The 144,179-nt window shown below is 49.4% G+C and overlaps 2 protein-coding genes across 2 annotated transcripts; both read left to right on the top strand.

The window, feature by feature from the left end:
* Positions 1-44,057: 44,057 nt before the first annotated feature.
* On the top strand, positions 44,058-98,754 carry LOC307063958 (WASH complex subunit 3-like; the record flags this gene model as incomplete). Its single annotated transcript, XM_079720368.1, has 5 exons — positions 44,058-44,070; positions 44,319-44,536; positions 97,312-97,380; positions 97,892-98,458; positions 98,722-98,754. 5 exons carry the CDS (start codon positions 44,058-44,060, stop codon positions 98,752-98,754), a joined length of 900 nt encoding a protein of 299 aa, XP_079576494.1.
* Positions 98,755-98,796: 42 nt separating this feature from the next.
* Positions 98,797-100,121, top strand: LOC307048558 (damage-control phosphatase ARMT1-like; the record flags this gene model as incomplete). Its single annotated transcript, XM_079697668.1, is given in 2 exon segments — positions 98,797-99,808; positions 99,811-100,121. Coding segments are annotated over 2 exon segments (1,323 nt in total).
* Between the last annotated feature and the right edge of the window lie 44,058 nt (positions 100,122-144,179).

Below are 144,179 nucleotides of genomic sequence, written 5' to 3'. Positions count from 1 at the left end.
GCCTCCCTGCTCACCATTTGTCACACGCTCTCAGGCTGGTGTAGGCATGGCCCAGATGGCATCTTCCATCGCAGGCAGGTGTGCATCTCAGTCATGGTGTGGTGTCTGGTTCTTATTTAAATGAATAGCACGGGGAGGACAGAATTATGACCCAGGAGAAATGAGAAAAGCCTTGTGAGCTGAGGTGTACCCGCTCCACTCCTAGACTCCCGAGGGCTCTGAAGCGAAACTCAAGGGCAATTAGATTTTACATATTTTCCTTTTTCTACTTCAATAAATATTGCCCATGAAAACCGATTGACATTTTCTCTACTTCATGCATAATAACTAGTCTTATAAATCTAAATTATCCTTATAAATCTAAATTAAAGGCCTAGGTTCAAATGGATCGAGAACATAATTAATAAAGTGCTAGCACATCACCATTACTAATCTGTTTACTTCAAGCCAAACTTTCATTTTCAAAGGAATTTTTCTTTGTCATGTGGGAGTGGGAAGAAGAGGGAGAGCCCAGGGAACCCCGGAGAAGTTTCCAGGCTTCCATGGCCATTGTTCATCTCATTTGTTAGGACAGCTTGCTGGGGCCCTCGGGTGGCCACCTCAGGACAAGAATCAGCTGGATTGTACTCTGGCTCCTGGCCCGCAGACTGGACCACTTTAAGAGATGAATGGTGCTCTAGTCACCCCCAGGTGGTTATCACATCCTCACCCCCACGTCTAATGATAATGAAATCTTCTCTCTTCAGCCTGCCCCCAGCATTTCCTCCAAACACAGCCCCTCCCTCCACCCCAGCTGGTGTTCCCACCACAGTCCATGGCACCACTTGTCTGGTCTGAGTTAATGCAACAGCCCTTGCGTTTCTCTGGTCCTGGGTCCATCCCTCCTGCTGCAGCCCGCACTCCATGAAGCAGCACTGGGATCTTTCTAAAATGCACATCCCGCTGAGTCTTCTCAAGGCTTGCTGTCTCCCAGAGCTCCCCACTGCGCTCAAGGTCAAGGCCAAATTCCTCCACATGTCTCCTGAGGTCCCTCGGGGTCCAGCTCCTGCTGCCTCCCCCATCTTCTCTTTTCATGGTCACTCCCAACCCCCGCTACCTGCCTGGGCCACGCTGACCTGCCTGCTTCTCCCACCACCCTGCCTTTCACCTGACCTGGTTCAGCCTCCAGCCCCACCCCCCAGTGAGAAGGGTCCCGCTCCTCTCCTCCCTGGATGGACAAGTGGCTGAGCCCGCTGACCCATGCACAGGAGCAATTTGGGGTCCTGGTTTTTGCCCTTTCCTTGAATAACCTAAAAATTATTACTAAAAGGAAGCATTTGAACTCCCAGCCATGGGGAAGGAAAGGATCCTTGGTCCACAGATGGGAAGATGAGGTTTCAGTCTCTGCTCCACAGCAAGCTCTTGGTTCCCAATTCAGGGCCTCTGCCTTCTATTCTGCAATGGGGGCTTTGAGCTCAGCAATATAGGAGTCCATCTCACTCTAATATTAAGGTTCCCACCTGGTGTCGGGGAGACCTCATCATCTCCATGGACCACTGTGAGGTCTGTGCTTGAAAGAGGATGGGTCCCACCATCTACTGAGCACCTACTGTTTGCCAGGACCAGAGCTAAGTGCTTACCAAATGCCGTCTGCATCTGTTTCCAGGAGAGTCCTGCCTACACATGCGCCTCCTACTCCATTTCCAGATCAGGGATATGAGGCTTAGACAGAGACCCAGCGTCACCAGGATGATGTTTAAACCAGGTTGGAGTCACTCTGGAGCCCAAGCTTCACCCACATTCACCAACTGTGAGGCTTTGGGCAAGTGGCTGCGCCTCCGGACCTCAGGTTTCCCATCTGTAAAATGGGGATGCTACAATAGCACGTTCTTCCCTCAAAGGGCTAATATGAAGCCTAAAATGGGTTAGTAAGTGTGAGCTCCAGGGCCCAGCACTGGGCACACAGCAAGCGCTCAATAAATACTATCTCTCGTCATGCTCAGCTTTTCTGAGAAACTCTGTAACAGAGTTACAGAGATCAAAGCTGGAAGGATGGGTTTTCCTGGCTCTTCCCAGCTTTCACATGATATATTGCATGTCCCAAACCCTGTGTCATTTGTTCTCACTAATGTGGAACAGACTTAAGAAGCTTAAACATGAACTAGTGCCTGATTTCAGCAAGTGAGATTGAGGACCCTTCTCCCAGAAGCCACTTTGAGAAATGTCTCAGCTGGTGAGTTTGAACAATGCCCCCCTTAACCTGCTGCAGACGCTGGTGTTGACCTGATCTGAGAAAGTCCTCTCCCTGTCGCCCGGTACTCACTCTGCTCTCTGTTTGGTCATTCATTTGACACACGCCGGCTGTGCACTGGGCACTGTGGGATAGCAGGGAAGGAAGAATTAGAGCCTGCATTCTGAGCTCAATCTCTAGTCACACAAACAAATGAGCATCGAGAACATGACATTCCACAAAGGAGGGACCATGATACTCCAAAGGGGAAAATGTGTGTGATTGAATCAGGCCAGCGGGTCAGGTCCTTTCTCAACCCCTCTCCCTCTGCAGGAGGGACCCGACCAGGCAGGCGAGAGCAGACAGAGTCAGAGCGAGATGGTGGTTGATTAAGGAAAGATCCTGTCCCCACTGAATGTCTAGAAATGCCCCTAATCTGTCACTACAATCCTTCCTGCTCCCCTCTCCATCTGGATCCTTCCAGACAGTCCCAGAGTGGACCTGCAGGTGAGGGTGGCTGATTCCTCCTTGGGCCATCAGTAGCTTCCTGCCTCCTGGGGCTGGTTTGGCAAAGGCCTGGAGCCATGGGAGAGACAGCTGGGGTTCCACCCGGCAGGGGTGGGAGGTACCCGGGGTGAGGCCAGCAAGGTGTGGCCCCTCATTCTTGTCACTGTGAGGCCCAGGCTGTTAGGATGTTCTACTTAACAGCACTGAGAATTAAACTCTACACCCTGACATGAGCTCACTCCCCTGAGAGCGTTCCAGCTCAAATACTGATTAAATATGAAACGGTTCCACCTTCTGAGCAGAAGTCAGGGAAGCACAAGCCAGAGATGGAAGCTGTAATTAGTAGCTGATTATGCTGTGTGAGTTATTAAAAGATAAAATAAAATGGAAACCAACATCCTTCAAACAAAAACAACTAACGACACTCACAGTTATTTCTGCTCTATTTAAAGGGACATGGTGTTTTTATTCCTTACTCCCTTCTCATTTTTATAGATCCAGTGTTCATTTAGGTCATTTCCTAAGCACTTGCTATGTGCCATAGATACTGGGGGCAGGGGTGAGAAATAAATAAGTCAGGCCAGGTGCTGGCCTCTTGAGGTTCACAGTCCAGAGGGTAACGTTGCCTTTCAAGGAAAAGTCTTGACAGATGTGCAACACCTTGGAATGGGGCCAAGCATGTCATGTATAGGAGGCAATGTGGGAGGATCTTGAGGGGGACTAACTCAGATGGGGGTCTTAGGAGCTGATAATTAAGTTGAGACCTGAAGGAGCTGGTTACCTGAAGAGTTGAGGGCAGAGTGATCTATGGAGCGGGAACAGCATGTGCAAAGGCCCTGGGGTGGGAAGGAGGGTGTCAGAGGGACGAAGGAAGGGCACTGGGGCAGAGTGTGATGAGGAGGGAGCATGATGGGGGGAGGAGCAGCCAGACTCTGCAGGGCTCACGGCCTTGGCTGGCAGGGCTGGGATTACTCAAGGTTCCCCGAGCAGCACTGAAGGGTTTGAAGTAAGGGAGGAGCCCGATCAGCCTGGGGATTTAAGAAACTCCTCTGGCTTCTCCGTGGAGGATGGAAGGAGAGCAGGAGCCCAGTGAGGAGGTGAAGGGGGTCGTCCAGGCAGGAGTCAATGGTGGCTTGGACCAGAGCAGTGTGGAGCGTAGGGACACAGGGGCGGGTCCAGGAGGTGTTTTGGAGGATGAAACGTTCCACCTTGGGGGTGGTGGGGGTGGAGATGAGGGAGTTGTCGTGAAGACACCCAGGTTTCTGGCTGAGGAGACTGGGGATAGAGCTGCCATTTCCTGAGTGAGAAGGTAGGTGAGGCAGTAAGGCTGGGGGGTGAGGCCAGAGTGGCACCTGGTGTGTATGGCTCCCAAGCTGCATCACAGAGAAAGGGGTGGGTAGCAGCTGGGTGTCCAGAGAGCTCCGCCAGAGACACCATGAGGGCTCCATCAGAGGACAGTAGTGTGTGCCTCCAGGGGAGAGAGGGATAGGTGGGGGAGAAGGGACCAAGACAGAGAGAGGAGACCATTCTCAACCTCCATCATCCCCAATTACAGACTGAGGTCTTGGGTGGGAAGGACACCTGGCTGCCCCCAAAGGCCCCAGGGGAGGCTGAGGTGAGGACCCGGCTGCAGGGAGGTCTTGGGGAAGCTGGGGTTTCTCTCCTGGGACCTCCCAGTTCTCCCACTTTGTGGACCCCTCCTACTTTGTGGTCCTGGCCTCCCCGACTGCTCCGGCTCCCTGCCTGTCACGCTCTCCCAGGCAGGGGAGGGGAGGCCCAGAGCTAAGGTGGAGCAGCCCGTCTGCTCCTGGCCACTGCAGGCTGCAGTTCTCTGCACACCTCACCCGCCTTCCGCTAGGAGCTAAGCCACCCGCAAACCTCCCTCCTGCCCACTCCCCCAAGATGTTTCTTCGATATTATGTTCTTCTCCTCCCAGGGCAGGAACGGCCCTGTCTATTGTCTCAATTTGATTTGTTATACTTGTTTGTAAGCTTTCTGGTTTTTAAACCTGAACATTCCCATCAATTGACTGAACTCTGCTCTTCCTAGAGCTTTTCAAAGAAAAAATTGCACACAGAAAGGCTTAGTTTTACTGTTGTCCTGTCAGAGCCCCACTTTCCATCTGTCTATCAGCCCCCTCACTCAGGCAGCAAACACTTGCCCATGTGTGTCAGGTACTGAGACCTGCACTGGGAGATGGGCTGACACACAGCCCAGCCTGGACCTGGTCCTGACAGTGCACGGCCATGTGTGAGTCTGTGTATCTGGGGACAGTTTGGGGTAGCAAACCTGGAAAGTGGTGATTACAACTCAGTGTGATCAACACTATTTAATCATTGTTCATTCTTCATTCAACAAACATTTTGATCACCTACTATGTGCAGGCACTGTTTTAGGCACTGGGAATACAGCTGTGAACAAAAAAGGATTTAAAAATTGCTGCCCCATTGGAATCCCTGGTCTGCTGGGGAGACAGATGATAAACAAACATGGAGTCTGTCACCTTCTGGCAGGTCGTGGCATATGCTGTGAAGGAAAAGGCCACGGAAGGGGTGGAAAGGGATGGAGAGCCTGGGGGACCTCTCTGAGGAGGTGACATTTGAGCAGAGACATGAAGGAAGTGAGAGTATGAGCCATGTGAATGTCTGAGACTTACTGGCAGAAGGAACAGCAAGTGCAAAGGCCCTGGGGTGGAAACATACCTGGGATAATCTGAGGAACAGCAATGATCTGCCTGGCAGAGGAGGCACAGGGAGACTTCAGAGGACAGAGAAAGCCCTGTCCCTGTGTGGGTGAAGGTGCAGAAGTGTTCAGGAAAAAGTCTCTGGAGGAGCCACTCTTGCCCTGAGACTTGAAGAATGAGAAGGAGTTGGTCACCTGGTACATCCCACCTCTTTACTGTCTTCCCAGTTAGAAATTAAGTTCCATGGGGGCAGAGATTTCCATCTGTTGTGTTCACTGCTATATCACCAGCACCTAGAGTGAAGTCTCAGACATAGTACTGATTCAATAAATATTTGCTGAATGAACAGCGTTAAAAGTGTGCCACAAGGCAGATTTTATCCTCAGGGAAGGACTTTTGAGGTGGGAGTGAATTAGAGGGGTCTGATTTAGGATGATCTTCTGTCCACGTTGAAGGAAACTAGAGGCTAGGAGGAGAGAGGAGGCTGTGCTGCCCCTGGAGCGTGAGTTGACAGGTCTGGACCAGGGCAGCAGCAGTGGAGAGGCCAGAGGGGCTGGAACGTGGAGACCCCAGGAGGTCTCGGTGCCTGCTTGGCTGTGGGGAGTGCGGGGCTGGGAGAGCCAAGGGCAACTGCCCAGTCGCTGATGTTGGGGGCTGATTGAGAAGACAGAGCAGGCTGGAGGGGTCAGAGGGGTTCAGAGACCGGCTGTGCCAGAGGGGCCTGCGGACATCCAGCTTCACACAATGTAACAGTCACACAGTGATGACTAAAAGGATAAGTATGAATTAGAAAAGCGAAGCTGGGACTGAATGGTGGGTGGTCGGACTGTGGACTTCTCTGCAGAGGAATGATAGATGCAGAAGTAGTGCTGGTCCAGGAAGACAAGCCAGGGCAGAAGGTCTGACTCATGATGTGCTAAGGCGTGAGTCCCAGAGCCGGGTCACATCTGAGTAGGGCCGTGTGGACCTGGCAGAGCCACCAAGTAAGGGGGAAACCCCAGGCTGAGTGTATTAGGAAACCACGTCACAGGGTTCACACACAGGGTCCATGACTGAGCCCACAGTCCATGACTGGACCAGGGCAGACCCACTTGCCATCCCTCCCTGGCATGGTGCCCACTGTCACACATGAGAGACTTGGGGGCAAGGAGGGCTTCTCAGATCGTTCTCGTACCCCAGGCTGGGGGCCCACCTGTCCTCAACAGGATGGCCCTGAGAAGGGAGTGGCCCAAACCCAGGTTCTTACCTTCCTTTCTGGTACCTTTTCAGTCTCCAAGAGCTGCAGCGTGTTTTACTTTCTATACGCTTTTCCTCAGCTTTCGGGGAGACCCTGCTCTCATGCTAAAAGGCATCAAAAGCAGACCTTCTGCCCTTGCTGCTCTGAGAGTGGGGCTGCCTGCAAGAGCTGATCCCCACGAACTCGAGACTGGTGGCCTTAAGGAGAGTTGGGGAGCAGCTTCCCCGCTTCCCTCAGCATCAGCCAGTGTGGAGGGCATGAGGTAGGATGGGGCTGAGCCCAGGCCGGTGATGGGAGCTGCACGCACAGGCTCTTCCTCAAGGGCTGAGCTTTGGGGTGAACGTGACGTGGTTCCTGCCTCTGCGCTTCCTATGCATCTTGGAGAGAAGCGCTGGCCCTCTCTGAGCCCTGGCTCCTCACATGCACACAGGGATGCTGAGAGTGCCAAGGGTGATGCTGGGCAGCTCTTGGCACGGGCCCCAGTGCATTGTGGGAGCCCGGTCAGTGGCAGCCGCTCCTGAGATGCGCTGACTCTCCTCCTTAGTCACTGCAGGAACCGTGCCTCCCAGGTTCAGTGTCCAAGAGCGGAGTTTCTTTCTGAAAAAGAACTGAGAGCAGGTCAGGACCCCTAGCTCAGGCCCAGGACAGGAGCCTCGTGTCTGCCTGGCTCTCAGACTGGGGGTGGGGTGCGCGGTGGGGAGGTTGCACCCCCTGGGGTGTTTTCTGACACCTCCATAATGTGCATTTAACCCTGCGGCCTACCTAAACCACACCCTCCTGTTCCCATCACTGTCCCAGGCTTGAGTGTGTTCCGAAGAAGGGCTCCCCATCGGGGCTCAGACACAGCATAACCTCCCTTCATCAGTGCCCAGCACTCGACCTGCCTGCTGTCTTCAGTCTCCCAGGACATGGGTGAGGTCACTGATCCTGTTCACAGATAAGGGAACAGAGAGGGAGAGTGACCTGCCCAAGGTCACACAGAAGGCAGTAACAGCACCAGGTGGCAGAGGTCCCTCAGCTACTTAGAGGTAGAGATAGGGTGGGACCCAGGGTCTGGCCTCAGAGCCTGTGCCTTGACTGTGCCCGTCCTGTCCCTCATGATGCTGTCCCTGTGTCCTTTATTATCCTGTATGCACTGAGGCCTCATGACCACCCTGCTAAGTTGGCCTCATCATCCGCACTCTACAGATGAGAAAACTGAGGCTGGAAAGAAGGGAAGAGGCGTGTGCAAGGGCTGGGGCTGGAACCTGGATGTCTGCTGCCTCCAAAGCCTGAGCCGCACCTGGGACCCCTGTCAGGGACCCACCGCCCTCTTGGAGAGATCAGTAGGAAGCAGTGGGCAAGAACCAGGGCAGGGTCAGCCCAGAAATGAAGTGGGTTGAGCCCAGGGGGGACCAGGCCTCTGTCAGCTGCCACCCCAGGTACCAGGACTCCCACCAGGAGGCTCCCACCAGGACCCATCCACCTCACCAGCCTCTGGGGCCCCTGGTGCACAGGTGTGAACCTGGGCCCTGCCCAGGAGTCCTGCTTTGACATCTTGGAGGACAGTTCATTCAGCTTCACAGGCTGAGAAAAAAGCAGAAGCATCAGCCTCCCTGTCCTAAAGCCTCCCTGAGTTGTATTAAAAACAAGTGGGGGCAGAGGATGCCTGGATTCTAGTCACCTCATCACCTGGTCATGTATGTCACAGCCTGTGACACCCACTCAGGCTCAGCTGTGATGTCCTCCCACCTCTCACCTGGGGTAAAGGCACACTCCCTCCCTAGGGGCAGGGGTGGGGTGGGCTGGGGAGGGATGGTGGGGGGATGGGTGGGGCCCAGCTCCAGCCAGAGGGCTCTGGTCACCATGGAAACAGGTAGCTGGGGAAGGCAGGCCCTGAGGCAGAGGCCCTCATCCAGGCTCCAGAGCTGGGTCCGCTTAAGCCCAGGAGGGGTCTCAGCCCTCAGTTCTTTCACGGTTCCCACTGCACAGGCAGAAGGGACCCCTCCCTACTTCAGAAGCCCAAGGCAGGTCACCCAGGCTCCTGGAACAGCTTCATCTGCCCCCCAGATCCTGCCAGCAGAGGTGAGAAGAGCAAAAGCTGAGCTCAGCACCTGTGGGGTCAGAGACCGGGGCTGCAGGGCTGGAAACAGGCTGCGGAGGCAGGGGGTGGAGGGAGGGAACGCCAGGACATTGGGCTTGTAAAGGCCCCCAGAGACCTTGGGCTCAGCCCTCTCCTTCTCTGGATGGGAGCGCTGAGGTCCTGAGGGTGCAGGGTGCCAGTGGGGGCCCAGCTCACACCCCTGACATGGAGGCAGGGCCCATTTGTGTGTTGTGGTGGGCATGGGGGGCAGTGGGGCTGCGGACCCAGTGTCTCCCCTTCTGCTCTGCTGACCTCGGCTCTCAGACTGGACAGGCCCAGTGTCCACGGGGGAGCCAGCTGTGGTGGGTCATGGACACCTGCCTGCCCTTGCCTCCACTTTGGAGATCTGTTTAGGGGGCCCTGAAGGACCACGTGGGATCTCTAAGCCTCTCGTGACCCCACAGGCGGCCTCCCGCTGCACCCCACGCTCTCACCCAGCACCCACAGGCTTCTCAGGATGCTTTCCTCCTGTCCCCAGAGCTGAGCCCCATGCCAGCGGGCCTTACTTCTCACTGGTCCATCTCTCATCACAGCAAAATACATGTAGCAGCATCGGAGACGTCTATTTACTCTTGCCTTCTTAAAAAAGCTTTGCGGTCTATAAGCATGCCACCCCTGACCTTCCCTCATGTCCCAGCATGAGAGGATCACAGACTCCCCCATAAACTAGAAACTGTCAGGGGACCTGGGTGAGATCTGGGGTGCCCTGAGACCAGCAGTTCCCACCCTGGATGCCCACTCCAACCCCACCAGGTTTTGATTAGTCTTCAGTGACACCGGGCTCCTCCTCAGATGACTCAAATGCTGAGACACAAATGGGAACTATTGGTTTCCACAGTACCATAGCCCAGTCCCAGGAAAGCCTGGATCTGACTTCATAACTCATGCTCCATCCCTCTCCTCTCAGGTCCTCAGGGGAGCAGCTGAAACCAAAGGAGCAGTTGCAGATGGAAATCAAAGAGCCATCTTGCAGTGGCTTTATGCTTGGTTAATTAGGGACCACGCTTCCCCAGTTCTCTTCCCCTTGTGGTTCCGAGTTAGCACTGGCTACATGAGACTACCCGTGGTTTGGAGGCAGGAAAGAGGCGCTGGTCGTGCTTTACCCTCTGTTGGCTCACTGCGTGGGTGTGGGAACCACCTGCACGTGCAATTCCTCCAGCTATCCCCCCATTCCCTCTTGCATCTTCCTAAGTCCTGGACCAAGTGCCCCCGGGACCCTGAGATGGGAGGAGCCAGCTTCTCTGCACATTGTACAGTGAGAGCAAGGTTGGAACAGACAGGGCCTCCAAGGTGTCCAGTTTGTGGGTTCTAGTCTATCTTTTTGTTTGTTTGTTTGTTTCTGCGGTATGCAGGCCTCTCACTGTTGTGGCCTCTCCCGTTGCGGAGCACAGGCTCCAGACGCACAGGCTCAGCGGCCATGGCTCACGGGCCCAGCCACTCTGCGGCATGTGGGATCTTCCCGGACCGGGGCACAAACCCATGTCCCCTGCATCGGCAGGCGGACTCTCAACCACTGCGCCACCAGGGAAGCCCTCTAGTCTATCTTTGCGGTGTCTGTTTATCCTCAGTCCCATCCACAGTCAGCTTTCCTCCCTGACTTCCCGTCCAGCTGACCTACAACAGCTTCAGGCTTGGCGCTAGGTGGAGACGCAGCAAACAGCCTTCAAGCTCAAGTGCAGGAGGTCCAGCCCCTCTGAAAACACAAACAAACCCAAAATAAATAAAGCCCACCTTTTCCTCTAGTACTTAGACCATTTCTGCTTCTGAGTGAACCTTGATGTATAAAACTCTTATTCATAACTACATAGATACCCCATGTGCCTGCCACCCCTCACTTAGGGAGCCCCAGGTAGAGGGGGGTTGGACACCCATCACTGGCCTACTTGCTCTCGGATTCAGCTCTTGCCCCTTCGCTGCTCTGAATCTCAGGGGGCACCCCTTCCCAGGCACCCTGGCCCTCTGAATGGGTGAAGCTGTAGGAGATACAGGTGGAAGAGCGGAGGTGCGGAAGCCAGGACGTTTTGCTCCCTCTCTCTCTGCTTCAAGAGCCATTCTCAGCAGCAGCTGTCTCTCCCCGTCTAATTCCAGCTCCCATTGGACGGCCTCTCGCCCTGTGGTTCCAGGACTCCCTGGGTGGCCCCCATCACAGCTCTGTCTCCCACCTGATAATCCCAGGTTCTAGGCTCTGAGGGGTGGAAGGAGAGAGCTGGTCCAACGCCATCACCTTCCATGCGCTGACCCTGCCCGCTAGTGAGCGTGGCCCAATCAGTGTCCTGCCTCTGACCAATCAGATCTGCATGTCTTCCTTTCTTGGGGAGCGTGGAGGGGTCTCAGAAGGACACCAGAGGTGAGTCTGCCATGGGACAAAGGTCGGAAGTTTTCTCCCCAACAATAATAATGAGTCAGACTGTGATTATGATTTAAACAATGTGCAGTGGAAACACCAAGCAGGTCATTGATTATTGTCTTCAATTGGAAGGTGAACTAAGCCTCAGGAAAGTTCTACTTGCAACCTAGGTCTTGAAGGTGAGATTTCAATGGGCAGATATGGGGCTCATTTGGCGGGGAGGGGGAGGCAGAACCGTGGTGCAGCGGGTTCAGGAATGCGGAGGGGTCTGGTATGTCTGGGACCAAGGATCCAGTAGGGAAGGCTGGATTTAATCAAAGTGGGCCCCAGCAGAATAGAAAGGCTGGTGAGAACAAAGACAGAAGATTTGAAGCCAAGTGACGAACAGAGCAAACACTCCTTGTCCATCACACAGCGTGGGGCTGGGATGAGCGCTACTGACAGGGCACGGGTTCAGAGTGTGATTCTTTGAAGTGCACAGCCTCAGGTTACTAATAAGCTTTAGGCAAGTAGAGTAACACAATCATAATTTCTAAAAGCCAGAGAATCTTAAGGAATCGTATCATTTCAGGATAATTGAATTATTGGAGCTCACAGTCTTGGGTTTTTATAACTACAGCAACTTTCAATCTTAGCTCTCCCAGGGGGTCACATCCCAGCCTCCCCCCGCCCCACCCCACTGCTGGTTATGATAATACACACTCTGTGCTCAGTGCTTTGCACACATTATGTCATTTAATCCCCATGACAACTCTGGGAAGTGGAAACTTATTTGCCTGATTTTCCAGATAAAGAAACAAAGGCTCCATGAGCATAAGTCATTGCTGAAGGTCAGACACCTTGTAATCGACCCAATCAAGTCCCAGCCCATATCTCTTGGCCTCCGAAGCTCATGCCTCAGCCTCTCTGCTGGTTTGTCTCTTGAGAGACCTCTCTGCTGAGTGTTCACCCTTCCTCTGTGCATACCTCCAGTGACGGGGAGCTCATTACCCCTTCCCAGGGCTGCTCATCCATGCCAACAGTGGACACATCTCTCCTGCTGTTCCTAAATCTGCCCTGGGAGGCCCCACAGAAGAACATAACCTTCACCTGGGGCTCCTGTAGGGAGGGGGGCAGCTGCCTGAGGTGGGATGACGATCACACAGGAGGGGGGAGTCGGGTTAGGGAAGCCCCAGCTGCAGCCCCTCCCTGGCGATAGAGAGGGGGGTTCATCCTGAGGGAGGGAATCACCCAGAGACATTGGGAGCAGGACGTCTCAAAGACAAGTGAAGACGGAGCCCAGAACACTGGGCCCTGGGGGTGAGGGATGGATTATAATACAGAAACACAATTCTCCAGCAGTCAGAGGCATGCGGCCTAGTAAGATTGGACTCGGAAGTGCTGTGCCTTTAATTTCTTGGCTCTTCTCCCCGAAAACTTATTCTACAAAATGTGCCTTTGTGCCATCCAGCCTCCCAGATGGCTTTTTAAGTGAAGCTGTTTGTTAAGTGGGAGAAGAAAAGGGAGGGGTGGGGGAGCGGCGGAGCCACTGCAGCCCCCAGGCCCTGAGGGAGGAGATGCAGTGGAAGCAGTGGCGCTGCTGGCTGGGGAGTGGACTTTCCGGGACGGACACTCCCAGGTTCAGCCAGGCCCACAATGGGCCAGAGTCCCAATTATAACTGCTGAGGCTTCAGATACGTTCCCCTGATCTGTGTACTTCAGATACATCCCCCCCAAATCTTTAAACTGAAGACTAACCAATTTACCGGTGGAAAAACTGAGGCCCTGAAGGGGCAGGAATTTGGATAAGGTCACAGGGCAAGTCACTGGATGAGAAAACGGCCCTTGCTTTCAGCAAGGCTGTGATGAATTCCATTCCCATCTCTGCATTTTGTGGTCACTTTGTTTTCCTCCCCGCTCTTTCTCCTTCACCGAGATGGCCCAGCCCCTCCTGTCCAGCTGGGCCTTAAAGGGCTGCAGGAATCATTTTCTCTCCAGTGGGCATCAGACGGCAGCAGATGGGCCCTTGGTCACTGACGCTCCTGCAGTTGGAGACCTGAGAGGTCCCTCTTCATGGCCACAACTGTCCACCTAGTAGTCCATGCACTTCTATGGCCTTCCATGGAGGTTTGGGAAACAGCACCTCTGTGGTTTCCAGGGACCTTCCTTCCCGAAGGGAAACTCAGATTTCTGATGCAAAGCACAGCTCCAATTCCTATATACATATTTGATCTCAGGGTGTAACTGTTGCTCACTGCCCTCCACTAAGCTTTCTCAAGTCCCCTCACTCTCAGCTATCACCTCATGCCTAGTAGGACAGCAAACCTGATTCCTGGGGAATAAGGAGGAGGAATCACTGAACACTTGCTAATCCTTCTCATGACAGGAGGACTACACATGTCCCTTCACAGTGACTACGGGGTTACCAGGGGTCACCTGGGCTCCCTGTGTCCTCCCCCTGCCCCACCTTCCCCTGTGGCTATGGTGACTCCTCCTCTTTGCCTGCTGGCTCCAAATTGCCCTGGGAGCAGCTAGAACCTTGCCATTCAATGGAAGCCTTGCTGTGTGTCCTGGTAAGAGCATACCTCTTTGGGACCAGGACCTCCAAAGTTGAAGAGTCCAGAGTAGCAGAGCTGTAAACAAATACTGATGTCTGTCCTGTGGATGTGAGCTGTTCTCTATCCTCTTTTCTAATAGGAATGGAAAGGAGCACATCCTCTAAACCCAGGCCATATACTATCCACCTGAGGCCTCTTTAATCTGTTCTCACAATGATATCACGTCCAGCACATCACCTCCAATCAACCGGGCTACTTGGTTGAGACTAGTCTGAGGCCATTTCCCAGTATCCATCTGTTTCTGCAAGGGTCACACTTGCAGCCTAGATGGAGACATGATAGGGATACTGTATATGCTTGATTTTTAGTGATGGCACTCATCTTCACCATCCTCCACCCCCCGGCCCAGATGTGACATTGTTTTTGATAGTAATCTTGACGAGAGTGAGAGATGGTTTCAAAGATTTGTATTTGGCCTTCTTCACTATGCTGGCTCTTACCCCACAGTCCAGGGATATCCAAAGGTGGGGTTATCACAACTCTCAGGTGTATCAGTTCTAATTATCCACTCTGGGTCTGGGGAAAGGGCCACTGGGTGGGCCCAATGTGAGTCAGACTTTAGTCAGAACGCCACTTAACGCCTGGTTCCCACAGGCCCCCACTCTAGCAAGTGGGTCATGGAGACACTGAGTCACCAGGCACCAGTGTCTAACACAGACCTTATGCCCAATAGTCCTTAAAATGGTTATTTCCTTTCCTCAGTGTACAGTCACCTGAATAAATAGCTATCGTCCCTTTCGGGAAGGTTGGGGAAAATCATGTTGGTATATACCTGCCGTGATGTTCAAGGATCCTTCTTCCCAGGCACCTGGCCACCTCTCCCATCAGTGGGGTCCAGATCTGAAAATTGGCTCAGGTGTGATAACTGAGCAAATGATTATTACGTTTTATTGGGGTGGCTGCTCTAAGCCGCCTTCTGCATTCTTGTTTTTTTTTAAACTTTTTATAGATTTATTATAGATTCACATGAAGTCGCAAAAAATAGTCCAGGGAGGTTCCATGTAATCTTCAACTAGTTTCCCCCAATAGTTACAGCATCATAACTATAGTACAATATCAAAATCAGGAAACTGACATTGGTCCAATCTGTATATATAGTTCTATGCCATTTTATCACAGCTGGAGAATTTTGAAAGCACACTGCCCTCAAGATCAGGGCCACTCCATCACCCCCAAGATCTCCGTCCATCTCTCCTCTGTAGTCACACCTACCCTCCTCCACTTCCCCTGGCAACTGCTAATCTGTTCTCCAGTTCTACAATTTTGTCATTTTAAGAATGTTACGTTAAGTGGAATCATGCCCCTTTGGGGACTGGCTTATTTTTTTGTCACTGGACATAATGCCCTTGAAACCCACCCAAGTTGTTACAAATATCAATAGTTTGTTCCTTATATATCGCTGAGGGAATTGCACGGTGTGGCCGTCCATTCTTATCTTATATTTGGTTATAAATGTTAAGAGGCTGCCTGCTGGCCTCTCTTTCCACACCTACACCTACCCACAGCTCCCTTTGGAGTCCTTCTGACCTTGACGGTCACTTTGGTAAGCGTCGCCTCCTTGCTTCCGGCAGTACGTGCCTCTGGCCAGCCTCTGTCACTTCAGGGGCTCCTCAAACCCAGAGGAGAGGCGAGCCACCGCTGGGCTTCTCAGTGATGCGGGGGCCCCCTCAGCAGCCTCCTGGTGACCTTGTGAACGGTACGTCCTCCGCCGTGGGACACACTCCATGCCAGCCTGCCCCTCTCCCCAGCGTCTTTATTCCTTCCTCTGCCGCCTGCCAAGGCAACTCAGGTGTCTTCACATCGTTGAGAATTGGCCATCACTTTTTCGAGGCCATACCGGGGTCTGTGCTAGATTGTTAAATCCTGTGTTAAATCCAGATGTTCCCAAGTCAAGGAATTCTGTTCATTCAGCTGCATATCCTGGCTGCCTTGATCAGCAGACCCTCCATCCACTGCCCTGAACGAGATGACTACAAGTCGGGTCATTCTTCCCACTCTTTTGGTGGGTGGTTTACTTCCTCCTTTATCAGGCCCAGCATCTCCCCAGCTAGATTCTGCTGGGATTGAAACCCTACTTATCAGCCTGGCAGCCAGAGGAAGAGGTGGGCCAGTTTCTGAGGGGGCCACCTGTTACCTGAGGGGCTAGGCCTGTACGGTGTCTTTCGGCCCAGAAGAAGCTGTGGCTCTTCCTTGGAAAGGGGGATGGGCTGTCCCTGCAAGCCCTGAGGGTTTGGGAAGGGTTGCAGAGTCAGTATCCTCAGATGTCCTTGACCCGTGTTTCAGAGTTCCTGGCTTTTCCCATCAAGGCCCCGACCAATGTATAACAGACCTGCCTCGGCTGAGCAGCCTTTAAACATCTCTAGAACTCTGTGACGCTGACAATTAGACCTGCGGTCTGCTTTTCAGCCAAGTCCACTCTTCCGCTACAGGAGATAAGGGCCTCTGTGAGCCAGCGGCAGGCAGGCCCTTTGGCTCTCAGGCTGAGCACTTGAGGACTTGTCAGGAGCCCCCAGTCTCTCAATACCCCTCTGCTTGTGTGGATGCAACTCATCAGCTCAATTCTCAAAACTCTGAAAACTGTCTGAGTTGCCTTGACAGACGGTGGAGGAAGTGCCCGGCCAGCTCTGCTGTCTGTAGAAATCGCCTGTGCCCCCTCTCCCCACCTCCCGCCATACACACATGCCTTCTGAATGCCTGCATCATCACACCTGCCGCAGGATGCTCCTCCCCTGGGGCATCTTTCCAGGTAACCGCAGACAAAATCTTTAACAACTGAGGTACCACTTTCAGCCAAACACTATCTGTGCCCAGCCTTCCCACTGGTATAGTGTCCTTTACCCTGTGTGGGGCGGTGAGCCAGCCCCAAAGCCCTTCTCACCTGCTTCCCTCTTTCTTCAAACCCCTAACTTGTGTTAGTCTGAATATTCCAAGAAGCATACACAGAGATGGGGTTACAGGTGCAAGAGATGCATTACAGCGAAGCCCTGTGAGGGGCCCATGGGGAGGGAGCTGGGGGCTGGCACAGCCGTAAGACCACTGTGCAGGTCTGATCCTTGGGGAGAGAGAGAGAGAGAGAGAGAGAGAGAGAGAGAGAGAGAGAGAGAAAGACAACGGGAGGCTGAGGCTTCAGTGAGCAGCTGTGCAAAGTTCCCTCTTCGTGGGGAAAGCAGGGTGAGAGTTCACCTTTAGCCAGCACCGCTCTCGGCCAGGCCCTGTGAACCAGTGTTTACATGGCTCTTAGGGCTCCTTGTAAGGTGGGCATGTTCACCCTCATTTTACAGAAGAAGAAACTGATGTTCCGGGAGGTGGTCAGCTCTCACAGGGTGGTGATCTGGGGCTGCAAGACAGACTTGATATTAAAGGCCATGCCCTGTCCATGGTACCACACTGGCCCTGGGGAGCAGCTTGGACAGAGGCCCAGGTAGGTGACCTGTCTGTGGCTAAGTGGGGCCCAGAACTCAGGTTTGGGGTCTGGAAACTGTTGGAGAGGCCAGACCATGATTGCTTTTGAATGCCAGGCCACAGGGGTTAGATTCAGTCACGTAGGCCTGAGTCATGACAGGGGCCTCTGGGCATAGCTGGTCTGCAAGCAGGATTTGTTTGGCTCACCCAGCATTTTTTAAAACCTTGGTTTAATTACCAACACTTAAAAGCTGTCAGATTTGACATAAGAATCCTCATTCCTGACTTCTCTGGAAAAATCAGAACATCTAAGCTCTTTTGTCCCTATTTCCTACAGCGGGAGGTTGCAATCAAGTGGCTTCTGCCACATCAGGCAGGACAGGAGCTGTCCAGTTTGAACCACTTGCAAGGGGCTGATCCCACACTCACATCCCACTGGGGCTCCTGTGTATGGCCAGGAAAAGCGAGGCCTGGCTGCAGAAACTACCCCAAATCTCACTGGCTTCACACAACAAGGGCACCGTAGGTCTGGCTGGCTCTCCTGGGCAGCCATCTTCCATGCAGAGATTCGATGATGCAGGCTGTCACCTTGGCTCCACCATTAGAACACAGACCTGGTCTGTGATGCCTGGGGCAAGAAGACAGAGCTAGAGGGTCTCTGCTGGAAATGAAGTGCTCTGGCCTGGGGGTGCCACACGTCACCTGCTTCCCACCCACCAGAGAGAGCTAGTCACCAAGGGGCAAAAGAGTGGACCACTTCTTCCCAGGAGGAGAGGAGACCATTCATGAGTGAGCAAAGTCCCTGCTCCGTGCCTGTAAGCTTTAGGGCTGTGACCGGGAGATGGGAGGCAGCATCTCACTCACTCCCACGGTGCTTCTGTCTGAAGGTACCGTACTAACACTGACCTGTGGTACTTTAGCTAATCCTTACAGTAACCCTATCAGGTGGGCTTGACTATCCCAGCTTCACTGAGGGGAAACTGAGGCATAAAGAGATTGAGTAACTTTGAAAGCCAGTGGTCTGGCTTTCTTAACTACCACCTTGTACTATCCTCACTGAAATGCTGTTGTATCACCAGCAATCCCATTTTACAGATGAGAAGGTTGAGGCAGTGTCTTGTCGATCAAGGCAGTGAGGAGAAAGAAATGTAAGTGATGAGGAGCTGGAGCAAAGGAGAAGGAGGAATGATGAGGCCGTGTGTGTGTGTGTGTGTGTGTGTGTGTATTTAAAGAACATTCTGGTAGTTCAGGGTTCAACACATATTTGCTGAACACCTACTGTGTGTCAGGCCCTGTTCTGGGTAATCCTGTGCTGGGCACTGACTGGATGGGCTGGAGCGAGGGAGAATAGCTGGGGAGTTATTGCAACAGGTGCATAGGCGGAGACCCAGAGGAGGAGAGGGACCAGGCCATGCACCCAGCAGGTGAGGGCAGGTGGGGCAGAACCAGCTCCTCTGACTCCCTGCCTGAGCTGCCCTCCCCAGGCTACCTCTGTCCTTGTTGTCAGGCTTCCAGACACCCGGGAATGTGATTCGATGATTGTGTACCTTGGGAAGCAGGTGCCACAGGCCAGAGCTGTGGGTGCTGAGATGGACACCTCGTGAGTTGCTGGGGGGGTGTCCATCAGGACAACTTTCAGGAAGATGATTGGATGAGCATAACCCCGAGTCTGAGAAAGGGCTGCTCTGGATGCCGTGATTCTGTAGCAGGGATCTGTCCTGAGGATGCGGTCAGGGACTCGGCTCATGGGTCCCAGAATGTTCATCAAAGCCTGATGTGCATAAGAGGAAAGGCTGAAATCCTCCAAGTGTCTGGCAGGCGAGGATGGTGGGGTAAATTATGGTGCATCTAAATGAGGTACAATTGCGAAGCTATTAACATCATGCTTTCGAGGAATTTTCAGTGATGTGGGAAAATGCTGATGATGTATAGTGAGTTTATAAAAAAAAAACCCCTGAATAGCTGAATAAATTGTATGATCTCAATTACATAAAATTCAATATGTGCAGAGTGAAAGATAAGAAGGTTGGGGAGGAGGAGGGAGGGAAGAAGAAGGAGCAGAGGAAAGAGGAGGAAGAGGGGGAGGAAGAGGAGAAAAGGCGAAGAGGAAGGAGTAGGTGATGGAGAAGGTGGGGGAGGAGCTGCCTCCTTGTGGTCCAGCATTGGCCGCGTATCCACTGTACCACACACTTTTATTCCCAGCATCCCTGCCTGGCGGGGCTATTCACTTCGTTTTACAGAGAGGAAAGTGAGGACAGAGAGGCTAAGTGATATGTCCAATGTCACGAAGCTAAGACATTGAGCCTGGATTTGAACTCACATCTGGCTGACTCAAGCCCTGGATATTTGCTAAACTGGGGGAGCTGGGGCAGCTCTGAGGCTAGGACATTTTGCCTCAGGGTTCAGGGTTATTTGGCTGGTTGGGAAAGGAGAACCTAGCTTTATAGGGACATTGTGGTTGCAGATGAGGTTGGTATCATCAACAACCCCATTTTGCAGATAAGAAGGTTGAGGCAGTGTCTCAGTGTTCAAGGCAAATAGTGGAGGTGGAGTTTGGGCCCAGGTCTGTAAACTCTGTAACCTGTGCTCTAATCTCTAGTGCAAGCTGCTGGGAGGGAGCTGGGTAGGGGAGCAGGCATGGACAGGTCACTACCTCCCTGAAAAATCCCTTGTCCTGACCCCTGGGGATTCCACACATCTCCATCTGGGGAGGGGAGAAGACTCCCCACCTGCACTGGTGAGTTCCATGAAGCGTTCCCCTCCTACAGGGAGCCCCGGTGACTCTGCTTGCTTGTATCTGCCCCATTAAGAGACCTTGGAGTTCATCCATGTGTCTCCCTAAAGCTGGAGCTGTTTAGCCAGGGATGGATGGCTGAGGGGCTGCCTGGTAAACCAGCCTGCAGCACTTGACATCTCACCCAACACCTGAGAACAACAAACAGCAGGCACTGTTACTCAAAGGTTCCTCAAATGCAGGACCTCCCCCGATTCACCCCACCTCCCCTCTCCCCGCCCAGCCAGAGACTCTTGGGGAAACTCTCCCTCTGTCTGCTCGCTGACTCACCGGTGATGACCCATGATGAGTCCGCATGTCCCCAACTGCTTCCTGGACTTTATCCCCTCTGTCTCTTTTCGTCCACTGCTTGTGCTGATGGAGCAAAGTGTTCTGAGCTGAAATCTGTTGCAGCAGTTCAAGCAGGCAAGTGAGGCTTGTGGGAAGGAGGAGGGAACGAAACTCTTGTCCCACCCCCTCCCCTCCTATCCCCCTCTGCCTCCTACTCCCTGCTCCTGGGTGACTTGGGCAGGAGGCGTTGACGAGGGCTGTGCTGTGCTTTGGCCACCAGAGTCTGGCTGCCCAGGCTCTTTCCCAGCAGAATCTGAGGCAGCCCATACCACATGCATTCAAGGGGGCACAGGAGGATGCTGGGAGAATTTAATTAACTGTGTGTATGTGTGTGTGTAATCCTTTACAGAGCACTTTTTTCCTGTACCTTCTCCACAGCCCATAGAGGCTGAAGGAATTATTAGTCCCATTTTACAGATGACACAGCTGAGACAGAGAGGCAAGTTATTTGCTCCCGGAGTTTCCAGCTAGTTGGTGGTGGCAGGCGGACTTGAACTCAGGTTCAACTAATAGAAAATCACTGCCTCCTCAGACAGAGTGAGGTGTCTAGAATCTCTGGCTGAAGGAGGAGGAGGAGGGTCACAGGTGGGGAGGCCAGGGGTCCTCAGTACAATCATGACCCCCCAGGTCAATGCCTGAGTCTCCTGCATCTAACCTCCTTCAGTGGGTCTCCCAGCTTCCTTCAAAACACCCCCAATCAGGGCTTCCCTGGTGGTGCAGTGGTTGGGAGTCCTCCTGCCGATGCAGGGGACACGGGTTCGTGCCCCGGTCTGGGAAGATCCCACATGCCGCGGAGAGGCTAGGCCCATGAGCCATGGCCGCTGAGCCTGCGCATCCGGAGCCTGTGCTCCACAACGGGAGAGGCCACAACAGTGAGAGGAGCGTGTACCACAAAAAAATAAAAAATAAAAAAAAAACACCCCCAGTCACAGATCAAAGTCCCCTCCTCCCAAGGCTGCCCCCCACCAAGAACAGCTTGACTACAGAAGTTCCTCGTTCCAGTGAGCTGAAATTCCTTCCTTCACCCCTTCATTCATCTGTCATGCATATTGATGCAGACACGTGCCAGGATCCAGCCCAGGGAGACAGCAGTGAACAAGACAGATATGCCTCCATGGAGCTGAATTTGTTCAAAGAAATATACACAGTCAGATGAGGAAAGAGCCAGGGGACCCGCGGGGAGGAGTTGATGTTGGGCCACTTCTGGTCACCACTGGGGACCATCTGCTCCTTTGGCTGATCCATAGCTGTTCAGGAGGAGGCTCCCTCCAGGGTCCCCCTGCCAGCTCTGAGGGGTCTGCCCAACCCCAGGCTCCCTGAGTGTCAGAGCATCTTCTCGCCCTGCGGATGGGGAGGCCTCCCAGCTCCTCCTTGGCCATGTGCTTGGCTTCCTGCTGCGGCCACCATAAAAGGCGGAGTTTGCAAAGCCAATCTCAGCTCTGTCTTCCTCCCCTTTGCCAAAAAGTTAATTGATTTTGCAATTAAAAATGCAGAGAGCAGGCAATGCAATCAATTTTACGAAAACTTGCTCAGTAATGAAGTGTTTACTTCCAAATAGGGCACTTTCTCTGCATATCAATCTGGGCCTCTCACCCAGCATGAACAGGATCCTCTCCAGCCTTACTTCTCAGGTTCTCATGCGTTTCACACACTGGGTCCTGGAAGGACTTCGAGGCATTTGGCCCCCGGCTCTCCTTGAGGGGCAAGTATAATTTTCTCAGTCTTATAGAAGAGGAGCCTGAGGGTCAGGGAGGTGCGGTGTGGTTCCCCCAAGCTGCACAGTGAGGCAGGGGCAGAGGAGAGTCCAGTGGAGGGCTGCTCCGGCTTCTGGACTCACTGCTCTTCCTGTCCGACTGCACGTTTAGAAGCCAGAGAAGTTTGAGCTCAAAGAGAGAGCAGAAGTCTTTTCTCCAAATGAAGCAGACTGGCGTATTTAGTGCCCACTCTATGCCAGTTCCACACCGGGCCCTCAACTTAACATCACCACTTCCAAATCTCACAACAATCTTCCAAGGGAGCGTCATGTTCCAGTTTTACAGGAGGAAACCAAGGATCAGAGACGCTCAGTAGCCTGCCTGAGACCACACAGCACAGGCCTCCTGGCCAGCCTTTTGGGGCAGGTATGTTGCAAATGTGTGTGCGTTGGGGGGTGGGACATAGTTCTGTGTGTACTTGTGGGAAGAGCATAGACTTTGGCAACCATCCATCCATCCATTCAAATCATTCATGAATTTGGTCATTCATTAGACAGATATTGATTGAGCGTCTATGCGCCAAGCTCTGTGCTAGGAGTCAGCGATAAGCAAAGCATGCCAGACCCACCCCCACGGGGCTCACAGGCTGGGAAATGGGGAGAGACAAACTCAATGATATAATCATGAAAATAAATGTAAAATGGCACCTGTGGCAGGACTAACAAGACAGCGCAGATGGAGCCATGAGAGCCTGTAATAAGAGCTCTGATCTGGTCATGGAGGGCTTCCTGGGGGAGGTGACACTGGAACAAGATCTGAGGCCAGGAGGCCACTTGCTGGAACCTCGTGGAGCAAGCTTGCCTGTGGGCTGGGTATCTGAGCAAGGTGATGATTGTGGTCCTGGAAATCCTAAAATTCTGTGATCTGACATGTTTCCGATTCTGATTCTGACCCATTATTTTCTAGTTTTAAGAGTCTATTAAAGTAAAAAGTTTAAGATTTGAGAATCTAGGATCCAGGGATTCTGACTCAAGCTTTCATACTTAAGATTCTATTAAGTAAAGATCTGGGAATTGAAGACTCTGGGATTTGAGGACTGTCAGTCAGTTCCTTAGAGTCTGGGATTCCAGTGTAGGGGCCTTTGCGCTAGAGAAGCACCTGCCAGGATCTTTTATCCAGTGGGCATGAGCTTTCCCCTGGTTCACAAAGTGGATGTATATGCAGCTCTTTGTGGCGTGGAGAATGCAAATTTATTCTGCAGTTCCAGTGTCAGACGATTGCCTTATCTGCATGTTCCAGTTCCCAGAATAAATATTAGAAGACAAGTCTGTGGAGATTTTCTGTGTGTACACGAGTTAATTCCTCCAGCCAGGGGCTCGTCCAGACACGGATTTTAACACAGGGCGCCATTCCCACACTCACTGCAAGGCAGGACTGGTGACTGGGCTGCAGCGAGCCCAGAAGAGGGACGAGGGCCCTGTCTCCCCAGGAAGGGACTGAGGGGGCCCTTTGTGTGCAGAGGCTTGGGACCGAGGTGGGACGAGGCAGGAGGGAGGGCAGCCCCCCCAGTTCTGGGCCATGTGCGTGGATGGGGCCGTTCTCCACGAGTATCTGGGGGGTCTGTGCGTGAACCCCGGGGTCGGGCTCACCCGGGGCTGGTGCCAGTGGAGCCTCCCCAGCGGGGGGGTGAGGGCAAGGCAGCCCCCGCCATGGGTCAGACACTGTGCTGGGCCCCAGATGGGCTCCAAAGTCAGGCAGAGGGGGCAGCGCTCACCAGCTCAGCCCTGTGATCTCTTCAAGCCCCTTGGGATTCAGTTTCTTCAAGGGGACCAAGGGTCTCAACGACCCCACCCACCTGCTGGTTCTAAGAATTAGAAACAGAGCATCAATCCCAGCAGACACTCCCATAATGCATGCTGGGGGCCAGGTACTGCTTAAAGGGCTTCGCATAGTTTAATCCCCACCCCAGCCTGGTGAGGGGGGGTGCTGTCATTATCCCCACGTCACAGATGAGGAAACTGAGGCACAGGGAGTTTAAGTAACTTGCTCAGCATCAGGCTGTTACTCTAAAAACCTGTGAAGAGGTATAGAAACATTTAAGTTTTTCCAGCAACCCTCCTAGCTGGGTGCCCAGGAACTGGCTAAATTTCAGCTTGGGCACCCAAGGGCCTGGCCCTCGTTCCGCTGTGACGGATGCTCAGGTTGTAACCAGGTAACAGCAAGATGCAGTTGACGCCCCCAGGCCTTTGCTTGTGCTGTGCTCTCTCCCTGGAACACCCTTCCCCCTTGTTTATCCAGGAAATTCCTATCCATACATCAAGGCCCAGGCCAGGCTCCGCGCTCTGCGGACAGCCCCCCACCCCCTCCCTGCACCCTCTGCAGCCTCCTGGATGGCACAGAGTGCGCTGCGGGGCAGGCTTCAGTCCTCAGGACCTGCCACCCTCTCTGTTCACTTGTCCCTTCTTTCCAGCAACATCCGCCGAGCCTGGCCCCTGTCCTAAGGCTCACATTCTGGGAGGGAAAAACAACTCTGTGGTGTTGGTATTATTGCCCCATTTTAGAAAACCTCCTACCCACCAGGTTTGTCATTTCCTGAGGCCACAGGCCCCGGCAGCAGGTAGCAGTCCGGGAACTCTGAGCCCCTTCCAGGCTGCCAGGATCACCCTGTGGGGCGATGGAGCAGCGGTTCCCTCTGGAGGCTGTACAGTGCCCCCTCCTCCCATCCACATCTGTCCCTCCTTCCCGCAGCCCTGAGATGCCTCCTTCTGTCACAAACCACAGCACTGTTGCATAGTCACGTTAATTAACTATGAACAGATCACTAGAGCCTTACCTGAGATTTATGAGGATATGTTTAGGTACCAAGTGATTAACTCAAAACAACAGGCGATACACATGGAATATATTAATACACAAACCTGGCAGGCAGCCTTTCATTCCCATACCTTTCCCTTAGGGACTCACCGGTGGCCGGCGGCCCAGCTCGTATCGATTAGCAAACCATTAAAAATTTATGACAAGTTGGAATTAATTGGCCACAGTGAGGAGTGAGTTTGACTCAGGCCAAGGTTCCATGGCCCTTGGAACAGGGCCTGGAACAGGGAAAACTCTGTAAAGGAAGCACCAGCCACACGGACACTACAGCCGTTGTCCCTCAGATGCTCTCACGAGGTCTGTCCTGGCCAGGTTCGGGCCACCGTCCTCCCTCACCTGCACTGTGGCCCCAGCTTCTTGCAGACTCTGACTCACCCACCTCCTCACGTGGCAAACTGGCCAGAAACCTGCCGTGGCTCCCTGTCTCCCCAGATGGATGGCCTTACCCTGGCCTTCAAGACCCTTCATGCTGCATCCAGCCCCCCTGCATCCCCATCTTCCTCCATGCACCCACCCTTGGATCTGGCCATCCTGTCTCATTTCCAGAACTTCCTTGAACTATGTTTTTCTAAGCCTCTGGACCTTTGCACATGCTGGTTCTCTCACCCTCTCTTCCTTCTCCTTTGGCCAATTCCCATCAAGATGAGGCAGTTCTCTGCCCTGGGTCTTCCCTTTCCCCCTTTCACCCCCAGATCTCTCTGGGACTCTGAGCTGCTCCCCTGTCAGCAGCCCCCAAGGAATCAGGAACAGAGACCCAGGCATTTGGCAAGGGCCAGAGGCCAGGCTGCCTGGCTGAAGGAAGGAAGCTCATCATGGGCCTGCACCCCTGATCTAGTCCCTTCCAGGAACAATAGCGGGGCTGCTTGGATGCAGAGGACAGCCCTGCAGACCTGCAAACCTCCTAGTGGCCCCTGTCCTACATTCACAGAGACTCAGAGACAGGAGAGGCTGTGGCCTGGCCTGGGAGACAGTCAGATGGAAGAGCCAGGCAGGGCTGAGGAGAGAAAGGTGGAAAAGAGCAAAGTGGAAGGGAAAGAAAGGGGTTGGGCCCTAGAGACAGGTGAGCCTCGTCCACCCACCCTGGGGCAGTGTGCTCCTCGGCCGAGTGGGTGACCACAAGCAAAGCAAAGGCTTGGGTCAGACACACCCGGGTTCCAGCTCCGTTTCTGCCCCTTACTTGCTGAATGACCTCGGGTAAGTCCCTCAGCCTCTCTTTACCTCAGTTTCCTCATATGCAACATGGGCATCATGACAGATACCCATGCCTTTTAGGATCCTGCTGTGGATTAAGAAGGTAACTCAGAGAAAGGATTAGGCCCAGGCCTGTGTTAGCTCCATCTCTGAATGTCCACTTTCTCAGGGCGACTGAGGATTGGAGGGCACATACAATCACAGCTCCACGGTGCTGTGTTTGTGTCACTCTGTCACCCCCTCCTGGAATGAGCCTGGGCTCATCTAGCAGCTGAGTCCAACCTTGCCAGGCTTCCTGAGGCCCTGGAAGAGTGGAATGGAAGCATCAGCTTCAACTTCCAAGTTTCTGATGAACACGAGTGTTTCCATCACTGAGTGAATATCTCAGTGGGGCTAGGTGGACACAGAGCAGGGAGAGTTGACTCCTGCTCTTCTGGACAAGGCTGCCGAGGGAGGGAGGGAGGGGCACGGAGAAGGGAGAAGCTTCTGCGCACACACTGGGCATAACTCCCCTGTCCCCAGACCCCAGGCTTTGGGGGAGACCCAACCTTTTTTTTTTTTTTTTTGCGGTGCGCGGGGCTCTCACTGTTGTGGCCTCTCCCGTTGCAGAGCACAGGCTCCGGACGCGCAGGCTCAGCGGCCATGGCTCACGGGCATAGCCGCTCCGCGGCATGTGGGATCCTCCCGGACCGGGGCACGAACCCGTGTCCCCTGCATCGGCAGGCGGACTCTCAACCACTGTGCCACCAGGGAAGCCCAGACCCAACCTTTAATGTGCCCATAATGGAACCCCAACCCAGACCCTGAACTGTGGGAGGTCCATCCTCCAAGCACCCACTGCTCCTAAACCCAGCTCTCACTTTGATCCTGAAAACCCTCTTGCTCCTGTCTGGTCACCTGCAGCCACTGGTCTTTTCTCTGCCCCAAGTTATCCAAACCTCAGATCCTGTCCCCAGAACCCTCCAATTCCTGCAGGGCCACAGCAATGAGGCCGATGAGTTTCTGGAAGGTTAGGGCTCAGTGGGGAGGCTTACACCCTTCCTCAAGCTCCCACGGAGGACCCCTGCCCCCCGCCTCCCGCAGACGATTACAGTCTTCGTTATTTACCGACGCTAGTGGTTAACGTGTTAAGAGAGGGGCAGATTGCCGGGAAAGGAAATGGCAAGGCACTGGGGCCAGTGAGTGGCCCAGGGAAGGGTCTCAGAGATGCTGATTTGACGGGGAGACCTGGAGGGTGAGCGAGATTTAGCTAAAGTGTGAGGGTGGAGAGAGCAAGGAAGAACGTTAGGCAGGGGACCAGCGTGTGCAGAGACCAGGAGGGGAGACCGAGCAGAGCGGGAACAGGGAAGAGCCTGCAGACCAGAGTGGCTGCGGGGTGGCGACCCAGGGGGACGAGGCCAGGACGAAGCTAGAGAGACGGGCCCCAGCCACACAGGGCCTGGATGGCTCCAGTCAGGTGCCTGCTCTGCATCTCAGGGACAGGGGTGGCTCCTGAGGGGAGGTGACAAAAGACAAGATCTTGGGAGGAGTTTGGACAATTCTTGTTGGAAACAATGGGGGTTGGCCCAGCCTCCCTGGCGATGGCACGATCAGTAAACCTGCCACGAGGCCCAGGCCTCAGAGATCCCCTCCGTCCCACATGCAGGTAGGGGCTCCAGACCAACCAGAGTCACAGGTTCCAGAAGTTCTGGAAACCAGCCCCTGTTCCCAGGACCTGCCTTGCCACATAGGCATGAGAAGCAGTCTTCATACAATAGAGACAGTCCAAATGACGTGGGGCAAATCCAGGCACCCTGGATCTCCTGGGATGTGGCTTTGCTCCTGGCATCGGTAAGTGTCTCGGGGATGCCCTATCATGATAGGGCATCGGACGGTTAGAGGTCAGGAGAGCAGGACCCCAACAGCATGGGCACCAGCAGGATGATTTATTACCCAGAGGGCAGGGGAGGAGAGCAAACACACTCGCGCCTCCTAAGCCGGTGCCCAGCCAACGCCGGGGGAGATCACTACTCAATCACACCACAGTTTAGACGTCTTAACATTTAAACAGATCCCAGACTGGGTTCAGGGGGACTCTAGTTCTGGCTAGTGATAACTGGTGCTCCAAAAACAAAGGTTTATTACATGGTCAAATAAGTTGGAGTAACATTATAATCACACACATTTATGGGCTGAAATCTCGGAGATGTCCTGTAGGTGGCAAAGACATTTCGAAAGAAGCAGCTAAAGATGTACTCACAATTCTTTCATAAAAGAAAGTTTTCTCCTTCTCTCAAAAAAGTAAGAATGACACAGTTTCATAGTAAAAGACAGGCTTTTCCAAAAAGAATAATTGCCAACCTTATACCGACAGACTACCTCGACCTGATTTTTCTCATTTCACCGAGAGCCTGTGACAGTTTCATCCCAGGCTGCCTTGCCATCAGGTTCAGGTCCGTGCACTGGCTCGGTCAGGTCTGTGGGACCCTCAGCCACTGTTCCCTCCAGAACCTGAGGTACCCAGTGTGAGGCATTTATTCCATGGGTTTAATATCACCCCCTCCACGCAGGTCCACGCCTCTTGCCCAGACCTGCCCCTCTCTCATCTGTGCCGGGCTTAGGGTTCTGGCCCGGCCAGCCCCAGGCCTGGGATCCGTGTGGCAAAGGCAGAGCTGAAAGAGCCTCAGCCACGGGTCAGGAGAGCAGGTCCTGGTCCCTGTTCTATCAGTGACCCTGGGCAGGTCACGTTCCCCACTCTAGGTCTCAGTTTCCCCAACTGTACCAGGAAGGGTTGGACTGAGAGATCTCTCGGGTCCTCCCTTCTCTGCTGGCCCATCAATCGATGATTCTGAGCAGGGAGACCTGGCTCAGATCTTCGTGGGAAAATGGCACATGTTCTAGCCTGACAGTCTCTCTGCAGGAGGTGAGAAAGGAGAACAGACATTGGCCTGATTATGAACTGAGAACACCAGGACCAGAATCAGACACACACAGCCTAGTGCTCGTCAGCGCTGGCCTGGCTGCGGGGGCGCTGGTTCCCAGCGTGAGCAGAGCAGGATGAAGCCTGGAACCAAACACAGGTGCCCTCCTTGGAGATGCGGGTTTTAGGATTTACTAAGCCAGCGAGAAGGAGAGAAGCCCTTCCTGCATGACAGAGCCTTGGGGGAGATGGGCCAGCCAGGAGGGGGCTGATCCCTAATGACAGGAGAGAGGACGTGGGAATAGGGAGCAGGGAAGTGGGACTGTCACCACCACCACCACCACCATCATCATAATCGTCATCATAATCATCATCAGAATAACAGCTAAGAATTATCATGAGCCTACTATGTGCCCACCTGCTTCTCCAGGCTCTGTAAGCAGCAAGCCCAGGGCCCAGCACACAGTGGGTGCCCATGAGGTTTGGTTGATTAATCCAAGGACCACCAGTGAAATCTATTTTTAATCCTTTTGAAACCACATTTCGTTTCTGGTATCTCAGACCTACTGTTGGCTCACTACTAAGAGTGAGATTGAAAGAGAAAGTGGGCCGCTCTCTGGAATTAGAACGTATTCGTTTGGTCCAGGAAGTACAGTCGCCACCCTTAAGAATCTCATCACCCCATGAAGGAGGCTGACCTAGAAACAAAGAGGGAATGGCAGGCAATCGTCTCTGTTCTTACGGCCCCCATTTTACATGGAGGAGATGGAGTCCCAGAGAATTCAAATAATTTGCCCAGGATCACAGAGCTTGGATGGCAGAACAGGTCAAAATCCCAGCATTCTGCCACTGAGGCCCATGATCCTTGCTCCACCCAACCCTGCCCTGCAGAGCACGGGAGAGGAGTTAGGAAAGGAAGAGGCCAGCATGGGCTGGAGGCATCTAGGAGGGCTTCCTGGAGGAGGGGGAGCCCAAGCTGGGCCCTGAAGGACAAACTGGAGGAGAAGAAGAACATGCAGAGAGGGAGGACAAGCCTCCCCAGTTTGCTGCCTCCAGATCTCTAGGTCTCTGGGTCTGGAGTTCTCTGTGAGAAGGTACAAGGGCTTCCTTGAGCAGATGCCCCAGAACCTCTCCCCAGAGCAGGTGGAGCTGCATCCCAGGCCAAGATGGAGGCAGCCCCCAGGTAGGGGGTGGTGGGCAGGGAGGAGCAGGAATTCCTGGGAACATTCTTTCACTTGGTTTCTGTCCCAGGTGCTACTGAATGGGAGTGAGGAAGACAGTGTCCTTGCCCGTCTGCTCTGGGACGACAACGGTCTCACAAGAGCTCTGATGAGGCCTTTAGACCATATTCCATCAACCAAGCAGCCACACCAGACCCAATTCCCCAAAAGTGTCTTATAAGCCTGAGAACTTCACTGCCCACAGACCTTGTGAAGGTAAGAATCCCCCCATTAGGTCCACAATTGTTTCCCGTCCAGTTTCTGCCCCCGAAGCACATGTTGAGAGCCCATTTCCCCATCGTGAGCCCATAGAAACAAAGCACCACACACACGGCCTGAAAATACACATCAGTTCAGCTTTGTGGGGTATTCTCTGCGCGCAGGTAGAGAAGCCATATGCCTGTGTATCGCGCAGGGGAGACATATCAGTTCCTTTCACAGGCCAGCTTTCCAGACCAGACCCTGGACACTGAGTCAGCGATTCTTTTAAATCTCAAGTCCCCTCTCCCTTCTGCCCACCCTCGCTCCGTTCCTTCGACAGATGTTTATTGATGCCAATTATGTGCAGACACTGAAGTAGACGCCAGGCTATGGGGATGAGTGAGACAGATTCCAGCACTTGGTGGACAGCCTGTCTTGGTACGAGCGCCAACAGGAGGAAACCCAGCAGTGACAATATTCATTTACTTATGCAACACATTTGTTGAGCACCTGTTAGGTGACAGCCTGTGAATTAGGGGAATTGTCAGTAAGCAAAACCACATGGTCCCTGCCCCCTGGAGCTCACAGTCTAGAGGGGGAGACAGACATTAATCTATAATCACACAATTAAAGGTATAGTGATGGGGCTACAAAGGAGAGGCTCTTGGGGGGCTTTGAGATCATACAACTAGGCTGGAGAGTCAAGGGAGACTGGAGAATGCTTTTGTGAGGACAAGATGCCTGAGCTGGGGTCTGAAGAATGAACAGGAATTACCTGTCACAGGAACAACACGTGTAAAGGCACTGTGGCTGGAGGGCTCTTAGGGACCAGAAAGAGCTCTAAGACCTACATGGTTGAAGGACAGGGAGTTGGCGGGGGAGGGAGGCTGGAGAAGGAGGCACAGAGCAGACCGTGTGTGGCCTCAAATTCCACATTAAGGATCTAAGTCTTCATCCTAAGAACAGTAGAGGCATTTGGAGTGTTTTAAGTGGTGATGCCATAAAGGAGAGTTTGGGTTAAATTTATTCATCCGCTCACTCATCCATTTAACAAATACAATCTTGAAATGAGTCCCTGGACACCCTCTGCCCTGGCCTCTGTCTACTTTCTTCCCGTGGTCACACTGATCTGATTCATGCCTTAACACTCAGCTCAGGTGTGTTTTCCTCCAGGAAGCCCACCTGGTCTCCAGGATGAGTCTCCCCTCCTTTGTGCTTCCACAGCACCCTGGGAGCATCCCTGCTCTGTCACTGCTGAGTTATGAGCCAGGCCCTCTGCAGTCCCTCCTAGGAAGAGAGACTCAGGGGGGGAACAGGGGAGGAGTGTCAAATCTTAATGTCCTGTGACCGCTGCTGCAGGACACACAGCAGGATGGCAGTACTGGAAGGAAGGAAGGAAGGAAGGAGGGAGGGAGGGAGGGAGGGGGGAGGGAAGAAGACACAAAGGGACTTGTGGGATAAGCACAGGGTGAGGACGGGAGGCAGAGGAGAAAACTGGAAATTAATGGGTTGTGAGAAGTGAGAAAAGCAGAAAAGATGAAATATTTAAAATGGTCACACTTTGACCGGTAACATTTTGTTTAATCAAGTACAGATTACGCTGTGCCTCAGGTGGATATGAGAACCAGTCAGAGTTTGCATCTCAGAAGAGCTTTCTGCAGTGAAACATTTTTTTATGAGGGTCATTTCACACCAAGCTGGCTACATCCGCGATGTCAGAGGCAGAGGTAATCCCAGTCCCTCAGTCTGCAAAACAGCGGAGGCCTTGACAAGAGGCTGGGTTCCAGTGTTTGGTCCCATCCCGCCGAGGCAGTAGGTTTGGGCTGATGCCCCAGGAAGCAGAGGGACCCCTGCCGCGCCCTCCTCACGGCCCTGTGCACAAGGCCGTGATCTCCTGAGACCTCCTCCCCTCGAGGCCCACCCTACCCATCTAAGTGTGAGGGCTGAGCCAGGGCTGGCCCCGAGGTCCCAGGAGCCGCCTCCCAGCTTTTTCCCCAGCGTGTCACACCCAAGGCCAACCAGAGGGTCCCTTGCTGAGGCATCCTGGTGGATTTGGAGCCCTCCATACCTGGATTAATCTTGGCTGTCCTGACTGCCAGCTGTCAGCTTCCTTGTCTATAAAGCAGGAATATTTCATTCATTCACCAAGTATTAATTAGATGCCTGGAGTGTACTAGGCAGTGTCCTAGGTGCAGGTACAGAGTAATGGGGACAGACAGGGTCCCTGCTTCCATGGGATTCATCTAATGGGCAATCCTCCTGTGTCCTAGACTTGTGGGGATCAGGGTGAGGCACGTGGGGCCCAGGACACAGGGTGTGTGCACTGTCAGAGCCTGGGAACCATCTGTAGGATGAAGGTCAACAGCAGAGAGACACCTGGGGCTCCAAGGGTTCCAAGGCACTGACTCACCTCCTCTCCCTCACTCCTCGCCCCAGCCCCTTGGGTTGTTGCTGCTTCTCCATAGGCATGAGGAAACCAAGGCTCAGAGAGGTCATGTGTATTGCCCAAGGGTACACAGCTAACTTGGGAGGGTCCAGGTCAGATCCCAGCCCCATGCTCTTCCCATGACCCTGGGTTGTGCTTCTGACACCAAAGACGCCTTCTGCAACCCTTGGGGTCATATCTCTGTGGGTCAGAGGAGCCTCTCAGGCCATTTCACAGGACCCCGGCACTCAGACAAGCCAGGCCACCAAGCTTGTCTTCCTCCCTGGCCCTGACCCCTCCCAGATCCATGATGGCGGGTTGATCCTGACCAGGCCCTTCCTGGTTGTGTGACTTGGCCCCTCCACTCCACCTCCTTGGGGCCACAGTCCCTCTCCTGTAAAATGGGCACTAACAGTCCCCAGCCCCCTGAGGTTGTTGTGAGAATGGAGTGAAGAAATTGGCATAAAGCTGGGGGCACATGGCAGCATAGTGGGGCTGCACCTGCTGTTCTCTCTGTAGGAAGCTCCTCCAACCCAGCCGCTCCCCCCTCCTCAGGCGTTTCCCAACGCCCCCCCACGGCCTCCCCAAATCTGGCATTTGATGTCTTATCACCCTATTTCCTTCACAACAATCTCCAGGCTAGTTGACAATTTTATTTGTTTATTTAATCTTTCTTCTGGCTGTTTTCCCAACTGCTTCTGAGACCTCCTGCTGATCTCATTCACCACTGTGTCTGGTGCTCAGTACAGAGACTGGCACCCAGAGGAGCTTGATAAGTACTAGTTGGGTGAAGGGCTAGATGAAGAGTGTGACTAGGTTGTATCAGTCAAAATGGATGAAGTAACAAATAGCCCCAATTCCCGGTGGGGTCACTCAGTAAGAGATGGTTTCTCTTTTGTGCAAAGTCCAAGGAGAGGTGCCTGGTTCTCTCTGGGTAGATGCATTTCCCAGCAGTGATGGGGGATCCGGTCCTCCCATCTAGGAGGCCACTACCTTCTCACAGGGCCTCTGAGCTCTGGAAAGGGAGACACGGGAGAGGAAGACTCCCTGACCACTCATATTCTCTCTGGTTTTCCGGTCTTCTCAGTTTGCCACAAAGGCTGACCCACCCACAGCTGGCTGTGCTGAGGGTTCCACATTCAAAGCAGCTCAACCTGGGTTAGGATCCTGGCTCTGCTCTTCTGTGGCCTTAGAAAGCCCACGTGATCTGACTTCTGTCCACTGAACTGTCGTGATTTCTCTTCCTGTTCTCTCTGACTGGAGCACTTTTTTACTCTCTCTTTGCCCAGCTTCAACCCTCCTCCTCCTTTGATCTCAGCTTAAAATTTCCCCTGGGAAAACTTCTCAGACTCTCCCCCAACCCCAGCTGATGTTCGTTTCCCCTGGTCCCTGAGCCCCATTAGCAGGAATCATCCCATATCGTCTTCATTTGTTTCCATGTCTGCCTCCCGCGTTTGGCTTCCCCAGTGCAGGGCTGACTCTGAGTCACAACCACATCCCCAGTGCCAGTCGGATGCCCCATCAAAGGGGAAGGAACAGAAGAATGAGCCAAGGAAATTCTCCCAGCCTCAGTGTCCGCATCTGAAAAATGGGATTAATAACTCCTTGCTCATAGGATGACTTCGAGGATCTGATGCTATCGTGGGAATAAGGTAGGTTGTTTGCAGAGATGTCTGTGATTATTCCCCATGCCTGCCTCTGTATCCTGGTCCCCTGCAATGTGACATTCCATGTGACTTGACATCTCCTCCCATTGAGATGTGGAGTCTTTTTTCCCATCCCTTAAATCCAGCCCGATCTTACGACTTGGTCTGGCCAAGAGAATGTACAAAAACAGCTTCGTGCCACTTCCACACGTAGACCTCAAGAGACGGCCTACTTCTCCCTCTGTATCCTGTGACTTCCACTGAGGAAGGACAGGCTCAGCCGCATGGGCCAGAGCCACATCAGTCCATCACCAACAGCAGAGGCTCCAGGCTCAGGAGACAGCCCCACCCAAACCAGCAAACCACCCCTACATTGACTGCTCGCTGACTGTACACAGACAAGCTAGGTGGTCCTGGGCCAGCTAGGCTCAGCAGATCCCCAGACTCGGGCAAAACCGGCTCTTCTTGTTTGAGGCCTCTACACATTGGAGAGATGTTTCCCATAACAGCTCAGTGGTCCAAGGGGCACGATGCCTCAACGTGATCGCCTTTCTGCGAGTGTCACTCCCTTCACTCATTCCCACAAGAGGCAACAAGAAAAAATCAATCACAAGTGTTCCAGCGCATTGCCTGTAATAGAATGGGAACGGAGTTATGAGTTTGGTCTGTGTGGAATCGCTGCCATCTCAGGATGGATGAGGAATGAGAGATTTCCCTGCACTCCAAATACCAGGGAGTCAGAGGAGGTGGGGATGAAGCCCCCTCTCTGTGCAGAGACACTCTGAGAAGATAAAAGAAACCTGACTTATCAGTCGCATTCATGACATTGACAGCAAGGGAAGATGCATTTTTAACAATTCAACCTTGCAGACTCTCACAATTTATCTCAATAAATGCCAGGGTGTCTCTTTTTCTTGCCCTGTTCTCTCACTATGAAATATTCAGGGAGTAGTGCAGTGAGAAGATGAAGGGTTGACAGGCAGGAAAAACTCATATTTAGATGTTTTGATAAAGTGCCAGCAGCCGTGCTCTGTGCTGAGCTGAGACAGGCCCGGCAGAGCTGAGCGAGGCCGGAGTGGGTGGAGATGGGGGAGGGAAGGAGACAGACATCTAAGGCTGCCCACCCTTAGCTCTGGTGCAAGGGGCCCCTGCCCTGAGTCCCACTTTGGACAGCCCTGCTCCAGCCATGCTCTGGCTGAGGATCGGCCCACAGCTCCACAGGCACATAGGGATACTGCAGGGCCCAGAAGATGTGCCCACCCAGAGCCTGCACCTCCCCTCCTATACCATGCTCTGTCTGTCCAGGCTCCTGGAGTTCCCATCCCAAATGCCCCAGAACACTTTACATCCTGTGCTGGCCTCTCCCCAGACCCTTCCCCCAAGAGCAGCCCACAATGCCTATGTGAGCACCTCTAGCCCACGAGGGGCCAAGGAGTGGACAGGATGGATGGTTCTTGGACTTGCAGGCCACGGCATCCCATGCAAGTCAGGCCTCGCTGGTTGAGGACAGAGCAGGGGGTGGGCAGAGGAGGGAGGCCGGGATGCGGTCCCCATACATACTCTAGCCCTAAGTGACAGGGTGGAGCCCTTTCCACCCTCCCTGACAACATTCTCCTGCACTGCGGGTGGGTGGCATGACTCCTATCTTGCATCAATAGATGGAGAAAGTGGGGTTCAATACGCAAAGCACCAGCTGAGCCCACACTCAGCTGGAGGGGGGCAGAGCCACCATTAGAAGCCCCTCTGTCTACACTCGGGCCTAGTGGGTGGCGGGGGGACTCTTCAGCACAGGGTTTGGAACACGAACGTGCACCAGACTGCCTGAGTGTGCATCCCGTCTCTTCCCCTGGCTGAAGGTGACCTCACACAATTACTTACCCTCTTGGTGCCTTGGTCTCCTCACCTGTACCTTACATAAAGATTCAGGCTCACAGTCCGCCTTAGGCATCTCAGCTGTTATAACAAAATGCCATAGACTGGGTGGCTTAGATCCCAGGTATTTATTTCTCACAGTTCTGGAGGCTAGGAAGTCCAAGTTCAAGGTGCATGCAGATTAGATTCTTGGTGAGGGCTCACTACCGGGCTTGCAGATGGCCACCCTCTGGCTGTGAACGCACATGACCTCTTCTTTGTGTGAACAAGGAGAGAGAGCTCTGCTTGCTCTTCCTCTTCTTATAAGGGCACTAATCCCATTATGCGGGTTCTACCTTATGACCTCACCTGAACTTAATTCTTTCCCAAAGACCTCATCTCCTAATACCATCACACTGGGGGTTAAGACCTCAACATATGAATTTGGGGGAGACACAAACATTCAGTCCATAACATAATCCCTTACCTAAAATTCTCAAATCCCCAAAGTTCCCAGAAGAGAGAGTTGGATTTTTCCCTTAACTTTGGTGTCAAAACTAATTTGATGGCAAAACTTGACTGAAACTAACATGAGGTTATTTATAGTCTATATTTAAACCATCAGACACTGAGCACAGATCTCCAGGTTTGATCACTGGGGTCTGCCCTGGGTAGGGTAGGGATTATGGGCCCACAGGCGCTACCTCAGAGGTTGTTGTGAGGCTTACAAGATAAATGATGTAGTTTCTGCGACAAATAAATTGGGAGGAAAAATGAAGAGCACATAAAGGAGAAACTATTGATGAAAAAACTATTGAGAAACTATTGACGAAACTATTGATGAAAAGAGACATAAAGGGCTTCTCAACCAATCACCGTGTCAACTTTATTTGAATCCTGAGTCAAACAAACAAACTACAAAACAAAGAGAAAAAGGAAAAAAATAATGAGACCTTTGGAAAAATTGAATATTGTCTGGACATTTCATGGAATTAAGGATTTATAGTTCATTTGGGTAAGTATAATAATAGTATATTGGTTATGTTAAAAAATTAAAATAAAGCCAACTTGGGTGGAAAAATACCTTTGTGTCCCTAAGACTACAAATGAATTGAAACCACCACCTTGTGTGTCAATCTTCAGCTGGTAGGGACCACGATTTTGTTTCTCTTTCCACATGTGACAAATAGGCTGACTGGCTCTGGGTAAGAACTCAAAGACTGTTTGCTCAGTGATGGTTCAGTGAGAATCAGCGACTCCCCTGCAGGACACTCCACACAATGGGAGACTGGGGTCTGGGATCTGGTGACCAGGACTCTGCCAGCTCAGTGCCCTCCAGCCAGGGGTGGCTCTACCATCAAAAGACCTAGTGGCTTCAGGAGCTATGAGAGACACATTGATGACAATCAAAGTTTGAGACATTAAAAAATGTACACTAGGGAGTCCCCTGGTGGCGTAGTGGTTAGGATTCCGGGCTTTCACTGCCATGGCCCAGGTTCAGTCCCTGGTTGGGGAACTGAGATCCCTCAAGCTTCACCCCATGGCCAAAAAAAAAAGTAAAAATAAAAAACAAAAAAAAAGTACACTAAACAGTGTTGCCTAAGGACTCCTCAGGGTGTAAAAAGGGCAAAGCTGGCCACAATGGTCGGCAGCCCCTCCCATTAGCAGGTGGAGTCTATACCCCCCCGCCTGGCCTTGCCACTCGCTTTGATCCACAGAATGCAACAGAACTGGCATCGTGCAGGTGTAGGAAAGTGGCAAGCAGCCTAGTCTAGAAAAGATGGCCAGCAAATTGTTAGGGGAGGTGGGAAAGACAGAGGCGAAACGCCTGCAGCAGGTTTGAGCCATGACCGCCCTTGTTATATAGTCACAGAGCGATGGACAGTAACTTAGGAGATGGCGGGTGTTTCTGACAAACCCTCAGACCTCGGCGAAATGATTTCCAGGCAGAACAGTGAAAGCGTCTGTTGGCGTCTCATCTGTGATGAAGCTTGTGGAGGCAGAGATGGGCTGAAGTGAGACTGTCCCATTTGCAGGCCAAAGTTCGAGAAAATAGAGTTGCGAGGCCTTGCTGGATTGGAAAATGAAACGGATTCTTATCCTCAGTCTCCCCAACCTGTAAACAATTTTCAGTGAAACCAGGCCTGCTGCCGAAGACTAAATCTAGTCTGAGGCTGTAAGATTTTTCAAGACTGAAGATTTAAGGCAGTAACTCCAAGACCCTCTCAGCTAGAGAAAAGATTTTCTAAGAAGCTCAAGGATACGATCCTAAAGCAGGATGCAGCCTTTGTACAGAGAGGCATGTCTTGAAGACAATCTTTTGTGGGCCTCTTGCTGGATGGAGTAGGGTGTAACTGGATGCTTGGAAAACCCAAAAAGTTAAGAGTGTGTTGTACCAGCAAAAGGGATTCCAATTTGGACCAAAGGAGCTGGGCCTCTGACGCTCTGAGGGCAGGAGGTGGGCTGAGAAAGACACTTGGCTGCAAACACAGGCTGCTTCTTACTGAAAAGAAGAACCTAGAGGCTGAAGGCAGCAGCATGATGCTAAGTCAACACCTTGGGAAACAACATCCTAGGAAACCACTCCCAGGGGCAGACAGGGCCCAGTCGAGGACCATCCCTGATTCTGCAGAACCAGATAATATTTGCCCACCAGGATGTTAGGATTGCATGAACTCTGTTCTTCCCCTCTTCTGATGGGAGGGTTCATTACATTTATCCCATCTGTGCCTCACAGTTCTTTGATTGGTGTGTGGAGCTTCTGGGTCATTGGAGCTTCTGGGTCTTTTGATAAAGAGAATCTTCCTCAGAGAGCCTCAGACACATACAGACCTGGTTTGATCATGAGATCCAGGGCGTCCTCATTTATGCTATAATTGGATGAGATTGGGGGGGGGGGGTCCCTGCGGGGGAGAATATTTCGCATGTGGGAATTGTATAATTAATTATGGCCAGAGGGAGGATAGTGCCAGAGAGAAAGAAAGAAAAAAAAAAGGCCACAGTGCTTGCAACTCTTCACACCAATAGAGGAGGTTTAGTACTGCATCCCCTCTGCCAGTGTGAGGCAGTTTGTCACATTATTTTCCTTCCCAGCCTTTTCTCTGAAGGCATGACTGGCGTTAACTCATTTTATCCTCACAGCATCCCATGACGATGGGGATCATCATTGTTCCCATTTCACAGATGAGGAAGCTGAAGGACAAGAGATGGAGTGAGTTCCCCCAGGCCACATACTTGGTAAATAATTATCAGGCCAAGACCCATGCCCAGCCAGGCTGCCCTGTAGCCTGCACACCACCACCCCCTGCCACTCCACCCAGCACTTCCTGACCCTGCTGTCCTGAATGGGTCACACGTGGGCAGAGATACTGCTCCCCCGGGTCTAGGGCTTGGGGCAGCCAGATGTCCCAGCTCACAGTTCTGGCACAGGGAGGGTGTTGTCCCCTAGGGTGCCGGTCCAAGGCTGCCATTTTCCAGGCTGGCCCTGATGGTGGAGTTTTAAGGCTGCCAAGAACAGCCCTGCTCTGGGCTGCGTGTCCTCTTACAGCCAGCACTTAAGGAAGGCGATCATTGATCCTTGCTGTTAGTGTGGCTGGAGATGTTATTGTGATCACAGCCATGGGCTGCATGCTTCTCAGGACATCTACACGGGCACTTCCAGGGAAACGCTCACCTTATGGGAGGATTCAGGACTCAGCCACACGTCCCTGCTGGATCTCCCGACTAGAGAAGTGGCCCAGGCCCTGTCTGAGCCTTTTAATCCAGACCAGAGGAGGTCCTGCAGCCTGCTCTGTGCCCAAGGCTCCCCTGGGCCTTCAAGGGCTGAGACATCCTTCTTGTTATCACAAAAGGTCTGGCTCTGACCCCATTAGGAGCAAATACATGAGAGAAGGGGGCATCAGTTATGACAACTTGATAAAAGGAGGTCATCACACACACACCCGATTCCTTCATCACTTACCTGGGCCCCCCACCAGGGACACTGACTCCCCCCAACATCCTCTGTTCTTAGGTCCCCAGGGGAGGCCACCTTCAGGCCCACATCCCTGTGAGCTCCATGCTCTGAGCTGGGGGGTGAAAGGAGGGCAAAGACAAAGGGTCCCCATGCCCCTGACTCAGAGCAGACCAGGCGGCCTCCATACGGGAGTGGGCTCTGTGCTTTAGTAACTTCTTATAAAGCCAAACAGCCTGTGGTAGAAACACGGGTGTCATCTCTAATTTCTCTGATGCTTGAAGCCTCTGCATGTTTAGAGAAACAGCATAAGAATATGGCTCCTGTCTTGTGTTCATGGGGAATTATGCTCCCCCTGGGACCCTGGGCATGTTGCCCATGTTTATTTTCAAACCAGAGGGATCTCAGCTGTTATGAGGGGGAGGAGGCTGCCATCAGAGGACAGCTGGATGGACCTGGGCTGCTGAGGGGTCAGGACCAGGAATTTCTTTAGACTACGGGAGTTGCCCAGCAGGTAAGGTGACCAACCCTCCCAGTTTATCTGGTACTACGGAGGGGGTTTCCTGGGACCTGGGACTCTGAGTGCTAAAATCAGAACCTGGGCTAAAATCCTGGGCATGCAGGGATGGCAGGCCACCCTACAGGCAGGGACAAAAGCCCAGGTCAGGGTCACATCAGTCAAGACTGGGAGGCTGAGTGGGTGGGTGTGGTTTGAACTCTAGGATGGGAAGTCATAGGACGAGCTTGATGATAAGAAGCTAGCGTTTCCTGGTTCTATCCTCAGCACTTTGTATTTATTTACACGTGCAATCCTCTTAATATCCTTCGAAGCATTATTGTTCCCACATAGCATGTCAGGAAATGGAGGCACAGAAAGGCCTGGTGTGTCCCACGGCTGATGAAGGGCACAGATGGGATTTGTGTCTTAGAGCTCACTCTCACAGCCACAGTGATAAACCCCAGACTCTCCAGCCAGACACAGAAGGCCCAGCCTAATCCAGCCATCCTCTCATGCATCAGTTAGCTTTCACTGCGTAACAAACCATCCCAAAAGGTAGCAGCTTAAAACAACAAATGTTGATTATCTCTCATGATTCTGCGGGTTGGTTGAATGGTTCTTTCTGTCCAAACAGGCTTGACTGGGGCTGAATTGTCTCTCATGCTGGCCTCACTCATCTGTCTTGGTCTCAGCTGGGACAGCTGGGAAGACTCTGATGGCTGGGACCACTCTCCACGTGGTCTCTCCTCCGAGGGGCCAGCCCAGGCTTATCCACATGGTGGTGACCACAGGATTTCCAGTAGCAGGACAGGACTAGCCCACATGCACAAGGCTTTTCAAGTCTCTGCCTGTGTGTGCTGATGCCCCTACGCCCAGCTTCTGGGTGAAGGGAATCAGGAGCAGCAACAACAGAAAAGAGGGCCTGAGTTCAGAGGTGCAGGAATTTATGGGAACTTATCCACCACACCCCATCTCCAGCTTCACCTCTCTCTAGCCCTCTCCCCCAGTCAGCTGCTATGGCTCCGTAATGCACCCACCTTCTCTCTTACCCACTGCACACACCACAAACGCTGCCCCTCCACAGGGAATACCTCTCCCTTGACTTAACCTGGGCAGCTCTTTTATATTCAAAACTCAGATCAGGGATCACCTCCCCTGGGAAACCTTCCCTGACCATTGCCCCAGAGACCCAGCAGACCGGTTAGGGCCTCCCCTGCTCTTCCCTGCATCCCTTCTCATCATCTCACAGCACTTATCACCTAGTTGTGTGTGTCCTTCCCCACCAGCCCCCAGGGAGGCCAGGAGTCCTTCAGTCCTTTCCAGGGAGGAAAGGAGGGGCTGAGCCTTAGGTGAAAAGGCCAGGATAACCAGGGGATGGACGCCAGGCCAGTGAGCAGGCAGTGCCAGGCCCAAGCCCAGCTGTGAGAAGGCCAAAGAGTCTGAAGCCAACGAGCCAGCTTTGAAGCCTGAAGCCAAAGAGCCTCCTGACATATCTGTTGCTCAGAGAGCCTGACATCCGCATTATAGATGGACCTGACCTGACAGCATATCTGAACTACACACCTGGCTGGGGTCAGGGAGTGGGGACATGGGGGGAGCTCTTTGGGGAAATTTCCAGTATTTATTGAATGTGGAAATGATCAGGCACTGAGAATACAATAAGGAACAAGATACACAGACCCTGGCAGGGAAGTAAATATTTCTTAGTCAATTACAGTAAAATGAATTACCCCAGCAGGGTATGGAGAGGGGAGAGCACCTGAGATGATGACAGGGCTTGACCTGGTCCTGGGTGAAATCATGGAGGCTTCCCTGAGGAGGTGATATTTGAGCTGAGAAGGCATTTGTAGATGAGGAGAGAGGAGGGGAAGTGCTGAGCAGGGAAGTGAGTGTGTCCCATTCTGAGGTGGGAGAGGGATGAGTATGTCTGAGGGATGGAAGGAAGATGACCACCTGGGCTGCTAAACAGAGAAGGGGTCTGCCTGGAGGGTCTGGGGCTCAGGGGGAGAGCAGCAGTTCTCAGCCATCAGGGAGCAAAGCAGGAGCAGTTCCTGGGGGCTCAGTGCTCCCGAAATCAACTACAGTAGGGCAATAGGAAATGCGTCTTCAGTGCCTGCCATGAGCCAGGATGGAAACGTGTACTTTTGCTCATTTCACTCTCAGCAGCCCCATGTGGTAGGTAGTTATTGCTCCATTTAACAGAAGAGGCCTGCAGGAGCTGAGTGGTTTGCTCTGGGTCATATAGCTCTGTGAAGCTGGACTCCATAATTAGATGGTGCTACACAGAGGCTGGGCTCTAACTCACTGACTTGAAATCAGAGGGTTATTCCACAAACACTAAATAATCAGCTACATGTGCTCTCAGCACTGAGGGCTTGCAGGGAATAGTCAGGACACTGTCTTTGCCCTGGGGAGTGAGGGGAGGCTGAGGTTCTAACCTGGACAAATACGTAAACAACAAAGGTCAGCGACGTGAGCTACAATGAGAGGAAAGCAAGGAAAAGTGACAGGTGGGGTGGAGCGTGGGGACAAGATTGGATGGGTGGTTAGATGGCCCCCGGGAGGAAGTGACGCTTGTGCTGAGACCTCAATGCCATGAAAGGGTTAGGAGGAAGAGCCCCCTAGGCCAAGGAAACAGGAGGCGCAAAGCCCCTGAGGCAGGAATGAGTTCAATGTACTTGAGAAGCTGAACAAAGGTCAGTGCGGTGGAAACAGGGTGAGTGAGGGGCAGAGGGCAGAAGACAAGGCCCAGGGGGCAGGCAGGGCAGATCTGGTTGGGCCTCGGGGGCCACATGTGCTGCTGTCCCCTGTGTGCCCTCCAGACTCACCCTCACCCACCTCCCCTGCTCTGTGCCCGGGAGACTGACCTGCAGGGGCAGCACCGACAGGGCCCTGCTCCCTCCTGGGGACCCATTTTCTGTTGGGTCCTGGAGGCCAGGGGCAGGAGGAGAGAGGTCAGGTGTTGGTTCCCCAGGTCCTCCCGCTGACCACGCTTGGCAGTGGCTGCATCTCTCTCCTGTGACCCCAGCTCCGTCGGACGGCCCCTCTCCCACGGCTGCAGCTCTCTCTAGGGTCTGGTAAGTGCCCCCTCCTTTGGTCCCTTCTGGACTGGGATGGACACAGCTCCCCACTGTCGCTCGCCTGCAGGTGCCTCACCAGCCCCTTCTGGTTTCCTGTCTCTTGCGCTCACCTTGATGATCATCCGTCCATCGAACGCCCTGCGATTGCTCCCTCTCCTGAACCGTCTGTTCCTGCCAGCAGCTTTACTCTTACTCCGAGATGAGCAGTTTGGATTTCATTCTAAGATACTAGAAGTTTTAAATGTGGGCAGGACTTAATTTTTGATTCAGCATTTTGCTACAATCTTCCTACCTGCCATGGGGAAGGATGGTAAGTGAGGCTGGAATAGATGGGGGACCCCCTGGGGGTGACTGCAGGGTCCAGGAGAGTCTGATGGAGTTTATTCCAAGGTGGAGGTAGTGGACAGAGGGCCCAGGTCAGGCGGGACAACAGTACTGAGTCCCGAGACCCTAAATGAACCCCATAATCTTCACCCTCACCCTTCACCCTCTTTGTTGCCCCTCCCCCATGGGTGTGGGGATAGGGCACAGGGCAGCCAGGCCTGTCTCACGCCTCAGGTCCGGCTCTCTATTCCCAGCAGCACCAGGCAGGTGCTGGGCGACCTGGGGTGGCTGAGAGGTCGAGATTCGCAGCTGTCACGGCGACCCTGGACCTTGAAAAGGAGTGTGTTGGCAGGAGGGAGCAAGAATCATGGGCACGGACCCTGGGCCCCCAGGCACCCCTGGGAGCAGGGCGCTCACCTGGAGACCCGGGAATAGAGACGCTGGGTGCCTGCGTGAGTGCTGGGCGGCGGCGGCAGCTCTGGCCCTGCAGCCTGTCAGCACCGGGAATAATTAGAGTCCTGAAAAAGCCCTCATTAGTTCTCCCAGGGCCGAGGCACCCTTTGGAAAAAGGGATGTTTCCTGCCAGATCGTCCCCTGAAAGTGCGTTTGTCACAGGCTATTGCGTAAATCCGTGTTTGGCCCATTTGAAAAGAAGTGATTTATCCACTTGACCAGCCTTAAGGTTCCTTCTCCAAACCCTCAAAATGCGGCAGAGAGTCACCCGCTGGGCTCTGAGCCCCTCTTCCTCGTGCTGCACAGGAGAACCGGAGGGGAGGGGACGGGATCATGCTGCTCAGGAGCTGGGACACTTCAGGACGTGGGCCGGTCCTCAAGGAGACAACCTGGGATGCTGGATAAAGGCCCAATGTCAGGTCCGCTCATGCCAACTGGCTTATTGAGGCCCTACTATGTGCCGGCCCAGATGGGGGTGAGGGTGCAGCAGCGAACAGACGAGGTCCCTGCCCCCAGAATCTGACGTCTGGAGTGGGGAGGCAGGAAGGAACAGGTAGACCATCATCCACAAGAGTATCCCAGGTGGGAAGAGGTGCTGGAAGAAAGTAAACAGGATGAAGTTATAGTGTCTCGCTCTGGGGCTGGAGATGGACAGTGACAACCTTGGACTGTGAGGACAAGGAAAGCCTCTCTGAGAAGGGGACCTTTGAGCAGAGACAGATATAGGGAGAGGGGAAGAAGGGGTGGGGAGGGGGGCTCGCCCCGAGACCTACACTGTAATGCTCTCTGCCCTCCCCTTCCCCTGATTCTCCTCCTCATCCCTCAGGGCTCAGCTGAAATGTCCCTTCCCCCAGGAGGCCCTCCCTGACTGGCTTGGCTGCGTGGGGGTATTATTCACAGTCTTGACTCTTGCCCTTTTCTGCGACGTTCAAGGTCAGTGTCTTGTTCAACTTTGTTTCCTGCTGGACACTAATACTCATGAGGAGAGACAGGGTCTGGCACAGCAGCCATCCCAGCACCCAGCACAGTCCTGTCCACATGGGCACTCGGTAAATGTTTGTTGAATGAATGAGTGAATGAATCCATCCAGTCCCACACGGTTTTCTCCTGCCCACTCCTAAATCCTCCTTTATTAATTACTGTTCTTAGGAAGTCGCAGGCTGATGTCATGCCATCGCTCTGAGATGCTGAGCTGTTGGGAAGTCCTTGCAGTAGGCAGATTTTTACAGGGTACCGGTGATCCCCACTTCCTGGTAGTCACACTTTTGGATAATGCACTCCCCTTGAGTGTGGGCTACACTCATTGCTTCACTTTCGTCAGATAGAATACGCCAGACAAGATGGGAATTATTTCTAATTTTTGATTTGGACGGTTCTTCCTCACTCTCTCTTGGGTTACTAGTCTTGGGTGTAGCCAGCTGCCACGTCGTAAGGAAGCTCAGCGGCGAGGTGCATGTGAGTGAGCTTCGAAGCAAATCTGCCGAGGCCTGCCCAGAGCCACAGGAGTGAGCTGGAAGCAAATCTCCCCTACTCAGCTGTGAGATGGATGCAGCCCTGGCTGATGCCTCAATTGCAGCCATGTGGGAGATCTTGAGCTAGAGGCCTCCAGCTTGGCTGTGCCCAAACCCTTGACCCACAGAAACTACAAGATAATAAATATTTGTTGTTTTGAGCTGCTAAGTTTTGAGGTCCTTGTTAGACAGCAATAGATTACTAATATACAGTCATCTGCCTGCTTAAAATTCCCTTGTGGTGCCTCATCACCTTTAAGATAATTTTCAAAATCTCTTTGAGTAGGATTGTCAACACCTTGAGGTCACAATCTTGTCCTAATCTTATATGTCTCTTCAACATGTGGCACAGAATCTGTATTATAATAGCTGTCTATTATTTGTTTGTGAGTTGAAGGAAGGATGGAAGGAAAACCGAAATTCATGTTTTTAAAAAACACCATTATGTACAGCCTTGTGGTTTGGATGGGACTGACCCTCCTGAGAAACTGAGGAGGGGCATGATTGGTCTAAGCCACTCAGGAATCACATTCACTTTGCCATAGCAATTGTACTTAAACCAGTGCAAACCTTAAAGGTTTTGCCTAGAATTATGGGACATGGATGCTCTCTATCTTTTTGAATGGTTGGTGTCAGGACATGAAACTGAAACCTGATGTAGCCACTTTGTCACCATGAATGAAGCCAGCCTGAGGCCAAAATCAACATATGAAGAGAGCCACAGCAGAGAACACTGTAAAAATTTTTTTAATTTAAAAAATATTTTGGCACCATGATCAAACCCCTCCTGAAGCCCTACCTACCTGGAACCTTTTAGTTCTGTGAGCCAGTTAAACTCCCTCTTTGTTTTAGGAAGTTTGTGTTATGTTTCCTGCTACTAGAAACTGAAAGGATCCCATTTGATACAAATTTCTACTTTCAAAGTTATCTTCCTCTTTTTCCCTATTCAGTTTAGTGAACAAGTGAGTTGCCCAGTGAGTCACTTACTCAGTGCTTCTATGTGCTAGGCCCTTCTATTTGCCCTCCTATGAACACTTATCCTAAGAACATGAAAATGAAAAACAGAGAGCCCCCAACTTAAAAGGGCTCACCATCTCTATGAGAAGGAATGGCAAACAAATGACAGAGGTCAAGGCTTCATATTTTCTGATAGAGGTGTTTGGAGCATGAAAGACAGAACAGTTAGTTCTTCCTGGTGGAATCAGGGAAGGCTTCCAGGAGGAGGTGACACTTCACCTAGTCTTTGGTGAGGGCTGAGAATTTCACCAGGTAGGAGAGAAGATGGGGATGGGAGACATAGGTGCAAAGGCCCAGCACTGGGGAGGTGTCTCAGGCATTGGGACAATTTATACTGTGGTTAGCGCTGAGGGTCCAGGCAGGGCAGAGGCTAGAGGCAAGGCTGGAATCCCCTGGGGGTCAACAGGTCAGCATGTGACCACTAATATGTGCTAATGGTATCAGGATCTATCCAAACAGAAGGGGGGCCCATCAGAAGTGTCTGAGCAGTCAACAAGTCACGGTCTTTGAAAGGTTAGACCTTATAAAGTCAAAAGTCCCTCCTGGCTCTAAAATGCTCTGAATCAGCAAAGCCAGCAATGGATGTTGACTTTAACTGGGGCAAGTTAACAGACTTGTTTGAATTGAAGTTACACAAATAAGTTCATGAAGTCCAGGGAGTGTGGGGGGAGTAGGGGACAGGTCACAGAGATCAGAGCTGGTAGAGGAGACCCGAGCCTTAGTCACCAAGGCTCCCTCACATGGGGCTCCACACACAGAAGATACAGGATCATGCTCCTGGGGCATTTCCCTCTCAGATCTCCTCACCCACCAGAGACACCAGCAGCACCCAGCTTCTGCTGGGAATTCCCACATAAACAGGGCAGCCCCCCAAGACCAGCCCCCCCAAAACCAGTCCCAAATGAAATCAAACCCTTTTCCTTCTCTTTTAGATGAGTTACAGTCAGCTTTTCCTTTTGGGAGGTGGCGGATGCTCATCTCATCAAATGGGTAGAAACCAGTGCAGCAGTTATTAGGGGCCCTTAGAGGAAAAAAAGTCAGGTCAACAAAACATCAAAGACAGTTTGGCTTCCTGGGTAACAGTGAGTCATAGAGATGGTGCCTCAATTCCCCTAGCAAAGCAGAGCTTTGAAGGTCCTCAGCAAAGAAGGTAAAGAAGAAAATGCTTCTCTTGAGTATAATCAGGAAAAGCATCCTCAAACAACTCCATGTTTGATAATAAAATATCCTCTCACTGCAACCCCACTGGACAGATGAAGAAACTGAGGTCAGGTAAGCTGAGCCCTTATCTGATTCCTCCATTTGGGAGGCCTGGACACTGGCCTGTCAGACTCCAGCTGGCACTCTCTTCACCTCTCTGCTCACCTGGCAGGACTCAGGGACACATAAGATCCTGGAGTGTTTGGTCATCTGGAACCGGAAACCTTGCCAGCCATGGGATCCGGATCTGGAAGACCAGAGTTTGAATCCTGGCTCATTCCCTGCTCTGGAAAAATGGGGATAGTAAATCCAAGGTCACGGTCCTGTTGTGTAGGGTTAAAGGGCAATTGTGCATCATATGTGGAGCATAGGGTCCTGCCTCAGTGAATGCTTATTCCCTTTTTCATTTCTCCCATTTAGATGAGGAAAGAAAGCCCTGAGTATTACTGAAGACAATGTTAGCAGCTCTAAAATCCAAGCTCTAGTGTAGAAGGGTCCAACATGATAAAAGTTGATTTCCCTCCCTTGCAAGGTGGAGAATTAGGTCTCACTGACAGGTGGGTGATCCCCTCCAGGGGGCAATCCTGGTCCCAGGCCCCTTCCATCCTGTGGCTCTGCATCAGTCTGGTGGAAGAGGGAGGAGTTCACGGGAGTTTCTCAAGAGCCAACTGCGGAAGCAGCACCTGTCACTGCTGCTCACATTCTATTGTCTGGAAGGCAGTCAATTGGTCCCACCTACCTGCAGAGGAGGCTGAGAGATGTGACTTTGCCATGTGCCCAGGAAGAAGAAACATATTTGGTGAACAGCTGGACAGTCTCTGTCACTCCCGGAGAGGTAAAACTATGTCCCAGGAGATCTGGCAAGTCAACAGCAGAGCCCTCCTTAGAGCCCAGGCTCCCAGGTGTGCACAGGGCCCCAGGCTCTTCCTTCTACCTGTCAATAGGAGTGTGGCAGAGTCACAGGACTGACCATGGGGACCTGAGACAAGGTCCACCTGAGAGCAGGTAAGGAAGGCTACAGGTGATCTACACATTGTCTCTCTGTTGGAAGAAATCATGGGTGGGGGACAGAGTCACAGCTCCAGGGCACTTGGCTGTGAACTTGGTCCAGGTACAGAGTTGGTCTCAGCATCCCCTTGGGACCCCTTTTTTCATAGATTGGTACTCTTACCTTCATACCCCCACTGACCTGTCTTTCTGAGTGCTGAGTGCATAATCCTTGATCCATCTCTCTGGCTCTTTGCACACAGGGACACACTTACATCTTGCCATTCACATCTCTTGTTCCTCTCAGGGTCCTGCTCCTCTGCTAGGAAGATCTGATGTGACCAAGCCATGGTACTTTGGATGATGTTGGTTCAGGGGTGCTGGACTCAACAGGAAGCCTAGGAGAGGGAAGATAATCTCATGCAGGTCACCAATTTCAAATCCCTCCCATCAGACAGATGAGAAAATGACACTCCAAGACAGGATACTTCACAAATACACATAACTCCCACCTAGAAATCCACCTCTAGGAATTTAACCCTTAGAAACAAAGGTTAGAGCTATTAGCCTGCTGCGGTCAGGTCATGGCATGGGATGCTGAACTTTAAAAATAACATTATTCCTCCACTGCTTTAAAAGTAACACACACTTATAGTGAAAAAAGCATGAAGGGGAAAATTAAGATCGTTATAATTCCACTTCCTCAGATGTTCCCTGGTAGGATTTTGCTGCATTCCCTTGCACTATGCCCATCAAAATGCATACTCAAATAAACACAAGCATCTTTTTATATATAACAAAGTAGAAGCATACTTTATTTGGTTTATACTATCTTTTTCACTTAATCTCATTTTGTGAGCTTTTTCTTGCATGATTGAATATTATTTTTAAAACAGGCCTTTCCATGATTGTACCATATTCTAAAGTTGGGTGGCAAATTATCTAGACATACATTCTCCAACGTGGCAGCCCCAGCCATAGGTGGCTGCTGAGCATTTGAAACGTGACTGGCCTAAGTTAAAATGGGTGTAAGTGAAAAATACACACCAGATTTTGAAGACTTGGTACCAAATAAAAAACTTAAAATAGCTCACTAATAATTTTTATACTGGTTACATGTTGAAATAATACTTTGGATAGATTGGGTCAAAAAAATATGTTACTAAAATTAATTTCACCCATTTCTTTTTACCTTTTTTTAACATGCCTACTAGAAAATTTTAAACTAAATATGTGCTTACATGTGTGGTTTGCATTGCATTACACTTCAGCTGGATGGCACTGATCTGGGTAGTCCCCCACCACAGTTAGATAGTGAAGCACTTTTCAAGATTTTATTACTTTCTAAACAACAGTGTAATGAGCCATGGAGAACAGTCATAGTTGACATTTACTGCGTTTTTTTTGCACTCCTGGCTCTATGCTAAGCATCTTCCATGCATGACAGTATATGAGCCTCCTGCTTCCCTTTCCAGGAGGTACTGTGACTGTCCCCATTTACAGATGAGGAAATCAGGGCTCAGAGATGATAGGAACTTGCTCAAGGCCACATGGCAGCTAATTACTTGGTGGAGCCAAGACAGAAACACAGATCTGATTGATTCTCATGGTTTTCACTGGTAGCTCACTTCCGATTTTGCGTGTCTTTCTGATAATTGCCTTGGGAATAATTTCTAGGAATGAGAAGCATGGATCAAGGGTTTGTACATTTTAAGGCCCCTAGGGCATATTGCTTTCTGGAATGAAGTTGTCAATTCAAACTACCAACAGCAGTCTATTAATTCTGCAAATAGCCGTGGAGTGTTTACTGTGAGCCAGGCACTGCTCTGTGTGCCTGAGGCCACAATTGCCAGGATAAACATGTCCTCACCCTCCTGGGGTTCACATGGCCCTGCTCCCAGGGTGGGGGAAGGGGTCAGTCACTGAAAAGGGACATTATCCGTTGAGATAGAAATGTGCATTGTGAGGTGGACAAGTAAGGAAGATAGAACAGGGACTGGGGCAAGACAAGGTGGTTACGGGAGGGGGGCTCCACTTTAAGTAGGATTATCCCCGAGGGCTTCTCAGAGGAGGTGGCCTTGAGCTGAGCCCTGAATAATCAGAAGGGGAAATTGGAAGGAGACATTCCAGGCAGGAGATACAGCAAACACAACGTCACCACGGTGGGACAGAGCTGAGCAGTTAGAGGAACAAGGAGAAGGCAGGTACGCCTGCAGCATGGTGAGTGCGGGGTAGGGGTCGCAGAGGGAACAGAGTGGGTGGGATCGGGAGGGCTTGCAGACCTGGCAGAGGAGTTTAAGTTTTATTCCAAGTGCATTAGGAAGGCCTTCAAGGCAGCTGATCCACGTTTTGTGGGACCTGAAACAGAAAATTTGGGACTCTCTTGTTAAAAGAGCCCAGAATTAGGAATCATACTTTAATATTCATTTCAAACGAGAAAAGAAATTACAATACATCACAGATTTTAAAAAGCTGAAAATTACCCCCAAAATTACAAATTGAGAAAAAATAGCAGGATTTTTTTTTTTTTTTTTTTTTGCGGTACGCGGTCCTCTCACTGTTGTGGCCTCTCCCATTGTGGAGCACAGGCTCCAGACGCGCAGGCACAGCGGCCATGGCTCACGGGCCGAGGCGCTCCGCGGCATGTGGGATCTTCCTGGACCGGAATTTTCCCGGACCAGGGCACGAACCAGTGTCCCCTGCATTGGCAGGCGGACTCTCAACCACTGCGCCACCAGGGAAGTCCAGCAGGATGTTTTTGAATTAGCATCCTGACATACCTCCAGAGTATTTCTTCCCCTTATATTTTTGGTCTGCATCTTCTCAGAAGACATCTTTTATGGTGATAATTTGTGATATCATTTTCTATAGAAAGGATAGGAAAATAATTTAGCCTTTCCTCGAGCAGAGTTTGACAGAAATTATTTTTATTATTATTATTATTGATGGTTTCTGAATGTTTTATTTTCATCGTCACAATTCATTATTGATGAGTTGTCCTGTAAATTTTTACGATTGTTGTCAAACTTGGGAAAACCTCTATCAGGTTATTTCACACAGGAGCTGTGAGATTTCAGGGCCTTTTAAAGCTTCTTGAGCAGCCGTGAACCCCAATTAATCCTCGAATTAGGTTGCTTCTTAACCACATTTCTGCCCCACCCCAGGACCTAGGGAGGGGCCTGGGCGTGGAAGGTTATGAAGCTAAATCCACATGTAAACCCACGTCTAACTGGACGACGTTGGGCAGGGGAGGGACGGGAAGGGTCTAACCACCTGGATGCTATACAGAGAATGGACTATAGGGAACAGGGGAGGCAGCTGGACCACAGCTGGGTTGTCCAGGAGAGAGACGGTGATGCATGGACCAGGCTGATGACCATGCAGATAGGAGAAATAGACAGATTCCAGGAATGTCTTGTATGGGCTGACCTGGGGGAGAAGCCTCAAGGATAACCTGAGTGTATCAGGATGTCAGAGTGTCTATAACACCACAGTCCAGGCTAGACTGGCTGCTTGATTCTTACCTTGCTTCCTTGCATTTGGGGTCCAGGGCCTTGTCTGCCCCCCATCTTCCTCTTTTCTATGGGGGCCCATCACATGTAACTGGAACCAGATCTTCACCCAGCAGAGAGGAGGGAGAGCCAATGGTGGGGTAACAGAGCCTGCGACATCACTCAGAATCAGGAGAATTAATGAGGTGCCCACCTCGGTAAGAGCCTGGATCCCCCAAGAAGCATGAATGAAGATTCAAGAAGAGAGCCAGGCCTGCGTGGCTGCAGAGAAGACAAGCTCATTCGGCCCCGAGGGAGGGGAGACATGGCTGCCCTGGAGAGATCAGGAGAGGACAAACCCACCACCATCAGTCAGGGCTCACACCAGCCACGGACTGGCAGCTTGATGCCTAACCTACTTGGAAATGGGCCTACGGGTGGCCGACAGACTCCATCTCCTGCTGCACCAGCAAATAAGGCAGGTCCATTAGGCTGATTTGTCCCATCGTTTGCAGGAGGAACAAAAAGTTTGCAAAGCTGACCAGTGGACGTGCTGACGTCTTAGAGCTGGGACTAAAGTTGGAGGTGGCATCTTCTGACAGGGGTCACTGCCAGCCTTGATTCTGTTGCCCTTCCTCCCTGGGGCCTTCAGCCAGGAGCACGTAGTACGGGTGACCAGCTCCAGGGTCCTCACCAGCAGACCTAGGCCCTGTGACAAGAGGGGTCCTGGGCTGGGTACAATTGTCCAGAGCTATCCGGACAATGAACTTCAGCGTGGTTGATGATGGTGGTTGGAAACTCATTGCAAAAGCAATAAAGGATGAAAAAAGTGGGAGAAGATGGTCCCCCTCTTCTATCAGGCAAGGAAATGCTACAGCACCAACCTCCTCACTTTGCTGAGAGCCTGGAATACTGTGAAATAGCTATGAGGGTGGACTCTGCAGATGGGCTCCGACCTTGAGCAGGACATGGATATCTCTGCGTTCGTGTGTTCATTCATTCCCTCATTCATCCCACAAATATTTAGTGAGGGCCTACGGAGTGTCAGGCCCGGTTCTAGGCTCTACTGATCTTGCATTAGTCAAAATAATTTCCCTGTCTTTATGGAGCTTATGTTCTAAGAGGGAGGGACAGATCACTAACAAACAGAATAAAGAAAGAAACGGCACATAAGCACCAGAGAAAAAGAAAAAGTAAAGCCAAGTCAAGGGGGTTGAGAATACACAGGGTGAGGGCAAGATGAAGTGTGAAATAATGTAGCCAAGGGAGACCTGGTGAGAAAGTGCATTAAGGAAAGATTTTCAAAGGTAAGGAAGTTAGCCATGCAGATGAGGGTATGCCTTCTGGGCAGGGGCAACAGCTGATGGTGAGGCCATGCAGGGGCATTCCCGGAGCATCAGGTAAGAGCAAGGAGGCCACGTGGATGAGGTGGAGGGAGCCGGGGGTTGGGGGAGCAGGAGAGGAGGGCAGAAACACGCTGATGGTCAGAGTGGATGGGGCTTCATGGGCCTGAGTGAGATGGGAGCCCTTGCAGAGCTGTAATGCAGGGGAATGACAGGAGGTTAAAGGGCTGTGATGCAGAGGGATGACATGAGATGTCATATTTAGCAGGACCACCCTGCTCACTGCATCAATGTGGGGGCAAAGCAGGAAGGAGGGAGACCAGTTAGGAAGCTCTGACAGTTTTCTAAGCAAGAGACGGTGGTGGCATGGACCAAGGTGGTTGCAAAGTAGGTGGCAAAAAGGGGAAGAATTCTGGACACATGTTGAAAGGGAGCCAACAAGATGGATCTGCTGATGGATTCATGGTGGGATGTGAGAGAAATACAGGAGTCAGGGATGACTTCCAAGTACTGGAAGGATGGAATTGTCATTCGATGAGATGTGAAGGCTACGTTCTACATGAAAACATCCTTGAAAGGTGGGGCAGTGACCTTTAGATCGGGGCGAGTTGGGGTGAATGTGTGACTATCTAACCATTGCCCCGATTCAGCATGGCAGGGGTGATGGGCTGAGGAGACAGATCTCAGGCTGACAAGCCATTGCCAGGGTCGTCTCTGGTCTCCTGGACACACCAAGATGAAGAGAGTGAGGTGGATCTCAGCTCACAGCCCACAGAGAGTCTGTGAATGACTGACTGGTATTTTGCCCAGAGGCATTCGAAATTCTTGTCCCCTGAAAACCGACCCCCTGCCTTTGACAAAGGAAATGACACATTTGGGGTGAGGGTGTTTGAGATCACAAACCCAAATTGAAGCTGAGGATCACCCCGCTCCCAGCACAATTGGCCAACTCTATTCAGAAATGGATAAGGACCAGCAAGGACTTGCACACAGAAACAGCCCCTCACAAAAGAAAAAGAAATGAGAAAAAAGGAACATAAACAAAAGGTAGATGAAGAACTTACTTCATAAAAAGAATTACTCAAGATCCAGAAGAGAAGTTCAGATAACCTAGCAGGTTGACTAAGCATAAAACAAAATAAGAAACTCAAGGAGCCAAGAGCTCAAAGAAAAGCTTCTGATGAGAATTATAAAAAGAGAGAGTTGAAAATGAGCTGGTGTATCTCAAGAAAGAAAAGAAAGAATGAATGAAAATGTTACAGAGATGAATGCCATGAAAGTCAATAAAAGTGAGTAAGCATGAATGGAGATTCCATGAGGGACACCGAAAATCAGCTTCAGGAAATCACTCCAATCAAAATGGAAAAGAACAAATTTGGAGAAGTGAACATAGGCGTTTCTCACCCTGCCACATGCTGCCTGGGACCCGCGTGACCTCCAGTGGGTCTGCACAGCCAGTCATGATGGGTTACAGGGGCAGCAGGGGCTGTGGTGGCCTGTGGACCATGCTCAGGACCCTGACCTGAGGTGGCCGGTCCCACTTCAACCTCATTAGCCTGTTCACTTACAGACACTTTCTACTTACAGTCCCTCACCCCCTGGCCAAAGTATTTCATAGCTCCAAAGGCCCTGGGTAGAGGGTTTACAGGTTACAGGACAGGTTAAACTGTCTCAGCAGCCAGGAACTGGGGCACAAGCACTGCACAGCCTTTTTCTGTTGTTCTGGAATTTCCATGCCTTAGTTTGGCTGCTAAAAAAATGGAGTTATTAGAAGACGTTTCAAAAGGAATCAGAGATTTATTTTTATTGATCTCTTTGTAAGAGCACCCTATCAAGCTGCGATCAGCATGTACCAGCAACCAGGCTAACAGCACGGACAAGGCCATCACGGAGTCCTGCTCAGCCTGCAGTGAGTTCACTGCCATGTAAGGAAAGCATTTTCCAGGGACGCAGAGAAGAAACCCCTCACACCACTGCCTCATCCTGGGAGGCCTGAAGCTACTGAGTTATGGGGCAGTGGTTCCCAAGTAGTTGCTTGAGATATTTCACAGACAATATTATTTTCTTTGGACCATCCTTGGAGTTTCATTAGGGTAAGAACAATCCTTAGGTCTTAAAGACTTCAAGAAAATACAGTTTATAAAGTCATTCTCATTGTTTCCAATTAGCAATAGGGTATCTACTAAAGCTGTTTGCTACCATAAAATGCAATAAAAAAGGCAGCAAGGTCAAAAGAAGACATTCCACTATCATGGTTCATAGTATTAATTACATGCTACATAAAAAAAGATATGTGTATATACACACACATACACATACACTATATATACTATATATTACTACATATACTATATTATACTGTATATATACCATGCTATACATTATGTGTACTGTATACTATATATTTACAATATATATACAACTTTTTTATTGAATTGTTAACTGAAGCTTTAAAGTCACATATGAAATGTATCAACCTAAGATGTATAAAAAAACACATTGTTGACGCTAAGAAAAAAATGAATATAGAGAGGGTGGTAGATGTGGAGGACAGACCAAGGAAGTTGGATAACAACACAGGGCTGCTGGGGAAGGAAACACAGTGATTGGGGTGAAGCAGTATTCAGAGAATCCCACTGTGTTCCACTAAATCTGCCACATGTACTGACACCTGTTGCACAGCAGAAACTGGGCTTGAGGCTAAGAATACAAGCAAGATGTGATTCCTGTCCTCAAGAAGGTCTTGGGCCTGTGAGGACTACAGGCAAATAAACAGATGATTAAAATAAAATGGGAGGGGGCTTCCCTGGTGGCGCAGTGGTTGAGAGTCTGCCTGCCAATGCAAGGGACACAGGTTCGAGTCCTGGTCCAGGAAGATCCCACATGCCGCGGAGCAACTAAGCCCGTGCGCCACAACTACTGAGCCTGCGCGTCTGGAGCTTGTGCTCCGCAACAAGAGAGGCCATGATAGTTAGAGGCCCGTGCACCGCGATGAAGAGTGGCCCCTGCTTGCCACAACTAGAGAAAGCCCTCACACAGAAACGAAGACCCAACACAGCAAAAATAAATAAATAAATAAATAAATTTTTAAAAAACAGTAAAAAAATGCCAATGTTAAAAATAAATAAATAAATAAAATGGGAGAAATTCTAGAAAAGAGGTTAGCTCTAGGTACTATGGGGGTAGGTGGACCATGGTATTGTATATGACATGTGTCAGTCACCGGGCTTGGCCTCGAAGTAACACTGTCAGGTCACTGTTATGGAGAAATCTGAGATCAAAGGGTGGGGAGTGACTTGGTAAGGTCACATGACCTGCAAATGGTAAAACTGGGATCTGAAACCAGGTGTGTCTGCTTCCCGGTTCATCTTCTTTCTCCTTGAATGTGCTGCCTCCAGTCTTACATCAGCCTGAAGTCATCCATCATGTCTATAAGGAAAGCACCAGTGATGACAAATACTAAGTATCTTGTCATGAGCATTTATTACAAGGGGTTTTGTCCTCTTGGCGCTGGAGAGGAGGACATGACTAGTACCCGTGGGTCAAGCACAAGTGTACAAAGACTTTGTCTAGGGATGGTTTCCATACCTAGGCAGGTGGGGCTTGGAAGAACAGCAAGCACACTCATCAAGCAAAATTACAACTCAAGGCAAAGACTATTTCCAAGATGAACAGTGCAGCATCCATCAAACCACAGGCTGGGGTCCAGGATGAGCTAAGAATTCAGGACCACAGGACAGTGGGAGAGGCCAGGCGTGAGAGGGGACACGTGCCAGAGGATAGGGGGGAACCGGTCTACTGAAGAAAGAGCATTTGAAGGCCATCCTGTGCTGAACAGAGGAGAGATGCAGGCTCCCCGTCTCAGCTTTAAGGTGGCCTGAGGTGTTTGGTCACTCTGCTCAGATCATCTATTGTAGCCACAAGAACAGAATATATGATGTAGGAATGATTGCACTGGAGCTGTGAGTGGCTATGGAGATGTAACACGTAATAGTTCCTTGAGTCCAGGACTGGGTCCCTGGGAACTTGCCTTAGGTCTCTTTCTAAGGTTTTGTATTATTTAAAAAAAAAAAAAAAAAAAAACAGCAGAAAACGAGCATTATCTGTTGCCATTATCATGGTTTTACTTCCTTCCTGTGCCCATTGCCCGTAATCCTGACCTACAGGTTCCTAAGTCTCTTTTTTTTTTTTTTACAACTTTATTGGAGTATAATTGCTTCACATTGGTGTATTAGTTTCTGCTTTATAACAAAGTGAATCAGTTATACATATACATCTGTTCCCATATCCCTTCCCTCTTGCGTCTCCCTCCCTCCCACCCTCCCTATCCCACCCCTCCAGTCGGTCACAAAGTCTCTTTTTAGAGTCTCTAAGCCCCAGATCTGTTAGCAGGTCAAGGAGAAGGGACCCTGGGACACAGCTTGGGGCATCTGCAGAGAAGAAGCAGTGAATGGAATGTAGGAGCAGAAACAGAGTGGACAGAAGCTGAGGGAGGGAAGGAGGGGGACCAGGGAGCACAGAGTCAGGGGCGACCAGAAAGAGGCTGGGACTGGGGCAAGGTCAGGAGCTAAATGTCCAGGCAAGCACTTGCTGATGAGACCTTGTCATGGAGAGCTGGCCCAGGAGCCAATTTGCAAAGGGTTAGGAAGCAGGTGACGGATTAACACGTGCAGATTCCTGGGGAGCCCAGGCCCCAGATTTCTTGTGTCAGCTCCCAAAACCCACCCCCACTGCATATCTCAGACCCCTGCTCCAGCAGGACCCACCTGCCCCCATCCCCTTCCCCACCAGCCTTCTTTCTACCTCAGAGCTGGACTTTCCTCGTGGAATACTCCACATGGTTTTAATTTTCAAGGCATTAAAGAGATTTGACTATGAGTTCATTGAAATTTCTCCATCCTCAGTTTACACTGGATATTGCATATCTCATCTTTTCCTGATTTTTTTCCTCTTAAAATGTCAAGGTGCTCCGTTTTTAGAAGCACTGCATGGAGATAAAGGGGATTAGAGTGCAATTGGATCCTCTTTAAAGGTAACTTGGAGCAAATGGGAGTAAATACAACCACTCGGAGTTCATAATCTCATCTCCCTTCTCCCTCTGGGCTCCTACCCTCCCGCTTCTCCATCTCACCCCCTCAAAAGCTGCCCTCCTAGCTCCTGAAGTAGGGGGATTCAGTAGGCAGGGTCGGCCTTCCAGAAATCCTGGGGGCAAGTCTAGAATGGCAGGGGGTGGCCCGAGAGGTGAGTAGAGGCCTCCAGAGAACACGCAGGGTTGGGGGCTGGGAGCACAGAGCCTGCTGCCCCTGGGAGGTGAGTCCCATCAGGATGTGGTCTCTGCTTCCAAGCTCTTTGCTCAGGGGCCTGAGGGATGGTGCAGGTCACCAGGAGAGGCTGGTGCCCCCAAATGTGGCAAGAAACCCCAACCCCAAGAGCCTTCAACTTTGCAGCTGAGGCCGGCAGAGGAATTCCATCCTTTGCTGCCAGATCCAGGGCTAGAAGCTGGAGGGATCGTCTAATGCCACCTGATCATGGTCCAGGCAAGACACCGAGGCCAGCGAGGGACTTGCTGAGGCCACTCGCCAGCTGGCAGCAGGGTAGAGCTCCGGTCCGCTCCCCTGCACAGCGCGGCTGTCCTGCCTCCCCTCCCTTGGGCAGTTCCTGGAAGCATTTCCAGGAATCTGAAATCTAGAAACAGCCTTTTGATATTTGTTTTGCATGTCTTCAATTTGGGGGTATCCATTTTAAACTTTCCAGAACAAAGATGTTTCTTTCAATTGATCTAGAAATTTAATTTCATTTTTCCTTTTGTTTTCTTCCCCCTTCAAAAGCTGTTATTAAATCAATGGTGTTCTGATAGACGCCATCGCAGAATACAGCAAATAGGTTAACGGTGAAAAATAGTTCTAGTGTTAAAAATTCTTACTTTAGTGGGTTTCTGTGTTTCCAGCACTGTGCTAAATGCTGGACTTGCTTTTTCTCAGTAAATCCTACCAACATCCCCAGGAAGTGGGTACCAGCATCACCCCATCTCACAGCTGAAGAAACCAAGTCTCAGAGAGGTCCAGTTACTCACCCAGGGTCACACAGTAGGCAGTGGAGCTACCATTGTACTTAAACCCAGGCCACGTGGTTGGAATCTGCACTGGATGGATTACATCAGCGTGTAGGTTTACATTACATTTATCACCAAGGATTATTCACTAATCCTTGCTGGACACTGGTGTCGCCAAGCTGACCATCTCGTGAAGGACATCAGTAGCCACCTTCTGTCACCAACTTGCTGTGTGACCTTAGAACAAGTTACCTTTCCCCCTCTGGTGGTCAGAGCTCTATGTAGAATGAGGGGCTGGACACTCAGAGGCTTCCCCCACTCAGATGTGACGTCCAGCCGGCCAGAGGGGCACCTGTCCCCAAAGGGCCCTGTGCTTTTCTCCCCCCTGGTTTCCTGGAAAGCCCCCCATCCGGGGAGAGGCTGTGAGACCACACACTTTGCTCTTCCTGCCTGCTGTGCAGTGGCACAGAGGCTGTTGCTATCCAAGGACAGCGTTTGCATTCTCTGGGACCCCGATTCTCCCGTCATGTCCTTAGCCACTTGCACTGGTGCCGGGCTGAGTGCCCCCAGATAGGAGCACTGAATAACCTTCCCATGAACTCCACCTCCTGCAAATAAATAGAGGCCAAGGGCCCTCATCACAGGGAGGTTACACATAACTAAAAATATCTTTCACACATTATGAATGGCTGTTCCCCCATCTCTCTGTGACAAAGTTGACAGTGAAATGTATCCGTTTTCCAGGCCTGAGCTGTGAGCGCAAGATAAAAGTAAGGAAAAGCGTGGGGGCCACAGTGCAAGAAGGTGGCTTTATAGTGAAATAATGGTTATCGTTCTCCTGGTGGTGTTTCTTCTGTGCCGCCATGGCAGACAGCTCTCTGAGTAAGAGCAGATCTGTATTTCATTAGGACACTTTAGTTAAAAAAATCAGTGATGCTCTGGGAACCGCTCTGCTGGTCCACGGAGGCGGATGAGCCTGGTGAGAAGCCTGCAAAGATCCAGCTAAAATTAGGCAGCTGCCAGCAGATGCTGGATTCACAGTCTTACAGAGTCGATTTCCAAAGTGATGCTGAATCCAAGTGACTTTAATTGGTCTCCTTGTTTTGTCTTTTTGAAGAGGGGCCTTTTGTAATGAAGTGTTTCTTCTTTTGTAATGAAGTGGTTCCCTCTCTGGGAAAATGGAGCTAGTATTTGAAGGGAGGCTTGGAATTTGCCCAAGGGCAGGGTGGGAGTGGTTGGTCCAGCACAGCAGGGAGAGCCTGTGTGACCTTGGGCACGTTATTTCACCTCTGAGAGCCTCAGTTTCCTCATTTGGGAGCAATAACAGAAGTAGGATTATTTCTGTTTTATGTATATATAATTAAATGACATAAAGCTTCTAAGAGCTTATGGGATGCCTGGCACATATTAATCAATATATTTTTGAGTTTTTCTCATTAATAAGCCATAGAACCCTAGAGTGAATGGGAGCATAAAGCCAGCCTTTCTCTCTCTCTCTTTTTTTTTAAATTTTATTTATTTATTTGTTTATTTATTTATTTATGGCTGTGTTGGGTCTTCGTTCCTGTGCGAGGGCTTTCTCTAGTTGCAGCAAGTGGGGGCCACTCTTCATCGCGGTACGCGGGCCTCTCAGTATCGCGGCCTCTCTTGTTGCGGAGCACATGCTCCAGACGCGCAGGCTCAGTAATTGTGGCTCACGGGCCTAGTTGGTCCGCGACATGTGGGATCTTCCCAGACCAGGGCTCGAACCCGTGTCCCCTGCATTGGCAAGCAGATTCTCAACCACTGCACCACCAGGGAAGCCCCAGCCTTTCTCTTAACAGAGGAGGAAACACAGAGGTTAAATGGCTTGACCAAGGTCAAAGCAAGGCAGGAATGATTAGGCTGCAGCATCATGGACAGCATCTCAGCATCTGTCACTCAACTTCAGACATCGGAATTCATGGAGGAAACAGCATAGGGCAAGGCAATGTCAGCCCCATTCTTATGTATACACACACCACATACACAGACACACAGACACACAGAGGCACACATACACACGCTGCCCAGTCCCAACCTCCTTCAGTTTTCAATGGACTTGATGGATAGGATCTGAGAGGCAGGTTTGGACAGAAGCTTGTGTTCTCGTCTTCCTGCTTCTCCCGAAGAGTTCTCCACATATATCCTTTGTCGTTCCCTCCTCTTTATTGTCCCAATCACCAACCTTGTCACCTGAAATCATGGCCATTGCCCTGTCGAAGTGCTTTTTATGCTTTTGGTGAAATTCTTTCCTATGATTGGAGAATTTGCCATCACCGGACATAGAGCCGAAAATGCCAGACATGTTTTTTTTCCCAGCCTCCTTTGCAGCTTGGACCAGGTCATGTGATGTGGCTCCTCCAATCAGATCCCCCACCTCACGGTCTACACTTTGGGCAAAAAGCCCAATAGGAAGTGGTTCTCTTTGTTGAGTCTGTTCTGGTGATGGTGGGGACAGAGGTTGGAACATGCCCCCTATCATCCATGGGAAATGAGATGGCAGTGGTCCGCTGTAGTCTGAGGCATCTGGTGGTGGTGGTGAGGGTGGTACAAGCTGTGGGTCCAGGGCTCCATGGAGGAGGCTGAGATGCTGTCACCAATAGGATGATTTGGGGCATTTCCCCTGGTGCTGCAGCCCCCAAACCTGACTCTCCAACTCTCTCAGTGATTCTGCAAACAACCCCCAACTATTTCATAAACTTCTTTCCTGCTTAAATCATCCAGAACTAGTTCTGTTGCTTGTAATAACCACCATGATTGGTTATTATACCAATTATTATTACCAATTGGTGTTATTGGTAATAATACACCGACTATGAAGACCTAAAGTTCGACTCTTACATGTTACAACTCTGCTCTTCAAATACTCCCTACTCCTTAACACCAAGTTAAAGTGCTGCCTCCTCCTGGAAACCTTCTCTGATCCCTACAGTTAGAAGTGATTGCCCACTACCTGACTTGCTGGTGCTCTTAGCCTGCGTCATGGTAGCTCTTCCCAGGCAGTGGCCCAGCATAGTCATCTCCTACAGCCCATGGAAAATGATGGTTAAGAGCTCAGACTCAGAAACTACTGTCTGGGTTCAAGTCCTTGCTTTTCCACTAACTAGCTGTATGACCTTGGGCACGTTACTAAACCTCTCTCTGTCTTATCTGTAAAATGGGGTGATAGCAGCACACACCTCACAGGACTGTTGTGAAGATTATCACGTGTCCATGTAAAGCCCTGATGACAATGCCTAGACTGTCATAAACACCACGTGTTTGTTTCTATCACCTCCAATCACCCCACCACCATCACCTGTGGTCCCCAGGTGGGTGAGGTGCTCCTCATGTCGCGTGACTCATCCACTGCCGAGTGACCCTTCAGGGACCTGCCTGTCATCCCTGCTGGTGGCTTCCAGAGCACTCGGCCAGTGTTACCAGCTTTTCTGTACTGCTGAACCCCCTGATCGTAATCAGTGCCATGCCTGTCACGGGCCCCAACTCCTTTTAGCTCCCCTGAGGCCACTCATACCCACCCACTTCCTGCCGTCTTCACTGCTGCCGCCCTGCTCTCATCTGCACCCAAACCATTGCAGAGGCCTCCTAACTGATGTCTTTGCTGCCAGAGTCTCCCTCCCTGTTTCACCTGCACCCAGGTACCTTCCCAAATGCGTGGCCTTGAGCACATGCTCCTGCTGAAACAAGAAAGTACGCTGAGTCCCTGTGGCCCATGGGTTGAAGTGCAAACTCTGTACCCAGCATTCCAGGCCCCTCCTGCTCTGACTCCTGCCGGCTCCTGACCTCCTGTGCTGCCAACGCTACAGCATCCCGAATGCTCCCAGTTCCCTGACTGTGTGGCTCTCTCTCCGTGCACCTGAGCCTCTGCGGGCCGGCCACTCACTCTCCCCTTCCCTGTTGGTGACTCTACACATCCTCTAGGCCTCAGCCCAGAGGTGACCCCTGCAGAGACAACCCCACCTCCTCCCTGCACCCCCATCAACTGTGCCCAACAAGACCTCCACCTGTGTTGGCCCACGGACCCCAGTGTGAGCCCCTGAGGACAGAGCCAGCCTTTCTTCTCTGGATCCCTCAGGACTTCTCAGCTCAGGGTTGGCAGAACAAGACCCCCAAGGCACCCAGCTCTGCATCACGCGAGTAGGCTCAATGTCATCACAAACCCAACATGCCCAAGTCGAAGCTCACGAGCTCCCTGCCCTAGAAACCTGGCTTCTCCCCAGTCCTCGCTCCCCATGAAAGACACCTCCATCCACCCATCCAGGGACCCAGCCAGGATCCTGGGTGCCATCCTTGATGTCTCCTTTCCTCTGGCACCCAACTTGACGTCCAGCCCTGTCATTTACCTCTAATAACTGCATCCATTCTGCCCTTTCCATCTTCCAGGAAGGACCCTCTTTACAGGCCCCCTAGGACTCCACTCTTCCCTTCAGTGCTGATCTGTTTATGATTCTAATTCAGCCCTCTGATCAAGACCCTAAAATCCCCGAAGACAGGAACTGCACCTGTCTTTTCTTCACCACTGAATTCTCAGTTCAGGGCCTGGCACGTAGCAGATGCTCACCTAATACCTGCTCACTGGGTGTATAAATAAAAGCTACTGTCTAATAAGCACCTACTGTGTGCCAGGCATTGGGCCAAGCACTTAATTCAGTCTTCCCAATGTCCCAACATGATCCTGTTGCAGAGATGACAAATCCGAGGCTCAGGGAGGTAAGTAACTAACCCAGAGTCCCATAGCCAGTCAGTGGCAGAGCCAGAACTCAAGCACAAGTGCCTCTGACCTGGCTTCAGTGTCTCTAAAATACAGACCCAATTTTACCCCCATCATGACAAGAACCATTTTGTGTTGTGCTTGTCCTCTTAGGCACTTGCCTCCCTCATCAGACTGTGAGCCCCTGAGGGTAAACACACTATTTCTATTCCTGTATGCCCCCAGCTCAGGGCCTGAAAGCCTGAGTAACTGAATAAAGGAGATAGGAAGAGGGAGGCAGGCCTGGCTCAACAATACTTCTTGAATGAAGGATCCAAACAGCACCCAGAGATGTTGCTATATGATGGGCTGCAGGAGGAATCAGGGAAGGCAGGGAGCCCCCACGTGCCCACAGCCCCTGTGATCCACCCAGGCCACTACTGGTGAATCACTACTGGTGACACCAGCATGGCTGTCCTTGGTTGTTGATGCTCAGCCACACCTGCGTGACTGCATGTAGATGCTTCTAAAGACCCTACTAAGGTCAGAGGAGACACACCAACTGCACTGTCCTCAGATCCTCTGAAACCTGCCATATTCGTTCTTTAATGAGGTGCCAAGGCAACATCCACGCGAGGCTTGGGCCGGACACAAACCACGTGGTTATGAATCAGTCATCCCTTCAAAGGCTCCCATGTCCTCAGCAAACACAGCTGACACAGATCAGAGCCTCCGGTGCCTCCCACGGGCTCCTGTCTACATGGATGGGTGTGGTGAAGCTGGGGGAAGCAAATCAGGATGAGCCTGAGCCTGCGGGGAGGGCCAGAGCAGGAGGCAAGCGGAGCGCGGGTCACTGAGCGCCCTGGGCTGGACAGCCTGTGACTGTGAAACACAGACTTGGGGAAGAAGCATCTCTTCCAGCTGTGACAAGGCCCGGGTGGTGGCGGGGTGGGCAGGGCACAAACTCCCTGGAGGCGGCATTTCTGGGCGGCCTATGGGGCCGGTGGAGCCCAGGGACTGACCCCAACGGGCCTGGGTTTGAATCCGGCTCTGCCATCTCCAGGAAGGTGGCCTTGGGGAGTCTTGTTGTCTCTCTGAGCCTCAGTTTCCACACCCGGGTCAGTGTGGGTGGGGCTGGAGGGGCCAGGGCAGGAGCTGGCCTCCTGGGGTCTTGAAAGCCAAGCTCAGGATTGGTGGTCTTTGCTTTAGGAGCAGCGGGGTCTCTGCGGTGATTTAAGGAGCTGGCAGACAGAAGTTTGCATTTCAAATGGGTCACCAGGACCGTCATCTCAGCCCGCCTGTGGGTTATGAGGACAAAGTGGTAAAATGCTGCTGAAAAGCTTAGACCAGTGATGTCTCAGCAGCGTCCCAGGAAATGGCAGCAGATGTCCTGGGGTGGAGGTGGGTGGACAGACGCCCTGCCTGCCCCACCTGTCAGGGTGCCGGCGCTGCACCCGGCATCTCACGCACATCTCACTGTGTCCTCACAGCCCCGGCGAGGTAAGGGGTATTACCGTGCCATTTTATAGGAAGAGAAACTGAGGCCCAGAGAAGAGCAGAGGTTTACTCACGGGGAACTGTCCAGTTTGGTTGCATTTGAGAACAAAGTAAGGAACAAACCATCATGAACCCTGATGAGGGCTGGGGACACAGAACTGAATCATACACAGCCCCTGCCCTGAGGAAGTTCCTGGTTATAGGGCAGGGGGGTTCTAATATAAATTATATGTCGATACTTACGTAAAATGAGCAAGAAGGAAAGCATGTGGAGGGTACAGATACAGTGAAGAAGAGGAAGGAGTGAACTCCATGTAGATTGGGGTGTTCAGGGAAGGCTTCTAGGAAGAGGTGGAGGTGTCAGGAGGAACCACCTTTCAATTGGCAGGTGATGGTGTTGGTGGTTTTGCAGGGTTTCCAACACCCTCACCCCCAGACGGCATCCGCAGCCCTGCTGGGTTCGCAGCATCGAGGTTTGATGAGAGATTTGAAGAAGGTGACTGGTCATCCCCACATTGTGCTCGGTGACACTAGAGTCCCCTCATCAGGGGCAGGCCCCCTGCCCCCCCCCTCCAGGAACGCCCAGAGGTTGACTGAAACCCCTGCCCAGGGTCTCAGGGAAGCACCCTGTGTCCCAGCCACACCCCCACTCCCACACTCTGCCTCTCCCAGGGTCGGCACCTCCCCTCTGCCTCTCCCCCTCCCTTCTTCCCTCCTTCCCTTCTGCGCCGATGTTTATTTTCAGAAACTCAGACTCCTTCCCAAGCCTCTGACATTTACTCTTTGGAATTAGAATATTTTCTATTTCTCTTTCTTAAAGCAAGTCTGTTGGCTGAGATTTCCCAGGGATCTTGCCCGCTCTTCTGGAGGTGAAGGGCTGGAGCAGAACCTGCTTATGTCAGCCCAGCACCGACTGTGTCAACCAGCAATTATTAGGCACCCACTGTGTACCAAGCCCTTCACATGAACTACCACATTCAATCTATTTAAGAAGACTGTGGGGTTGGCATTACCAGCTCCACGTGCGGGATGATTGAACCGAAGCTTGGAACAGTTAAATAACAAGTCTAAGGTCACCCGGCCAGTGAGAGGTGGGGCGGGGATGAAACCACAGCCCTCTGACCCCAGAGTCCATTTCTGTCCTCTGTGCTCTGCCTCCAAGGCCCGTGGGTGCTGGTGCATTGAAGGGTGTGCAGCATTTTGGTGAACCAAGAGTTTAGGGGATGTGGCATCCAGGCGGAGGCAACAGCAAGGGTAAAGACACAGAGGCAGGAAGATGCCAGGCATGTTGGAAGGGCCAGTCGGTAAGGCTGAGGTAGGGGGTTCAGCTCCAGGAATAGGGAAGGATGAGGATGGTTGCAGAGGCACACTTGGCCTGTGTGGTTGCAAGTGACAGAAAATCCAACTCCGGCTGGCTGAGCTTCAAAGGAAATGCATGGGCTCCTCTGAGTGCTCAGCCCAAGGGTAAGGTGAGCAAGAGTGAAAGGAGGGCCTGATCTCAAAGGAAAAATACTGACCAGACCAAAAGAAAAAATATATTCACAAGAGTCAGCACAAACGAAGAGCTGACATACATCCGACACTGTTGTAAGCCTTCTACATGTATTATCTCATTTATCTTTGAAACAACACTCGGGGGTGGATATTAGGATTTCCAGTTTATAGATGAGGAAACTAAGGCTCAGAGAGGTTAAGTAACGTGCCCAGGGCCACACAGCTGGTAGTAGGTGGCAGAGACCTAATTTGCATCTCTACTCTAGAGTTTAGGTCTTAATCACTGCACTGCCACACCCTCCTGCGTGGCTGTCACAGGCCTGATCCTGGTGGCCTGGCCTGGGAAGCTGAGTGGCTTCCTCCGGTAGCAAATGAGGAGCCCTCAAATATAGAGGCTGTGACGCTGTCAGAGCTGTGCTTTAGAAACCCACTCAGAGGCAGTGTGGGGGCAGGTCTGGCGGACAGGGACAGTGTCCAGGCAGGAGCTGGGGTGGGCCTGACTTGGCACAGCAGTGGGGAAAGAGAGGGGGATCATGTGAGATACTCACTTAAATTCCCTCGGCCATTTGACCTGTGCTGGTGGAATAAGCGGCAGGTTCATGGATGACTGACAGCACAGCTCTGAAGGTGCCTCTGGGTTTGCATCATTTTCCAGTCCATCCTCCTCACTTCTGGCAGGAGGAGGCATCCAGGGCCTGGCCCTGCACATTCTGTTCACCATCAGCCTCTGGGACCTAGCCCAGCTGTGGGGAGGGCATCCTAGCAGGCTCACGCCAATGACCAAGAGATTGAGAGCAGCTGAAGTCCCACAGCCCAGCACTAGAGGCCTAGCTAAGCCGTGTCCTCCCTCCAAAGAGGAATCAGGAAGGGTGTGAGTAAGGCCTGGGATTCCCTGCGTGTTTGACAGGTGTCAGGGACACAGCCTGCTCCCTCTGGGCTCAGACTAGAAAGGCCAGCTGGCCCCTGTGCCTTCCGGGTGGAGCTGCTCTTCACAGGGTGTCAACAATGGAATAACGGACCTTGCCAGAGAGGAAAGCCAGGCATGCAAGACATCCATCTCCTCCTGTTTGTCAGGGAAGAGCAGGGCCCGGCTGCAGGGAGGACATAGGAGATTATTTCTGGGGCCAGTTTGGAATGCGGTGGTGCAGGCCCACTATCAACGTTCCTCATTGCTGTCCACCAGGGATTCTGTTCCCAGGAATCCCAGGAGGCCCTGATCCTCAAAGACCAACAGGGGCCATGGGCCACCAGTGCCCCTTTCCTCAGTCTCACGGGGCTGCAGGATGCAGCTGCCTTTTCCCATCATGCCTTGCCTCCAGTCAAACCCACAAAAGGCTCCCATTGCCTCTGACACCACCGGCCAGCAGGCAGCTTCCCTCCACACGGTGATTCAGGGCCCAGGCTCCTTCCATCTCATGGCTCCGTCCTCCTCCAAGGCCTCAGATTTCTCTGCTTCCAGAGGAGAAATAGAGACTGGAGAAGGCACACTTGCTTCTTAATCACCTTGGACCGGAAGTGACACCTCACTTGTCCCAGTGCCCTGGTATGAGCTGGTCATGTGGCCCCACCTACATGCAAGAGGGGCTGGGAAATGTGGTCCTGCCAGGGCATCCCCTTCCCAGCCACAACTCTGCACAGCCCCTCACACTCATTACCCACATCCCCATGGACAGCACGGCCATATTTGCCACTGTCATCACCTCCTCATATCATTGTGGGGTCCTGGAGAAAGGTGGAGAGTAGTTAAGAGTCCAGGCAGGTGTAGGTTCAAAGCCTGGCTCTCTCCCTTAACAGCTTGTGTAAATTGGGCAGGTCCCATCACCCCCCAAGCCTAAGGCTCTGCATCTGTAAATAGGGGTCCTGATGCCCACCTCACAGGGCTGCCATGAGGCTGTGAGGTGGCCCCTCCTAGACAGTGGTCAGCACAGGGCCTGGCCCTCGGTGACCATTCACTTGGTGGGAGTGGCTCTCATGGGGGAGACCAGCCCACTGGGGGAGGGGGAGGGAGCAGGAGGGCCACGAGGAAGGGCATCAGCTCAAAGTATGGCCTTTCCAGCTGGCCTTTATGTTGCAGCTTTTGAAGTTTGATTCAAAATCCAAAGGAAAGACTCCATTGAAAGGGGAATTCATCATGACAGGTAATGCAGGGAAAGAACGGAAACTGTGCCTTCTTTAGAGACATGTTTGGATCTCTCCCAACAGGAAATCACCTAATAAAAACAGTCCTGATGCTAATTGGGACAATGGAGATGAGAGAGCCTGGAGCTCCCAGGTGGAAAGATGCCAACAGTAACTGTAGCTGATTCAGGGGAAACATCATGCTGGAACAGCCAAAAGGGAGGACCTTCCTGATATTGAAAGCAGACTCTTTACTCCCTGGGCTCCAAGTTTGGATTTCAATCCTGGCCGTGGGGCTTACTGTGTAACCTTTGGAAAGTCACTTAATCTCTCTGTGCCTATGGGCTGAGGGTCCTGTCTTATTGCTGTTTCACTGGGCCCATTACTCAGACCCATGGTCCAGCTCCCAACCCCAGTGGCCTAAGCCACCAGCCCCTGGCTGTCCTGACACCACCTTCAGCAGATCAAGCCTTTGTTCCCTAGTGCTCCAGGCTAGGGTCCTGGTCCCTACCTCAGCTGATCTTTCTGGCCAAACCTTGTGGCCCTGAAGTGTTCACCTCACCCCAGACCTGTAAACCAGATCCTGGGACAGATGAGGTCTACCAAAGTCGTGTGCAAACCCCCAACAGCCTGCAGTTCCCCTTCACCCCAACCAGGGAAGGGAATGTGAGGTAGGAGGTGAGAGGGGCTGAGCATGTGCCCTGCTCCTGGGAGAACCCTTTCCAGACCTTCCAGAAGCTGGAAGGAGGTTGGGAGATGCCCCATGGAGAAAATACTTCTGACTCTACTTCCTGAAAGAATTGATTTTTCTTATTTTTGAAGTCAAAGCTCATAGGGTCAAATTTAATCCAGAGAAGATTTTACATTTGGTTCTGAGACAAGAGAGAGGTCATAAGGGCTATGGGTGGGGATGACCTCCATCCTCCGCAAACACACAGCAGGGGTCCAGGGAAAGTCTTTAACAGCCAGCCTATCAGATGTCTCCGCTCCAGGCAGAGGGTTAGATGTGAGGTCTCTGCGGCAGCTCACGCCCTACTCTGGTTTCTTTCTCATACCTCACAGGTGCTCTGAATCTACCCACAACCTCCCAAATTCAAGCACTCAGGGAATAGATGGCTCAAAGCCCCATACGACACAGACAAGTCTTCAGTGGGTGGCTCAGCTCTGTCTACATTTAAAGGAAAGTCCAAGGAGAGCTTCCTGATTGTGGAGACCGAACTTCCCCGCTCAAATCCCTTAAAATCTTCTTGTGTCCCTACTAGAGCAATGGAACTTTCCAACATGGCTTTTAGGCCCTTCCCAGCCTGATCCCAGCCTCTGCCCTGCCTCATCTCAGCCTCCTTCTTCACATTATCTGATCCACTCACACTTGCTTCCTGATCTTGCTGACCTTCTACCCCAGGGCATTTGCATACACAGTTTCCTGCACCTGAAAGGCTCTCCCCACCCCTTTTTGACCTAAACAACTCCTGCTTAACTCCCAGTGATCAGCTCAAATATCACCTCTTTGGCCAAGCCTCAGACCTTCCTATGCACTATCCCACACAACTCTACTTTGACACACTAAGCTGCAGTTTCCCCCATATGTGTATGATTTGGGGGTACAATGCCCCTCTCCCACTGTAGTCTAGTCTTTGGCTCATCCAGACCACATCTGTTTTCACTCACTGTTGTATCCCCACTACCCAGCATAACGTCAACATACAGCAGGTGCCCAGTAAAGATTGGGTAAACGTGTGAATGATGTACAAGGAGTTTCCACAGTGGTCATTGGAAAGGGCTAAGGATCCATCAGGAGAATATGGCACCCTCACTAACTAAACTGTCTGTATGTTCAAGTGGTCTCACTAGCTTGGGACTCCCAGAGTTAAGGAGTGTTACAGATGGCACTTTGGGAGACACAAATTAAGGCAAGAATAGAATGACACATCAATGTCAAGGTTGAGAAAGCAGAAAGAAGGCCCCCAGGAAAGAGGGAAAATGGAGATGCAGAATAGACCCATGTCCTTCCTCCTCACTGCCAGTCCCACCCAATTCCCAGAAACATTGCCCTAATACACACTTTGCATTGTAGTGGAGCCTACCAGTCACTTCCCAGCATATCCTTCTCTACTTCTTTTGGTAACAGAACCTGCCATTCCAGGTGTTTATATGGCTGCCAAGAACAGTTACGTTTCCCAGCTTCCCCTGCAGCAATTAGTCATGTGACTAAGTTCTGCCAATGGCCCTTGAGCAGATGGTATGTGTGTGTGCATGCGTTCATGTGTACACATATATGTACAACCTCTGGACTGTGCCCTAAAAACATCTTCCCTTCTTTCTGGCTGGAGGGTGGCCATGGAGATGAGCTGTATTTAACCAGTGGATGGGGAAATAGCTTAGAAGTGGCAGAGCAACAAGCTGGAGGGAGGCCAGGTCCCTAACACATTAGCTCAGGACACTGACACTACGATTATTCCATGAGAAATAAACATTCTTCTGTTCTATGTAAGCCACCGTTATCTGGTTCTCATTTCCTATATCTTAATAATACACTGATCAAGGCATCTGACAGCTTTTCATGGTAGTTGAAGTCTCTGAAGTAAGTCTACTCAAACAGTCTGTGTATCAGTTACCTAGACTATGTAACACACCACCCCAATGTTAAGTGACTTAAAACAACAACGTTTTATTTAGTTCACAGTTCTGGGGTTCGAAAATTTAGACTGGGCCATTCTGGCTGAGTTCCTTTGTGTCTCTGAGGTCAGTGGCAAGTCAGCTAAATAACTCTACTTCTTCGGGCTGGCTGGAGGTTGGCTGGGACAGCTGGGTGCTGTGGTCTCTCAGCCTCCAACAGGATAGCCTGGGCTTGTTCTCAGAATAGAGGCAGGGTTTCTAGAGAGGGTACACATCCATAAGATACATGGGCTCTGGCATGTCACTATTTCCATGCATTCTGTTCACCAGAGCAAGTCAAGGGGTGGGAAAGAGACTCTACCCTCTGATGGGAGGAGCTGTAAAGAATATGGATACAGGAAGGGGGAGAAATTGGGACCATTTTTGCAATTGATCTGGAAGAGATTGATGTCTAATTCTGGGATTTAGGGCCCTATAAGGCTAGGGGCTCAGAACCATTTGAATAGGAAATTGTCTCAAGTCTCATTCCTACTGGTGCTCTGGGCTACAGCAGAAAATGTCAAAGGCTGTGAAGAGGAAGATAAAGTGGGTCACGGTGAGAAGGCTTTCCCAGCCACTGGCCTATCTCCAATCTCTCTGGGCATGGGATTCCAGAATCCTAGCCTTGGAAAGAACATCAGAAGATGTCCAGTCCCTCCCCAGGCCTCTACTTCATCAAGAGCTTGAGCTGCCCATACAACTTCCTGCCAGCACATAGCCCACCTTCTGCTTGGCTCCTCCCTTTATGGGAAACACTCTCCGTCCTCAGAGGCAGCTGCACCCACTGGGAGAGAGGGGAAGGAAAGAAGGAAGGAAGGAAGGAAGGAAGGAAGGAAGGAAAGAAGGAAGGAAGAAGGAAAGAAAGAAAGAAAGAGAAAGAAAGGAAGGAAGAAAGAAAGAAAGAAAGAAAAAGAAAGGAAGGAAGAAAGAAAGAAAGAAAGAAAAAGAAAGGAAGAAAGAAAGAAAGAAAGAAAGAAAAAGAAAGGAAGAAAGAAAGAAAGAAAGAAAAAGAAAGGAAGGAAGAAAGAAAGAAAGAAAAGAAGGAAAGAAAGTAAAAGAAAGAAAGGAAGGAAGGAAGGAAGAAAGGAAGGGAGAAAGAGAAAGAAAGAAAGAAAGAAAAGAAGGAAAGAAAGAAAGAAAGAAAGAAAGAAAGAAAGGAAGGAAGGAAGAAAGGCAGGGAGAAAGGCAGGGAGAAAGTGAAAGAAAGAAAGAAAAAAGAGAAAGAAGGAACCGTCTGTGCAAGTGGGCTCTAGGGTCAAGTCCTTTTCACTGCAGGGCTCCTTCTGGCCCCCACCACCAGGCCTAGTGGAGTCATCAAATAAATCCAACATTTAGGAAACGGAGGACAGGGATGAGGGATCAGCAGACACTTTCCTGAAATTCAGTGGTAATAAAGGAGACAAATTGACCAGCTCGCTCCCAATAACTACCACGAGAGAAGTACTTACACCTCTCCTGTCCTGAGAGAGGATGCTGGTGGCACCTGTCCAGGTAATTCATCAGCCTCAGATTAATGGACCCCTCAAGAGCATCTGCACACGTATCCATCCAGGTTTCTCAGGAAACCTCTGTTTAGATTTCATCAGGACTATTTTTCTCTGTCATCCCCGAGTGGGGAGGTGGGCTACCATACTAGATGGCACAATTGAATATTGATTTGCTGGCACTAACCCAGCAGAAAAACAGTCCATTCAAGTGAACCAGTTGTTTCCAATTGCCCGAGACCTCCCCAGGGCCTTGGTTTCCCTTGCAACTCACTGAATTGTTGGTATCACATCAGGTAAGCAGAGAACCTAGCCGTGTGTTTGCTGGGACTAAGGCTTGGCCATGTAGAAAGCACAGTAAGCCTTGGTTCCCTCATCTGTAAAATGGGAATAACAGGAATGGGATGATGGAGACTGTCACTTTCTGGTATTTACATTTTTCTAACATTTGAATTCTTTAAAACAAGCATATATTTTCCTTTATGATGAAAAAATCAAATGCAATGGAACTATAAATAAATAAAATTAAGACATATGAATAAATAAAATTACATACCTCATTGAGTTGCAGTGAGGGTTAAAGGAGATGGTTCAATGCCCACAGTGCAGGGCCAAGCACGTGCTGGGTGAGCAATGCTTGTAGCTGCCAGGCTCCTCTAATTATTATGGCTGATAATAGTTGTGGCCACTGGAAATCAAGGTTCTTGTTATGAGAGTTGGGCAAGTGTGTCAACCTCTCTGGCCTTGGTGAATTCATCTCTAAAATTAGAATGTCAGAAAACTTCCTAAAAGGAAACAATAATGCAAAAACCCACTCACACCCTACTTGATGGTAAAGATTGAATGCTTCTTTCCTAACATCAAGAACAAGAAGAGGATGTCCACTCTGGCCACTTCCACTCAAACCTGGGGGTTTTAGCCAGGTTAGTTAAGCAAGAGAAAGAAATAAAAGGCATCCATACTGGAAAGAGAGAATTCAAATTATTCCCTTTCACAGATAACATGATCTTGAATACAGAAAATCCTAAGGAATTCACAGAAAAAAAACTATCAAAACTCATAAATGAGTTCAGCAAGATTGCAGGATATAAAATAAATATACAAAAATAAGTTGTATTTCTATAGACTAGCAATGAACAATCTGAAAATGATTCAGTAAACAATTTTATTTATAATTACACCAAAACAATAAAATATCTGCAAATAAAAGTAAGATACATGGGAAAACTTTATACTGGAAAAAAGGGAAGGCTTCAGATACACCCTATTGGAGGCTGTGGTCCTGGGAGAGCTGCAGACAGGCTGACTAGAAGCAGAGCATCCCCTGTGATTGGGTAGGGGGCATATTTGGCTTCCTCTGGTCGGTCCTAAGTTGGAAGCAGAAACAAAAATTGAGGAAGCTGTCAGTTACTAACATATCCTAACCCTTTGGGGCCACCGTATTACAGAAGCTATTGTTTAGCCTACTAGATGGTCACTAGAGATAGCAATCTGGCTTCCTGCAAGTCTGACTGACAGCAGGCTGGCTTCCTGGGCTATTTATTGTAGGTAAGAGATTGGCTTCCTGGGCAGGTTGCTGCAGGTTGCGGGTCAAAGTTCTGTTTTTCTCTATGGCCAGCCCATGGTCCAGTTATATATTCGGTCTCTCAGTGTCTTTTGTGCATTTTAATTGTCTTTAATTGTATTGAGCTCTTCACTTAGCCCTAGATCCCAAAGGTTTTCTTCTATGTTTCTTTCTGAAACTTTTATGTTTTACATTTAAGTCTGTGATCCATTTTGAGTTGATTTTGAGGTTTCAATAAGATGTGGTTTATGGATGCCTATTGTTCCAGCAAAATTCGTTGAAAGGGCTATTTTTCCTCCATTGAATTACTTCTGCACCTTTGTCAAAAATCAGCTAAGCATATATATTCACGGGACTGTTTCTGGGTCTCTATTCTGTTCCACTGATGTCTGTGTCTATCTGACCACCAATACCATGCTGTTGTGATTACTATAGGTATGTTTATGTTATGCAACTTATATCTCAATAAAGCTATTTTTTAAAGAATCAGAATGACCATGCTTTCTTGCCTAGAGGCAGAGGGATGGACTTGAAAATCTTTTCACGCCATTTCCAGTCCGAAAAATCCATTTGTGAGTCACAGCAGGGTTGGTGACATTTGATGTTAACCCTTCAGGAGGACAGGGATGACTGTAGGGGTCCCTTCACCTCTCTATGGCCTGATGCCTTCACTTACTTACTCACTGATTCACTCACCTGCTCACTCATTCATTCATCTAGACTCCCAGGAGCATTTATTTAGCACTTTATAAGTCATCACTAGGTCCTCCGGGAGGTCTAAGCCTGGTAGGTGAGGAACACACAGAAGAAGGTGAATCTAGTGCAGTGGGAGGTGCCGGCTGCAGGGACATGTGGGGGCTTGGGGAGCTCCGAGCAGGGCTTGTGTGAATCTGCCTGGGGAGGTCAGGCAAGCTTCACAGAGTGACACTGAACTGAGAAGGGGGAGGGGGAGTTTGTTGGGATGTCGTGGTGGGAAGGGCACACCAGACAGAGGGAACAGCATGTGCAGAGGCTCAGAGGCTGGGAAGCATTAGGCCTGTTCAAGAAAGAGCACATGGTCTGGAATGGCTGGAGGATGGGGTGCATGTTTCAGGGGTGGAGCAGAGGTGAGAGATGAGGCTGGAGAGGCTGATGCCTGGGATCCCTTCTCCCTGTTTTCCCATCAAAGATGCCTGCAGGACTTCTTTCCATGTGTGAATTACAACATGGGCTTAGATAATGTCCCTGCTGTTCCCTCTGCCGGGAGCCCAGCTCCCTGCTCTGTAGGGGAAATTCTACTGATCTTCCAAGGCCCTGCCCTTATGAATTCCTGACCCCTTCCTCCTCCCAACCACCCTCCTCAGGGTTCCCATAACCCTGATACACATCTCTGACTCATTCCCCGAAGGTAAACATTGTGTCTTAGTCCTTTTTTTTTTTTTTTTTTTGCGGTACGCGGGCCTCTCACTGTTGTGGCCTCTCCCGTTGCGGAGCACAGGCTCCGGACGCGCAGGCTCAGTGACCATGGCTCACGGGCCCAGCTGCTCCGCGGCAAGTGGGATCCTCCCAGACCGGGGCACGAACCCATGTCCCCTGCATCGGCAGGCGGACTCTCAACCACTGCGCCACCAGGGAAGCCCTCTTAGTGGTTTTTTTTAATTTCCATAATCTACTACATCACTTGGCACATCACTGACATTCATACTTTTTTTGATTAAGTCATTTCTACCTGAAACATGTGGCGTGATGGGCAGAACACAGCTCATGGTCATGAGAACTGGTTAGGGAGTCAGACAGACCCAAGGTCAAATCCAGACTCTGGCATTACCTCTCACACCTGAGTTTCTATGGTAAAATGGGGATAACAACCCATTTATCCATTCAGCAACTATCTATTGAATAGCTACTATATACCTAGCTCTTGTGCTAGACACGGGGCCACAGCAGAGATCATCACAGCTCCGGCCCTCTCCTCAGGTAATCAACAGTCCAGTTGGGTCATGGCTCACAGATGTTAAATAGCCACTAACTGATATATGATTATAGGGTTTGATGAACTATGTAAAATAATTAGTGATACAATGATCAGTGAGAGTCAGGGACCTCATTTGGATTGGGGGAGGGGTGGCTGGAGGCTGGTGTGCAGAAGTGGCAAGTTGCTAGTGCCAAGCCAGACAGAGGGCCTGGGGGTGGGGTTGCTAAGGGGAGACACCAATGAGCTTTAGGCGGCTTGGGTGCAGTGGGACAAGATGCACTTATGGAACAGCCAGAGGCTAGCAAGGCCGGAGAGGGGCAGTGAGAGACAAGACAAGCAGTGAACTCAGGGAGGGGGGTGGAGGGCGGATCGTGGGGCATGAACAGAGCAGGGGGAGCTGTGTCCTAAGGCAAGGAGACGGTCTGTGACCCGAGCCTATCGCTGGTGCATTTACTCTGGGCCCTTGATTATCTATGGCTGATGTGGCCCTACTGTTGCTGTGTGGCGGCTCTGGTGACTGTGGTGACTATACTGTGACCTCTGGACATGGCCATGCTGGCCTGGCTGCTGGGCAAGGAGGCAGCCGCTCAGGAAGGAGGCCAGACATATGCTCTAGGGAGAAGCACCCTCCCAGCTTCTGCCCTGTCCTCTCCCTTGCTGCCTCCTGGGGCCACTCTTACCCACCTGTCACCAAGGAGGCACAGGGTAGTGGTTCAGGCTTTGAGCTCTGGAGCGAAACAGACCAGAGTTCAAATCCCAGCTCTCAGTGCTACATGCTGTGTGACTTCAGGCAAGTCACTTGGCCTCTCTGAGTCTCATTTACCTTCTCTGTTAAACAAGTATATCTCACGAGGTTAAATGAGATGAAATATGTGAGTGCCTAGTAGCATGCCAGGTATACAGAAATCACTCAGTAGTTGCTCACTATTGTTAGTGTGACTAGTATTCAATGCAGGCCCAGCGTCTGGGGCCTGGGGAGCATTTGATGCAGGTGGGTGGCTGACATCAGCTGGAATCATATTCTCTCTCCTGCTGGCCAACGCTGACTTGAGCCTCCTCCTCTGTCCTGTTCTGTGCTCCAACCCTCCCTGCCAGGGCTCCCAGGGGTCTGCTCATGGTTCCACCCCTGAGCTCCATCCTCCTGCCTAAAAAGCTCCTGTGATGCAGAGCCTTCATCTGCACACCTGTGTCTCCCCTGAATCCCACCTCCCTGGAGCCTCCGAACTAACTGCTGAGCTGCCACAGGCAGGTGTCTGGGCCTTGGTCCTGCCCTGAGCTTCTCCTCCCCAGCCCACCACCACCCCATTCCCCTGCTGGACCAGGTCCAGGCCGGCCCCATCCTGCTAGCAGAGCAGGGAGTGACATGGAGAAGGGAGGCAGGTCCCAAGGGTAAGATGTGTCAGCATCCGTGCCTTTCTGATCCCTGGCTCTGTACGGTCTCAGAACAAAGATGTTAGTTGACAGGCCTCTGTGATGGCCCCAAACTTCAGAAAATTGGAATAAACCATAACCATATGGGTATACTCTATGCAGATGGCTAAATGAGAAGACAAGAACTGATGGGAAAGTTCTCTGCCTCCGCCTTCTTGGATCCCCCAGCTCTCACAAAAAGCAGATTAGTAATGGTCTGCTGCTCCGAGGATGAGACACAACTCCAGCTTAACCAGACCCCTCCTCTCTCCAGCTTCAACTATCCCACCACCCCTGACCCTAAATTTTTTCACCTTAGTCATGCAGGCCTTCAAAATGTCTGTGCTCCCTCCCACCTCAGGGCCATTGCACATGCTCTTCCCTCCATCAGGAACACACTTCTCTTTTTGCCCAATTAAGACAACTAGCACGTTCCAAAGTAGGAGGTGACCCTGAAAGTGCGGTGAATTACAGGGTCCATTCCTGGCTGGTGGGGAACCAAGACTCTGGAAGGGCCCTGCTCACCCCTGGTCAGCCTCCTCTGGAGGGAGGAGGACTTGCTTTCATAAGCTTCCTTGAACTTTCTTTAAATCATAGTTTCAGAGACCATCTTATCAATGTGTAACCTAAAAAATTCATTCATAACATGTCCCTTTTGTGTAACATGCACAGTTTTGGTGAGAGAGGCAGGAGAGCTGTTCCCCCCTCCTCCCTCCAGCTCCCCCTCGGCCTGCAGTCGAGCCCCGCTGGACACCCCATGAGTCTGTGAGACCAGATGTGACTCTGCCCTCTGGTTCTGGGCAGATTTGGGAACATTGAGCAGGGTCTTGCTAAATTGCCCCTGGGCGCAGCTTCTGAGAAGTTCTTCTTTCAAAGTCTCCTCTGTTGGGGAGTGGACGGTGCCAGTTTCCCTTGGAACACAGAGCTTATTTTACTGACCTGTGCCCCCTCTCAGGGCCAAGAACAGTGCCGGCACTTAGTAGGACCTTAGAAAATCTCTGGTTGAATTGGACAGAACATGAAACAGGAAGTGAACAAGCTTTCAAGGGGTGCATCAGAGCATGGAAACCAACTGTTTGTAAATTAAAACCCTTTTCTTGGCCCCTGGAGAGTATAGCGCTTTCAAGGAAGCCTTTGACCAATACTTGGGTAAAGTGCAGAATTTCTTTCAACTGTAAATAGTCCTGACTCAGGAAGCTGAATCCTTCCAACACCCACACCCACACCCACACCCACACACACACATACACCTCTCTCACTATATGTAATGAGTCAATCATAATTATTCATGGATTCCATATTTGAAATTTTGCCTGCTTGCTAAAATTTATTTGTAACCCCAAATCAATACTTAAGGTACTTTTGCTGTCATTCATGTACACGCAAAAAGCAGGGAAAAATTTGAGTGACCCGATGCCAGCTGAGTCAAACAAAGCAATGCTCTGCCATCTTGTTTCAGCTCTCATTCTGTAAACTAGTGTCTTTTGTCCTATTTAGTGCCATGTTTTTTGTATTTTTGTGCTTTTTGTTGATGATTTCGCTGTTTAAAACGGCCTCCAAGCACAGTGCTGAAGTGCAAGAGGGCTGTGATGTGCCTTACGGAGAAAATATGTGTGTGAGACAAGTTTCACTGAGGCATGGGTTTATAGCGCTGTTGGCTGTGAACTCAATGTTAATGAATCAACAACATATATTAAATAAGTTGTAGTTCAACAGAAACACCCATAAATCAAGGTTATATATTGATCCATTTACTTTTGTAGAAACTGCCATACTTTTTGCCAGAGTGGCTGTATCATTTTATATTCCCATCACCAATGTATGAGGTAATCCATTTCTCCACATCCTCACAAGCATTTGCTGTTGTGATTAATTTTCATTTTATTCATTCTGATAGGCATGTAGTGATAGTTCACTGTGGTTTTAATTCACATTTCCCTAATGGCTAATGATACGGAACATCTTTTCGTGTGCTTATTTTCCATCTGTATGTCCTCTTCAGTGAAATGTCTCTCCACATTATGGAAATAAGCAAAGATCAACCAAATGATAAAAGCAAAGGCTATTTATTCTGAGCTCACCAAAGCAAGGGAGTCAGCCACCATCACTTGCGTTTTGGCAGAGACTCAAAAGAAGGCAGAGGAGTGGGAAAGCTTTATACTGGAAAAAAGGGAAGGCTTCAGATACACCCTATTGGAGGCTGTGGTCCTGGGAGAGCTGCAGACAGGCTGACTAGAAGCAAGGCATCCCTTGTGATTGGGTAGGGGGCATATTTGGCTTTCTCTGGTTGGTCCTAAGTTGGAAGTAGAAACAAAAATAGAGGAAGCTGTCAGTTACTAACAAAGTCCTAACCCTTTGGGGCCACATATTACAGAAGCTATTGTTTAGCTTACTAGATGGTCACTAGAGATAGCAATCTGGCTTCCTGCAAGTCTGACTGACAGCAGGCTGGCTTCCTGGGCTATTTATTGTAGGTAAGAGATTGGCTTCCTGGGCAGGTTGCTGCAGGTTGCGGGTCAAAGTTCTATTTTTCTCTATGGCCGGCCCATGGTCCAGTTATATATTCAGTCTCCCAGTGTCTTTTGTGAGTTTTTAATTGTCTTTAATTGTATTGAGCTCTTCACTTAGCCCTAGATCCCAAAGGTTTTCTTCTATGTTTCTTTCTGAAACTTTTATAGTTTTATGTTTTACATTTAAGTCTGTGATCCATTTTGAGTTGATTTTGAGGTTTCAATAAGATGTGGTTTATGGATGCCTATTGTTCCAGCAAAATTCGTTGAAAGGGCTATTTTTCCTCCATTGAATTACTTCTGCACCTCTGTCAAAAATCAGCTTAGCGTATATATTCATGGGACTGTTTCTGGGTCTCTATTCTGTTCCACTGATGTCTGTGTCTATCTGTCCACCAATACCATGCTGTTGTGATTATTATAGGTATATAGAAAGCCTTAACATCAGGTAGAATGATTCCTCCCACTTTATTCTTTTTAAAAAATGTTTTAGCTGTTCTAGTCCCTATCCTTTTCCATATAAAGTTTAGAATAAGCTTGTTTATGTCTACAAAAGACTTTACTGAGATTTTGACAGGAAATGCATTAAAATTATAGATCCATCTGGGGACAATTGTCATCTGTGCTATGTGGAATCTTCCAGTCTGAACATTGTATGTCTTTTCATTTATTTAGGTCTTCTTTGGTTTCTGCCATCAGCATTTTGTAATTATCAGGATCATACACAGGTTTTGTTGCATTGATACCTGAGAACTCAATTTTCTTTCGGGAAACTGTAAATCGCATTGTGTTTATAAATTTTGGTTTCCACATTTTGTCACTAGTAGAGAGAAATGTGATTGAGTTTTGTGTGTTGATCTTGTATACTGTGACCTTGCTGAACTCACTTTCCAGTTATAGAATTTTTTTAATAGACTTTAGTTTTTTTGAGATGTTTTAGGTTCGTGGCAAAATTGAGCAGAAGGCATACAGATTTCCCTTATACCCCCTCCCCCCCATATTCATAGTCTCCTCATTATCAACATCCCCCACCAGAGTGGTGCATTTTTTACAATTGATGAACCTGCATAGACACATCATTATCACCCAGAGTCCATAGTTTACATTACTATTTACTCTTGGTCTTATATGTTCTCTGAGTTTGGACAAATGTACAATGGCATGTATGCACCATTATAGTATCACTGCTCTAAAATCCTCTGTGCTCCACCTATTCATCCCTCCCTCCCCTCTAAACCCTGGAAACCACTGATCTTTTTACTGTCTCCACACTTTTGCCTTTCCAAAATGTCATATAGTTGGATTCATATAGTGTGTAGCCTTTCACATTGACTTCTTTTACTCAGTAATATGCCTTCAAGTTTCCCCCATGCCTTTCCATGGCTTGACAGCTTATTACTTTTTAGTGCTGAATGGTAATACCACAGTTTGTCCAGTCATTCATGGAAGGACATCTCAGTTGCTTACAAGTTTTGGCAAAGATGGATAAAGCTTCTATAAACATCCGTGTGTAGGTTTTTATGCGGATGTAAGTTTTTAACTACTTTGGGTAAATACCAAGGAGTGCAATTGTTGGATAGTATAGTAAGAGTATATTTTCTTTTGTAAGATACTGCCAAACTGTCTTCCAAAGCGGCTGTGCCAGTTTGCATTGCCACAAGCAGTGAATGAGAGTCACTGTTGATCTACATTCTCACCGGCATTTGTTGTTGTCAGTGTTTTGGATTTTGTCCATTCTAAAAGGTGTGCAGTGGTACCTCACTGTTGATTTAATTTCCCTGATGACATACAGTGTGGAGCATCTTTTCATATACTTGTTTTGAATTTGTATATTTTCTTTGGTGAAGTGTCTGTTAAGCTCTTTGTCCCATCTTTTAAATTGGGTTGTTTGTTTTCTTATTGTTGAGTTTTAAGCATTCTTTGTATGTTTTGGATAACAGTACTTTATCAAGTGTGTCTTTTGCAATTTTCTCCAAGTCTGTAGCTTGTCTTTTCATTCTCTTGACAGTGTCTTTTGTAGAGCAGAGATTTTTAATTTTTAATGAAGACTGGCTTATCAGTTCTTTCTTTCATGAATTTTGTCTTTGGTGTTATATCTAAAAAGTCATCACCAAACAAAAGGTCATCTAGATTTTCACCTATGTTATATCCTATGAATTTTATAGTTTTGCATTTTACACATAGGTCTATGATCCATTTTGAGATTATTTTTGTGAAATGTGGAAAATCTGTGTCTAGATTCATTTTTCATCTTTTTGTATGTGGATGTCTAATTGTTCTGTCACAATTTATTGAAAAGACTGTCTTTCCTCATTGTGTTGTCTTTGCTTCTTTGCCAAAGATCAATTGGCCGTATTTATGGGGGTATATTTCTGGGTTCTCTATTCTCTTCCATTGATCTATTTGTCTATTCTTTCAGCAATAGCACATTGTCTTGATGACTGTAGCTTTATAGTATGTCCTAAAGTTGGGTAGCATCAATCCTCCAACTTTGTTGTTCTCCTTCAATATTGTATTAGCTATTCTGGGTCTATTGACTCTTCATATAGGCTTTAGAATAAATTGGTCGATATCCACAAAATAACTTGTTGAGATTTTGATTAGTTTTGCATTGAATCTATAGATCAAGTTGGGAAGAACTGACATCTTAACAGTATTGAACCTTCCTATGTATGAACATGGAATAGCTCTCTGTTTATTTAGTTCTTTGAATTCTTTAATCAGAGTTTTGGTTTTCCTCATACAGATCTAGTATATATTTTATTAGATTTATACCCAAGTATTTCCTTTTGGGGGTGTAAATGTAAATGGTACTGTGATTTTTATTTCAAAGTCCATAATTTCATTGTTGGTACATAGGAAAATGATTGATTTTTATGTATTCATCTTGCATCTTGCAATCTTACTATACTATAATCACTTCTTAGTTCCAGGAGGGTTTGTTTGTTTCTCTTTTGTTTGTTTTGGGGTTTTTTGCTTTTTATTTTTTTGTCAATTTGTTAAATTTTCTACATGGACAATCAGGTCATCTATGAAATAAGACATTTTAATTTCTTTTTTCTAAATCCATATACCTTTTACTTCATTTTTTTGTCTTACTCCATTAGGTAAGACTACCACTACAACGTTGAAAAGCAGTGGTGAGAGGAGACATTCTTGACTTCTCAGTGGAAAAGCCTCAAGTTTCTCACTGGTAAGTATGATGTTAGCACTAGGGGTTTTTTTAATAGATATTCTTTATCAAATTGAAGAATTTCCCCTCTATTCCTAGTTTACTGAGAGTTTTTATCATGAATGGGTGTTGCATTTTGTCAAATGATGTCTCTGCATCTATTGATATGATCATGTGAGTTTTCTTCTTTAGCCTGTTGATGTAATGGAGTACATTAATTGATTTTTGAATGGTGAAACATAAATTTTTGATTTATGCCTGGGATAAATCCTACTTTGTTGTGGTGTATAATTCTTTTTACATATTGTTGGATTCTATTTCCTTATATTTGGTTGAGGATTTTTGCATCTATGTTCACGAGAGATATTGGTGGGTAGTTTTCTTTTCTTGTGATGTCTTTGTCTACTTTTGGTATTAGGGTGATGCTGGCCTCATAGAATAGGCTTGGAAGTATTCCATCTGATTGTATTCTCTGAATGAGATTGTAGAGAACTGGTATAATTTTTTCCTTAAATGTTTGGTATACTTCACCAGGGAACCGTCTAGGCCTGGTGCTTTCTGTTTTGGAAGGTTGTTAATTATTGATTCAATTTCTTTAATAGATATAGGCCTATTAAGATCATCTGTTTCTTCTTGTGTGAGCTTTGGTAGATTGTGTATTTCAAGGAATTGGTCCATTTCTTCTAGGTTATCAAATCTGTGGGCATGGACTTGTTCATAGTATTTCTTTATTATCTTTTTTTCATGTCCATGGGATCTGTAACGATGTCTCCTCTTTCATATCTCATATTAGTAATTCATGCCTTCTCTCTTTTTTTCTTTGTTAGCTTAGCTAGAAGCTTATTGATGTTATTGATCTTTTCAAAGAAACATCTTTTGGTTTTATTGATTTCTCTATTTATTTCCTGTTCTTAATTCCATTGATTCTGCTCTAATTTTAATTATTTCTGTTTCCTTTGGGTTTTATTTCCTCTTCTTTTTCTAGTTTTTTAAGGTGGAAACTTTGATTGATTTTAGATTTGTCTTCTTTTCTAACATACACATTCATTGCTATACATTTCCCTCTAAGCAATACTTTCACACTATCTAACAAATTTTGATAAGTTCTATTTTCATTTTTATTTAATTCAAAATATTGTTTAGTTCCTCAAGCTTTCTCCTTTGACTCATGTGTTATTTTAAAGTATTTTGTTTAACCTTCAAGTATTTGGAGATTTTCCAGCTACATTTCTGCTCTTGGTTTCTAGTTTAATCCCACTGTGGTCTGAGAGCAGACATTATATGATTTCTATTCTTTTAAATGCATTAAGGTATGTATTATGGCCCCAAATGTTGTCTATTTTGGTGAATGTTTCATGTGAGTTTGACAAAAATGTGTATTCTGCTGTTGTTGGATGAAGTAGTCTATAGATATGCATTATATCCAGTTGGTGGTGTAGTTGAATTAAATTATGTCCTTACTGATTTTATGCCTGTTGCACATGTCCATTTTGACAGAGGAGTGTTGAAGTCTCCAATTATAACAGTGGATTCATCTATTTCTTGCAGTTCCATCATTTTTTGTTTCACATAACTTGATCCTATGTTATGAGCTGCATACACATTAAGAATTGTTATGTCTTCTTGGAGAATTGACTCCTTCATATTATGCAATGTCTTCTTTTATCCCTGATACCTTTCCTTGAACTAAAGTCTGCTCTATCTGAAATTAATATAGCTACTCTGCCTTTTTTATTATTATTAATGCCAGCATGGTATATCTTTCTTCATCCCTTTACTTTTAATCTTTATATTTAAAAATAGGTTTCTTGTAGACAACAGCTATCAGTTAATTTTAAAATAGGAAAAGAATAGAGAAAACCAATGAAATGAAAAGCTGGTACTTTGGGAAAATTTAACAAATTAATAAAACTCTAGAAAGACTGACAAAGATAAACAGAGGACACAAATAATCAATTTCATGAATGAAATGGGGATGTTCTTACATATCTTACAGCCACTAGAATTATAGTAAGGTAATAATATGAACAACTTCATGCACATAAACTTACAGTTAGAAGAAATTAACCAATTTTGTGAAAACCACAAACTATCAAAATTCAACCAAGATGAAATAGACAATCTGAATAGCCCTATAACAATTAAAGAAATTGAATTCATAATTTAAAAGCTCCCCCAAAAGAAAATCCCCAGGAGTAGATGGTTTCACTTAAGAATTCTATCAAATAATTAAAGAATTAACACCAATTTCACACAATCATTTTGAGAAAATAGAATAGGAGAGGGCACTTCATGACTCATTTTATGAGGCCAGAATTACCTTGATACCAAAACCACTCAAAAACAGTACAAAAATGAAAATTATAGACCAAAATCATTCATGAGCTTAGATACAAAAATTCTCAACAAAGTATCAGAAAATTGAATCCAGTAATGTATAAAAGCAATTATAAACTTTGACCATGTAGGATATATCCTAAGTGTGAAAGTCTACTTCAATATTCAAAAATCAGTCAGTGTAATCCACCATATCATCAGGCTAAAGAAGAAAAAATTATATGATGGTATAAATTGATGGGTAAACATTTGATAAAGTTGAATGCCTATTCATGATAAAAAATATTCAGCACACTTGGAATACAGTGTGCTGAATTTCTTCAATGTAATAAAAGCATCTACCAAGCAACAACAAAAACAACAAACCCTACAGCTAACATTGTATTTGATGGTGAAGGACAATACTTTCACCTTAAGATTGGGAACAAGGCAAGGAGGTGTGGTCTCACTTTATTCAACATAGTATTGGAAGTTCTAGCCAGTGCAATAAGGCAATAAAAATAAAGAAAAGCATACAAACAGGTAAGGAAGGAATAAAACTGTCCCTACTTGTGGATGATATGATTGTCTACATAAAAAAACCCAAGAAATCTAAAACAAACAAAACAAAGCAAAACAACATTAACAAAAAACTTGCAGAGACTTCCAATTTCCAATCCAACACGTAAGAAGCTGGAAGTCACGACTCTGTCTTCATTGACACAGGGCAAGCAGACTAGAGTGACAAACAATCTTGCCTCACAAGCCCACCTCATTCTGCCTTGTTGCTGCCAGCTGGGAGTGGAAGCTCAGCTCTTCACTGAGCCCCATGGAAACAATAGAAGGTAGGGGAGACCAGAAAGCTGACTAACACTGCCTCACTTTCCCTCACTCAACCTTGCTGCTGCCCAATGTGTGTCCATCTCTCCATGGTTCCCTGCTGAGACCAGAGTGGGGTGGCTGGTGAGTGGAGTGCTGACTAACCCTGCCTCACATTACCTCACTCAATCATACTGATGCTAGATAGAGGTGGAAGTTCTGCTCACCACTGGACGCTGCTGACACCATCAGAGGGGAAATCAGAGCACCACCACCCACTTTTCAGGGGTGTGGGGAAAGTGGAAGATCATCTCTCTGTTTGCCCTGTTGATATTATATGAATGTGGCGTTGTTTTCCCATTGATGTTCGGTTAGATCAGGTGGTATGGCCTCAAAATGTTCTTGTATGTTAGACAACCCTTACCCTTGTTACTTGCCTAGAGAAAAATAGGATTTTCTTAGAATTTATGTTTTTGCCTGTGCCTGTTCATTGTTCCAGGTTGGAGACATCTACAGAACTCTGTCTAGGGTATATGAGACACAATAAGAGAACTCAAAGAACTCACCACCATGTTATTCCTAAAGTCTTGTGGTCCTGGGAAGTCTGCTTCCTTCTTTCCACCTTCCAGAGTGTTCCTTTGAGTTTTTGTTGAATTATGTCCAGAGATTTTAGTTGTCAGAGGGAATACCTGGGTGAAATGAGGCTACTCCAAGATGGCCAGAACCAGAGGTCTTGACATAATCTTTAGACAGAATGAATTTTAGACAGACATTGACGATCATTTCATATCCTCTTCCCTCTGTGCTGACATGTACTCTTTCTACCAGAAGGTCACTCAGAATCTTGTAAGACTTTGTTTAAGAACAATATACATTACCTGTGTCAGTTTCAAAGCATGTCTGCAAATTCTTTGACACTCCTTCAACAGAAAGATAAGGTCTATGCCACTACATCTTAAACCTAGAGTAAGCTTACTGTCTGGTCGATCAATAGAATACAAAAGTGACACTATGTGTCTTCCAGGCGAGCTCATAGAAGATAATAAATCTTTCTCTTCGTTCTTAGGAACATTCATGCTAGAGCCTTGAGCTGCCATATAAATATTCTGACTGCCCTGAGGCCTTTATCATGAGGAAATTCAAACTCATCCACCAAAAGAGACCGCATGGAGAAGCTTTGAGACAACAAGAGGGGAAGGAAAAAAATGGCTAGCCAGTCCCCAGATGTTACTCTTCCACCCCCACTCCAGCTCTACCCACAATCTAATTGCAGCTGCATGAAGAGGGAGCAGGGAGATAGTAGGTAGGAATAAGGTCAGCAAAGTGGTTGGGTAGGGGTAGGGGCTCAGTTCATGTAGGGCTGGGTGAGCCATTGCAAGGACCCTGGCTTCTTCCCTGACTGAAATGGAGTCACTGAAATGTTCTGAGTACATGATGGACGTGATATGACAAGTTAACTAGGATCACACAGGACCTTTTATGAAGAGCTGACTCTTAGAGGAAAAAGGAAACAGGGAGGGCAGTTAGAAAGCTATTGCAATAATTCAAGACAGAGATGATGTGACTGGGATGGGGAACCAGGGAGGTAGCTGTGGAGTCGAGAAGTGGTCAAGTCCTGCAAATGTTTTGAAAAGCAGCCAGCATGTTTGCTGATAGATGTGGTATAGGATGTGATAGGTCAAGCATGACTCCAGGTTTCTGGCCTGAGAAACTGTGAGAATGGAGCTGCCTTAACTGAGCTGAGGGAGACAGTGGGAGCAGCAGGTTGGGAAGTGAGGCAGGTGAAGAACAGGACGTCAGTTGGGACGTGTGAAGGACATTGGATACCTGTTGGGCTCCCAGGTGGAGATGTTGAATAGACAGTTGGATGTATAAGCCTGGCATTCAGGAAGAGGTCTAGGCTGAGATGTAAATTTGGGATCCACCAGTATATGAATGGCTTGTAATGAATATGACTCTGACGAGGTCCCCAGGAGAGTGAGAGAGGATAAGGAGAAGAGGACCAAAGATGGAGCCCAGGGACAGCACAAGTTTACAAGTCGAGGAGCCAAGAAGAAACCAGCAAAGGAGATGGAGAAAGACAGCCAGGGAAGTAGGAGGAAAACCAGGAGAGGATGGACACAGAGGGGAGAGAGGGTTTCAAGGAGGAGGGAGTAACGGGCTGAGTAAGATGACAGCTGAAAACTGATCACTGGATGTGACAGTATGAGGTGATTGGTCACTTTCACAAGAGCAGTTTTGGATGAAGAGGTGGAGATGAAATCCTGATATGAGTGTGTTAAGAGAAAATTGGAGGAGAGAAGTAGAAAGTGATGAGTATAAATAATGCTTTCAAGAGGTCTGACCGTAAAGATAAAGCAAAGAAATGTGTTTGTAGCAGGAGAGGTGGTTTTTCTTTTTAATTTTATTGCATGTTTTATTCTTTGTGGCTGTAGAAATAAATACTGGCGTGTTTGCACACTGATGGGAGTGATCCAGTGGAGAGGGGAACTTTGATAATGCAGAAGGAAGAAGTGAATTGCCGAGGTGATGTTCTTGAGCAGACGAGAAAGGATGAGATCTAATGCATAAATGGCTTTGGAAAGGGACATGTGAGTTTCAGACCTGTGATGAATTTTCCCAAGGGTCTCCCAACAAGTTGCACATCCTTCCACATATTTATCTGTGCCAAACCAAGACAGGGTATTTTTGCATCATGCTGCTCATATTTTTCAAGAAACTTGTTTTCTTTGTTCAAAACCATGTCATAGAGATTCTCCTATGTTAGTACATAGAGACCAAACTCAATCTTTTTAATGACTGCTTCGTATTCAGTAGCATGGATGCATCATTATTTATTTAACCAATCTCCCGTTGATGGACCTTTATGTTGTCTCCAATGTTTTATTTGTTATTGCAAATAATGCTGTAGATAAGCTCCTTGCATAAATGCATATCCTTGAGCGTTTCAGAATCACTAACTCCTAGAAGTAAAATTATTGGACCAAAAGCTAAGTGCCTTTTGAATTGTGATAGATGCTGCTCAAGTGTCCTCCGCAAAGACTACTGCAGAGAACATCCCACTTGCGGTGCAGGAGTGTGACAAGTCAATAGCATGTTTGTTTAAAGTGGGTCTCAACTTTAAAGTGTTGCCAGAACCATAAGTGATAAACCGCTGACCCCTCCTCTCCAGGCTGGGAGAATGTGCCAACCCCAGCTGGTCTGGGGAGCTGCAGAGGCAGAGAATTGGGACGGTGAGAGAGGAGAGAGCAGACAACGCGGGGCAGGAGGGCAGATCTGGGGAGCTGCAGGGAGCCGGGCTCTAGCCTGGTTCCTCGAGCCACTCCTGTGGGGTCCCGGGCAAGTGGCTCAGCCTCTCACTGCCTGATCACAGCAAACATGCTTGTGTGGATCCAGGGAGGTAGCAAACATGAAAATGAGATTGTAAATGTTGGGGCAGAGACTGCAGGCTGCCCACCAATAGTCACCCTCCTCTTCCTTCCTCGGGACACGACCCCTATTTTGTCCGGGACAACGATTTCCCCTACTTGAAAACATCACATTTCCCCTTCTGCAGGTAGTCATGTGACACAGCTCCGGCCAATGAGATGGGAGCAGAGGTTCCTGGGGGCATTCTGGGAAATTCCGTGGACAGCCTGCCGCTGATCCTAAAAGGCGCCCCGAGGCTCTGGTGAGCAACTTCGATGCGACCTCAGGGACGCCCTAGTGCGTGGAGGACATCGAGGGGAGATAAAGGAGGAGACTGAGCCAATGGCATCTTGGAGCCACTGGACCTTCACCAGCCCCTTCCAGACACCTCGTTGGGTGAGAAAAGTAAGCCTCAGATTTGTCTACGCCTCTGCTGGTCAGGTTCCCTTTACTCTCAGGAAGGCCGTCCTGGATTTTCCACTAATGCCGCATGAGAACTTTCTGCAGTCTGGTAGCCTCTCCGGGTCGTATTATTTTTTTTTGGTGGGAGATGGATCAAGCCATTTTATTGAAGGGCTTCGGAGGAGGGTAGAAAGGCTGGGAGGACAATGAGATCCGACGTCCTTCTCCCAGCCGGGACCTCCAGCTTCACAGTCACTGAAAGATCTTTGTTCACGTATTAAAGTGAGGGAATCAAACCAGGAGTGGGGTTTTTTTAATACATTTTTTATTTTTAGAAGAACTTATATTCACAGAAAAATTTCAAAAAGAGTATAGGGGGTACCTTTGTACTGCTCACCCCGTTCCCTTGACGTTAACGTCTTAGTACCTAGGGTTCATTTGTTAAAACCAGGAAACTAACACTGACACATCACTGTTAAGTAAACTCAACTTTATTCTATTTTCACTAGTTTTTCCTCTAATATCCTTTTTCTGTTGCATAATCCTATCCAGCACACCACATTACATTAAGTCCTTGTATCTCCTCACTCCCCCCTCTGGTCTGTGACAGTTTCTCAGCCTTTCCTGTCCCATATGACCTTGACAGTCTTGAGGAACATTTTGCAGATGCTCCTTAGTTTTTTGTTTTTGTTTTTGTTTTGCGGTACGCGGGCCTCTCACTGCTGTGGCCTCTCCTGTTGCGGAGCACAGGCTCTGGACGCACAGGCTCAGCGGCCATGGCTCACGGGCCCAGCCGCTCCGCGGCATGTGGGATCTTCCCGGACCGGGGCACGAACCCGTGTCCCCTGCATCGGCAGGCGGACTCTCAACCACTGCGCCACCAGGGAAGCCCTGCTCCTTAGTTTGAGTTGGCCTGATGTTTTCTTCATGACTAGACTGGGGGAGAATTGCACAGAGGTGAAGTGCCCTTCTCATCACATCATCACATCATCACATGCTACCCACAGGATTTATCACTGTGACGTTAACATCCGTCACGCGGTTAAGGTGATGTTTGCCAAGTTAGTCCCCACTCACCCACTCCTGCCCTTCCCATGCTTGATTTTTTGCAAGCAAATCATTGAGTATGGCCCAAATTCAAGGGTTAGGGAGTTAAATTCTATTTCTTGGAGCAGAGAGTATATTCTTTGGAATTCTTCTGTAAGGAAGATTTGTCTCTCCTCTTCTATTTATTTATTCATTTATTTATTCATATAAGAATGGGCTCATGGATATTTATTTTATACTTTGGGTTTTAGTTTTAGTATTGTATCATTTATCTTGTTTTTCAAATTGTATCGTCTTTGGGGGGCTCTTTCAGGTTCCTTTGTCCTTTTGCCATGCTCCCATCATTCTGTTTTTGAGCACTTCCTTACTTTCTTACAAGATGCCCCAGGCTCGTCTTGTATATTCCCATCCTCAGTCCTAGAATCAGCCATTCCTCTAAGGATCTGTGGTTCCTTTCATTTTAGAATCATATTAGAAACCAAGATCTGGGCACTCGACCAAGGGATTGTGAAGGTACTTTCAGCTCTAAAACTATAGGATTCTAGACTTAGGATAAAAGTGGTTCCAAAGTCATTCCATTATAGGGAGGATGAAATGAGATCTGCCATGTTCCATAAATATTCGTGTGAGCCGTGCCTGATGGAGGAGGTGCCTGTGACACCTTCTGCTGTTCCCACTTTTACCTCCTCATCATCATCATCCTTGGGGAGGGGTGATGGGCTCCTGCCTCACTCCAGAGACCAAATCCCCACCTCGGACCCTTGCCTGGTACCGAGGTCCCCGTACCACAGCTTGGGTCACGGCTCTGCTCCTGTGGGGCCACTCCTCCCCTTTTACCCCCTGTCTTGGCTTCCCCAGAAGCAGACCCTGCGATAAGGGTTGGAGGGTGAGTGGTTTATTGGGAAGGTGGTCCAGGTAAGCATCAGGAGGACTGGGGAAGTGAGACAGGGTAGGGAAGGAAGCCAGGAAACGTTGCATATTGAGCAGGTGACTGCTGCGGCAGCAGGGCCTCAGTCCCGGCTTCGGGGCAATCTGGAAGGTGATGCAGAACACATCTCAGAGCTGCCCCACTGGAGGGGAGGGGCAAGGAAATGGGAGGGTTTACATCCAACCCCAACCTTCGCTGGCTGAGGACTGGTCCTAGGCATCAACTCCCCAGCACCCCAGCTAGCTCTGTGTGCTGGCCAAGAGGAAGCCCTCAGAGGAAGCACCAAGGATCCTTAAAGTAGGAGACTCAGCAAGTCTGAGACAGGGGTGCCAAGCGGACAGGGGTGGAGCACCAGCAGCACCCCAGATTCCGCAGCCTGGAGCCTTGTTCGGAGCCAGAGAGCAGGCCTCCTTGATGGATGGAACTGCTCCTGTCTGCATACTACCCATTGCTGGACACCTGGCCTGGTCCATCCAGCCATCTCTCACTTGTACCAGAATGTCAGGTTCTGTCTCCCAACACCTGTCACCTTCCTGTCTACCTTGGTGGAAGCACATTGTCCAGATCCTCACTGCTCCACATCCAGGCCATCTCAATGTTGACCCACCCTCCTGCTGCCAAGTGGTGCCCAGAGCATCCTCAGAAGACCAGGGATGGGACAGGTGAGGGCTGGAAGCTAAGGCTCCCTACCCCAGCTCAGCAAGTTGCCTGGGCACCATCTCAAGTCAACAGCCACTTGCTTCTCTGAGCTCCTGCTGTGTGCCAGGCACCATGCTGAGAGCTTCCTGTGACCCTCACATCCTCCCTGTGAAGGAGTGTTCAACAGCTGTACCTTCTGGGCGGGGAAACTGAGGATCTGAGAGGTTAAGTCTCAGCCCCAAGGTCACCCACCTGTCGCTAAGGAGCCTTGAAGGGGACCCACACACATCCCACGCTCCCACTGCCCTTATCTGCAGCGACGTGGTTTTCAGTAACCTCCAGGTATAACCCGTGCCTCAGTCCCCTTCCCAAATCCTGGCCATTGTTTACCTGGAATAAGTCTGGAGCTCCCACTAAGTCACTGTTAGAGATGGTCCCCAGGCTGGTGCCCAGCAGCAGAGACTCTGTGTGAAATCCAGCCCTGCTCTCCGATTGTGACTTGCCCGACAATAATTAGTTCATTATGTCTAAAGTGCATCTGATTCCTCTGGAGGCTTTGCAGTAATTACAAGGTGGTACATTATTAAAAATGATTTATGGAGGCTAAAAGCTTTGGATGAAGAGCTCAGTGGCAAGATTGCTGGGCCACTATGAAAGAACTTGCCTGAGGTCACAGGCTGGATATGAACCAGGACCTGTGGCCGGCTCCACCCCCGGCCCCCAACCACTGCCCTCACTGCCCCTCTGCTCCTGGGTGTCCATCTGTGCAGCTTTTAAGGCTCATGTCCTCAACCACCCTATGAGGGCAGGGCTGGTCAAATCACTGTCCCCCATCTACAGATGTGGAAACTGAGGCCCAGAGAGGGAAGGCAACTTGCCCAAAGTCACACAGCAGGGAGTTGGGGGATCCCCGTGTGCCTAACTCCTCCTCTAGGGCTGCCTTGCCTGCCCGCCACCACCCTCCCCATAACAGTCCTCAGAGGAAAGCACAGACTGAGGCCCCCTTCTCCCTGGGGCGGGGGTGTTGTGGGCTCACAGAAAAGCCTCCATTCGCGGTATCTCCTGTCCTGGTGGCCAAACCCCTCTTTCTAGGTCTGCACCACATCCCCCCTTATCCTCCCCCTGCCAAGCCCCGGGGCTGTCACTTCCCTAATGTACCCACTTTACTTATTACCTTCAAGGAAGACTTCATCCAGGAGGCAAACACAGAACACCTGCTTCTGATGATTGAAGGCATCCTGCCTCCCTTGGATGCAAAGGGAGCCCCTGCAGTAACACACCATTAACCTCTGCCAGGGCTGGACAGCCCCCGACACCCCGACACGGTGCATCCCCGTCCCCGTCCCCGCAGGCGCTGGGCCCTGGGCAGTTTCTCACAGTGGCTAGTGCGCCGGCTCGGGACACACTATGCTTTGCATCCCGCTCTGCCGCTCACTAGGTGTCAGATTTCAATCCAGCCACCTGACCTCTCTGAATCTACTCTCCTTACCTATAAAGTGGGAATGTTACTTACATTCTCCAGAACTCAGTTTTCCCCTCAAAAAAATAGAGAAGTGAGTTCAATTATTTGTAAGCTCAGCAAGGACCTGGACCTTTTGCTGCTGTATCCCTGGCACCTCAAAAGTGGTAGGATGGGCTTCCCTGGTGGCGCAGTGGTTGAGAGTCCGCCTGCCGGTGCAGGGGATATGGGTTCGTGCCCCGGTCCAGGAAGATCCCACATGCCGCGGAGCGGCTGGGCCCGTGAGCCGTGGCCGCTGAGCCTGCGCGTCCGGAGCCTGTGCTCCGCAACGGGAGAGGCCACAACAGTGAGAGGCCCGTGTACCGCAAAAAAAAAAAAAAAAAAGTGGATGACAAAACGTTTTTGTGAAGCCATCCACCTGCCTTCTTGCTCCCATGCCCTCCCTTCACTGGGCGAGGTAGCAGACAGGGCTTGCTGAGCTGTGCGAGAAAGGCCCATCTGGCCCTGAGGCCCAGGGGCAGGGATGTGGGGTTCAGGCAGAGGAGACTGGTGGGGCCCCTGCCGTGTCCGCGCGGCCTGTATGATTCCAGCCACCCTGCGAGGGAGGGGCTGAAGCAGCCAGGGAAACTCACCTAACGGGGGTGGAGGCTGGTGAGAGCTGGGGAAGGAAGGGGGTGAGCTTGGGAAACCGCGAAGTGGCCGGTTTGTGTGCACTTGGACGTGGGGCACGTCCCTGGGGGACCCTCCCTTTTCCCTCATTTTTCTTGAGCCAAGCACCAGGTGCCTCCACAGGCAAAGGGCTGAGACAGGGGCCGTTACACGGAGGAGTTATGGGTCTGAATGGCCAGTGGGAACCAAGCAGGACTCAGCTCCTCAGCCATCCCTGGGGCTGGGGACGACCTGAAGATGAGGAGAACGTGTGTGTTTCCTCTCCTGTGAGATCAGGGGGGGCCTGGACCACCTCCAGGTCTCCCCCTCCCCCAAGATGCCACAATTCTCCTTACTCCTTTCAGGGTCCCTCTCCCCTCACAGAGCCCTTAGGGCAGCAAGGGGAAGGGCATGGCCCCCGAGGCCCCAGGGCCACACGTGGAGGGGCCAGCAAGGCCACCTGACTCCTAGTCCAGGGCCAGTGGTCTTCCATGCCCCCTGGAGAGTCAGATGTAAGGGTTCCTGCCTGCCAGCTTCCTCAGAAGGTGAGGGCGGTGGGCCTGTGCCTCGAGGGCCTGCACTTTCTCACCTCCTATCTGCACGTGGACAAAATGAACTTGGAATGGGAGGCGCCCAGAATCCACTTTACAGATGAGGAAACTAGGTCTTGGAGAGGTCAAGTCATTTTCCCAGGATCCTACAGGCAGGCAGTGTCAGAAGTGGGATCCAAACCCAGGTCTTGGTAGCTGCAGAGGCGGAGCCCTTGGTGACAGAGCCTGGACCCTGGCGGTGGCCTGCACTCCCCTGCACCCAGAGAGCCCCGGCAGCGCCCAGCCTGCCCTGTACCCTGAACTGTGGGAGCAGCTTGGTCATTTCCCAAAGACTCTGCCTTTTCCCAACCCCAGGCCTCCACATCTGAGCAAACCCTGTCCCTGTAGCTCCTGACAGCCTACACGACTGTGGCTGACCTGGGCCTGGGGCACGCCTGGGCTCCGTCCCAGGACCAGGCACCCTGGGTCGCTGGGTGCCTCAGGGGCCTAGCCCTGGGATTCTGGCCTTGCTCGTTCGTCTCATTGGCAGGTCTCTCCTGCTGCTTCAGAGCCCTCAGCTCCCCCAGGCTCCCCAGGAGAGCAGGAACAGCCAGGCCACGCCTCCCAGAACACAAACTGCCCAACTCCACCAACAGGACAGCTGCCCAAAAGGCTGAGCCCATGCTGAGCAGAGCTGGAGGCCAGTGACCAACAGCACAGACGCCCCAGCCAAGCCCTTTCTCCACTCGAGGGGAGGGCGGGGCTGAGTGGCGGTGACCCTGCAGATCCCTTGGCCTGGTGGCAGCAGGAGGCAGTTGTCTCCAAACCCCACCCTTCCTTGATTGACAACCTAGCCCCAGCCAAAGACAACCCAATTTGTTGCATCTTCCCACACTTACAAAAGCACTAGGACACTATTACCGGGTTGGGCGGCCCGGGTCAGGGAGGGGTTTGTGGGTGAGCCCCGGGTCCCCCGCCCGCTGAGGAGACAGATGGGGACGGGCTTCCTCTCACGGGGTTAGGCATAGACCTGACTAAGGTGCCAGCTATTCCACAGAGAAGAACGGTGGCATTTCTAAACCAATTTGTGGTGCACACTGTACAGTTCCTCAACCCCTTTTCTACAGTTTCTGAGGAGAAACTGGCAGACCTTTCTCTTCGTATCCAGCAAATTGAAACAACTCTCAATATTTTAGATGCAAAGTTGTCATCTATCCCAGGGCTAGACGATGTCATATTTGAAGTATCTCCTATAAGTGTCACTAGGATCACAAATGAAACACATTCTGAAACCACTTCAGAGCAATCACAGAACAGTTTACAAGACTCTGGACCACGGGAAAGTGAAGTAACACCAGAAAATACCTTAACTGTAGCCAAGGACATAAGATATGCCAGATATCTCAAAATGGCTCAAGTGGGTGTTCCAGTGATGGCAATAAGAAACATAATGATATCGGAAGGTCTAGACCCAGATCTTCCTGAGAGGCCAGATGCCCCAGTGCCTGATGTAGAAGGTGAAAAAAATACAGAAGAGAGCTTCCCCGGTGGCACAGTGGTTGAGAGTCCGCCTGCTGATGCAGGGGACACGGGTTCCTGCCTTGGTCCAGGAGGATCCCATATGCCGCGGAGCGGCTGGGCCCGTGAGCCATGGCCGCTGAGCCTGCGCATCCGGAGCCTGTGCTCCGCAATGGGAGAGGCCACAACAATGAGAGGCCTGTGTACCGTAAAAAAAAAAAAAAAAAAAAAAATACAGAAGAAAGTTCAGACAGTGAATCTTCCTTTAGTGACTAAGCTTAATTTTGATAACAACTACAGATACATGTGTTGGTGCACATTTACATTCTATAAGAAAGAGAGCCTGGAGCGTTGGCGTGGGGAGCGCGGAAGGTGATGGCTGGGCCTCCGGTGTCTCTCTCAGCACGGGATGTAGGGTCATTTGCATATCTTACAGTTAAAGACAGATTACCACAGATCTTAACTAAGGCTATTGATACATTGCATCGACATAAAAGTGAATTTTTCGAGAAACATGGAGAGAAAGGCCTGGAAGCTGAAAAGAAAGCAATTTCTCTTCTTTCTAAATTACGGAATGAATTGCAAACAGATAAACCAATTGTTCCTTTGGTTGAGAATTTTGTTGATACTGACCTATGGAATCAGTACCTAGAATATCAACAGAGCCTTTTAAATGAAAGTAATGGAAAACCAAGGTGGTTTCTCTCACCGTGGTTGTTTGTCGAATGCTACATGTATCGTAGAATTCATGAAGCAATTATCCAAAGTCCACCAATCGATGACTTTGACATATTTAAAGAATTAAAAGACCAAAATTTCTTTGAGTCTCAGGAATCTATCATTGCTTTATGTACTCACCTGCAAAAGTTGATGAAAACTATTGAAGACCTAGATGAAAATCAGCTGAAAAATGAGTTTTTTAAAGTTCTTCAGATTTCACTGTGGGGAAATAAGTGTGATCTGTCTCTATCAGGTGGGAAAACTATTTCTCAGAAGACCAATTTAATAAATTCTTTGGAAGACCTAACACCTTTCATTTTAGTGAATGACATGGAACATCTTTGGTCATTGCTTAGCAACTGCAAAAAAAAAAGAGAAAAAGCATCTATTACTCGAGTGGATATTGTTCTGGATAATTCTGGGTTTGAACTTGTTACAGATTTAGTATTAGCTGACTTACTGTTGTCCTCTAAACTGGCTACTGAGATCCATTTTTATGGGAAAACGATTCCATGGTTTGTTTCTGATACTACTCTACATGATTTTAACTGGATAATCGAACAACTAAAACATTCTAATCATAAGTGGGTGTCCAAATGTGGGGTTGACTGGGAAAACCATATTAAAATGGGCAGATGGGTTTACCTCGATCACGTGTTTTGGACTTTGCTCATGAATTCAGTGCAATGCCTCAAGTCGCTCCTGACTTATATGCTACACTACAAAAGGCACATTTAATTTTATTTAAGGGTGATTTGAATTACAGGAAGTTGACGGGGGACAGAAGATGGGAATTTACCACTCCATTTCATGAGGCTTTGAATGGCTTCCACCCTGCACCTGTCTGCAGTATAAGAACATTAAAAGCTGAAGTTCAGGTTGGTCTGCAGCCTGGGCAAGGTGAACAACTCACAGCTTCTGTGCCCAACTGGTTGACCATTGGGAAATATGGAATATTTCAGTTTGATGGTCCACTTTGACTTGGTGTAGGAACTCTCAGTTGGGTAGAAAGATCTGACAGTCACTTTTCATCCCCAGAAAAGCTCTGGGAAGCTTGGCTTCTCAGTGCTCTTTTACACACACTCTGATGGCTTTCTCCTTTGAACATTTTGCCCCACTACATTGTTTTGGGGATAGGTGGATTACACTGGTTACAGATAGTTACATTTATGTTGGAATTTTAGTAACTTATTTCAAGTGGTTTTAATGAACTTATTTTTAATTGGGCAGAAATATAAGTGAATTCTGCTTTAAAAGTTAACATTTTAAAAAATACTATGCTGCATGGTATTTAATGTTCTAGGAGGCATGGAATTTTACTCAACTTGATTTTGGGCTCTAGAGATAAGGGCTCAGTGAAGATATAATATATGTACATGTTAAATATGCTTTGTAAAGAGAGGAATTTCTTAACAACTGTGATATCTGAACACACGAAAGTAAAACTTACCTCGTAAGTTAATTCTTAATTTTGTTCTCTTTGAATTTTATTTCATTTCAATAACCTGTATTATTTGCACGCATTTGCATTTTGATTGACCTGTAGAATGGATGGTAAGAAACACAAAATTGAACAGAATGAAACAAATAGTACTTGAAGAAATGTAATATCTTTTACATTCTATTTGTGATGTCCATAATCAGCTGAAGTATATTATTTTAACACGTAAGTGTTTTAAATGAATGGGATTGCTCTACAGTTTAAAAAAAATGCTTTAGGTAGGGAAGATTCTTCTGCATTGACTTTGTACTACCAATGAGTTAATTCACCTTTTATAATCTTACACATTTATTGGTGATCACAGCTATTAAAGACTAAGTTTCAGGTCAGTTTGTTTTGAAACTGAAATTGGAAATAAACCTGGGAACGTTTTCTTGCACCAGAATAATAAAATGAATTGTAAATTGTACTGAAAATCTCACTGGTTTTATCTTCCAGTGGGGGAAGGTCAAGAAGGGAAGATTAAAAATGAAGTCTTTATGATGGAGAAACTCATAATGTATATTATAGATGTTGTCCAAGCAGTTGTTAAATTATGTCACTTAAATGAAGTGATAGTCTGTGCCCTTGCTAAGTGCTTGAAATTGTTTTGGTAAAATGTTTATATAAAGCTGCACATTTTGAATTTACTCATTTCCTTATCTACATGTGTTCCTGTTTTAAACATTGTTACTAAAATACTGAGCACATGAGAATTACTTGTAGACACTTGCCATAAATTAGAACACAATTGTATATTTGTATTGATTTCATAGCCACAGCAGGAGCTATGGTATAATACATTACTTTTTTCCAAAAAAAAAAAAAAAAAAAAAAGAATGAGAGCCTGAACTTTAACTCTTATTCATAAAAGCATCAAATGGCTACATTTCCACCACCAAGCTTCCTCTGTGAAAAAATAAATAAATAAAGCATTTATAATAAATAAAAAAAGAAAAGCACTAAAATCTTTAGCTGAGATACGTGTGCCTTGTGACTAGCAGCAACCTTCTACCAAGATGTGAGTGTGAGTGCGTGTAGCCCTTCTCCAAAATCACATATATGCTCACCGCCCCCTGCTTCTTCCAAGCAGTTCCTCAGAGCTCTCTGAGAGACTGTGTCCTGGGCTGTAGTCCTCGGTAACTAGGTGTTCCCTTGGAATTGATCTTTCCATGAAGAGCATGCTTTGGAGACATGAAATAACCAGCAGAGAGCCTTAAATGAATTACACTTGTCGACTGAAATAAAAATGCACCACGTGAGAGCAGGTGCCCACGGTGAGGGGAACTCACACCCCTCCCTGAACAGCTGGGCAAAGGGGCAGCACCAGCTCCGGATCAGAGGAGACCCCACAGGTCTATGCCGGGTCCCTCGGGCTTGTGCTGACTCACGGTGGCAGGGCCTGCCTCTCCACAGGCAAGGCTGGCAACAGTTCCTAGTCTTCACATCTCCTGCCTATGAGACCCATCCTGCCTAAGAGCCAAATTGAGGCGGGAGAGAGGCCAGAAGCAGACATTTTCCAGACGTCTGTACTTTGCAGGGGAAACAAATGCTGTCCAGCTGGACCTGCTGATGTGAGATGCAACATGGCCAGTGGGGAGGTCATGGCCCTTGGGCTCAGGCAGCCCCCGCTGTGGATCCAGTTTCTTTCGAGCTCTGTGACCCTGGCCAGGCACTCAGCATCTCTGGGCCTCAGCTGCTTCACCTGACACATGAGGCTAATAACAACTGCCTCTCAGGGACAGTTTTATTTTTAGAGTCAAATGAGATCTCCAACATGACCGCCAAAGCACGTGCCTCCATATGTCCATTACTTCATAAATCAATGACGAGGAAAATGCAAAGAGTCCGCTAGAGGTTTGGATAGTTGGCAATATACATTTCTACTTTTCTCCTCTCTTACCTCACCTTGGACCAGCTGACCTGACCCTTTATACAGAACCCTCCTCTGGCCCAGGCATCTCTTCCATGCTGTCTCCCAGACTTTCTCTGTGTCATTCCCCGCGACTCTGCCTCTGTCTCCAGACGCTTCCCACTCTTCCCTCTCCCTGCCTTTGGGACTGGACTCTCTCCAGTGCCCTGGGCTCATTTGCCCCACTCACATGTGAACTGCCCAGTTTGGAAGACCATGGTGAGGTCATCTCTGCCTTGAAACCAGGCGTGTGCCAGACCCCAAGGGAAGCTGTATGGGATATGGGTGTTGGGTTGCACGTCAGGAAGGGCACCCCTACTCCTCTGCCCCCCGCCTGCCTGACCCTTCACCAAAGCCCAAGTCCAGTTGAATGGACCAGGAGCTCAGCTCACAGCAGGCACACCAGCGTTGCTGAGCATCCACAATGTGCTGGGAACTTTAGTTCACTCAGAACCTGGGGGTTCACAGCGGGTGTGCTCCTGGGCCGTATGGAAGCCAGGGTCTATCCGAAACCCTGTGATCAGTGTGCCTTGTATGGTAGTGAAGAGAGAGCTTCTCCACACAGCTTTTTTTTTTTTTTTTTTTTTTTTACATCTTTATTGGAGTACAATTCCTTTACAATGGTGTGTTAGTTTCTGCTTTATAACAAAGTCAATCAGTTATACATATACATATGTTCCCATATCTCTTCCCTCTTGTATCTCCCTCCCCTCCACACAGCTTTAATTGAGGAATTACAGGGTTCTGGAGGATGGAGTCAGGAGGCTTTGAAGACAGACCACCAGGAGGGTGAGGCTGGGGGTAGGAGTGGTGCTTGCTCAATGGCCAAAATTCACTCTGAGAGCAAGACCGTCCCTTTTTGTGGTGTCCATAGGCAGGGGTGGGGTGGGATCTACAGGCAAGCAGAGCTGTGGAATCAGAGAGACCAGTTGGGCAGCTTGGACATAATCCAGGCAGGAGGCAATCGTGGGAGCATAAATAAGCCTCCCTGTTGCAGGGTTGCAGTGAATGTTTGTCCAAAGCCCCCAGCACCACTCCTGGCACATAGTAGGCCCTCAGGAGATAGTAGCTATTATTAGTAGTCCATGACAGAAATGACAGAGCTGAAATATAGTCTCTCAGCTGCCTGGCCTCATGTTCCCTGGCCCAGGAGCTGTGTCCAGTCTCTTCAAGGAGATGAAAATGGCAAACTCAGGCTGCAAAGAGAATTTGCTGGTGATGAGTTGCAGAAAATTGGGTCTTTGCAGCAGTGGAGAAAGACCAGAGGGTGGGATTAGATAAGTGACAAACACCAAACTTTCACACATTCCCCATGTGCTCACACGGCACAGACCCAGAACATTTTGAAGGAAGGTAACCTTTAAAGGCTACGTTCTCTTTCTCAATTTAAATGAAGTAAGTGTAGGCACTGAAGTGCATATATGGTGACTGAATTGTCCCAGGTCAAACCCTCTCCTCCTATAATATATCCTCCAGATGGGACTTCAACTAGATGTACTTACATCATGCATGCTCTGTTCACAGGGGCAAGTGATCACATGCATTTCTTTTGGCTTGCGGCTAATGGGCACCTTCCATCTGCAAATGTGGCTTTTAAGTGTGTCTGTTTGGGAGAGGAGTTCTAAAAAGCAAAGACAGCCCCCCGGAGCAACTCAGCCTCTGGCTTTTCAAAGGCAGCAGCTTCTGTTTGCTGGTTTTGTTCTTGGTGAATGTTTCTGGCAGAGAATTCAGAAGTGAGGTCAGAGGTCACCTCAATCTGAGCAGAGGCCTGGGTGGGGCTTGGGTCCTCGCACAGCTGACCCAGTGATCTGGAACCTTTTGCTTCTACTCTCTGGGCTCACTTTCCCTGATGCATAAAATAGAGCCCTCGGGCCTGTTTGTGATTAAGGATCCTTCTGAGTCGAACGTGACAATAAGTCCAAGTGAAGGTGGGATGGAGGGTGGTAAACAGGCAGGGACTGGAGAGGTAGTGGGACTGGTGACCCTGCTGATGGGCTACCGTTGAAAGTCCTGCATTTACCACTTCAGTCCAGGACCAACTTCCAACCACCAGCCCCTGCATTTCTTGGCCCAGGGGGTGTTTTTTTTGTTTTGTTTTGTTTTGTTTTGCGGTACGCAGGCCTCTCACTGTTGTGGCCTCTCCCGTTGCGGAGCACAGGCTCTGGACGCGCAGGCTCAGCGGCCATGGCTCACGAGCCCAGTCGCTCTGCGGCATGTGGGATCTTCCCGGACTGGGGCACAAACCCGTGTCCCCTGCACTGGCAGACGGACTCTCAACCACTGCGCCACCGGGGAAGCCCCCAGGGGGTGTTTTTTGATCACCAAATCCTACCCCAGTACCCTGTGTGGCAGAACTTTTTTGTCCCAGCATTAATGCCCCAGCCCTGGGAAGAGCCTTCGACCTAAGGCAGCCAACGGCAAGGTAGCTGGGACCTATGGCGACCAACGGCAAGGTAGCTGGTGTGTAAATACGCAGCCAGCTGTCCTGATGGGGGCCACTTTCTCATGCACGTGTGTGCAGCACTGCCTCCTGGTTTGAACACAGGCTTTTCTGGAGGGCTTCCCTTCCCCGGCTCATTTCGCCTCTGTCCTCAAGTGTTTCTTTTCACCTCCCAACTTAATTGCAGTCATTGAAGCCTTAAGTTCTGCTAACACGGGGCCCAAAACTAAGATGACAACTGAGAGAAGGAGAAGAACACAGACAAGTTCCAGGGTGGGAGCTCATCCCAATGGTGTGTTCAATTACTGGGAGCTCTTTGAGCTGTAGATTTACGATGTGTATGCTTTCCTCTGTGTGTGTTTTACATTTTACGATAATAATAATAATAACAGGGCTTGCCTGGTGGCGCAGTGGTTGAGAGTCCCCCTGCTGATGCAGGGGACGTGGGTTCGTGCCCCGGTCCGGGAAGATCCCACGTGCCGCGGAGCGGCTGGGCCCGTGAGCCATGGCCGCTGAGCCTGCGCGTCCGGAGCCTGTACTCCGCAACGGGAGAGGCCACAGCAGTGAGAGGCCCGTGTACCACAAAAAAATAATAATAAATAATAATAATAGTAACAGGGCCCTTTCTACTGAGATGCCGTGTATATGCTGGGCGTATGGCGGTGGCAGGGACATCCAATACATAGAGTACAGTCATAAAGTAGTGAATTTTGTCAAATGATGTGTGGATGAATGAATTTATTAGAAAACACATGAACTGTTGAATAAATGAATGAACCAAAGAATCATGGAATAAATGCATGAACGAAGCGATGAATGAATGAGCACTATCAGGAGTGAGCAAATGAATGACCCAAGGAAAGAAAGGATGTAAGAAGAAATCCCTGGTGACTGTGTGAGGAGCTGGGTGCCCAAATGGACAATGGAAGGAAGGACGAGTGGATGAAAGGACACGCATGGGAGTAGAATGAATGAATAAAGTAACATAAATGAGCATGTGAAGAAACCAGTGACAGACCAACAAATGAATGAAAAAAACCTGAAGAAGTGAGTGAATGAATGGACATAAAAGTCTAAGAAACAGTAAGCAAATAAATAATTATATAAATGTTTAAGTGCATAAATGATTTGATATGTTCTGGCTGCACATGAGGGGGAAGTAATTTGTGCAGCAAAAATCTCTCAAGTCTGTGACAGCATCTCCACTCAGACACCTGGGGCCAAGGTCTTAGAAAATCAGCATGTTCTCAGAGAAATTTCCAAAAGTGACTTCAGTTTGGATTTAACAGAAACATTTTTAAGCAAATATCTTTGATGCAACGGACTGGGCCACTCCCCAGAATAAACCCTGGGTTAAGCGGGAAGAGCTAGATGGAATTGGCTACATTGTTTTCACAATTAGGTCACAGATAATTACCTATTAAGGAGCAAATCCCCAGCAGGATTTTAATAATCACTATTTAAATAACACATTTTCACTGTCTCCTTACAAATTAACCTCTGGAGTTGTAATTATTTTCGGCATGGGAAAGTTTGCTATGTGGCTTGGGAATGAGGAAGGGGGTTGGCATTGTCACCGTGATTGTCCCCTGAGACCCCGAGACCAGGTGATTCTGGGGACAGAGCTCAGGTTTGGAGAGACCCAGGTCCAGGATGTCAAGCAAGTCCCTCCCCCCATCTGGGCCACCTCGGTCAGCTTCCCTGAGAAGTGAAGATGGTCTCCAAATGCCCAAACTCCCTGGGTATTCAGGGAGCTCTCACTCCAGACCCAGGTCAGGGTCAGAGTTAGTCACCCCCCAACTGTTTCCCCACAGCTCAGGCGTATCCTCATCAAGGGGTAACGGGGTCTCCTCTGGACCTGCGTTTCTCCCCCACCTGACTGAGGGTGAGACCCATCCGGTCCTCAGCACGTGCTCAGCTCCCAGCACAGGGCCTGCACACAGTAGATGCTCAGCGAACACTGGGGGAGGAGTGCATGGATCTTGCTGTGCAGTGTGGGTTTGAGAAGCCACTCAGTCCCTTTCAGAACTATGACGTTTGATGAGCAGGCGGCCTCTCACCACATGCTCACGGAGCTTCTCACGGTGGCCCCGTCACTGATGCTCTCCCAGGTGTCGCTCCTTCCCTGGACTCCTCCTGTGTCTGCCCATCTCGGCCACTCCCCCTCTCCCTGTGCGCTGCCTCTAGTACCTGGTGGGCCTGAAAGTATGGAAACTGGTGTAATTGTGCACAGAGTGAGAATCAATGAGTTTTGATGCGGGGCTGGGGCTCTGCCCTGATCAAAGGGCATGAGGGCTAACATGTCTCTCGGTCCCCACACTGACCCTGACCCGGTGCCACCGGCATTGATGAGAGGTCAGCATGGGGTTTGACCCCCCACAGGGATGGGGGAGACCTGTGAAGTTCCCCGTGAGCACCTGGATGGCGTGGAGGAGCCGGATGGAGGATCCAGGTCCCTGACAGTGACCTGGATGCCGCCCCTGCTGTCCAGCGTGTGGATTGAACGCCGTGTATTTGCACCTGGGATTCTGGAATTTCTTCCTGCTTCCAGACGTCTGCTTCCCTAAAGAGTCCATCTCACTCAAACTGTCTCTTTCTGTCTAAGGTGTTGGAAACCGCACCTGACGAGGTTCCATCTGCAGGTGTGATGGACAGTCCATCATCCCCGTGTCTCTGTCTGACCCTCCTGACCATTTGGGTGACAGCCAACCCCTCCCCCAATCAGCCCTGATGGAACTGGCCACGGGGGCAGGAGGAGAAGACCAGCCGAAGAGGGAGGCCGAGCCGATCACAAAGACCTGAACTCCGTGGGGAGGAGTGTTGACTCCCTCCTATCAGGAACAAGGAGCAGGTGGGGAGGGCACAGCAGTGAGTTCCGTGCAGCTGAGCTGAGCGGCACCTTCGTCCAGGGGATCAGGAACCTGGAGGGGATCCCTGGTCAGCCCAGGTAATCCGTGACCACAAGTTACCTTGGGGTCTGTCACCTGTAGGACCCCCACCAGTGCCAGGACCTACCTGTCTACCAACTCAGCTGATGGTGCTGAGCACAGAGACCAAGTGACCATCTGGCCGGTCACCTCCACGAGCTCTGCCTGGCAGGGCTGTTCCGGCCGGACTCTTCCACGCCCCCTGCTCTCCCGCAGCAAGTCCAGCCTCACAGGGGCAGCCCTAGCAGGTGCCCTGGGAACTGGACCAAGGGATCCCTGCTCACCTTTCCAGGATGCCAAGGACACCCCCAGGCTGCCTCTGGGTTGGGGAACAACAGGTGGCCAGACAGGCAGCTGAGAATCCTCTTATATTTGCTACATTCTTCACTTTGTTCTTGATCATCACAAATTGCCCTTGGAGACAGAGGAAGAAGTTATAAAAATGAAAGGAGAAATAGGCAACAGTGACTCCCATGAAATGAGATCAAGTTTCCTTCTACACAGCTAAACATGAATATTTAAAACATCCTTGTCACACAATGCACTGACTGCTGTTAGGAAAGATTATTTGATAATGAAAGGACTGGAGGTTTCTGGATATTTAAGGAGCAAAGAACCAGGGGCTTCAAAGTCAGACCCAGATTTGAGTCTCAGCTCATCCACGTCCTCAAGCAGGTTTCACCACACTTTCCAAAGCCCATCATGTAATTTCTTAAGTGGGAGATGGTGCCTCTCTCTCAGGTATAAATGAAAGAACTTGGGTACAAGAGCACAGCACCTGGGACACTGCAAACATTCAAACCATGGCTGTTGCTGTTATCGACTACGTGAAGAATGAAGACAAAGCAGAGGTTGTCTTGGGAGAGATGCTTCCTTCCTTTGTCCCTTTGGAAATCTCCTTGTTGGGCTGCTTAACTAATTTGATAATCTCTTATTCTTCTGATAAAATAAAGCTCGACTGCAGAAAGCTTTATCATCAAAGGAAAAAAGAAAAAAGAAGATGCTCACACTGCGATGTCCATAAAAATCCATTTCTCACGCAAGGTCCCTGGTTGCAAAGAGGCGAAGGGCAGCCCCTCGCCCCTGCCTGTGTCCCCTGCACTGAGCACAGGTCGGGCAGAGTCTCGTTGCATCCCTACAACTGCTGCAGGGGGGCACCATCCTCCCATCCTGCAGATGAGGAAACCGAGGCTCAAAGAGGTGATGTCACTTCAAGGTCAAATGATGTCACCTTCCTATACACCTGCCAGGTGAGACCCAGCAGGAACCAAATTCCCTGCTCCACGGAGCTGGCGTTATGCTGGGGGGCACAGGCCATAGGGATGAAGTCATAGTACGTGTCAAGTGGCGATCAGTGGGAAGGAGAAAAATCAAGCTCGACGTCAGACGGCCTTGTTTGTTCTAATGAAGCACCTGCCCGTGTCCTGCAGCCTTGAGGCATCTCAGAGCTGCTTTCTGCTAGGGAGGCTTCTGGGTGTGAAGAACACTCTTACGGGAATAATGGGTGCGTGGAGAAGGACCAAGGACCCTTCCTTCCTTCCTTCACTCATTCACTCACTCGCCCATCGCCCAGACCGGCCCTGGTGTAAGTCTGTGGAACCAGGCCCCCCAGGCCCCATCCTGGGGCTCACACTCCAGCTGGGGCCCTGATCCTATGAGTCAGATCAGACCAAGAGGTCGTGCCAACTCCGGGCTGTCTCAGCCCCGGGTCCCTTGTCTGTACGATGCAGGCGATAACAGCGCTTATTGACCTGTCACCCACCCGTGCTGGGAATGTGCTGAGGGTTCATGTGCTTCGTCTCTGCCCAGCCTCACAGCCGCCCTGCGCTCCCACAATGCACAAATTAGGAAACCGAGGCCCAGAGAGGTGACATCAGCTGCACGATCTGAGTCGACAAGCGGTTTCAGGGTTAGAGGACCCAAGTGTGTGTCCAGGCTCGGCCATTCCCCGGCTGTGTGACCTCAGCAAGCCTCTTGCCACCATGCCTGTGTCCTCACCAGCAAAGTGGTGATGATGGTGGTACCTGCCTTATGGGGCTGTTTTGAGGGGAAGTGAGATGGTGCTCGGGACACACATGGGACATGCCTGGCATAGAGCATCTATGATCACAGTGATAGCTTCCTCCCCTGTGGTGCTCACTGCATTGATCCTCCTGGCAGACCTTAGATGGATGTGTGATCATAACCCTTAACAAAACATCCCGTGGTCTCCAGTTTGCTGGTGAGGAAAACAAGACTCAGCAGAGTGGAGTCATTAACTAAAATCACAAGATGACAGCTAGCAGAGTTGGATCCCTTCATCTTTCCTGTGCATTCTATCCACCCCGATTTTCTCCTTTGCTTCTTCCTTTGTTTTCTTTTTGACTCATTTGCTTCTTCCCATTGTATAGATCAAATATCCTTCATTACCTTTCTGCTTCTATTGGTTGCAAAATTCTGCACCCTATTTCTCTCCATTTATTAATTACCTTAAAATGAAATGTGTACTTATTTAGACTTAATACAGTTTAAAGCTAATCAACATCTCTGCCCTCCCTTTGACCAACACCAAGATCATCAAATACCTTAACTCTAATCTCCCATCTTAATGTTGGTTTTATCTAGTGCTATGATTCCATCTTCTTTTTCTACTTCTCCCAACTTAGTTATTACTATTATTGTTGTCAGTTTCCCTCTTGTTTCATATAGGCAATAAGCAATTAGATTTATCCCAAGTGCACAAATATTTCTACATGCTTTTCCTGCTTTCATCCTATTCCTTCCTTTTAAGCTCAATGTCTTTCTTTCTGAAGTGAAACTTTATTCATGCTTTTAGTAAGATCTGGTAAATTCTCTCAGTTTTTAATCTGAAATATCTTTTTTTTCTTTATCAATTTTGAGTGATGGTTTACCTAGAGCTAAAATTCTCCTTTGGTAGTTAGTTATTCCACTTGGCACCAAAAATAGTATTCCAGTGTTTTCTGGTCTCTATTGTCACCATGGAGTAGTCAGATGTCTATCTGTCTTTCTCAACTGATCTTTTCTTTCGCTGGTTGCCTTTTATAAAATATAAACTTGTTTTTAATGTATATCCAGGGGTCCCTCATGCTCCCTTCCATTCACTACCATTCCACCAGTTCTAACCAGTTCTAGCATTATAGATTAGTTGTTTCTGTTTCAGAACTTTTTATAAATGGAATTATACAGTATGTTCTCATTTGTGTCTGTTTTTTTCTTTCTTCTCAGCATTATGTTTGTAGTTGTAGTTTATCAATTCCCGTTGATGTAGGTACAGGTATAGATACAGGTATCAGTAGATCAAGAAGTAGATCTAGGTCTAGATATAAACATAGATTTTTTTCAAGGCCTTCTTAGGATTCATAGGGCTTCTTGAATCTGAAAATCGTCTTTCCATAAATTCTGGAAAATTCTGGGTTCTTATTGATTTGATTATTTCCTGTTTCATTCCTTGTTTTCTTGTATCCTAGAACCCTATTTCATGTATGATGGATCATATTATTCCAGTCTAATATCTCTTAATCTCACTTTTATATTTTCCACCAATTTACTTTTCTGATCTATACTCTGGATAATTTCCTTTTGTCTACATCCTGTTTACTTATTTTCTTCCTAGCTTTGCCTCATCTGCTACTTTATTCATTCACTGAGCTTTCATTTCAAAGGTTATATATTTCATTTTTAGGGAAATATTTTCTTTTCCAATATGCCTGCTCCTTTTTTCATAGTATTTGGTTCCATTCGTATGGTTTTTTAAAGACAATTTTTTAAGACCAGTTTTAGGTTCACAGCAAAAGTGAGAGGAAAGTAAAGATATTTCCCGTATCCCCTCCGCTCCACCCCCCACACATGTAGCCTCCTTTGTTGTCAGTGCCCCCCTCCTAGAGTGGTACCTTTGATGAACCTACAGTGATAAATAATAAACATCAAATTCCATAGTTTACATTAGGGTTCTTAGTGTTGTACATTCTATGGGTTTGGACAAACATATAATCACAGGTATTCACTATTATAATAGCACACGGATATTTTCATTGCCCCCAAAGTCCTCTGTGACCCACCTATTCATCCCTCCCCCAGAATGATTTTGATTCTTTCTTTTACGTCTTTATTTTAAACATACTTATCTTTTAGAGTTTCCCTTGGAATCATTCTATTATTTGAGGTTCTTTAGATTCTCTTCCTATTCTTTTTTGTCTGCTACTTCTCATGCATTATGTCCATTCTTCACTCGTCTTCAAATTTTGGGTTTTGAGCTCCTCTTCATTGGGGCCTTATCTGTGGGAATCCTGTACAGCCTGAGTGAAGGGTGTGGCCCACTGAACTATTCTGGATTGGCTACTTCAGATGCTCCAGAAGTATCATCAGCCTGGCACCAGTTATGGATTAGCTCCTTGGCTTCTAAGTTCAGAAATCAAACTTATGGGGTAAATTAAAACCCTCAGCCCAAGGGAAGTGCAGGTCTATTTACAAATTCCCCAGAGAACCCTTTGTTCTTGCTCTACCCAGGGTCCAGACAGAGACAGATACGCTTCCCTGCAATGGAATTTCCTCCTAATGGAATTTTTTTCTAATATACTCTTTCACTGAGGGTATAGCTCTTCAAATGTCCCAGCTCTATATGGGGACCAAATATCCAAATTCTGGGTTCCCATGGGCACGAGGCCTTGTTTGCCCTGTGAGAATGTTATGTCTGAGCCCTCAAGTTACCAAGACTCACAGTCTCACTCCCATCCCCAGCATGGCAGCTGCTACCCCAGTTCATACACTTGCCACCGTGGCTGTCAGTTCCTCTCCACTCCCTAGGGATGTCCCTGTCCTTTTTGCTATATTTGATCAAATGTTTCTAGGGTTCATAGAGGGAAGGTTTTCAGGGGAAGGAGTTAGAAGCCAGTCTCTGAGATGGGTCTGTCCCCTGCCCCACCCACCGTGGGCCCATCTGGACTGAGTCTGAGGATCCCATGTGGTATCCAGAGCAGGGGTCCAGGAGGCAGGTGGGTTTATAAATCAGGGCTCAGCAAATGGGGCTGAATGTAGACACAAATTTGGAGTACAGCAGATGTGTTCATTAACATCTTTGGGAACATGCCGGTATCCACATGGATGTGTTTGTGTGTCTGTTCCTTTGCCTATGCACCTGGGCAGTGCCCAGAACTTCTGCATCGGCCTGGATCAGTGACAAATATGAGTGCAAACTCACAGGGCACCACACCCTGCTGCCTTTAGGGAAGAAATGATCTGGATTCATATGAGCCCAACATGGAAAGGAGGGCGCCTGGGGCTATATCAATACCTGGGTCTCCATTTGGGCTCTGGTGCTTTCTAGATGTGTTAATTTAGGTAAGTCAGCTCTCTTCCCTGAGCCTCAGCTGGAAAATAGAGATAATAAAGCCCACCTGGCAGGGTGCCCTGAAGACTGAGACAACATGGGCAGGTGTGCCAAGCTGAGCACACAGTGATGCTCAGGACAAGGAACAGGAGCCTCTGCTCTGTGCTCAGTCAGGGCAGCCAGATCTGCGTTCAAGGTGTCATCAAGAAGGCAATGTTTGGGCTTCCCTGGTGGCGCAGTGGTTGGGAGTCCGCCTGCCAATGCAGGGGACGCGGGTTCGTGCCCCGGTCCGGGAAGATCCCACATGCCGCAGAGTGGCTGGGCCCGTGAGCCAGGGCTGCTGAGCCTGCGCGTCCGGAGCCTGTGCTCTGCAACGGGAGAGGCCACAACAGTGAGAGGCCCACGTACCGCAAAAAAAAAAAAAAAAAAAAAGAAGGAAATGTTTGAGTTGGTCCTCAGAACATTCATTCCACCAGGTGGGAAGTGGGGGAAGACTTTCTATGCAGAGAAACCAGTAATGCAAAGGTTGGATGTGGTATAAGTGTGGAATGTTCTGGGACAGTGGGTGGTTCTGTGTAGCTGGTGTGATGGGGGAGGGTGAGAGGGACTGTAAGTTCTGGGGACACCTAGACTCGGGATGGAAATGGGGACAAAAATGTTCCAACATGTCTTGTTTGGCCAGAGCTGAGCTTGAGTCAGAGAACTGGGGCTTTTGTGACAGCAGTCAGCAGAAAATGGACATGCCTGTCCTCAGAGGACTCAGACCTTCAAGACCCAGGAAGCAACTCTTAAGCCTACACTCAGCATCACAGGTCCCTTTCAGCGTACTTCATAAATGGATGTTGGAGGTCTGGACAGAGTCCCGTAAGGATACAGCTCTGATTAAAGGGCCGAAGCCAATTGACCCATGGGTTGGAGGAAAGAAGTTTGCCTAGTATATCAGTATACTATTGATATTATTATATTATTTATATGATTAATTGATACTAATAGCAGTATTTTGTTGATATTACTATTAGTAATATTATTAATAATAATTAATAAACATTATAGCTAACACGCGTTGAGGGCTTACTTTGTGCCGGGCACTAAGCTAAGTGCTCTGTGTGTGTGTGTGTGTGTGTGTGTGTATAGTGTATATATCGGTTTATTTCATCCTCAAAAGCCCTCCTAAGGAGAGTACTAGTCTTACCCTTGTTATACAGATGAGGAAACTGAGGCACAGAGCAGTTGAGTTCACTAGAGAAAGAGAGTTGGATGTAGGGTGGGGTGGCACAGACTTGGGGGGTCAGGCAGGTCAGAGTTCACATCCCCATCTGGCCCCTCACCTAGCTGTGTAGCCTTGAGCAAGTGACTCCACCTTTCTGAGCCTCAGTTTCCTCCTCTGTCAAATGCAGGATGGGCTAGGGCCCCTGCAGGACCCAAGGTCTGGCAGGGGCTGCAGAGATGAGAGTCCCCCCCACAAAGCTTCAGTTGGTGCCAAGTCCCTGCTCTGGTTCTAGGCACCTTCAAGGCTGGGGACACCCAGAGGAGAGGGCAGTCTCTTAGTGAGAGAGTGGCTGCAGCAGCCATATTCTGGGAATTGCCAGGAGTCTGTGGAGCCCAGAAATCCCAGGGATATGAAATACTAATGTCACTTTTGGGGTCCAAATCCCAGCTGGTAGGGAGAAGCGGATGCTCAGCACTCATTCTGCATCCATCCACAGAGGGGCTGAGCTCTGTAGATGAGACCGGACTCCCCAGTGCAAGGATCGCTTTGATTACTTCGTAATGATAAACATGCTGATATTATATTGTCAGCAGTTAATTATCACTTGTTAAACAAGTGTGTTCCCAGATTGCATGCTTAATTTTCATAACGGTTTGCAAAAATTCCTTTCTGTTATTTATGAGGGCTCTCTGAGAGAGACATTCATTGTTAGAAATGAAGCTTTTTTCAATGCAGATTTTTAAAATAAACAGGTTTCCTTGGCATTGAGTCAGGGCTCCTTGTATATAACAGAAAACACTCTGTCTAGTTTAAGCAAAAGAAAAAGGGGGAAGGGGGAGGGGACTGGCTCCTGGGGGTCCTGCAGACCTTAATGAACTTGGATCTGACTCAGGCCTGGACCAAGGACACCCGGCAGCCCTGTCCACCCCGTCTTCTTGTGGGTTTCATCTTTGCTCCTCTGCCCTTCTGTCTCATGCTTCCTCCTGCAGCCAGGTTTTCTCAGCTTCTTATTCACCTGCAGACATGGCCCTCCTGCCTTTCTTGGACATCATGCACCCCTGTATCTGAGCCCAGCAAAGTGATGCACTAGACCCAGATCACTGGTACCCTGGAAAAATCCTTAGCGTTGAAGATGCATGTCTGTCTCCAGGGCCAAGTCCTGCCTTGCACAGTTACAACGTGTCAAAGGTCATTATAGGAGCAGATAGTGACAGTGCCAGCTACACAAGGAAGTGGAGCTGCCATTGTTGTTTCTGGGGTGTGGTTGTTATGGCAATTACAGCAGCAGCAGCAGCAGTAACAATAATATACTGTCCCCTGAACAGAGTTGGAGCCCCCTGTACTGGGGAGACAGGTATGGATGACAAGTGTCACTGGTCAGACCCTCACTGGGTGGCCAAGAGAACCGGAGCAGGTGCTGTGGGACCTCAGCCCTGAGCCATGAGCCCTGACTTCCTTGACTGTAAGAAGGGATTGTTGAAAGGATAAACTGAGGTCACCAGCACACAATAGTTGCTCAATAAATGCCCGTTTGCTTTCCTGCACAGTGTCTGGTAAATGCCCAGTGAATGAAGGGACTTTGGGACAAGTTCACAGGAAGCCAGCAGAGTACTAAATCATGCTTTTAAAGCTCCCTCTAGCGGCCATGTGGAGAATGGGTGGTCGAAGGGGAGAGAGTGGAAGCAGCAGGACAAGGATGGAGGCTGCTGCAGGGGTGAGGGTGAGCAGTGATGGCGGCCTCGCCTGGATGTGGCGGAGAAGCAGTGGGTGGGGAAGAAATATTGATAGGGTATTGGTATCAATGATATCAGTGATATTTGGGAGGTAGACGTGTTGGGAGACAAAATGTTTACAAATGCAGCCAGTGCCGCGTCAGCCCAGGGCAAGAGACTCCTTCTCGTAACCTGACCACCAGGGGGCGCCTCTTCTCTGCTCCCAAGAAGGCTCACCTGTCTGAGCTCCCCTGACACCAGCACCATCCCTCCAGCAGCCTGTGTACCTGCAGGAACGCTGCTTTGGGTCTCCCCGGATGCAGTGGCTGCATCCTGGGATAAGGACAGAGAGGTCTGGGGTTCCCGGTGGCTGGTGATGAGGAAGCCATTGGGGTTGGATGAGCCGACCTGAGAGGGGAGAACAGGGGGTGGAGAGCTGTCAGGGCATGTCCTGGTCTCCTGGGTTTTGTGCAACCCCAATACTGAGCATCTCAGAGCTCAGAATAGGAAGGAGAGATGCAAATGGAATCTCACTGTGGATCCATTTCTCCCCAGGACTTAGCAAGACCCTCAGTGCTGGCAGTGGCGTGGTGAGGTCACCTCACACACTACTCAGCATCCATGCTCTTTCTGGAAGGTCCCAGAGCAGCACCACACCTGCATGAGAGCAGTGTCAGAAGCACTTAGAGCCCCATTCTGGATCCTGACAAGTCAGCTGGGAGCCCCGGCCCCAGCCCTCGGCATCTGTGTGACGCCGGGCAGTTCCTGAGCCAGGCCTGTGACCTCCTGTGAGAATAGGGGTGTCCCTAGAAGCCACTCCATAGAGCTGCTGTGACAAATAAGGGACAACACATCATTGAGGACAGTGTCTTACACGGGGAGCAGAGCCAGCGCTCAGGGCGCCACTTCCTCAGCAAATGTCCACCAGAGGCCACCTGGGGGGCCCTGTCTCGGCAACAGGGAGAAGCCTAGGTTCTAGAAAGCGGAGACACCCCAGCGTTAACGGTGAACGGCAGTGTGGAAGCCAGAGGTAGGAGCCAGGAGTAAAAGGCAGCGGGGAGGGGGTGGAGGGTGTTGGAGGTCACACTTGTAAACGGGAGTCAGGGAAGGCCTGCCAGAGCAGGTGACCCTGGCAGAAAGACCTGAAGGAGGACGGCGGGGGGTGGGAGCCGGGTAGACGCGGGAAGAAGATCCAGCCAGAGGGAGGGGCAAGGGCCAGGCCCGGAGGAGGAGCAGGCCCGGGGCTCCTGGTCCAGGAAGGATGGAGGGAGATGAGTGAGGGGGATGGGCTGGGGGATGGGGGCGAGGCAGGGCCCGGGGCCACTGTCAGCGTGGACTGTGTCCCTGTGAGGCAGGAGCCCTGGGACGGAGCAGAGCAGGGGCGGCCCCGCCCCGAGTCTCACAGGGTCCCCCGGTTCTGCCTGGAGAATGAGGGGGCAGAGCCAGGGCAGAGGCAGGGGCCAGGCGCGATGGTGAGGGACCAGGGCGAGAGGCTGAGGGGCAGGAGAAGATCCCGGATGTGGGGTCCCGTGAAGGCCGGGCTAACAGGAGCTGAGGGTGTCTCTCCAGAAATATTAAGCATTACTGACTCTTAAAACTTCATACTATTTCACCCAACATCCCCTTATAGGAGAAAGATTCAAGAATGAATTCTGTAGCTGTCTTATTTATGAGCTAAATAATTGGAATCATCCAAAATGTGGAAATGGGAGTTTAGTTAAATAAATTATGGGATATTAATTAAATGAACTACAGTTGAGCCCTGAACAACGTGGTGGTTAATTCATGTATAACTTCCAGTCTGGGCCTCCGTATCCTCGGTTCCTCAGCATCTGCAGATTCAACCAACCATGGACCGTGTAGAAATGTAGTATTTACTATCAAAAATTATCCATGGGGCTTCCCTGGTGGCGCAGTGGTTGAGAGTCCACCTGCCAATGCAGGGGACACGGGTTCGTGCCCCAGTCCAGGAAGATCCCACATGCTGCGGAGCGGCTGGGCCCGTGAGCCATGGCCGCTGGGCCTGCGCGTCCGGAGCCTGTGCTCCGCAATGGGAGAGGCCACGACAGTGAGAGGCCCGTGTACCAAAAAAAAAAAAAAAAAAAAAATTATCCATGTATAAGTGGACCCGCACACTTTAAACCAATGTTGTTCAAGAGTCAACTGTATTTCCAAAAATATAAAATAAAATGGAAAACTGGTCAGATCAGAGTTACAGGTAAGAAAGACCCAAATCTATATGTGCAGCATGTGGAGGACACAGCTGGGGTTCATCAGCACCCGGTCCTCCTCGGTCCCGCCCCACCCCCAGGAGAACAGCACATCCCCCCCGGCTTTCACGTCAGACCTGACCGTGAGACTTGCTTTGGCCAAGTAGATGTGAATAGAGGTGAATAGAGGAGTATTGATTTCGGGAGGGAGCATTTCACACCCAGGGTTCAAATTCCCATCCCTTCTCCCTCCTAAAGTGGCCATGGAGGCACATGTGGGAATGCCAGCATCCTAAGACCATGGTGTTCCATCAGTCTGAATCCCTGGGGGTGTGGGATGAGCAAGGCCCTCCCCACTGACCGCAGTGGACATGTGACACAAGCTTTGTTGTTTCAGGAGGGGCAGGAGGTTATCAGAGCACACCCCGGCTCATCCCGACAGTCTGTAAGCCCTAAGGTTTCATGAGCTGCCTCGACCTCTTTGACCTTCACAGGACCTCAAAGGCCCACCCAGAGTTCCCCTGCTCCTGCCATATATGCCCCCACCAGCAGAAAAGCCCCCCGATCCAGCTCGTTCCCCTATCAGCTGGAGCAGCCGTGCTCCATCAGGTCCTCGCCTAATAGGCTTCAGCTGCCAGCCTGAGTGGAGTTATTCGATCAAACCAATCACATCCTCCCCAGGAACCAGGAGGCACCTCACCCTCTTGCTACTACAAAGCCTGCCTCCCACTGCCCCTGCTGGTTCACTCTGCTCCCAAGTGCAAGCCTAGTGTGGCCCTGCATGGCAGGCAGCATCCTCCTCCCTTAGGCTGCAAGTATATGTGACTAAGAAACTGCTGTCCAGTGCATTTGTCCGGGGACAGGTGTTGTGGGTTAAGCCATTTCATTCTGCTTAGGGTGGAGGATCTCTCCCTCACTGATGGTGGGAATAGGAAGTGATCAGAACACAGTCACACCAATGGGAAATCAATTATGAAAATATGTAGTTATATATAAATAGAAAAAGAATGAGGAAAAGCATTGGCTACTGTCTTTGAAGGTGAGATGCCCGTGCTTTACATACATTTTGCACATTCTCAGTGTTTTACAGTAAGTACGAGTTATAGTAAAAGAAAACTCAATGTAATTATCAAGAGTGCCGGGCCCTGGCGAGGCCGTCCCCATCCCAGGCTGCATCTCAGGCTCTGGGCGCACCGAGCATCTGTCCCACCCAATTAGTCCTTTATTACAGATCGTTTTGTTCTCTAATTGTCCTCCCTGCATAATTTAGCAGGTCATCTACTGTCTTGTTCTCAAACGTTTAATTTAGTGTCTCTTGGCCTCAGTTTCTCATCTCTGTGTGCAGTGGTGGCAGAAAGGGAGATCTTTAGAGGCCCTCAAAGCCAGCACTCCCTCAGGGCCTGGAATAATAAGAGCTGACTCTGTGCCAGGCCTGGTGCTCAGCCCTTCACATGCATAAGTTCACTTAATCATCTAACAATCCTATGAAGGAGGCACTGTTGCTATCCCCCCATTTTACAGATGAAGATACTGAAGCACAGAGAGGTTTAGAAACTCATCCAAGGTCACACAGCTCAGACGTACCAGAGTTGGGCCTTGAACCACAGCAGTCTGCTCCTCAGTCCCTGCTTTTCCTGCTCTATTGAGTGTTGGCCTTTACTGTGCCGAGGGCTTGATGCCCAATGTCAAGATGGGGGCCTTTGCCCCTGCAGGGGCCCAGGTGCCACAGGCAGCACTGCTCCAGAGGGGCAGCGTCCATTTGTGACTGTGGCTAGCCCTGTCTGCCAGGTAGACTGTTGGGCACAGCGGGGTGCCTGGCAGCCACCTCAGCTCCAGAAACTCACTGTCAGTCCTAAATCCTGTGGAAGTTTATGGCCCAGCATAATTGTTCTAATTACCAGTGTCATGGCTAATAACATTAGGTGACAGGCATAAACTCAAAAAGCCTGAAGTGGGCCCTGGAGAAGGGAGCAGCTGAAGATGGTTTGGATGGGATTTGAAGGGAAGCAGGAGGGCTCAGGCTGGGGGGACTGGCTGTGTGTTCTGGGGACAGAGTGTCTTTTCATAGTTTCACTGAAAGCTACGCTCACAGAAGATTAGAATCAGAGCCTGTTAAGCAAAGTTGGATAATGAAAGGTTAAAATCATTGGCGATTATCAATGCAGAGCTTAAGATAAATGTCACAATCATAATCTAAGGGATACAGAAGAAGACAGTTTGATGGAACACTTCTGGACCCTCAGGACATTAGCATCACAGGACATTAGAAACAGCATGGTGGAGACTGGTTCAAGAAACAAGAAAAATCTCAAATAAACAATTTAACCTTACACCTAAAGGAACCAGAGAAAGAAGAACAAACAAAACCCAAAGTTAGTAGAAAGAAAGAAATTGTAAAGATCAGAGCAGAAATAAATGAAATAGAAACTAAGAAAACAATAGCAAAGATCAATAAAACTAAAAGCTGGTTTTTTGGGTTTTTTTGTTTTTTGTTTTGCGGTATGCGGGCCTCTCACTGTTGTGGCCTCTCCCGCTGTGGAGCACAGGCTGCAGACATGCAGGCTCAGCGGCTATGGCTCACGGGCCCAACCGCTCCGCGCCACGAGGGATCCTCCCAGACCGGGGCACGAACCCGTGTCCCCTGTATCAGCAGGCGGACTCTCAACCACTCCGCCACCAGGGAAAGCCCTAAAAGCTGGTTTTTGAGAAGATAAACAAAATTCATAAACCTTTAGCCAGACTTATCAAGGAAAACAGGGAAAGGATTCAAATCAATAAAATTAGAAATGAAAAAAGGAGAAGTTATAATGGATACTGCAGAAATACAAACCATCATAAGAGACTACTACAAGCAACTCTATGCCAATAAAATGGATCACCTGGAAGAAATGGACAAATTCTTAGAAAGGTATAACCTTCCAAGACTGAACCAAGAAAAAATAGAAAATAAAAACAGACCAATCACAAGTAATGAATTTGAAACTGTGATTAAAAATCTTCCAACAAACAAAAGTCCAGGACCAGATGGCTTCACAGATGAATTCTATCAAACATTTAGAGAAGAGCTAACACCCATCCTTCTCAAACTCTTCCAAAAAATTGCAGAGGAAGGAACATTCTCAAACTCATTCTATGAGGCCACCATCACCCTGATACCAAAACCAGACAAAGATACTAAAAAAAAAAAAGAAAATTACAGACCAATATCACTCATGAATATAGATGCAAAAATCCTCAACAAAATACTAGCAAACAGAGTCCAACAACACATTAAAAGGATCATACACCATGATCAAGTGGGATTTATCCCAGGGATGCAAGCATTCTTCAATATATGCAAATTAATCACTGTGATACACCACATTAACAAATTGAAGAATAAAAACCATATGATCATCTCAAGAGATGCAGGAAAAGCTTTTGACAAAATTCAACACCCATTTATGATAAAAACTCTCCAGAAAGTGGGCATAGAGGGAACCTACCTCAACATAATAAAGGCTATATACAACAAACACACAGCACACATCATTCTCAATGGTGAAAAACTGAAAGCATTTCCTCTAAGATCAGGAACAAAACAAGGATGTCCACTCTCACCACTATTATTCAACATAGTTTTGGAAGCCATAGCCATGGCAATCAGAGAAGAAAAAGAAATAAAAGGAATACAAATTGGAAAAGAAGAAGTAAAACTGTCACTGTTTGCAGATGACATGATACTATACATAGAGAACCCTAAAAATGCCACCAGAAAACTACTAGAGCTAATCAATGAATTTGGTAAAGTTGCAGGATACAAAATTAATGCAAAGAAATCTCTTGCATTCCTATACACTAATGATGAAAATTCTGAAAGAGAAATTAAGGAAACACTTCCATTTACCATTGCAACAAAAAGAATAAAATACCTTGGAATAAACCTACCTAGGGAGACAAAAGACCTGTATGCAGAAAAGTATAAGACACTGATGAAAGGAATTAAAGATGATACCAACAGATGGAGAGATATACCATGTTCTTGGATTGGAAGAGTCAATATTGTGAAAATGACTATACTATCCAAAGCAATCTACAGATTCGATGCAATTCCTATCAAATTACCAATGACATTTTTTATGGAACTAGAACAAAAAAATCTTAACATTTGTATGGAGACAAAAAAGACCCCGAATAGGCAAAGCAGTCTTGAGGGAGAAAAACAGAGCTGGAGGAATCAGACTCCCTGACTTCAGACTATACTACAAAGCTACAGTAATCAAGACAATATGGTACTGGCACAAAAACAGAAACATAGATCAATGGAACAAGTTAGAAAGCCCAGAGATAAACCCACACACCTATGGTCAACTAATCTATGACAAAGGAGGCAAGGATATACAATGGAGAAAAGACAATCTCTTCAATAAGTGGTGCTGGGAAAACTGGACAGCTACATGTAAAAGAATGAAATTAGAACACTCCCTAGCACCATACACAAAAATAAACTCAAAATGGATTCGAGACCTAAATGTAAGACCGGACGCTATAAAACTCTTAGAGGAAAACATAGGAAGAACACTCTTTGACATAAATCACAGCAAGATCTTTTTTGATCCACCTCCTAGAGTAATGGAAATAAAAACAAAAATAAACAAAAGGGACCTAATGAAACTTAAAAGCTTTTGCACAGCAAAGGAAACCATAAACAAGACAAAAAGACAACCCTCAGAATGGGAGAAAATATTTGCAAATGAATCAACGGACAAAGGATGAATCTCCAAAATATATAAACAGCTCATGAAGCTCAATATTAAAGAAACAAGCAACCCAATCCAAAAATGGGCAGAAGACCTAAACAGACATTTCTCCAAAGAAGACATACAGATGGCCAAGAAGTACATGAAAAGCTGCTCAACATCACTAATTATTAGAGAAATGCAAATCAAAACTACAATGAGGTATCACCTCACACCAGTTAGAATGGGCATCATCAGAAAATCTACGAACAACAAATGCTGAAGAGGATGTGGAGAAAAGAGAACACTCTTGCACTGTTGGTGGGAATGTAAATTGATACAGTCACTATGGAGAACAGTATGGAGGTTCCTTGGAAAAGTAAAAATAGAATTGCCATATGACCCAGCAATCCCACTACTAGGCATATACCCAGAGAAAACCATAATTCAAAAAGACACATGCACCCCAATGTTCATTGCAGCACTATTTGCAATAGCCAGGTCATGGAAGCAACCCAAGTGCCCATCGACAGATGAATGGATAAAGAAGATGTGGTACATATATACAATGGAATATTACTCAGCCATAAAAAGAATGAAATTGGGTCATTTGTAGAGACGTGGATGGACCTAGAGACTGTCATACAGAGTGAAGTAAGTCAGAAAGAGAAAAACAAATATCGTATATTAACACATATATGTGGAATCTAGAAAAACGGTACTGATGAACCGGTTTGCAAGGCAGAAATAGAGACACAGATGCAGAGAACAAATGTATGGACACAAAGCGGGGAAAGAGAAGGGGAGGTGGTGGAATGAATTGGGAGATTGGGATTGACATATATACGCTGATATGTATGAAACAGATAACTGATAAGAACCTGCTGTAAAAAATAAATAAAACAAAATTCAAAAAAAAAAAAAAAAAGCATGGCAGCCTCTGGAGCACTGAGAGGAGGAAGCAGTGTGAGATGAGAGCTAGGGAAGAGACTCGGGTTTACTCTCACCTCTGCTGCTTATTAGCACTGGGACCATTCACGGCGTCTAGAAAGCAGGGAGACTGGAGGCTTCCTTCATGGAGTCGGTGGGTCCTAGATGGTGTGATGGGTGAACAGTGCAGAGCAAAATGCCGTGCACCTCGTTGTAACTGAGAGATGTGGCTGCAGATATAGATAGAGGATGGATGATAGATAGATGATGAGTAGATAGATAAATAGATAGATAGGTAGATAGATAGATAGATGATAGACAGACATAAAGTCAGGGCTAGAAGGGCTCTTTTGAAACCTGCAGACCTCTTACTTCTCATTGGAATCACCTGAGGCCTCTAGCACACCCTCCATGCAGGCCCCCACCAGGGGCCAGTCAGGTTTGTCCCTGCGCATCCTCAGCAGCAGCAATGGGCTTGGCTCAGAGTCAGGTAACAATAAATATTCTTGAATAGATGAACCAATGCATAGACGATGAAGCTTAAGAGGCTGAGACAGCGGCTGCTATGGCCTCGGATGAAGAGATGGGAGTTGAAATCCTCGCCCTAGGAGCCCGGGCACCTCCATTTCACTCCTGTGACGTCGGGGTGGGGCAGGGGTAGCGCCAGCCTCAGGGAAGACTGTGAACCCTCAGAGAGCTGCACAGGCCTGGCACAGGGGTTCTGGGGGCACCTTCTGTTTTATATCCACCCATCCACGTTCGTCCGCTGTTCAGCCAGGAACTCCCGCGTGGGGCGGGGTGCCAGGGAGAGGCCCAGGCCTGGGGTCCTGAGCGCTGGCATCAGCAAAAGGTGCTAGAACTTTTCTGGCAGGCGTTAGGTAGCCTTTGGGTGTCTCTGCACAGGGCAGGGCCGGGAGACCTGAGCCTGCTGTTCGGGGCATCCGTTCCTGAGCCTCGGACCTCGGACCTCGGACCTCCCGTTAGACAGGCAGCCGACGGACCCCATCCCGGGCTGTTGACCAACTCGGGTCAACATTTGAGAACTCTCTCCAGTGAGACGGAGCTGTACCTCCGCCTTGCCCCTCACTCTTTTGGGACCCCAGCCCCCTAAAACAGGGGTCTCTGCCCAGAGCTGGGTGTTGGGGCCTTCACTGCCTCCCCCTCACTCCTCCCTGGGGCAGCCGGATTTCCCACCCTCCCTCTGCAGCCTGTGCACCAGGCCCACCCGTCTGCCCCTCCCCCACCCCACCGAGCCTCTCCATCCTCACACGGCTTGTCTGGCTCAGGCGCCCCAAGTCCCCAGGGCCTTCACGCGTGCTGTTCCCTCTGCCCCTTGGGATGGCCTCTGCCCCTCCCCTGAGTCCCCAGCTCACCCTCTAGACCCGCCTACAACCGTGACCTCCAGACCCGCCTACAGCCGTGACATCCAGGAGAAGCCACCTGAGAACCTGGCCTGGGTAGGTGCTGAACGCCCCCTTCAGAGTCACGATCCCATTTGCAATTTTGATGTGATTATGGGACCCTTTGGTCCCTGACCCTGCACAAGAGCTTCCCAGCCCTGGGGCCCCGCACAGCTGGCAGAGAGCAGGGCTCCGGCGTTGCACGCTGGTGAAGGTATGAGTGAACAAAGGAGGGCAGAGCTGAAGACTCACTCAGGGCCAGCTGGGACACACAGGCCCATGGGCCAGAGGGGACATGGCCCTTGGGCCCCCAGGATGGAGGACGGGGCTCTGATTGGGGGCAGCAGGGCAGACCAGGGTCACGGTCTGGAAGGATTCAGGTGGAGGCTGGACACAGCCTGCCCTCCTGCCCTGGCTGCCCCACCCGTAGACCCTGGGCACCGGACGGGGGCCCTGGGCAGCCAGAGGCCTGAATACTCATAGAGTCTGGGGGCAGGAGTCCCAAGAGGGGCACAGGGAAGGAACTGGGAGTCCCCTGAGGCCTCACGGAAGGACCCAGTTCAGGGCAGATCATGGTCTTTTGAACCCAAAGCCCTGGGTTCGAATTTTGACCCTGACCCTCCTGAATGCAGGGACTTCAGCAAGCCCCATCCCTCTCTGAGCTGTACTCTCCTCTTGCGTCAAGAGGGCCACTGACTCCCCCCTGCACTCTGCAGATCAGGATGAAGGTTAAGAAAGCCAGGGCTTCCCTGGTGGCGCAGTGGTTGAGAGTCCACCTGTCGATGCAGGGGACATGGGTTCGTGCCCCGGTCCGGGAAGATCCCACATGCCACGGAGCGGCTGGGCCCGTGAGCCGTGGCCGCTGAGCCTGCGCATCGGAGCCTGTGCTCTGCGGCGGGAGAGGCCACAACAGTGAGAGGCCCGCGTACCGCAAAAAAAAAAAAAAAAAAAAAAAAGCCATACCTGCGATGTGCTTTTATAAAGGACACAGTGACACTCAGCGCCCCAGAGCACCACACGCCTGCACCCTCTAAGCCTTCGACCATGCTGTGCCCTCTGCCAGGCATACCCTTCCCCATCCTCTTGTCAGGAGCCCCTCCTCTTCCCTCCGGACTGAGGCTAGTGTCTCCATCTCTGTGACCACTTCCCCACCTCTGGGCCCCCAGCTGTGCTGCACGCTGGCTGTTCAAGCCAACAGCTGTTATTAAGCACCCAGTGCACGTCGGGCCTTCAGCGTAGGGATGCTCGGGCCCGGCCCAGCTCCATCACTTCGAAACCATGGAGACGTGGGGCAAGTGGCTCTGCCCTCTGTTTCTGTTTACTTGTCTGTAAAACAGAGTGATGATAACAGCACCCACCCCACAGCAGGGCTGAGGTGGTGAAACAAAGTCATCTGCATCTACAACCGAGTAAGTGCCCCATCAACGCAGCTCTGCGTATGTATGTTCACCGGGACATTTTGGTTGCAAATGACAGCTCAGACGGAAGCAGAAGAAGGAACGTGTTAGCTCAACTCCCTGGGCAATGCAAGATTGCAGGACGGGGAGGGTATCAGATCTCCCACCCTCTCCTTCCCCTCCCCCCGCCCCCTTCTTTCCAGCACTGATTCTATGAGTCTCTGCATGAATCAGCCTCATTTCTCTCTTCTAAAGAGCTATGAGGTTAGGTGTGTGGGAAGCGAGAAGGACCCAGCCATCCCTCCATCTATTGAGCCCAAAAGGAAGAGGAAGCAGCCTCTGTCTGCACCTAAGTGTAAAATCCTTGGAAGAATTCTGTCTGGGCTTGACCCCCAAGGTGCCCACCTCTACCAATCACTGAGGTCCGGGGGGGGACACCACAGTGAGTGTCTCCAGGAGAAGCGGCTTCAGTCGGGGGACAGTTCAACAGAAGAAAGGGGATTCGGGGTAGGAAGGAACAACAGACGCCCCCATATGTGGCCCTGCGCCTTGCAGCTCACAGAGGGGAGACAGCCAAGGCCCCCCACAGGGCTGGGCTGCACTTTCATTTCACACTCGGTGCCCGAGCTTGCATCACGGTGCTGGCCAGGAGCTTCGTGTGCAGTTATTAAATGCGATGTGCTGTAGGTGTATAACTGTCTGAATGGTTTTGCATGTTTTGATAAATCTATAAATATGGATTGTAATTATCCATCATTAACCTATGCTTATGTTCTGCATAAGTGTACATTGTTTCCCCAAGGATGCAAGTTGCCAATTTACAACCAAGACACAGGGACCCTAGCCTGATGGTCATGTGTCCCCATCACCCAGGAAACGGAACGTGTCCATTCGTCATCCTGGGGACGAGGGTCAGCGGAGACAGTGGGCAAATCTCCCCACACCACAGGCAGGTCCTGGAGTCCTGGAGCTCTGGGAGGAAAGAGAGCACGGTCAGGAGAGAGGTCAGCCCCAGCCACCAGCCTGGACCAGGTGACAGTTGAGGGGGGAGGGGTTACCTGAGCACTTGCCTGTGGCTCCACCCAGGGCCCTGAAGGGGGTCAGAGCTGGAGCCCCAGCTGCCCTCACTCACCTGGGGTCACCCTTGAGCCTCAGTTTCCTCAGCTGTAAAATGGGGATGAAAGCAGCTCCCTCCTCGAGGGGTGGCTGTGAGGATTAAGGGAGCGAGTGCCAGTGAAGGGCACCCAGCAGACGCAGGAAGTACTCACTCATGTGAACTGATGCCCCTGCTGTTGTCACCCCAGGACTGTGACAGAGAAGGCACATGGGCCCATTTCACAAATGGGGATAATGGCTGTGATGGCTCCTGGCTGCTGACACCCCCTTGGGCCAGGCGCCTGCACAGCCGACCCCATGTCCCCTTCACAGGCGCCCTACATGGCAGGTGCTGTTCTGGCCCCCTCTCCACAGGGGGAAGCTGTGCCTCAGGTGGGTCAAGTACCTCCTGGATCACACAGCCTGCAGGGAGCAGAGTCTCAGAGCAGAGCTTTCTGCCCCCAGGGCCCAGGCTGGGCCACCACCCCAGACCCCACGCGACCCAGGACACTCAGTCAAGAGCATTGATGAGAAGGTGGTGGACACTCGTGGCTGCCTGCCCAGCAGCCCACCCCTACTTTCTTCACTTGCAGAGCCCTCGGTTTGTTCTGCAGTAATAGGTCTCCCCAGCCCAGGGGTGACGCCAAGCCTGTTACCCCAACCCCATTTTCCAGAGATTGTTTCAGGGGTTGGAGTGTGACCCACAGCTGGTCACTGAGATGTAAAGGAAAATCTGCTGGTGGAGGGATTGCTTCTGGGAAATATTTTTTCTGCTTTACTCCACACCCTTGTTCTCAACTTGAATGTTATCATGTGAGACATGATGTTTGGAGCTGTGGCAGCCATATTGCAACCATGAGACAATAAGCTAAGGAAAAAGCCAGGAATGGTCAATGATGATAATTAAGAAAAAGGAAAGACCTTGTTTTTTTGACATCACTGAGTATCTACCAACTCCAGAACTACCTCCCTCCAGACATCTGTTTGTGCTCAATGATTTTACATCTCAATAACTTGAGCCACTGTTGTTGCATTTTCTGTTACTTGATACCCAACACATCCCAACTGATGGAAGCACCTACTGTGTGCCCAGCCCATGTCTCACATAACCTTCAACACACAGAGTCAGGGCTATTCGTCTACATCTCTGTCTCTCTCCCATATCAGACTCTGGACTTCCAAAGGTGAATGTTTACCTTGTTGCATCTGAGCCCCAGAGCTCCACATGGGTCATGACCCCACAGTGAGCCCCGATTGCCATGAGCTGAGTAACATGGATGAATGAGGGAAGGGGTAAATTAAGGACTAAGTGAACGTAATGGATGTGAAAGTGCTTTACAAATACAGGGTAAGGTTCTGGAAGTCACATGGAGATGAGAGGTGGAAGAAGGTGCAGGGTGGAGAGCAGGGATTAGAGGAAAAGATTCTTCAGGGAAATGAGGCTGTGTCTTCTTCCCAGATGTCCCCCTGCCTCTCCGTCCTGCTGACACAGACATCAGGTTGGAAATCCCACCTACCCCATGCACAGTCACTTCCCTGGGTTGAGGGAGCCTTTGACAGCCAGCACCTCCTTCCCCAAGCCAGAGAGACAGGCTCTGTGCTCTGTCATTTTCCCCAAAAAAATTGTTGCGAGCAACCAAATGGTTATCATTACTTCAGCGGCAATTCTTTGCTGCATTATTTTGTAAGAGACGGAGGACAGGGCACTGGGAGAGGAGGTGGCGGGAGAAGTGAGGAAAACCATTTAGGGTGAACAGGCTGTAAAATTTCAGCTCCGGGTTTTGCAGGGAAACTGGATTAAAGAATCAAATCAAATGGATTTTGCCATCAGAGTAAGAGATCTTTCTCCCCCGACATGCCTTACTTTGACAGTTGGCTTCAAGAAGTTTGATACAATTTATTTATCCAGCAAATAAGATCAAGGTATGAAATAAGACTCATTCTATCTGTTAAGCTCTTGACATACTGTGGGTTAGCCAGAGAGGGTTTTTTGGCAAAACTGATGAGTCTTTTCTTGTTGTTCTTTTTCCCACTGATGCCTTGCATTCCTGGTGCCTGGAAAGGTCCAGTGAGGCAGTAATCAGCAAGTACGTGGTGGGTGAAGGTGTGGAGGCCAGAGCCCCCGCCCAGAACAGCCCTTATCCTCCTGCTTCCCTCAGAGTCAGGTAGAGGACCAGGAGGGGGAATAGTAAAATCTTTCCTCCTTTGAAAGCATCATTAAAGAGGTTACCAGAGTGGACACATAAGGTCCAGCATTAGCCAATTAACTCAGTTTCCTCATCCGTAAAAGACAATGGCCTTGATGCCATTTACCCCGTGGCGAGCTGCAGGTTCCATGAATCACAGGTGCGAGACCTGTGCGCAGCCTGGCACACAGTAGGACCTCAAGAAGTAGTCTCCCCCCTTCCTGACCCACCTCGCAGACCCTTGGGAGAGGGCCTGGGCCCCCCTCCTAAGGCACAGTTTGCAGAAATGCCTCTGGGATATTCCCCATGGCAGCTTCCCTCCCCCACCCAAACACCTTCATTTTTCTGTGTCTTCAGAAATGACAAGAATGACACAGTGTCTCCATCTCTAAAAACAGCCTGTCTGCACATGTCAGATCCCCTGCCTCCCACCAAGGCTGTGCATGGGTACACGTGTGTGATCATGTGTATGTGTGTGCACACGGGGGAGGACCCTATACCTCACATCCTTCAAGGCCTCCAATGGGATCTCCTGATGCTATCTCTAAAATAGGGCCATAGGGACAGACGGAAAGAAGGCAAAGCCCCACTAACAGCCTCCAACATGCGTCCCAGCTCCCATCCACTCTGCCTCTCATGTGGCAGGAATGTGCTTTTTCATAAATCCTGTGGTTGTCTGGTGAATCACACAATTACAATGCATCATGTATTTATTGACAAAAGTGTTAATTTTTACTATGTAAATATTTGAGTTCTATCCCCGTGTCTGTGATTCTGTCATAGCATTTCTCCATTTTTCAATCTGCTGGGAGCCTCCAAGCAGGGAAGAGGCCTGGGCTGCCCTGGGCTCTGAGAGGCTGGCGTGGGATGGACATGGGCATGGGTGATGGTGCGTCACACAGCAGGTGTGATCCCGCCCACATGTCGGGGTCCTTATAAGTGTGCCTGGGGACACACTAGACACAGATGTGCAGGGTTTGGTCTTGTTACCTTCCTGTCTCATGGAAGGAAGAGAGGGAGGGAGGAAAGGAAGAAGCAAGGAGGTGGGTTAGTTTCTCAGTGACTTTGATGAAAAAGTGCCAGAGGGCTTCCCTGGTGGCGCAGTGGTTGAGAGTCCGCCTGCCGATGCAGGGGACACGGGTTCGTGCCCCAGTCCGGGAGGATCCCACATGCCGCGGAGCGGCTGGGCCCGTGAGCCATGGCCTCTGAGCCTGCACGTCTGGAGCCTGTGCTCTGCAACGGGAGAGGCCACAACACTGAGAGGCCTGCGTACCACAAAAAAAAAAAAAGTAAAAAGTGCCAGAGACTTTCAAGGGGTTGATCTGTGGTTTCCCAGGCATCTTGAGAGGGAAGTAGTGTTATCCCCATTTTACAGAGGAGGAAACTGAGGCCCAAAGAGGTCCAGCAACTTTCCCAAGGTCACATCATAGGTAAAGGATGGAGCTCAGCCCTGGGCCCCCTGAGCGTGAAGCCAGCTGCCCCCCACCTCCACGTGGGCAGGAGAGTCGATGGCTAAACAGCCAGACCAAGGAGGCAGACCGAGCTGGACCAGGTCCCAGCACTTCCGATGGCTCGCTCTGTGACATGGGCTAGACGCTCAACCACCCTGGGCCTCAGGGTCTCCCTCATAGAGGGTGTCTTTGCACCAACGCAGTCACAGCGCTTTCACACATGTTCTCCCATCACCCCCCCCCACTTTGCAACCCTGTGGGGTCTTGAGGAATAAGCGGGACCATCCACCTGCGGCCCTCGAGCGTGCCGGGTGCTAGACACCGGCTGTCACCAGGATTGTGTCAAGCCTGGAACTGTGTCCTTTAGAGCAGGGCCCAGGTTTGGGGGTGGCCACAGGCCCTGGACCACTGCAGGAAGGCACCAGCGGGGAGGTTGTGGAGGAGATGGGCTGGGGTCAGCTGGGGCCTGGGGGCCTCATCCTGTCCAGAGGCCAAAGTCACGGCCCTTGGTCCTGGAGGGAGGGCCTGCCACACACATGTGAGGTCTGCACCCCTCCCTCCAAGGGCAGGAGGAGTCACTGGTGTGAGTGCCATGAGGGCAGGGGCTTCGTCTATTTGTGTTAATCACTGTTTCCTTGGTGCCTACATGTTTGTAGGTGCTCAATGAGAGTTTGTTGAATGAATGAATGAATGAATGAGTGAATGAATGAATATCTTTCCTCTAGTAGTGTATGCCTATCACCTGAGCCTGGCATGCAATGGGCCCAACAGAGCTGTGAGTTGAATGGAAGAATGGTTCATACAGGGGGTCCCTGGAGGTGGTCTTCAGTTTTCAGGATGACAGCGGGAAGCAGAAGTCAGAGCCATGGGCAGGGGGCAGGGAGCCCTGGACATGAGGGAGGGGCGAGTGGGTAACCCTGAGTGGCACTGGAGCAGGCCCTGCTGGCCAGAGGAACCCAGCTGATCTAAGGGCCAGGGGACAGATGCCCGTGATTTGCTCTGGCCCTGCCCGCTCGCACCTGGGCCACTTCCTCATTCCCCTCCTGGCTTCTGGCCACAGGTCTGACACGGGACACAGGCCTGCCCACCTCCCATGCTGACTCTCAGAGACCCTCTCCTGCTGGAGAAGGGTCCTCTTCCTCCCCCACTGCTTACCAGCTCTGACCCTTGGGGTCTGGGGGTGCAGGGTCAATGCTCCCCCTCAATGTGACCACCCCGCTCTAACTCCTGCCGCGTGATGAGTAGAGCGCAAGTGGCGGGGACGGGGAAGGCGGTCAGGTTTCACTGGGCTGCGCTCCACGCTGGATGGATTAAGCAGGCACTTTAGCTGTCGGGAACTGTAATAAATCCATTCCACAGGGGCAGGCAGGGTGGGGCCAGTGCAGAGCCCTCAGCTGGAGGTTGTGGTGGGCCCTGCCCCCAAACCCTTAAACCTGAAGCTCCTCCCGCACCTGTGGTGGGCTCCAACCATGCCCAGCCCTGCCCATCAGTGCCCAGCCGTTCTGATGGCCTCTTAACTCTCGGGCTCATAAAGTCCTAAAGCGAGCTGAATCGAGCTCATTAAACCACAGGCTCTTAGCATCCATTGTCCCACCCCCTCAGGTTCCCCGAGTCACAGAACCAGAGCCAGAGCACCTCAGACTCCCAAATTCCCACAATCAGAGCATCAGGGGGTCTGCAAATGACAGGAAGGGCGCATTTTAGACCCACAGACCCTGAGAAGCGCAGACTCCAGATATCAGAGATGCTGGACCTCGGTATGTGTTATATCCACCGGGGCTCACGGGAGGACTGCCAGGAGCTTGAGGCATGGCAGGGGAGCAGGGGAGGGGGGAGGGCTGGGCACCGATCCTGCCCAGGACTGGCCCAGCGTGGTATACTCGGGACCACAGCCCTGAGCTGGGTCCAGAGACCTGTGGTGACCTCACTGTCCATTGTATGGAGCCATGGTAGGTAGAAGTAAGTCAGGCCCATACCTGGCCAGGAAAGAGGTTGGTGCCTAAAAACAGGCGGTATCTAGGCTGGGGACACAGGACTTCAGAGGAAGGAGAGGGTTGGGGTGTCCTGCAAGTCTTCCTGGAGGAGGTGTAATTGAATCTGGGCCCAGAGGGAAGGTGGGATTAGCCCCTGGGCTCATGGTGGAGAGAGTGGGTCAGTGGGTGGTTCCTGGCCGAGGACACAGCTTGTATGAAGGGTGAGGCATGTTGGAGGAACAGCAAGTGTTCTGGGAACCAGCAGCTTGGAGAGTTGGGGAAGGAAATGGAGATAAAGTAACAGGCAAAAAAGTAGTACTTTAGCAAATGGTCCTGACCTTCCTTTGCAACCTGGCAATGCTGCAAGCTGGGCAGAGCCTGCCCTGGCTGTCCCCTAGCAGGAGGATGATTTTGGAGCTGGATGGTGACCCTAGCCCTGGCCCCTTCCCTGGTAAATTCAGCTTCAACATCATCCTGTCCTATGGTGGTACCAGGTGGGGCCCCAGCGCCGCCCACCTCCCCACCTCGGCATCTCCAGGTCTATTAAACAGGAGAGTCACAGGCTGACATGTAGGCTCGTATGAGCTGCACCAAGTCTCCACCCAGCCTCAGGCACCACCACTCAGACCTTGAATTCATCACCCCCTCTCCCCCAACACAGGGCCTTTGCACATGCTGTTCCCATGTCCTGGAGCACACGTCCTCACCATCTCCCCAGAGTTTCCCCTCCTCACCCCTCAAACCTCCTCAGGGAGCCTTCCTCGACCTTCCTGCCAAGGTCAAACCCCGGCGCAGGGTCCCGAGCCCTGGGAACCTCATCCTGGGCACACTGGTCACAGGGCAGGTTCCAGGTTATTTGGGGACTGTCTGTGCCCCCACTGGGCTGTGAGCTCAGGGCTGGGGAGTGTCATTGTTCCATTCACTGCTGTAGCCCCCAGAACAGGGCCTGGCACATCGTAGGTGCTCAGTAAATACCGGTGGGAGGAAGGCATGGAGGGAGAAGAATCGGTGGAGTTCACCCAGTTCAGAGAAGGTGCCTGGAAAACAAAACAGCAACACAGGATGAAAGGATGGAGGACCAGGGACCCCTGACCCACAGCTGAGGACTCAGGAGATGTCATCTCCAGCCAGGAGCCCCTGAGGCCGCGTCAGGGGACAGAGGATGAGAATCACTCTGGGAAGCCCCAGATAAAGGCCAGAGAGGCGGGAGGGCCAGGAGGGACACGGTCTCCCCAGAGGAACATGGTCTCCACTCAAGTCTCCCATCTGCGGGAGGACCCGCCACTCTGACCACATCCCTCCCCTGTGCCCGAACCATCCATGGCTCCCAGCGCTGCCTGCTCAACCCACCTTCCCCGCCTCACCTTTCTCCATTTGTCCCCACAGGCCCTGGGCATCAGGTCCCCAGGCCAACCCCCTGGTCCCTAATCCACCACACTCTTCAGCTCAAGTGTCACCTTTTCCAGGCCTTTTCTGATTCCCTTTGCTGCTTGTCCCTCCTCTGTTCCCAGAAGACCCAGCAGATGTCCCTCCTACAGAGCTTGTCTCAGTCTCACCACTAGATCATGAGCTAGTGGAGGCTACAGGAGGTTTTATTCTTCTTGCCCTGATGCCTGGCACATAGCCTGGCACACAGTAGATGTCAAAGTGGGCTGGATGGATGAATGAATGAGTGAATGAGTAAATGGATGGATGAATATTACTAGCCTCCATTAATTCAGGACCTGCTGTGTACCAGACACTATGCTGACATTTTACAAGCATCATTTCATTTACTCCTCCCTACAACCCCATGTAGAGTGTACTGATATATGCCCATAGTACAGACAGGGAAACTGAGGCTCAGGGGGTTGGGTCACTCACCAAGGTCACACAGAAAGTAAGCTGAGGGGCTTCCCTGGTGGCGCAGTGGTTGAGAGTCCGCCTGCCGATGCAGGGGACACGGGTTCGTGCCCCGGTCTGGGACGATCCCACATGCCGCGGAGCGGCTTGGCCCATGAGCCATGGCCGTTGAGCCTGCGTGTCCGGAGCCTGTGCTCCGCAACGGGAGAGGCCACAACAGTGAGAGGCCCACATACCGCAAAAAAAAAAAAAAAAAAGAAAGTAAGCTGAGGCAGTAGAACCTTCCTGTTCAACCCCATCCGATGCCTCAGTCTCCTGGCTGAGTTGAGCCCGCAGTTCATGGTCACATCCAAGACACCCCAGTCAATCTCTCCACTCACTGGGGACACACGATGGCTGCTTTGGCTGAAAATCATGATCACAATCATCCAGCTTCAGTTCTAGAGCAACAAAGAAGGGCCTGCCTTTTCCCAGCATGTGTGCAGACATGAGGGTGTCACTTAGGGACCCCTGCGTAAGTGACAGGTGCATCCACGAGACCCCCAGTCCTGCCCACGGAGACTCTGAATGATCATCATCAGCAGAGACCCCTGTCCTCTCCCCCGCCCCCCGAAGCTGGCAGCCTTTCCAGGCCCATGTGGACCTGGCAGCTTGTAGCTCCCTCTCCATTGCTCCAGGAACATCATCTATCTATCATGAAGACTGAGGCTGTAATGTAAGGGTCATTTGTTTATCTCCAACAAGCAGAAGCCACAGGACTATTCAGATCCCAGAGATTCTGGGGAGGGGGGGGAAATACTCAGATGAAACGCAGAGGGAGCACAGAGGAAATAGGATGTGCCAGGGAGATTAATCCACTGCTCAGACATGAAATAAATACATTCAATTATGTTTTATTGCATTTCATTTGAATGTACACATCGTAGTTAGCTGCCTGCAAGTGTTGGATTACCCAGAAAGAAAACACAATGAAAGATGAGAGAATAAAAACACACACAAAAAAATGCTCCTGAAATTGGAATCACTAAGACCAAGTAATTAAACCAGACATGAGACAAAAGCAGCTGCTTGCACCGAGACCCTCTCAGCACTGACACCAGGTCCGCACAGCATACTGCCCGGAACCAGGTGCCCTTGGCTAGATCGTCCTGATCACCAGCATCAGGGAAAAACTCATGACAGAGTCAGATCCAGGCTGTCTTGAACTGGCACCAACATGCTGTGTGACTATGGGTAGGTCACTGCCCCTCTCTGAGCTTCATTCCCCAGGGGAGAAATGAGATGCCTAAACCAGATGCTCTTAAAGAAAATGGGGAATACAGAGCAAGAAGGGGTCCCATGGGATCCAGTGCAGGGAAAAAGAAACCCTAGAGACATCCCTGGGAGTTGTGATCTCCTCAGCAGAGCCCTTCAATGAACCTGCACCAGATGGCATCTAATGAATCAGGGCAGCCAGACTGGGCACAGTGTGGGAGGGAAGGATGGGTTTCTGGTGCCTCCCATCTCCCTTCCAGCAACTTCTATCTCCCCCCAGGAGTCCAGCCCTTGTGCTCTGTCCCTCCACCATCAACACTGCACCCAGGAAAAACCCTGGAAATCCCAAAGGTGCCTGGTCTCCCAGGGCAGCATCTACTTTCTAAGAAATGGGCACTAAGGTTCTCAGGCATCAGAGGGAGAAGACTTCGTTGGAAGGAGACCTTCCAGCTTCCTGGCCACTGATTCTGCCCATCCTTAAGGCCAGAAAATCGTGAGGGATGCAAGGAGCTCAAGAGGGGCCATTAGTGTAACATCCAGCTGCCGTGCGCGTGCGTAGGTGTGTGTGTGCGTGCGCGCGCCCAACGCAAGAGAGAGAAAGTGTGTATGGGGGTGTGTGCAGGGGACCAACACCTCAGAAACAGGGCACAGTGGTAGGCAGCTCAGCACACTCTTTTAACCCTGGCATCAGAGGTGAATCATCCTCAGCTGCCCAGAGCAGGAGCGAGGCTCCCAGGCAGGCTTTGGAGACATGGTTGTGAACGAGACAGAGCCCTGGGCTTGAAGGTCTGGAAGCCGGGCCCCACCAGGTCCAGCCTCAGTAAAAACACACTGACGTCCCCTCATGTGTTCATTCAACCAATATTTAACTGAATATCTACTGCATGCCAGGTTCTGTCCTAGGCGCCTGCAACAGCAACAGACAGAGCACAAACATCTCTTGTGAAGCTTTTATTTAAAGCCCTCTGCAAATGGCAAACAGTAGCCACCATTTATGGAGCACCTACTGTGTGCCGTGTATGCTGCTCAGTACTTCGCACAGCCCATCTCTGAGTCAGACACTGTCCCCGTCTCAGGGGAGGGAGGGTGCGTGGTACCCACCCCCTGCCCAACCCGGCCTGGGTGTGGCCACTAGCCCAGCCTCTCCAGGTTCTGGCAAAAGCCACACACACTTTTCCCAAGAGGACCAATGGGGGCACAACAGAGGCCTATCTTATGGGAACCCCAAGGCCCTAGGGAGCACCCAGAGACTCTCTGCTGGTCTTCCCCATCCAGCCATCCCTGGGGAGGTATCATTCTCTCCAATTTACAGGTGAAGAAGCTGAGGCCTGATCACAGGATGGTCTGTATCTGAGGCCTGATTTCACCTTTCTCGCGGGAGCTCATGGCTGCACACAGCCTGGGGTCCATCTCCTGCCCCGTTCATTGCAGCTTTGTGACCTTGAGCAAGTACGTTGCACCTGTTTCCCCATCTGTGAAGCAGCAGTAGTAATAGTACCCACCTCACAGAGTGAGCAGAAGAACTAGGAAACTGGACTTTGTAAAGACCCAGCACAAGGCCCAGCACACAGGAAGCGCCAAGGTCTCAGCCCGCATCCCCCTCAAGGCCAGGGCTCTTTTAGTTTCCTTGGACTGCTCCCACCCCAGCAAGTGGAGGGTGCCACCTTCTCTTAGGCATACTCATGACCCATGAGACCCCCATCTGCCCTGACTGATGGCCCAGGGGACACAGGAGGGGGTGGGGCTATCCCAGGATCCTAATAAAGTCTCCCAATAATCAAAATTAAAAACAGCACATATTAGGGGACTTCGCTGGCGGTCCAGTGGTTAAGACCTCGTGCTTCCACTGCAAGGGGTATGGGTTCAATCCCAGGTCGGGGAACTAAGACCCCACATGCTGCATGGCATGGCCAAAAAAATAAAATAAAATAAATTTTAAACAACAGATATTATTTGAAGTGAAGAAAAAAATAACACTATGCTTTAGAGAACCATGCTTCATCTAAAGGAAAAAGACAACAATATTAAAACATAATTTTTGGTTTTTTAAGTCATGTTTTCTTCGCATTCTCACAATTCTAGTGGCAGTCAACTGTCGTGGTATGCACTTCAACAGAGGAAAACATGAGTCTGAGAGATGGCAGTTCTGGAGAGATACCAAGTCCAGTACGTGTTTGCCAGGAGAGAGGGTATGGGAAGAAGAAGGGAGGGCAAGGTTCCTCCAGGGTCACCTGCTTCTGCTCTGGGGCTCTCAGCTCTGCACCTGTGTGTGCATTAAGGGGCCACACAGCCCAGCATCTAAGAGCTTGGACTTTGGGGGAACCCAAAAGGCCTGAGTTTTAGTCCCAACTCTGCCACTTATCAGCTGGGTGAGCTTGGTCTGAAACCCCGCCTCTCTGAGCCTCAGTTTAATCATCTGTGAAATAAGCATCATACCAGTGCCCACTCCACAGGCTCTTTGGGAGAATTAAAGGAGATAATGCCTGCAAAGCCCCAAGCCAGGGCCTAGCATGGAGTCAACACTCCAAACTCATTAGCTATTAATTCTGTATTTTTTAAAAGATTTTTTTCATACTTCACTATTTCTAAAAAGTGGCATGTGTCTCACAATTGAAAAGTACATTGAAAGTGCTCATGTCTCTTTTTCACTAGAAACTATTAGGAAATTGATGGCGGACTGCTAAATCCACAGTATCGAGAATGATAATGAAGAACTGCATTCCAGCAAAGGGCCCACAGGTGGGCACAGCCTTGCAAGAACAAGTTTTCCACATTGCACTCTCTCTCACAAGGCAAACCCAGGTCTTGGGCCAGAGATGAATGGAGATTTGAAACATTCACTTTGTTCAGTCCTGGAAAAGAAAAGAGTTGTCTGCCCTGCCCTTTTATGGCCATGGGAAAACCCATGTGCCAGACTTTTGCGTCTAGCCAGGATGGAGGAACTGAGTCTGGGCTTACCTTCCTGCTGGAAATAACTGACCAATCAAACAAACAAACAAAATATATGAAACCACAGTTTTCAAGACACTGAACTCCAGACAATGAGAGACAGTGATTCTTAAGAGACAGGAATGAATGAGGTGAGCCAGTGGTAGCTCCAGTGAAAACAATGAGAGAGTTTCATGATAGAGGGAGGCAGAACCCAGGAGCCAGTGGACACAATGAATTGAAGAGATGATGAGCAGTCAGTCCAGGGAGAACAAGAAAACTAGAGTTCACAGGACAGAGCACTGTGGAGGAGGGAGCTACACAGAAAGAATGCTGGGAATCTGCAGAGGGTCCTCCTGGAGTATTCAGCTGAGTACTAACCAGTATATATGTGTGACGGGAATACTTGAGTATGAGGAAAGAACCATTCAAGAGGATTGGAGGGGACAGTGCCCAGTGCTCACACTGGACGGGAACAGCGCTTTTCCCATATCCTAACTCACAGAGCATTGGGTAGAGTACTCAGAAGAATCTTGCCTAAGTAGTGGGAGAAATTAGCCCAAGGCTAAATGATGCTCTGAACTCACCTAACGATGCTTCAGAGCAGGGTCCAAAAGGATCAAACCGTTTCCAGGAAATTTAATTGGGTCCCAAGAATATTTATACGGATACAAAAATATCAACCATCCTACAAGGCAAAATTGAGAATGGTATCCAATTAAAGATTAGCAGACATACAGAGTAGAAATATGTGACCCATAATGAGGAGAAAATCAATCAATTAAAAGCAACCCTGGAAAAATCTGAAAGAGAAATTAAGGAAACACTCCCATTTATCACTGCAACAAAAAGAATGAAATACCTAGGAATAAACCTACCTAAGGAGACAAAAGACCTGTATGCAGAAAACTATGACACAGATGAAAGAAATTAAAGATGATACAAACAGATGGAGAGATATACCATGTTTTTGGATTGGAAGAATCAACATTGTGAAAATGGCTATACTACCCAAAGCAATCTACAGATTCAATGCAATCCTTATCAAACTACCAGTGGCATTTTTCACAGAACTAGAACAAAAAATTAAACAATTTGTATGGAACACAAAAGACCCCGAATAGCCAAGGCAAGCTTGAGAAAGGAAAACAGAGCTGGAGGAATCAGCCTCCCTGACTTCAGACTATAATACAAAGCTACAATAATCAAGACAGTATGGTACCGGCACAAAAACAGAAATATAGATCATTGGAACAGGATAGAAAGCCCAAAGATAAACCTACACACATATGGTCACTTTATCTTTGATAAAGGAGACAAGGATATACAATGGAGAAAAGACAGCCTCTTCAATAAGTGATGCTGGGAAACATAGACAGCTACATGTGAAAGAATGAAATTAGAACACTCCCTAGCACCATACACAAAAATAAACTCAAAATGGATTAAAGACCTAAATGTTAGGCCAGACACTATAAAACTCTTAGAGGAAAACATAGGCAGAACACTCTATGACATAAATCACAGCAAGATCCTTTTTGACCCACCTCCTAGAGAAACAGAAATAAAAACAAAAATAAACTAATGGGACCTAATAAAACTTAAAACCTTTTGCACAGCAAAGGAAGCTATAAACAAGATGAAAAGACAACCCTCAGAAAGGGAGAAAATATCTGCAAACGAAGCAACTGACAAAGGATTAATCTCCAAAATATACAAGCAGCTCATGCAGCTCAATATCAATAAAACAAACAACCCAATCCAAAAATGGGCAGAAGACCTAAATAGACAGCTCTCCAAAGAAGATATACAGATTGCCAACAAACACATGAAAGGATGCTCAACATCACTAATTATTAGAGAAATGCAAATCAAAATTACAATGAGGTATCACCTCACACCAGTCAGAATGGGCATCCTCAAAACATCTACAAGAAATAAATGCTGGAGAGGGTGTGGAGAAAAGGGAACCCTCTTGCACTGTTGGTGGGAATGTAAGTTGATACAGCCACTATGGAGAACAGTATGGAGGTTCCTTAAAAAACTAAAAATAGAACTACCATACGACCCAGCAATCCCATTACTGGGCATACACCCTGAGAAAACCATAATTCAAAAAGAGTCATGTACCACAATGTTTATTGCAGCTCTATTTACAATATCCAGGACATGAAAGCAACCTAAGTGTCCATCGACAGATGAATGGATAAAGAAGATGTAGCACATATATACAATGGGATATTACTCAGCCATAAAAAGAAATGAAATTGAGTTATTTGTAGTGAGGTGGATGGACCTAGAGACTGTCATACAGAGTTCAGTAAGTCAGAAAGAGAAAAACAAATGCCGTATCTTAACACACATATATATATGGAATCTAAAAAAAGAAAAAAAAATGTTTCTGAAGAACCTAGGGGCAGGACAGGAATGAAGACACAGACATAGAGAATGGACTTGAGGACACAGATAGGGGGAAGGGACGAAGTGACACAGACATATATACACTACCAAATGTAAAATAGATAGCTAGTGGGAAACAGCTGCATAGCACAGGGAGATCAGCTCAGTGCTTTGTGTCCACCTAGAGGGGTGGGATAGGGAGGGTGGGAGGGAGACACAAGAGGGAGGATAAATGAGGATATGTGTATACGTATAGGTGATTCACTTTGCTATACAGGAGAAACTAACACACCGTTGTAAAGCAATTATACTCCAATAAAGATGTTAAAAAAAAAACAGAAAAAGAAAACCAACCTTGAACCAACAGAGATGTTAGAATTTGTAGACAAGGGCATTTAAACTGTTGTTATCACTGTGTTCCCTATGTTCAAAATGCTATGTAGAAACATGGAAAATTTTAAAAAGAATTAGATCAAATTCTAGAGATGACAATTACAATGTCTGATGAAAATCCAGATGGGATTAAGAGATATGAAATTGCAGAAGAAAAAATTGATGAATGCAAAGTCATAACAATAGAAACTATCCAAAATAAAACACAGGGGAAAAAAATTTACAGAAATGAAAAGAGCATCCATGAATTACAGGACAACTTCAGGCAGGATGATGTACATGCAATTCAAGTTCCTAAAGGAAAAAAAGAGAAAAGGAGTGAGAGTAGAAAAATATTTGAAGAAAAAAATGGCAGAAATTTTTCTAAATTTGGTACCATCTCTAAACCCTGAGATCTAAGAATCTCAACAGATTCCAAACACAAGAAAACTACACCAAGGCATACCATAATCAATTTTCCTAAAGCCAGTGATAAAGAGAAGAGGTTAAAAGCCAACAGAGAAAAAAGAAACCTTAAGTACAAAGGAACAAAGGTAACAATGGCAGCAGATTTCTCTTCAGAAACAATGAAAGCAAGAAGACGGTGAGGCCACATCCTTAAAGTATTGAAAGGAAAACAAATCTCTGAACCTACAATACTATAACAGTGAAAACTGTCTTTCAAAATGAAAGTGAAATAAAAACTTTTTCAGACATGTAAAGATCTTCAATACAAGAAATATTAAAGGTAGCCCTTCAGGCAGAAGAAAAATGATACCAGATGAAAATATGGCTCTACAGAAAGCCATAGAGTACCAGAGGACTTCCCTGGTGGCACAGTGGTTAAGAATCCACCTGCCAATGCAGGGGACACGGGTTTGAGCTCTGGTCCAGGAAGATCCCACATGCCGAGGAGCAACTAAACCCCTGCACCACAACTACTGAGCCTGTGCTCTAGAGCCTGTGAGCCACAACTGCTGAGCCCACATGCCACAACTACTGAAGCCCTCGCACCTACAGCCCTTGTTCTACAACAAGAGAAGCCACCTCACACAAGATTAACTCAAAATAAATATAGATCATAGGTAAATATAGAAAACATAAAACAATAAAAATTATAGGATAAAATATCATTGACCTGGATTTAGATGAAGAGTTCTTACAAATGACACCAAAAGCATAATCCATAAAAGAAAAAAATGGTACCTTGGAGGTCATCAAAATTTAAAACTATTGTTCTGGGGAAACACACTATCAAAACAATGAAGAGACAAGCTACAGAGTGGGAGAAAATATTTGCAAACAACTTATTCAACAAAGGATTCGTGTGCAGAACAAAAAATGAACTCTCAAAACTCAAAAATAAGAAAACAGTCCAATTAAAATAAAGGCAAGGATAGTGGCAGAGAGTTAGACGTATAGATCAATGGAACAGAGCAGAGGACCCAGAAATAGATCCACAGAAATATGCCAACTGATTTTGGACAATCAAAAAAGCAACTACCACAATGTTCACTGCAGCACTATTTACAATAGCCAGGACATGGAAGCAACCTAGATGTCCATCAACAGACTAATGGACAAAGAAGATGTGGCACATATATACAATGGAATATTACTCAGCTATAAAAAGGAACAAAATTGAGTTATTTGTAGTGAGGTGGATGGACCTAGTGTATGTCATACAGAGTGAAGTAAGTCAGAAAGAGAAAAACAAATACCGTATGCTAACACATCTATATGGAATCTTAAAAAAAAAAAAAAAAGAAATGGTACTGATGAACCTAGTGGCAGGGCAGGAATAAAGACATAGACATAGAGAATGGACTTGAGGACATGTGGGGAGGGGGAAGCTGGGAAGAAGTGAGAGTAGAA

Source organism: Hyperoodon ampullatus, assembly GCF_949752795.1.
Source record: "Hyperoodon ampullatus genome assembly, chromosome: 2".
NCBI lineage: Eukaryota > Metazoa > Chordata > Mammalia > Artiodactyla > Ziphiidae > Hyperoodon > Hyperoodon ampullatus.
The sequence above is the reverse complement of the archived record's forward strand: the minus strand, read 5'-3'. Positions and strand labels throughout refer to the sequence as shown.